This window comes from Entelurus aequoreus, linkage group LG22 (assembly GCF_033978785.1).
Source record: "Entelurus aequoreus isolate RoL-2023_Sb linkage group LG22, RoL_Eaeq_v1.1, whole genome shotgun sequence".
Lineage (NCBI taxonomy): Eukaryota > Metazoa > Chordata > Actinopteri > Syngnathiformes > Syngnathidae > Entelurus > Entelurus aequoreus.
Window position 1 is genome coordinate 25626941 of NC_084752.1, and position 144179 is coordinate 25771119.

The 144179-nt window shown below is 39.8% G+C and overlaps 5 protein-coding genes across 10 annotated transcripts; 3 read left to right on the forward strand and 2 right to left on the reverse strand.

Moving 5' to 3' along the window:
- Positions 1-429: 429 nt before the first annotated feature.
- LOC133639201 (CREB-binding protein-like) lies at positions 430-37542 on the forward strand. 4 transcript variants are annotated; one of them, XM_062032335.1, is made up of 29 exons: positions 430-609; positions 2478-2736; positions 8411-8524; positions 8736-8987; positions 9147-9246; positions 9422-9559; positions 10726-10843; positions 10953-11124; positions 11219-11281; positions 15675-15796; positions 19064-19276; positions 20676-20990; positions 21274-21453; positions 22016-22181; positions 24601-24719; positions 24948-25187; positions 25308-25396; positions 25861-25941; positions 26190-26246; positions 28165-28242; positions 28338-28405; positions 28599-28749; positions 30466-30612; positions 30973-31086; positions 31324-31489; positions 32932-33099; positions 33352-33513; positions 33686-33967; positions 34136-37542. In XM_062032335.1, the coding sequence occupies exons 1-29, from the start codon at positions 430-432 to the stop codon at positions 36416-36418; spliced, it is 6597 nt and encodes a 2198-aa protein (XP_061888319.1). In that variant the 3' UTR covers positions 36419-37542. The 4 variants fall into 4 exon arrangements, with proteins under 4 accessions (XP_061888319.1, XP_061888320.1, XP_061888321.1 ...); XM_062032336.1 differs by having other exon boundaries at positions 477-609; positions 20679-20990; XM_062032337.1 differs by having other exon boundaries at positions 477-609; positions 11001-11124.
- A 1501-nt stretch (positions 37543-39043) lies between these two features.
- Positions 39044-65218, forward strand: LOC133639204 (structure-specific endonuclease subunit SLX4-like). Of its 3 annotated transcripts, XM_062032344.1 has the most exons (15): positions 39044-39219; positions 39677-40123; positions 40193-40400; positions 42253-42474; positions 46000-46223; positions 47866-48161; positions 48336-48579; positions 50870-51030; positions 51107-51253; positions 51317-51486; positions 53365-55100; positions 55204-55303; positions 59743-60021; positions 62097-62464; positions 63910-65217. In XM_062032344.1, exons 2-14 carry the CDS (start codon positions 39751-39753, stop codon positions 62449-62451), a joined length of 4515 nt encoding a protein of 1504 aa, XP_061888328.1. In that variant the 5' UTR covers positions 39044-39219; positions 39677-39750; the 3' UTR covers positions 62452-62464; positions 63910-65217. The 3 variants fall into 3 exon arrangements, with proteins under 3 accessions (XP_061888328.1, XP_061888327.1, XP_061888326.1); XM_062032343.1 differs by having other exon boundaries at positions 39044-39232; positions 62097-65218; XM_062032342.1 differs by having other exon boundaries at positions 62097-65218.
- LOC133639207 (MAPK regulated corepressor interacting protein 2-like) lies at positions 63878-80263 on the reverse strand. Its single transcript, XM_062032348.1, has 5 exons — positions 79846-80263; positions 79691-79760; positions 69826-69959; positions 67471-67578; positions 63878-64292 (listed from the first exon to the last, which is right to left on the reverse strand). Exons 1-5 carry the CDS (start codon positions 80072-80074, stop codon positions 64222-64224), a joined length of 612 nt encoding a protein of 203 aa, XP_061888332.1. The 5' UTR covers positions 80075-80263; the 3' UTR covers positions 63878-64221.
- Positions 80264-81324: 1061 nt separating this feature from the next.
- On the reverse strand, positions 81325-93752 carry LOC133639205 (glycerophosphodiester phosphodiesterase 1-like). The gene is made up of 6 exons (XM_062032345.1): positions 93342-93752; positions 91037-91212; positions 88914-89019; positions 85807-85899; positions 82196-82407; positions 81325-82108 (listed from the first exon to the last, which is right to left on the reverse strand). The coding sequence occupies exons 1-6, from the start codon at positions 93597-93599 to the stop codon at positions 81961-81963; spliced, it is 993 nt and encodes a 330-aa protein (XP_061888329.1). The 5' UTR covers positions 93600-93752; the 3' UTR covers positions 81325-81960.
- Positions 93753-95749: 1997 nt separating this feature from the next.
- On the forward strand, positions 95750-98264 carry LOC133639206 (transmembrane protein 186-like). The gene is made up of 2 exons (XM_062032346.1): positions 95750-95906; positions 97300-98264. The coding sequence occupies exons 1-2, from the start codon at positions 95904-95906 to the stop codon at positions 97966-97968; spliced, it is 672 nt and encodes a 223-aa protein (XP_061888330.1). The 5' UTR covers positions 95750-95903; the 3' UTR covers positions 97969-98264.
- Positions 98265-144179: the final 45915 nt, after the last annotated feature.

A 144179-nucleotide genomic window follows, 5' to 3' on the forward strand; every position in this document is an offset into this window, starting at 1 on the left:
AATCATTAGTCTCATCAATGTGTTCAGCCTCCCATTCTCTTTGTCGGATTAGAACGCTACTCTTGACATAATCTGCATAGTTCATTAAAGATTAAAGATACCAATGATTGTCACACACACACTAGATGTGGTGAAATTTGTCCTCTGCATTTGACCCATCCCCTTGGGGAGCAGTGGGCAGCAGCGGCGCCGCGCCCGGGAATCATTTTGGTGACTTAACCCCCAACTCCAACCCGTGTTGCTGAGTGCCAAGCAGGGAGGTTATGGGTCCCATTTTTATAGTCTTTGGTATGACTCGGCTGGGATTTGAACTCCAACCTACCGATCTCAGAAGACCGTTTTCAATGTTCATTCTTAATTAGCCACATTGTGTGGGTTTGTAGAGATCATACAACAAAATAAAGTGTTTTTATTCTCTTCTTATTTCAGATGAGCTTGGGTAGCAGTGGGGTTCCATTTGTGACTCAGTCCTATGGACCGGGAACTGCAGGGCCTGGCCAGCAGATAAACCCTCAGCAGCATCCCCAGAACAAGACTGCCCTTGCCAACAGTCTACCACCTTTTCCCAGTGAACTCAAGGGGGCAGCTGTTACCAGTGTGCCAAACATGGTTAGTGCCTGTAAATTCAGCTTTTGCCATACAGTACACCAGTGTTTCTCAAATGGGGGGTAGCGGCAAAGTGTCAGGGGCGTCCTGAGCAGCAGGGGAGATTTTCGTAACTTCGTCTACACTTTAGTATTTATGTGGCTTGGTGGCAGCAGTGCTCAATCTAATCAAGAGGTTCCATGAAAAGCTATAAAGGTTGTCTGTTTACAGTCTGTTTGTTGTTTTGTGAATACCCAGAAAGCAAGGAAGATACCTAATCATCATCTGGTCATGCTAACGTAACAATTAGTCCTTGTATAATAGCAATATATTTTCAAAGAAAATCACACAAACAGGAGAAAATGCATTTTAATGTGAAATCCATACCAGATACAAAATGAGCTGAGCAAATCTGAATGTTGCCAACATTCTTCCCATCCAAATCCTGTTTGAGGCTTGCAAGCCATTACGGTTTCTTTCTTTTTAGACATTTATTTATCTGTGTTCCCTGTTTTTCACAACTTTGGTCAGACGGTAGCAGGGCTGGGCGCTATATTGAGTTTATAAGATATATCGATATATTTTTAAAGAAGATATGAATTTTAAAAATGTTGTAATATCGATATGATTTATTTCACGTTAAAATGTGTTCCTTGTTCTCCCCCGCCATGGGCTACTAAACCCCCACCCTTCCTCCTTCCAAGACGTGCTTGCATGTATAAGAACATCCATGATTAATTGGTTGTTTAAAATGATGAGTCACGATTGGTTAGGGACAGGCCAATCAGAGGCAAGATAGGGCGGGTCATCGAACCAGGAAGGGAAATCACAAAGTGCCTGCCTGCAAATGTATTTTTTTATCTGAGTTTGATACATTTTGTATTATTTGCACAGCTATGTTATTTATTTTACGCATAAATAATATTTTTCTATTTTATTTATGTTACTGTATGTAATTCTGTACTACTAAAACAGTTTATTTTTTGTGCTGTTAATACCCATCTTGACTAACTGGGTTAATACAAGTGCCATTGACTGTTTACAGTACAGTTGTCATTCAGTTAAATTTCAGTGAATCTCACTCAAAAATGAATGTCTTTGTATGTAAACTTTCACCGAAAAATATATCGAAGTATATATCGAATATCGAGTTTTAGTAAAAATATACCGAGATATACTTTTTTTCCGTCCGTATCGCCCAGTACTAGACAGTAGTACTGTAGATGTTTTTCTCTGTTTGCTCAATTCTGACACTGCAAAAGTTAACCATTAAGATTTAACAGGTGGTAAGAGTCACTTTCATAGATGTGTTTTCCTCCACTATGGCTGACTTTCTGCTTGTTCTTAAGTGAAAAGACTTGATAGAAGTACACTGCACCTTCTGCGAGAAAACTGGAACATTGGGCATGAAAGCATTGGAATACAATGGAAAATCTGAAAAATGGCTGTGCGATGTTTGACAATATTTTTTTCCATACAAATTTGTTAGAGACTTCTGTTGTTTTTTAGTTGGGTTGAACAGTTTGTTTTCCAACGTGAAAGAACAGTGAATTAATTCACATACAGTAGTTACAGTTAATTATGGGTCTTTCGCTTTTCTTTGTGTCTTTGTTCTTTTTTGTCTTTATGAATGTGAAATGGAGTTACATTGTATTAATTATGGTTTTTAACAAAGTCTTAAAGTTTTAAATTTGACTTGTTGAAACCTGCAGAGACCCTGTTATATTAAAAATATGTCTTTATTTTTACCTTGTGGGTTAATTTGGAGTCATTTTTACTGCTTGCAATAGTAAATTTCTCTCATGCTGTCCCCACTCAGAAGACCATATCAAGATATTACCTATTTATTTGTGGTTCATCACAGCACCGTCTTTTTTGTGTTCATACTCAAGCAGCAGCCCCAGCAACAGGCAGCCATGCTGCCCGTGGCCAGTGGTGGAGGAATGGCAGTGTCTTCAGCAGGCCCGACAGCTGACCCTGAGAAGCGCAAGCTGATCCAGCAGCAGCTGGTACTTCTGCTCCATGCACACAAGTGCCAGCGACGGGAGCAGGCTAATGGAGAGGTACGAGCCTGTGACCTACCCCACTGCCGCACCATGAAGAACGTCCTCAACCACATGACCCACTGCCAAGCCGGGAAATCATGCCAGGGTAAGTTTGGAGTATTTAGGATTGGCGATTTTAGATTCTTATGTCAGAAATGAGCAAAACTAACGATTATTTTGGAAGAGAAAGCTGTGAGTGAGATGCTCACTTAGTATATCCACGGTGAGATCAAATATTGGTTATTTGAAAACGCATGTAAATAGACAACAAATCAGATGTAGGACATTGTCATGGATGGAATCAGAATCAGTGTTATTGTCATTTCTTCATTTATAATGTGAAATCTTATTACACACCAAGTGAAATAAATCATGCTTTTATTTATCTTGTTTTTTATGATTATAGCTTTCAGATAATGTACCGGTAATCAAATTGATCATCCAAATATGTCACAGTGAGCAAAACACTGAATTATTGGATACATGTTTCTACCTCACAGTTCTACATTTGGGTCAATATCAAATTAGCTTCTAAAAACTGTGTCATACTGATTTATCCTCACTTGACAATTGTATCCAAAACATGTTTTTCAATATAAATGTGAAGATTTTGATCTGTATAACATATTTAACATAAAATTAATACATATTTTTGAAATGTAAAATATAATCTTCAACTTAATTATCCTTGACTAAATAACATTCCGTACAGTTTCACCACTTGACTTTTGCAGCTAATTTTAAAAACAGGCTTCTGTTTAAACACCTGTATTAGCTTTTGCTAACAAGCTTACTATACATGTCGCCTTTAAATACAAACCCCGTTTCCATATGAGTTGGGAAATTGTGTTAGATGTAAATATAAACGGAATACAATGATTTGCAAATCCTATTCAACCCATATTCAATTGAATGCACTACAAAGACAAGATATTTGATGTTCAAACTCATAAACTTTATTTTTTTTTTGCAAATAATAATTAACTTAGAATTTCATGGCTGCAACACATGCCAAAGTGGTTGGGAAAGGGCATGTTCACCACTGTGTTACATGGCCTTTCCTTTTAACAACACTCAGTAAACGTTTGGGAACTGAGGAGACACATTTTTGAAGCTTCTCAGGTGGAATTCTTTCCCATTCTTGCTTGATGTACAGCTTAAGTTGTTCAACAGTCCGGGGGTCTCCGTTGTGGTGTTTTAGGCTTCATAATGCGCCACACATTTTCAATGGGAGACAGGTCTGGACTACAGGCAGGCCAGTCTAGTATCCGCACTCTTTTACTATGAAGCCACGTTGATGTAACACGTGGCTTGGCATTGTCTTGCTGAAATAAGCAGGGGTGTCCATGGTAACGATGCTTGGATGGCAACATATGTTGCTCCAAAACCTGTATGTACCTTTCAGCATTAATGGCCCCTTCACAGATGTGTAAGCTACCCATGTCTTGGGCAGTAATACACCCCCATACCATCACAGATGCTGACTTTTCAACTTTGCGCCTATAACAATCCGGATGGTTCTTTTCCTTTTTGGTCCGGAGGACACGACGTCCACAGTTTCCAAAAACAATTTGAAATGTGGACTCGTCAGACCACAGAACACTTTTCCACTTTGTATCATTCCATCTTAGATGAGCTCAGGTCCAGCGAAGCCGACGGCGTTTCTGGGTGTTGTTGATAAACGGTTTTCGCCTTGCATAGGAGAGTTTTAACTTGCACTTACAGATGTAGCGACCAACTGTAGTTACTGACAGTGGGTTTCTGAAGTGTTACTGAACCCATGTGGTGATATCCTTTACACACTGATGTCACTTGTTGATGCAGAACAGCCTGACGGATCGAAGGTCACGGGCTTAGCTGCTTACGTGCAGGGATTTCTCCAGATTCTCTGAACCCTTTGATGATATTACGGACCGTAGATGGTGAAATCCCTAAATTTCTTGCAATAGCTGGTTGAGAAAGGTTTTTCTTAAACTGTTCAACAGTTTGCTCACGCATTTGTTGACAAAGTGGTGACCCTCGCCCCATCCTTGTTTGTGACTGACTGAGCATTTCATGGAATCTACTTTTATACTCAATCATGGCACCCACCTGTTCCCAATTTCCATGTTCACCTGTGGGATGTTCCAAATAAGTGTTTGATGAGCATTCCTCAACTTTATCAGTATTTATTGCCACCTTTCCCAACTTCTTTGTCATGTGTTGCTGGCATCAAATTCTAAAGTTAATGATTATTTTCAAAAAAAAGAAAGTTTATTAGTTTGAACATCAAATATGTTGTCTTTGTAGCATATTGAACTGAATATGGGTTGAAAATGATTTGCAAATCATTGTATTTCGTTTATATTTACATCTAACACAATTTCCCAGCTCATATGGAAACAGGGTTTGTGTGTGTATATATATATATATATATATATATATATATATATATATATATATATATATATATATATATATAATTATTATATATTTTATAATATAATTATTATATATTTTATAATGTAATTATTATATATTTTATAATTTAATTATTATATATTTTATAATATAATTATTATATATTTTATAATATAATTATTATATATTTTATAATATAATATATCATATATATTTTATAATATAATATATAATTTATATATATATATATATATATATATATATATATATATATATATATATATATATATATATATATATATATATATAGATATATATATATATATATATATATATATATATATATATATATATATATATATAATACACTACCATTCAAAAGTTTGGGGTCACATTGAAATGTCCTTATTTTTGAAGGAAAAGCACTGTACTTTTCAATGAAGATAACTTTAAACTAGTCTTAACTTTAAAGATATACACTCTATACATTGCTAATGTGGTAAATGACTATTTTAGCTGCAAATGTCTGGTTTTTGGTGCAATATCTACATAGGTGTATAGAGGCCCATTTCCAGCAACTATCACTCCAGTGTTCTAAAGGTACAATGTGTTTGCTCATTGGCTCAGAAGGCTAATTGATGATTAGAAAACCCTTGTGCAATCATGTTCACACATCTGAAAACAGTTTAGCTCGTTACAGAAGCTACAAAACTGACCTTCCTTTGAGCAGATTGAGTTTCTGGAGCATCACATTTGTGGGGTCTGGTCCTTGGCCTGCCGCGGGGTCTCCTCCCAAGTTTCACTGAAATGAGGCGCTTTTGGTAGCCAGCCACAAGCTTTTGAGCACTCCTCTTGACAAAATTGGTTCAGCTAAATGTGTTGGTTTTCTGACATGTACTTGTTTCTTCAGCATTGTCCACATATTTAAGTCAGGACTTTGGGAAGGCCATTCTAAAACCTTCATTCTAGCCTGATTTAGCCATTCCTTTACCACTTTTGACGTGTGTTTGGGGTCATTGTCCCAAGACTGCGCCCAAGACCCAACCTAAGGGCTGATGATTTTAGTTTGTCCTGAAGAATTTGGAGGTAATCCTCCTTTTTCATTGTCCCATTTACTCTCTGTGAAGCACCAGTTCCATTGGCAGCAAAACAGGCCCAGAGCATAATACTACCACCACCATGCTTGACGGTAGGATTGGTGTTCCTGGGATTAAAGGCCTCACCTTTTCTCCTCCAAACATATTGCTGGGTATTGTGGCCAAACAGCTAAAATGTTTGTTTCATCTGACATCACAAGGACAAAGATAAGACCTTGAGGAGGAAAGTTCTGTGAGATGACAAAACATTATAGCTAGTATTTATTTTATTTGAACACTGACAAAGTTTGCAATTAAATAAAGGACAAATGAGCGCCCAGTAAACAAACTAAATACTTTATTAACAAGTTGTGGCAATGTTCCCGACACATCGCCTGCTGCATGTTTCCTCATGTCATTAACTCTGTCACAGGAGCTGATGGATGCTGTATTGACAACATTAATTTATTGAGCAACATCAAATAGTTTTCTCCTTCGCTATATACTGTTAGTGTGGTACAGATGCGTCTGTCTCCAATATTGTCCACACCTGTCACCATCTAAAAACAGCAGCGCGCTCTTACACGCACGCTGAGACTCCACGGAAAACGAGGGAAAATAAAGTTAAACCAAGTGCTTGGCTCTGTTTACTCCGAGGGTAAATCTCTGTCGCAAAGTCCGTATAGTTGTGTTCTGCCATGTTATTTCAAGCTGAACGATGCATGCACCAGCGCTGCTGTGAGTTTGTTTCCGGAAGTAAGCAGTGTTGCCTAAAATGCGTTAATAAATTACCGTTTTTTGGTAAATAAAAATGTAAGCGGTATTACTAACGCGGTTTATCATTATACCGTTTATCGTTACATCCCTAGTGTATATATATATATATATATATATATATATATATATATATATATATATATATATATATATATATATATATATATATATATATATATATATATATACACAGGTAAAAGCCAGTAAATTAGAATATTTTGAAAAACTTGATTTATTTCAGTAATTGCATTCAAAAGGTGTAACTTGTACATTATATTTATTCATTGCACACAGACTGATGCATTCAAATGTTTATTTCATTTAATTTTGATGATTTGAAGTGGCAACAAATGAAAATCCAAAATTCCGTGTGTCACAAAATTAGAATATTACTTAAGGCTAATACAAAAAAGGGATTTTTAGAAATGTTGGCCAACTGAAAAGTATGAAAATGAAAAATATGAGCATGTACAATACTCAATACTTGGTTGGAGCTCCTTTTGCCTCAATTACTGCGTTAATGCGGCGTGGCATGGAGTCGATGAGTTTCTGGCACTGCTCAGGTGTTATGAGAGCCCAGGTTGCTCTGATAGTGGCCTTCAACTCTTCTGCGTTTTTGGGTCTGGCATTCTGCATCTTCCTTTTCACAATACCCCACAGATTTTCTATGGGGCTAAGGTCAGGGGAGTTGGCGGGCCAATTTAGAACAGAAATACCATGGTCCGTAAACCAGGCACGGGTAGATTTTGCGCTGTGTGCAGGCGCCAAGTCCTGTTGGAACTTGAAATCTCCATCTCCATAGAGCAAGTCAGCAACAGGAAGCATGAAGTGCTCTAAAACTTGCTGGTAGACGGCTGCGTTGACCCTGGATCTCAGGAAACAGAGTGGACCGACACCAGCAGATGACATGGCACCCCAAACCATCACTGATGGTGGAAACTTTACACTAGACTTCAGGCAACGTGGATCCTGTGCCTCTCCTGTCTTCCTCCAGACTCTGGGACAAGTCTAGTGTAAAGTTTCCACCATCAGTGATGGTTTGGGTTGCCATGTCATCTGCTGGTGTCGGTCCACTCTGTTTCCTGAGATCCAGGGTCAACGCAGCCGTCTACCAGCAAGTTTTAGAGCACTTCATGCTTCCTGCTGCTGACCTGCTCTATGGAGATGGAGATTTCAAGTTCCAACAGGACTTGGCGCCTGCACACAGCGCAAAATCTACCCGTGCCTGTATATATATATATATACAGTGTATATATATATATACTGTGTGTGTGTGTGTGTGTGTGTGTGTGTGTGTGTGTGTGTGTGTGTGTGTGTGTGTGTGTGTGTGTGTGTGTGTGTGTGTGTGTGTGCGAGAGTGTGTGTATATATGTGCACACACATGTATAGGCTAAATTAAATGCAGTATGTTTTTGCCCAATGCTGCCCCCAAGTCACAAGGTTTCGACACCTTTGGTCTAAAGGTATTTCGTGGCTCCTTGTTGTTCTATTACTTTAGTATGAACTCTGCTAATGTTGTTTCTGCAGTGGCTCACTGTGCATCATCCAGACAGATCATCTCCCACTGGAAAAACTGCACACGACACGACTGTCCGGTCTGCCTGCCATTGAAGAATGCCAGTGACAAGCGCACACAGCAGCGTAAGTAGCAGGTTCAATGCACCTCAATTGTTAGATTGATATCATTTTGCCATTTCCCTTAGGGGTACAGTGCAGATTATTTGTTGGTTTTGTAGTACTGAACTGTAAACAGTAATCGTGCCCAATAGTCAACAACAGAAACCGCTACCAACAAAATCTGAATTTATGTATGTATGTGTTTTTCACTGATTGGTTTGACCTTTCTTTCTAGCCATGAGTTCCCCAAATGCTGCTCTCCAGAACCCCATGTCTGCAGTTGGTGGGGGCCAGTCCAGTGCTCCTTCTATCAATACCTCAACCCCAATAGACCCTAGCTCTATGCAGAGAGCCTACGCAGCACTTGGGCTGCCTTACAGTAGCCAAGCCACTGGGCATGCCCCGCCCCAACAGACCCCAGGTTCAGGGCTGCCGACAGGTGCACAGAATGCCCAGGCCCAGCAAATGAGAACCATCAATGCACTTGGTAAAGTCACAATAAATGTTTCTTTTAATTGCCAATGGCAGTATTTAAAAGTTATATTGATTTTATCAAGTTGTGATGGAAATGTATATACATCAGAAATTCAGCCATTTTGACTTGCAAAACCAAGGTGCTGACATGTATTCGTCGCATTCTTTACAGGTAATCAGAAGTCCCTTGCAGGTGCCACAATTGGTGTGACTACTTCGGAACAGACCAACCTGCACACAGACTCTCTTCCCAACACACTCAACACTAACAAGTCAGTCCTTATGGCTATTAACTACATTATAGACACTAATTCAGAATTTCATGAGTTACAATCAGCGACCTGAATATTCTTCATTGTTTTCCTCTGTTTTTTGAAATATTGCTTGACCTAAAAGTGGCAATATAATATTGTTGATGAATCCCCCACTTGGTTTCTTCACCTTTAGTCAGCTGTTGTCAGATGGATTAGCCGTGGGCACAATGAGCAATCTACCCACAGCAGCACCCATCTCCGCAACAGGCACCAGGAAAGCCTGGCATGAGCATGTCACCCAGGACCTGCGCAATCATCTTGTACACAAACTGTAAGTATATGATCTATTACTAGGCTTATTGGGCAAGTGTAGGAACTGTAGTAGTCATACTTTTGTAACCCACCATGATACATTTAACCTATAAGGTAGGGCTAAGAGATTATTGGAAAAATCTTTGTAACTCATATTTAGAGCTTCGAACTGGCGTAAACTGCAGAGTTGGTTAGTCTGTTTTTATCCGGCTGTAATTCTGTGTAGTTACACAACATACATCCAGGTGTCGCAAAGTGTGAACGCTGCCAAAAAAACAGCAGAAGTAACCTCATGAAACTGTCCTATGTAGTCCCCTACACAGAAGTGATATGGATGAAACCTCAAACATGGAACTACCTGAATTCTGTCAGTTTTTGGACATACTTTGGCTACAATAAGAATAACCTAAAAAGTAGATTATAGTAGTTAAGAAGTTAAGTAATTAAGAAGATAATCTTGCATGAACCAAAATCAAGATAGATGGTTCAATTAATTGTGATTTAGATTTTTTATGTAACCACTCAGCCCCATTGTGAAATGTATTTAACTTAGTGCTTCTCAATTATTTTCTGTTACGCCTCCCCTAGGAAGACGAAAACATTTTGCACCTCCCCCCCACTTTTTGCTGTGAAAAGAATAAGAAACAATAACTTAACATTGATTTTTAGTTAAGCAGAAATATTTAAAGTGCATTCATTTGCCTAAAATAAAAAATATTTATAATCCTTATTTAAACTTTATAAATTATTGACAGACTTGAACCATTTGATACTGAAAAATTAATTTTAACAAACTCAAATAATAATACATTTGAATTCATCCGCAAAATATAAAACACCTTAGCTTACAAAACAAAAATGAATATAACAATTTGTGCTGATTAATTTTTTTTATTTGAAGTCAGGATTAATGGCTACAATGAGCAGATTTTGTTGTGCGCAGCTTTTTGAAGCTACTGATACTGCATGATACTGATAAAGCATGTTCCCCCAGGGTCATACTCGCTCCCCCTGGCATCGCACTGTGCCCCTGCCAGAGGGGCCCGTCCCACTATTTGAGAAAAAATTATTTAAAGCAAAACTTGACACCTCAGCATGGGTCAAAATTTGCTTTCTTCATTTAAATTTTAATGAATGTATTACCTACTTTCAAGGTTTTTTGAAACTCAAACACTTTCCACACAGAGTGCAGGCCATATTTCCCACCCCTGACCCGGCAGCATTGAAGGACAGACGAATGGAGAACCTAGTTGTGTATGCCAGAAAGGTGGAGGGGGACATGTATGAGTCAGCGAATAGCCGGGTAGGTGCCTAAATAACCTGCCCAAAGACCACCTACATAAATGAATACCTGTCTTATCCAACAAATTAATTAGTGAGGCTGTTGTCATATATTTTTTTCTTTGGTATAGGATGAGTACTATCATTTCCTTGCTGAAAAAATTTATAAAATTCAAAAGGAGCTAGAGGAGAAAAGACGCTCACGGCTGCCGAAGCAGATCATCAATCAGGCACCTATGACAACCCAGGGCACCCAGCAGCCTTGTCTCCCACAGCCCAACACCTTAGGCCCCAGGCCACAGAGTATGTGCTTTTATATTTATTAGGGAACTGGGGTGTACTCTCTTTTGGTGATTTTAAAGGAATATTCTGATAATAAAATTGTTTTGTTGTTAAGATGGACCTGTGCCTCTGCCCAACATGCCAAATCAAATCATAAACCGCATGCAGGTTTCCCAAGGTATGTCTTTCTTTTTACATAATCACCTGTATTACACTACCGTTCAAAAGTTTGGGGTCACATTGAAATGTCCTTATTTTTGAAGGAAAAGCACTGTACTTTTCAATGAAGATAACTTTAAACTAGTCTTAACTTTAAAGAAATACACTCTATACATTGCTAATGTGGTAAATGACTATTCTAGCTGCAAATGTCTGGTTTTTGGTGCAATATCTACATAGGTGTATAGAGGTCCATTTCCAGCAACTATCACTCCAGTGTTCTAATGGTACAATGTGTTTGCTCATTGGCTCAGAAGGCTAATTGATGATTACAAAACCCTTGTGCAATCATGTTCACACATCTGAAAACAGTTTAGCTCGTTACAGAAGCTACAAAACTGACCTTCCTTTGAGCAGATTGAGTTTCTGGAGCATCACATTTGTGGGGTCAATTAAACGCTCAAAATGGCCAGAAAAAGAGAACTTTCATCTGAAACTCGACAGTCTATTCTTGTTCTTAGAAATGAAGGCTATTCCACAAAATTGTTTGGGTGACCCCAAACTTTTGAACGGTAGTGTATATCGTAGGGATAGCCTATACCACTTTTCATGTCTGATACGATATAGCACTTTTATATATTTGCAAAGTCCATAGCAATACAAACCTTTTTTTTCCCTTTTTTGTGATCGTAATGGGTTCAGATAATTTATATGCATGTGTTTTGTATAAAACACACAGAGATTATGCTCTCTATAAGGGATAGCATAAATTGCCCACAACATGACTTCAGTTATGCCTTACTGCTGCTGATATGTTATTAAAAAATGAAATGCAATTACAGTATTTTCCGCACTATAAGGCGCACCTAAAAACCTCCAATTTTGTCAAAAGCTGACAGTGCGCCTTATAATCCGGTGCGCTTTATATCTGGACCAATAATGAGCCACAACAAACCTAATCTTCATTTTCATAAAGTTTAGGTCTCGCAACTACGGTAAGCAGCCGCCAACGTCTTTTTCTCCCATAGAAGAAGAAGCGCTTCTTCTTCTACGGGAAGCAGCCGCCAACTTCATTTTCCCCCGTAGAAGAAGCAGCCGCCCCCGTAGAAGAAGAAGCGTGCGGTGCATGCTGGGATATATGACTGAGCGAGGCGTGCCGTTTTGATTTCCATTTGTTTGTTTATGTAAAGACCCCAAAATGGCTCCCATTAAGAGACACGCTTACGACGCAGAGTTTAAACTTAAGACGATCAGTCACGCAGTAGAACACGGGAATAGAGCAGCAGCGACACTGACTCGATTAATGACGACTTCGACGAGACGGAGCCAGGCATGTTGGATGCCGAATCCGCCCAACTGTTTAATTCGGACACTAAAGAAGACGAATTTGAGGGATTCGTGGATGAGGAATAACTTCATAAAGTGAGCTTTACATGTTTATTTTGTGTGTTGTGTTGTGTGACATTAAAGTTTGAGCAACGTTGAGTTATTGATATATTGTTATTGCTCTGCACTATTTCGAGTGTTACTATATTGTGATTGCACTAACGTTTGATTTACCGTGACAGTATCAGTTTTTTACATGTTTATTGAATCAGGGAAAAGTTCCCCTCCACTATGTGATATAAATGTTGCACTACTGTTATACCTTGCTGTTGTTAAAAGATAAAGAAAACACCACGTCACTGACTTTACCTCGGGGAAAATAATAAAACAGCTGTTTACTCATTTTGGGAGTGAACAGAGTTGTCAGAACGCTGGTTTGTAATCTATTAATAAAGTTTGACTGACCTACCTGATCCCTTTAGCGCAGCTCCATCTAATGGATGCATAGGTGCGCCTTATAATCCGGTGCGCCTTATATATGAACACAGTTTTGAAATATACCATTCATTAAAGGTGCGCCTTATAATCCGGTGCGCCTTATAGTGCGGAAAATACAGTAGCTTTTATTAGCATTTTTGATTAGGGTCTAGACTCCGCTGCTCCTGTCAAATACTCCAAACAAAACATTTTGTTAAATGAAACTTTGTCAGGGTACCCACAGGGTCTTAAAAAGTCCTAAATACAATACTTAAAGTTTAAGGCCTTAAAATTAGACTACAAGATTTGATTCGATTCTTAGGGCTAACTATTTGATTCAGAATCGATTCTCGATTCAAAATAAATAATTTTTTTAAATAACATTGAGTGCCAGATCTATTAACTACAGTACTCCTTAAGTTAAAGTTAAAGTACCAATGATTGTCACACACACACTAGGTGTGATTAAATTTGTCCTCTGCATTTGACCCATCCCTTTGTTCACCCCCTGGGAGGTGAGGGAAGCAGTTCGCAGCAGCGGTGGCCGTGCCCGGGAATCATTAAATACATAAACAGCTTTGATACATTTCTACATTATTTAAAAGTAAAATGATTTTGTTTAATATAATTCAACCTGAACATTGAATGAAGTCAAATACAAATAAGGCAACAAGAGAAGTATACCACACTTCTCTTTTCTAAAGTAAACCTGAACAGCAGATATGGGCATTTACATCACCAATACTATTTGCCTGAGTGGCTGGACAGGACAAATTTTTAAAAATTAATAATTTTTTAATTTATTTTTTTAAATCAATTTAAAATCGTTACAATTTGAAAATCGTTTGTTTATTTTTTTGACACCCCTAATTAAAATGTCTTATCAAACTCTCATCAATACCCAAATATGACCATCAAAGGTCTTAAAAATACTTTTTTTTAGCAACTTTGTTTATTTTAAACAAATGACAGAAACTTCCGGCTCGCTTTAAAACGTTTCAATGTTTAAAGGCGCTAATAATAAATACAAAATGGAACTAATTCTGTGCAGCCTGGTCAGAATGTATCAAAAACAACAAACTAGTAAGCTATGTGCATGGAGCAAAGTTTAGCTAGCTGCGGTGATTGTGAAAGCCCAGAGCAAAGCTAAGTTATTTGTGTAAAATGTGTCAGTGCAAGTTGGAGGATTTGTGTCTATAGAACAAACAAATTAATGAATGATTGACAACGGTGTATCGAAACATATTAGTGTTTTCACCGATTTTATAACCAGGGTCAGGATCCAGATTTGGAGTGCAGCGTTTGTAAACATTGCGGTAAAAGTGAATAGAACGAAAACTAAAGTAAAAAAAACTTGGGACAAGTCTGTGTCAAAAGAAGCCAAAACACCACAAACATGCTAATTGCCGAAGGAGATCGATATGACATCTTTACTAAATCATACTGTTTCTTACAGTAAACAAGCTATTTTATCTGTGGTGTAATGACTAATACTAACTTATGAAAATATGTCATTCTATTATTCCAATAATTACTGGTTAGCTACTCAGACATAGTCAACTAATTAGTCTTTTTCAAAGCGTATACAGCAACTGAAATTAAAAATTGAATGGTTGTCTGCTTACAAATAGTTTGTGGTTGGGTGAGGACCCAGAAAGCATAAAAGATATGTGAATGTCATCTTGTTATGCTAAAGTAATACATAGCTCCTGTTTATTAGCAATATATTTGCAAACAATTCAGGAAAAGCACTAACATGTATTCAAAATGGAATACAAACCAGATACAAAATGAGCTGAGGAATTGTGAATGTTATTCACATTTGATCGAAATTCTGTTTCAAAGTTCCAATCCAAAATTGCCTTCCTTTTCTGTGCGCCCTGTTTTTCCACAACTTTGGTCAGACGGTTAGCATTGTGGATGTTTTTCTCTGTTCGTTTAATTATGACCGTTGAAAACTGCAAAAGTGAACCATTCAGCTTCAGTATGTGTTAAGTCTCTTACTTGCTATATATTGTTGTGCTTTCCACCACCATTGTTTTTCAATGTGAAAGAGCAGTGAATTAATTTATGTACAGTAATTACAATTAATTCTGGGCCATCATGGTCTTAAATAGTCTTAAATAGTTTTAAATGTGACTTGTTGAAACCTGCAGAGACCCTGTGTGTACAAAATTTTAAATGAGTTTTAAAACAAATCAATGAATTATACTTCCAGTGTACACTGAGATACCTGGCCTATACCCTTTAATAACAGCAAAAACATTTAGTTGCAATGTTGACTATAACTGAAATAGTCATAACTAAAAGTACAAATAATATAATAGCATATTCACTTGAACATCTACAATGACACATGGTACTTGCCCTTTTAAGCCCCTCCTTTCATTGATGATAATGAAGGCTGTGCTGAAGAGCCTCTCACTCTCCTCACTTGTTGAATCCCTATTACATAGTCTTCTAATATTGCTGGCTTATTATGATGCAAAATGCAAAACCATTTTTTATATAATGAAAACATAGGAAAAGTATTTTTAAATCTACATTTGCTTTTGAACTGCTTCACTGTGCCAGTTGTTTAATATTGTCATCTGTCCTGTGTTCACCAGGAATCAACCAATTTAATCACATGGCTCTGCCCAACACACAGATGTCTCAGGCGACAATGGGGACCCGAGCTGCCTCTCCAATGGCCCACCCTCAACAAATGAATATGAGCTCTGTCCCAGCGGTAAGAAGGCCTGTGGACACAGGCACACCTTAACGTATGCAGAGCTTTTAACTCTTCGGATTCTGTTGGAGACACATGTTTCTTGACACACTGACTGACGTTAAAATTCTCCCAGATTGTGATGTTTTTGTGTGGATATAAAATACCTAAATTTGCCAAATTGTGAAAAGAATAAATGTTGTGTGAATGTTAGGGGTGTAACAGTACGTGTATTTGTATTGAACCGTTTCGGTTCGGGGGGTTCGGTTCGGTTCGAAGGTGTACCGAGCAAGTTTCCACACGAACATATAAAGTAGCCGCCTAAGCTAAAGTCTTAACAAGCTGCTCCACTTCCTTCTGCCTGCTTCTGTCAGGACTCTACACAGCACCCAGCATTGTCCCACCCAACCGCTAAGCATTGTCAGTGCTTAGCGGTTAGCAGGTAAGCATCAGGCAGCGGACTCTCCCCAAATTATAATAAACACCTCCCAGTCAACTACTAGTAACATCTCTATGACCCCGTTGACGTTCTAGAAACATAAACGGCAGCTTCAGCTCGCTCGCAGTCCTGGCTTGAGGTGAAGGCTAATTCGCTTTTAGCGTAACGTTAGCTCATTTTGCGGTGTGTGTGTGTGTTACGGACAGCAAAGCCCTGACTGTCTGTTATTTCACTTTACATTTTTCTGTGTTGATTGAGTTGTGTTGAAGCAGCAAAAAAGACATTATGTTAAATGAAGAGTTTCCTGAAGCTGTCTCTGATGGTTGATATAATAATGTAACTGCATCATAAAGCCTACATGAACTCCATGGTGTTCAGGCATGAATAGTCTCTCCTATTGCTATTGCACTATTTTTTCAGCTATAGTTACATTAATCATTAGTAATGGAGCAGCCTAGTTTTGAATGGCAGGGTCCCTGCTACACATGTTGATAAAAATATAACATTTACCGTAATTTCCGGACTATAAGCCGCACCTGACTATAAGCCGCACCAGCTAAATTTAGGGGAAAATACAGATTGCTCCATATATAAGCCGCACCCGACTATAAGCCGCAGGGTTTTGATGTGTAATTAGCGTAGTATATAGGGGTTCCTGCTACCACGGAGGGGATTGTCGGGACAGAGATGACTGTTTGGGAACGCAAAGCGTCCCATTTATTAACAATAAATCTTTCAATCATTCAATCAAACTTTCACATCTTTGACATGGCGAACAGCATTCGTGCAGAGTACAAATAATACAACGGTGCAAAGTAATACAAAGTGCTCGCCTGTACGTTATCAAAATAACCAGCCTACCGGTATATGAAAAGTCAGTCTTTAATCATTGTGTCATCGTCTTCCTCCTGCGTACTAAAACCACCGAAATCGTCTTCGTCTGTGTCGGAGAAGAACAGGCCGTAAATAAGCCGCACCCTTGTATAAGCCGCAGGGACCAGAACGAGGGGAAAAAGTAGCGGCTTATAGTCCGGAAATTACGGTACATAATGAAAATCAACTACAGGCTTCCCAAATGCTGTAATAAATTAAGCATGATGAGTTGACTTGAAACTGTTTAATGTTGCACTTTTTATCTGTAGAAGAAAAGTTTTGTCATTTTATTTAATCTGAGCAACAACTTGAGGCAGTTTAATGTTGATTAATGTGGGCAGAATTATTACAGTGTTCCCAATGTTAAAAGGATAAAGCCATTGTTTACAAATTTGGTAAATAAATAACCAAAAAATTTATATTTTGTTGTTTTCTTACTGTACCGAAAATGAACCGAACCGTGACCTCTAAACCGAGGTATGTACCGAACCGAATTTTTGTGTACCGTTACACCCCTAGTGAATGTGTTAAAGAACACCACCAATGGCTAACATATGTTATCAATACTGGTTTAAGAAAACAGATTTAACAACATTTCCCATGGACCGGAGGAAATATTGGATTTGATTTACTTTTGTTTTATTTTGTGTCTGATATATGCCCGCACAACCCGGGATGTTATCGAAAAGATTTTTAAAATATGGTGCGTTGTTTGCCATGCTGCTGTTAAATAGGATAGTCAGACCACAAATTATTCCAAACACCGACATTGCGTGTTTATAGGTGTCTGTTTGAACCCGGAAGAGGGCGGGTCACAATGATCAAACATGGAACACAGCAGCTTTAAGATTGCAATCCAAGACAACCAAAAATAAAAAGCTACAGCTGCTGCCTCTGTATACGAGTGCCGAGAGTACCTACGTATATAGTTACAGCATAAATCACTAGCTAGCTCATCACCATCACCGCCAGGTGTGTCAACATTAGGCTGAGCAATTATATATGATCAGAAATAATTACTTTACAAGGATATCTTGCTGGATGACTGTGTGTTCAGAAATCAATTAGAAAAATGGAAAGTTGATATTTCCATAAAGTGAAGGCGGGGTATCCTCTGACACTTCTGCTCTGACAAACATTCGGACACTGCGAAAGAAAGGCGAGATGAAGGGGGTCCAGAGCTTTTTCAGGTACGTAATGTAATACAGCAGGACTATTCAACTGGCCGTAAATGACATCAGATTGAAATTGCAAGTGCAACATTTTTGCAGGAGGTTCTTGAAAACAGCGGAGCACTCTTCTGGAGAATCTTCCTTTAACTAGTATTTTTTTTTTCTTACAGTAGGTCCTTAAAAGCACCAGAACACTCCTGTCATATAGAGGATCTTTGACTTTTGGAAGTAGGTCCTTAAAAACAGCAGAGTGCTCCTCGCATACACAATCTTTCAGTAGCATAAAATATGACTGAATATTATTAATTTTCATCTATTTCTAACCATATTTATGATATGGGCGAGGGGTTTGAATTTACCAGATTGCAAACACCAAATGTTGGCAACTCAGTGTATGATGACTTTATAGCTTGTTCATAAGTTAATAATAGGGCTGTGATCATTTCGTAACATTTTCCATCGTTCACAGGATTCTAAGACATATACTGGTTTTTCTGATTAAAGAATATGTGGTATAATACACTCATCCAAACATACATTACCTCAGAGTAAATACAGTAGATCCCTGGAAAAAAGTGGACTGAGTCGTCAGTATGTAGCTTTCTGTCCATAGCAGGAAAGAAGGTCACTCAACACATAGCCGTCATTGTCTAAATGTAAAGGTTGTATTCACTTTTGTGATACTGTATTGCACTTCTCTATTTATCACTATTTGTATAATGTCACTGGTACGCAAGTAATGCAGAATTATTTTTTTTAATTAATCCTCATGTATTAATAGTATGGTTTTCTTTTGTTGTCCAGGTGGGCATGTCACCCTCCAGAATGCCTCAAGCCCAGGGTATGATTGCCAGTCACAACAGTGGCAACATGGTGGGCCAGACAGCCAACCAGGGACAGTTTATGGCTCAGACTCAGTTCCCTCCAGGATCTACTGCGGTCTCTGCAATAGGAGCAATGAATGTCACTTTGACACCCAGTATGGGTCAGCCACAAGCACAGGCTGCTGTGACCCAGGTGAGACATCAATAAGTGTTGTACATATGCACGTAGTAAAGTCCAATAACACTGCATTGTTTGATTTATGGTACTGTATTGTTTATCTTACATTCCTAATTTCATATCCTTCCAGCTCTCTGTACACATACATCCACAAAAAGTTTGGACGTGTGGTTTTCCAAATACTATTTCCCAATATGACTTTTCGTACAAAAAATAGTTCAGATATGATAAATATATATTTATATACAATATATAATAAGTCCTTGCACCATTCTTATTAAATGTTTATGGCAATGAGAGAAGTTAGCCTGCACTTGAATTGTGATATTAATATTCTGAAATGTTTTCATCAAATGCAGGCTAATGTTTGTTGTAAACATTAGAATTTATTTTCAAATATGGTGGTAGCTCAACATACGAGCACATTGTTCCATGACCAGGCTCTTAACTCAGAACACTTTTACACCCCAATTTTAACATGTAACATGCCTTTTAAATAGAAACACTAACTTTTAGATAATAAATACTGTTTGGAAATATTTACAATAGCATTGATTACAAAAAACAGTAGTTTTATGTAATAATTTATTAAGATTGTTTACTTTGAGGCTACTGATTAATGCGCGTCTCCTTCGCTAATTCTCTATCCAGTTTTGTCTGAGTATTATCCCCTTATTATAAGCTACTTGTTTTCATAGAGCTTGTTGCATGTTTCTCTCATGGCATCTGGTAACACTATCTCCGACGGACGGACTGGAGAAGTCTTTTCTGAGTTACAACACATCAAGCGAGGTGTTTGTCAACCAAAACTATCGCTGAAGCCTGTGTGATGCAAACTGACTCTGTAGCGGGGCTTGCTTTGCCTATTAGGCTGCTGACAGGTTGGATATATTTAATGGTTTCTCTCTCTGATTTGGTCGTCCGCTTCACCTTCTAACACTAACTTTCTTAGTTCAGATTGTTGGAGAGCATGATGTCAATCTGAGCGGAGCGCAAACCCGCACATCCATTCTCTAACCAAAATGTATTTTTGTTTTTTGTGTAAATGTAGCAGGACCAACAACGTGTAACAATACATTAACTCTTTACTGCTCTATAGCACAACCCTGTAACAAATACTACTTAAAACAAGAGCAAAAATGGTCGCAATTTAAAGCATAAAAAAAAGCTGGGACCGCTCGTATATCAAATTAGTTAAGGTACTCGTAAGTTGAGGCACCACTATAATTGCATTTAATTTATAGTCTTATAATCATACTAATCAATAGATTTGATTTGTTTCCATGCCAAGGTGCTTTCTAAGCCAACATTGTTGTGTTGTGTATGTGTGATGTGGTGTGTCTGTCTGATCTGATAACTTTGTTTGTCTGCCTATCTTGTGTGCTTGTCCGCCTTTTGTGTGTGTCTTCTCCAGCAGCAGCAGCAGAGCGCTAACCCCCCCATGAATGCACTTGGCCCCTCGTTGGGCACTCAACTAGTCTCCTCCCAAACCCCCTTGCTCTCAACTCCTCCGCCTGCTGCCTCTTCCGCCTCCACAGCTGGGGCTGTCACTAACCCGCCCTTCCCCCAGTCCTCCAGCCGTAGTGCCACTCCCACCCAGTCTGGTCTTGCCTCTACCCAAGGTGCCACCCCACCCTGCCCCACTCAGCCCCAAACCCAAGTGGAACTTCCCTCAACAGCACAGACGCAGCCCCCGCCTCAGCCCTTTACTCAGCCCCCTACCACACCGGTGAGCCTGAGCTCCTACGCATGCCCTCAACTCTAACCCCTGCAAACTTCCTGTCATGTACCCACCCGTCCCATCATCTTCACCTCGCTCTGTGATAATTACATTTCACCAGTCTTTGCAACATCCATTACAATTGTTTTATTGCACCTTTTTCCAACTTAGGAAAGCCATTAATGTGTATGAGAAGTGTTCATCTGTGCTTTACTTTCAGGTCTGCATGCAACTACCCAGTTGATCTGCCACATTTACATCACGTTGTCATTTTTCTTTCTTTTCCCTGCAGCTGTCTCAACCAGGCACCAGTCTGGACAACCGGGTGCCTACGCCAGCCTCGGCTGCTAGCGCTGACCTGCACTCGCAGCATGCCACAGCAGACTTGCCGCCTACGGAGGTCAAAGTAGAGGCACACCAAGATCCACAAGAGTTTGGCCATACTGGCGGCAAACATGAAATCAAGATGGAGGTTGGTGGGAGCTATGATAGTAGGATTTGTTTGATTTATTATATTGAAAATAAATACCATAATTAAACACACTGACTTGTAGTAAATACACTTTAATAGTAAATAGCTCCTATTACTCTCCCACATGCAAATGTAAAAGTGGAGATAAATTGCTTTTGTTTCATCCATGTTGGTAATTTTGGTGTTGTATAGAATACATACCCTTTCATCACTGTTCATCACTGTTTGACCAGTTGAACTGTTAATGCCCCACACCAATCCAGATAATAAACTTTGCAGTTTCTTTATGCGGCAGTTCACCATAAGTTGTTTTAAGTCCCACCTTCTAGCCTGCAGAGAGCTAACAAGAGTTTGAGTCTGGGCTGTTTTTGTCAGTGAATTAATTTCACTTTTATACATGTCACTGAGAAATTTGTAGGGTTGGCATCTGTAAAACTGTTTTAAATTGTTCTTGTAAAGATTTCCAACTTGGTAGAAGGCTTTGCTTAACTAAGTGCCATTGTAATTATTTATTTTTTAATTTTTTTTTTCTCTCTCTCTCTCTCTCTCTCTCTCTTTTTAGACTAATGAAGACTCAAGTACCTCATCAACGAAGAAAGAGGAGCCACACATGAAGCAGGAGCCAATGGAGGTAGAGGAGAAAAAGCTTGAACTGAAGACAGAGCCCAAAGAGGAGGAAGCAGAGGGAACCAACAGAACCTCCTCCTCATCGCCCTCTCGGAAGAAAGGTAGGCCTCCAATGCCATGCAAATTTACAACTAGAACAAGATGCGCTCAGTAAAATTAAGAGGTGGGCTCGACAATTGATAAGTCAATGTTAGCTTCTGTTAAAAATATTGACAGCATTGTCTGGGAAAGTGCTGTATATTTTAGTTTATTCAAGAAGCATGCAGATTTACAAATAAAAACTACATATGAAAAAGACATTAGATGAGACTGAGACAGGTTACAAGTTGTTGTAGTTTCATCCACTGCTTGACGTTCCCATAATACACCATACTAGAGTGTTACATGATGGACTTAAATTGGTTTGTCTTTATATTTGCCCTTTTTCTCTGTTCACTATAAGTAAGAGTTTTATATAGATTTTACAATGACTTTGTTTGCAGTCTATTTACGACTCACAAATAGAAAGATGGTATGTCGTACTAAGACACCTGTATACACACAAACAGTGATCTGTGTTTTTTGCATGCATATAACTAGAGATGTCCGATAATGGCTTTTTTGCCGATATCCGATATTCCGATATTGTCCAACTCTTAATTACCGATTCCGATATCAACCGATACCGATATATACAGTCGTGGAATTAACACATTATTATGCCTAATTTTGTTGTGATGCCCCGCTGGATGCATTAAACAATGTAACTTTACCATGAATTTATTAACGTGGGCGGGGGCGGGGATTGGTAGTAGCGGGGTGTGTATATTGTAGCGTCCCGGAAGAGTTAGTGCTGCAAGGGGTTCTTGGTATTTGTTCTGTTGTGTTTATGTTGTGGTGTGGATGTTCTCCCAAAATGTGTTTCTCATTCTTGTTTGGTGTGGGTTCACAGTGTGTCACATATTTGTAACAGTGTTAAAGTTGTTTATACGGCTACCCTCAGTGTGACCTGTATGGCTGTGGCATAAAGCCGTAGATATTAAGTGACTGGACCGGCACGTAAAGGCAGGGCCTTTAAGGCAGGGGTCTCAAACTCAATTTACCTGGGGGCCACTGGATGCAGAAACTGGGTGAGGCTGGGCCGCAAGAAAATATTTCTTAAAAAAATCTAACATGCACTTTTGATGAATTAATCTTCTTTGAATGGCTATCCCGCCCTAGCAACATACTTGCCAACCCTCCCGATTTTTCCGGTAGACTCCCGAATTTCAGTGCCCCTCCCGACAATCTCCCGGGGCAACCATTCCCCCGAATTTGTCCCCATTTTCACCAATAATATTAAGGGCGTGCCATGATAGCACTGCCTTTAACGTCCTCTACAACCTATCGTCGCGTCTGCTTTTTCACCATACAAACAGCGTGCCGGCCCAGTTACATGTTGTATGAAGCTTCTGCAGACACACGTAAGTGACTGCAAGACATACTTGATCAACAGCCATATAGGTCACACTGAGGGTTGCTGTATAAACAACTTTATCACTGTTACAAATATGCGCCACACTGTGAACCCACACCAAACAAGAATGACAAACACATTTCGGGAGAACATCCGCACAGTAAGACAACATAAACACAACAGAACAAATACCCAGAATCCCATGCAGCCCTAACTCTTCCGGGGTGCAATATACACCCCCGCTACCACCAAACCCCGCCCCCCCAACCCCGCCCACCTCAACCGACGCACGGACGGGGGCGAGGGGGGGTTGATGTGTGGGGGCACAGGATTGGGGGGTGGGGTTTGGAGGTAGCGGGGGTGTATATTGCAGCCCGGAAGAGTTAAGGCTGCATGGGATTCTGGGTATTTGTTCTGTTGTGTTTATGTTGTGTTACGGTGCGGATGTTCTCCCGAAATGTGTTTGTCATTCTTGTTTAGTGTGAGTTCACAGTGTGGCGCATATTTGTAACAGTGATAAAGTTGTTTATACGGTCACCCTCAGTGTGACCTGTATGGCTGTTGACCAAGTATGTCTTGCAGTCACTTGCGTGTGTGTACAGAAGCCAAATACAACACGTGACTGGGCTGGCACGCTGTTTGTACAGGTTGTAGAGTGCGCTAAAGGCAGTGACATCACTGCACACCCTTAATATTGTTGTTTGGGTGAAGACATTCGAGAGAATGGTTGCCCTGAAATTCGGGAGTCTCTCGGAAAAATCGGGAGGGTTGGCAAGTATGACGCTGTCAAGCGCCATTCATATAAAACTTGCGGGCCGCACTAACATTACATTTTCATATTAAGGTGCGGGCCGCAAAATAACGCGGGCCAATTGCGGCCCGTGGGCCGCGTGTCTGAGACCCCTGCTTTAAGTTTTATTGGCGGTCTGTACTTCTCCCTACGTCCGTGTAAACAGCGGCGTTTTGAAGTCATAAATTTTACTTTTTGAAACCGATAATTTCCGATATTACATTTTAAAGCATTTATCGGCCGATATTATCGGACATCCCCACATATAACTTTTAAAAATGTCTCTTTTTGTCAGTCTTTAAGCCAGAGGAGTTGCGCCAAGCTCTGATGCCGACTTTGGAATCGCTCTACAGACAGGATTCAGAGTCACTGCCCTTTAGACAGCCAGTAGACCCCATGCTTCTGTGTATTCCGGTAGGTAACACACACATGGCTGTGGTTTCCTCTTAAAAATTAAACCGTTGATCTATACAATTCTGTGGAATTTAAGCACTCTATAGTTTGTTAATAAACAAAGATTAGCCCAATGAAAGAAAACTTTGTTTTAGATTCATTTTGAAACTAGTAAAATAATGGAACTTTGCAACATCAATGTATTGCTTCTGTGCTCTGTAACCTAAAATCTGTGCTTTCTTTTTGTAGGACTACTTTGACATTGTTAAAAACCCAATAGATCTGTCCACAATAAAACGGAAACTAGACACAGGCCAATATCAAGATCCTTGGCAGTATGTGGATGATGTCTGGCTAATGTTCAACAATGCATGGCTGTACAATCGTAAGACATCTCGTGTGTACAAGTGCTGCTCCAAGCTGGCCGAGGTGTTCGAGGTGGAGATTGACCCTGTCATGCAGAGCTTGGGCTACTGCTGTGGGAGGAAGGTATGATGAGATGGGAAACTAACTGATGTAAAAAAATACATTGTCAGACATTTACATATCAGAGCTTAACTTTATATATTAATTTACTAATAATGACATTTTTGTTCACTTTTTTTGCAGTACGAGTTTTCTCCTCAAACTCTCTGTTGCTATGGGAAACAGCTATGCACCATCCCAACTGGAGGCACATACTTCAGTTATCAGAACAGGTGTTCATCATACATATGCTTCAAAAATTGTAAAAGACTCCTTGCTAACAACTGACATTGCATGTGCAATGAGGATGCTAAAACAAATGTAAAATAATTATTTACTTAACCTTTGCCCTACAATTTGACTGCTTCTTTTGCACAACATATACAAATAAAATAACCAAATTGCTTCCACATTTGCCCTTATATTTCAAATCCACTGTGGTTGTTCGAGCCATGTAAATTCCATTGCACCCCCTGCTGTATGAACTTTGTAATTACAGTCAATTTCTCCAACTTTGCCTGCACAACGTGCAGAGCACTACAGCAGCAGTAGTCACATGCAGCATTGTAGAATATTTTTTACAGCCAACAATTGTAAAATATTGTATTTTGGTCTTTATTACGGAACTTGCATTGCTATGTTGTTAAGTGTACTTAAAATATTGAATTATTGCAATACCCAATATGTATTCCTCCAGGTACCATTTTTGTGAGAAATGCTTCAATGAGATTCAGGGAGAGAGCGTGACGTTAGGAGATGATCCTGCACAACCACAGACGTAAGTAATACAACTGATTTATTTTGCTTAATTTTCTCTATGTGGCAATAAACTAAATAGTAAGTTATCCAATTTAGCAATTAGCTCTTATACATGTCATTCGAAAACCAGCTACAGTATCTTACGTTTTTGCCTGTGCATGATGGATCAAAAGTTTGTAATAGTCATTTGTTTGTTCACTGTAATTTTCCAATTATTTTCTAACTTCTTTACTTCTTACTGTTTCCTGTTCATTCCCCTGACTTCAGGATGATCTCAAAAGACCAATTTGAAAAAAAGAAGAATGATGTACTGGAACCTGAGCCGTAAGTGGACACACTGCTTTTACATTTTATTACTAGTGCCAAATCAGTACTTCTAATACAGTGCCACTGGACAGTACTCAAACCGAACTTAAGAAACCGAAACCATGCACATTTCTGCTGAATTTTGTGACATTGTAGTTATTTGAATATTTCAATAAGATTATTAGAAAAGCTATCTAACAAATTAAATAATTAAAAAGAAAATTCACAACAAATCGTCATAATTATTGCATTAAGACGAGCAAGAAGACAAAACACAAAATGTGTAAAACGATGTTGTAATGTTGATATTCACAATTCCGGGGTTTGTGGATGTGCCTCACTCGCCGTGGCCGTGATTGGTGGTTATTTAGGAAATGCTGTGTTTTTGCAGTGCTAGCGGGCTTGGACCATTTAAAGGGAACTGCGCTTTTTACGGAATTTTGCCTACAAATTACAATCCTTATGTAAGACAAGAACACAAGTTTTTCTTTGTTTAATGCACTCTTATCTTGTAAATAAAATGCCGCTTACAATGGAGCCAATGGGAGCCATGATGTCATTGCGTTTATTTTGACCATAGAACCCGATACATAGCCATCCAAAAAGCGCCAACAATTCTCCATTTAAATGTTGTGACCTGATATTAATTTAAGCGCTAACATTAAGGACCTACATTTAGCGGTGCATCGATCAGAGAGAGGCAATTTCCTTTTGCTTGCTGTATTGACATCCTCAGCTGCTGAGCTGCTTTCCTGCCTCTGAGCTTGTGAGAGTTTATTTAAGATTAAATACAATACCTCTCACTTTGATAGTAGAATGATGTGGACATAAACTGAGAAGTTGGTCAACTTTGAAAACCAATTTAGACCCGAGATAGTGAGAACATTTGCACTTACCCTTTTTCCCCCCGTTTATTTATTTATTTTTTAACCCTTTGCGAGGACAATAACTAATTCTTTATCCATACGGGAGTATAACAGCCTATCCGTCGGCATCCTAGTGACATTGTACAGTAAATTATGTTTTATTATTTTTGTTGGCTCTCATGAAGTCTGCAGTGAGGAGTAATCAGTGTTGTTGTCGAAGAAGAAAAGCAAACTCTGTGATGTGTTTTTGAAAATGTGATGCTGTATGCTTAAAATGAGCAAATACGTAAATATTACATGTTATTATGAATGTGCCTACATTACATACTGACAGCGTGTATATTAAACCTTGTTGCAGGTGTTTGGATGTTTTTTAGAGCGCGGAACAGAGCGATTCCCATAGACTCCATTGTAAGCAGACGTTTGATCACATTTAATATTTAGAATGCATACAAAAAGAATAAACGTGTGTTGTCTTACATATAAGGATTGGGAATGATAGGCAAAATGTAAAAAAAAGTGCAGTTCCCCTTTAAGGCTGCAGTTGGTGTGTTATGGTCTGCATCCATCCATACATCCATTTTCTAGAGCTTAAAAAGAGCGTCAGACTTGGTATCTCTAGTGGTTAAATGCACCTTAATTTTGCACTGGAATTAGGTAGGAACTTCTTTGTTTTGCCTGGTTATCACCATTTACGTCAGCACTAGTGTCATTATGGAACCGTATTTCGGTACCCACTGGGGATGAAATGGTACTCTGTATAATACCGGACCGTTTTTGGCCTGGTTAATACTATTTACTGTACTTAAGCCTAGGTGCAATTTTGGAACCTGGTTTAGGTACCTATCCCTACTGTGTGTCACTGTGTGTTTCAAACCATTTTCATGTGTCAAGTGAAGTTGCACAAACCATACAATGAAACCCTTTGGCATTTGCATTGGTTGGCCTGCAAGCACTATATGTCACATTTAATGGAAAAAAAAAAGATAAACAGGTTGGTTACGACCGTTGTCTCAGTTGCTAATGTTTTTGATGCGTCTTTGTAAGTCTGCCATTTATGTGCTTTTCAGGTTTGTTGAATGTAAAGATTGTGGAAGAAAAATGCACCAGATATGTGTCTTGCACTACGAGGTCATTTGGCCATCTGGGTGAGAAACCAAACCTGATCCAAAAATGATGAATGTACAATAATGCATATTGTCAGTGTGATTAAATTGTATTGTCCCACAATCATTATCATCAGATTCGTCTGTGACAACTGTTTGAAGAAGAGTGGCAAAACACGGAAAGACAACAAGTTCTCTGCAAAAAGTTTGTACCTTTTTCTTTGTTTGTCAAAGACCTCAGGTCTTTAAACCTTTTTTGTTGTAGTACATGTAGTTTCAGTGACGTTCTTCATTCCTCTTCATTGTTGCTTTATCTTTTAAATGGTCTCACAAAATATAGATAACACTTTTTTTTTTCAAATGTTTCATTAGTGTCTCTTTGTGTTTGTTCACTATAGGACTACAGTCAACGCGACTGGGAATGTATATAGAGGATCGCGTCAATAAATTCCTTAAGAGACAGAACCATCCAGAGGCTGGAGAGGTGTTTGTGCGGGTGGTTGCAAGCTCTGACAAAACAGTGGAGGTTAAACCAGGCATGAAAGCTAGGTAAGAGCATGACTAATTAAGTTTTACAAAAGCTACAAGTCTTTTTTTCTTATTTTTATCAAACTAATTTGTTTTTTATTGTCCAAAAGGGCAATGCTCAAGGTAATTAACGAACGATGAGGCAATTATTCATGTATTTTTAAAAAGTACCAGTCAATTCATCACATACACACAATGAGGACACTCAAGGAGAAAGCTTTTTTCCGCAAATCGACGGACTTTGGGTTTTTGCTACCTTTCCTAAAGGTTTGCCAACATTCAAACTCATTGTCACACAAGTGGAATTAATTCAGCCTCATATTACTTCCAAGTGAAAAGGTGGGAGATGTTATAACATGTTTGTGTGTTAATGTGTTTGTTAGCAGAATTATGCAAAAACTACAAATCTGATTGTTTTGGATTTGTACAATCATGAAAAACTTGGAAGTTGTGAAATTTTAAAATGCAATTTCCAGGCACTGAAAAAGTTATGGAAAATAATGTTTTCAGAAATTTGGGAATTGTCATTGAAGTATATTTAATGTGATATTAATCTGAACAAAATCGATGTCTTATTTAAATGTAAATTGCTATGGACTGTCATACTTGATGGTGTGTAAAATGTGTTTAGTTTAGTCTGCGTGAACGTGTGCCAAAAGTAGCCATAGTTGCTAGCAGCACAATACACACAGAGTTTATGATTGTTGATCATGTGGGAACAAGCAACACTACTAGTTTCCACAAAAACAAAGCACACACTCTTCAACATTTCTGCAAAAATTATGTTCTCATTGCTGAGATCAATCAATCAATCAATGTTTATTTATATAGCCCTAAATCACAAGTGTCTCAAAGGGCTGTACAAGCCACAACGACATCCTCGGTACAGAGCCCACATACGGGCAAGGAAAACTCACCCCAGTGGGACGTCAATGTGAATGACTATGAGAAACCTTGGAGAGGACCGCATATGTGGGTAAACCCCCCCCCCCCCTCTCTAGGGGATGCTATGGGCATTAAAATGTGTGAATTCATACAACGGTACTCATTCAAGTCATTCGAGGACACAAGCCCTCTTTTCGTCGCCGTATTCCCGGACAGCCCGATTGCAGCGAAATGTAACTGTGGTGAGAACAAGTGTGTCTATGTCTGTACTTCGGGCTTGCGGTGCACCGTAAAAGACTCCTGCTGTCATTAGTGTCCCAACAAACAGCGTATTGTATGTAGTGCTGTTTGACAAAAAACCCCAAAGTTGGTACAGTGCCTCCTGGTTGCCCGCAAAGGGATTTCTGGTGCACAAGCTCACATCTGCGCCAACTCGTGGTGGTTGTTTTATGTTTAATACGATTGTTCTCACCACCTTACGTAAATATTTAAAATCCAAAATGCTTCGCAATAATGCACAAAGTCAAAAACAATGGTGCACTTGCTAAAATTATACTTTAAATTGATATTCATACTATAGTCTTTCCACCTTGGTGGAGGTCCGTGCTTAAGCAAAGAAGTATTGGGAGATGTTACCTTAATATTACATTTTTAGGCTTAAGGAAATTCTTACCAAAATATGGAACTAAATATCATCACACACGTGAAACTCTTTTGGAAGGCTTCATATGATGGGTGTATGTAGTCCATTTAATGCAAACTATATTTGCATTTCAAAAACGTACGCTATGACAACACATTTCTCATTTCAACTCACCTGTTAAAATAATTGTTGTCTGTTGATGATTTCAGATTTGTAGACACAGGTGAAATGCCTGAGACCTTTCCCTACCGAACCAAAGCACTTTTTGCCTTTGAAGAGATTGATGGCGTTGACGTGTGCTTCTTTGGCATGCATGTACAGGAGTACGGGTCTGAATGCCCATACCCCAACACTAGGTTTGTGCTACTTTTGTTCAATTGATTTTATTTATTTTAGTTCATGAAAGTCTTTAGAGGTGGGAGGAAGCTGGAGTACCCGGAGGGAGCCCATGCAGTCACGGGGAGAACATGCAAACTCCACACAGAAAGATCCCGAGCCCGGGATTGAATCCAGGACCTTCGTATTGTGAGGCACATGCACTAACCCCTGTGAGACCCCAAACAGGACAAGCGGTAGAAAATGGATGGATGGATAGTTCATGAAAGTCTGCAGTGGAACATTTTTTGACTGCTTATGGGTCATGGATTTGTGCTACCTTTTCCTAAAGGTTCCCTTTAGGAAATGCTAACATTTTCTCTCCCCTTACTTTCTTTCAGACGAGTCTACATATCGTACCTTGACAGTATTCACTTCTTCAAACCTCGACTTTTACGAACAGCAGTGTACCATGAGATCCTCATCGGTTATCTAGAATATGCTAAGAAACTTGGGTAATTATCATACAATTACACTATGATTATCCTCCTGAGAGCCGGCGTTCTCTGCAGTGGACATTTGTGTTTTGCAAATCATGTCTGTCTTTGGCCAACATTTCAACTCTGACAAAAGAAAAAGACCAAAAACAAATGTCCTCTGCTGAGGTTGCTGGTTATTTGTAGGACAAATATTTTGTTCACGTCAACAGCAGTTCTCAGGTCTAACCTTTCTTTCTATCTGTGCTTCTGAAGCTATGCTCAAGGTCACATTTGGGCCTGTCCACCAAGTGAGGGGGATGACTACATTTTCCACTGCCACCCTCTTGAGCAGAAGATTCCTAAACCTAAGAGACTCCAGGACTGGTATCGGAAGATGCTAGACAAAGCTTTTGGAGAAAGGATCTTGCACGACTATAAGGTGAGCAAATCTTTAGAGTGGAGTATATACAAATAAACTTACTTCAGTGATATGTTTAAATTATAACTGTCAAACATCTAAACATTTTAATCTGACCAAACATATTTGCTGTGGGTTAATTTTGATTTATCACAACTAAATATCTTCCATTTGAATCTATATTAATCGTGTTTCTGTTTACATTAACAAAGAGAATCAAGGAAAAAAAACGGTATCTATATGCGCTTTTTGGTCATTTGTTTAACACTTTCAACATGTTTATGTTAACATAAAAAGTTGTGTTTTTCTAAACAAACTTTTATCCACATTGATGTAGACTCCTCAAGCTCGTTTGCACTACAGCTGGGTTAATTGGATATTTTTTTTAAAATTCAGATGAGTGTGTGTTTAATCTGCATTAAATCATTATTTATAACAGACTTAGTAAAATGTAATAATGTGTTCCAGTGATGTGCTGTCAGGGTAGGCAAACACCCGAATAAGTTTTTCAACTTGTTTAAGTCGGGGTCCACGTAGGGGTCCTTTGAGCGTGTGCGTGCCAGGGTGCGCGTGCATGTTGCCACGGGGAAGAGGCAGGCCATGAGGAAGCAAGTACCTATGCCTCAAGGTAGGGGGCGATATATTGTCAACTTGCAGTTCAGTGCCTCTGCAGTACTCTGACTCGCCACACTGGGCGAAATGGGGGTGCTCAAGCTAGCAGACACATGTCTCTCCAGCGGAAGACAGACTTCTTTTTTTTTTAAACTGTACTTATAACAAACATGGCATTTTTATTAGACTAAGCCAGCGTTTGTGGGTGTTTTTGTCAGATGCAAAAATATTGTTTTATTGCTTGGAATGAAATTGAATTAAATGAATGTGTCTGCCAATATAGAGGATTATATACTGTATCCAAGATTAAATACTTCTCTAAACTGGACTTTAAGACAAAATTAATGTGATCATACAAAGTAGGTTTTAATGGAGGATAGCTATTGCTGCTTCAGATACAAATACAGAAAGGTAAGATACACTCACAATACTTGATTTGTTTTGTTAAAAGCAAATGGGACCAAAATGTATTTAATAACAACTTTATCAAATACTTTTTGGACCCATTTATCATATCATAATATCATTATGATAACGTTTTTATGAAAGCGAATGACTCCCTTCTTTATCCTGTTACTCTAATGTGCAACCTAAATCAACAATGATTAGAGCTGCACATATGAATTTAAGTAAAAAAAAAAGAAGAGAAAAAACCTCAAAGTATCTATGCCCCACCTGGTGTTTAGTTCACCGCACGTCACTGATGTGTTCATATAAATAACGGAAAGTAACATGCAATATGAGGCTAAGTATTGTCTATTGTCCATTTTACATGGGTTGTGTGCAAATGTATTTGAACACTACAGTACATGATAAATTAAAAATACAAATGCATTTTGTCTTCTGTTTAGGATATTTTCAAACAGGCAACTGAGGACCGTCTAACCAGCGCCAATGAGTTGCCCTACTTTGAAGGTGATTTCTGGCCTAATGTGCTAGAAGAAAGCATCAAGGAGCTGGAGCAGGAGGAGGAGGAAAGGAAGAAAGAAGAAAACACTGCGGCCACGGAAACTCCTGAGGTGCGTGTCACCATTCTTCTGTGATTATTTACTTGTTCTACTGTTTAATTCATTACATCTTTAAAAATAATTGCATTAGCAACACTATCCCTATAGTTGTGCATCCACCACTGGTATTTGTTTTTTTCATCTGTAGTGCAGTTTTCTTTGACCTTTTAGATTTTGTACGTTTTGTAAACCGCCTGGTATATAGGCTGAATCAAGTAATCTCTACAGTGAGTACAAGTGTTTCCAATTGTATGTTAATTTCAGGGTACTCCAAGTGACAGCAAAAATGCTAAGAAGAAAAACAACAAGAAGACCAATAAAAACAAGAGCAGCTTGAGCCGAGCCAACAAGAAGAAGCCTGGAATGCCGAACGTAGCTAATGATCTGTCCCAGAAGCTTTATGCCACCTTGGAGAAGCACAAAGAGGTCAGACTTGTTTAGTTTTTTACTATTTACAGCTAAATTAAGAGTTTTTGACTAAGACCACGTGTTTTAATTCTGTGCATGGATTTGGATTTATTGTTGCATGTAATTAAACAGTTCATTGATTGAGTATAGTATATAGCTGTTTCTCTAAGGGTTTCTTTATTTGCTATAGGTCTTCTTTGTAATCCACCTACACTCTGCTCCCATGATCAACACCTTGCATCCCATCATTGACCCTGACCCCCTGCTCTCCTGTGACCTAATGGATGGCCGGGATGCTTTCCTGACTTTGGCCAGGGACAAACATTGGGAGTTCAGCTCTCTCAGGCGGTGCAAGTGGAGTACAATGTGCATGCTGGTTGAGCTGCACAATCAGGGACAGGACCGCTTTGTCTACACGTGCAACGAGTGCAAGCACCATGTAGAGACACGCTGGCACTGCACTGTGTGTGAGGTGTGTTCCCATTTTGACATATCTACTTTTTAGTACTGTCAAAAAGTAATTTTCTCACTGAATGTCCATTAGATTACAAAGAAAATTATATGGAAAACTATTAGTGCTGAATGTTCATAATGTTTTTCATTTTATTTACCATGTTTTCGTCTTTCCTTTTTTTTGCAGGACTTTGATCTTTGCATTAGTTGTTATAACGCAAAGGGCCATGAGCACCAGATGGTGAAATGGGGTCTAGGCCTGGATGATGACAACAGCCAGGGTGGTGAGGCTTCGAAGAGTCCACAGGAAAGCCGACGTTTAAGCATCCAACGTTGCATCCAGTCTCTTGTCCACGCTTGTCAGTGTCGCAATGCTAACTGCTCTCTGCCGTCCTGTCAGAAGATGAAAAGAGTGGTGCAGCACACAAAGTGCTGCAAACGGAAAACCAACGGTGGCTGTCCTGTATGCAAACAACTTATTGCTTTATGCTGTTACCATGCAAAAAACTGTCAAGAGAACAAGTGTCCTGTCCCGTTCTGCCTGAATATCAAGCACAAGCTTCGCCAGCAGCAGCTTCAACACAGACTTCAGCAGGCTCAGTTGATGAGGAGAAGAATGGCTACCATGCAAGGCAGAACAATGCCGCTACCGTCCCCACCTGCATCAGCTGCTCCAAGTACCCCCACTTCCCATGCCACGCCCAACACACCTCAGACACCACAGCAGCCACTCTCCAATCAGCCTCTGATCCCCAACTCAACAGGAGGCATGTCTCCTTCTTTCCCCAATGCACCTCGCAAAGGACAGCCTCAAGCAGCTGTGTCCCAGGGTAAGCCAGGGCCCCATGCCTCTCCTCTACATCAGCAGCAATCCCCTGTACCACAGCCAACTCAGCCACAGCAAATACAACAGCAGCCTCCCCTGGCTGCTGTCAAAATGGCACGGCACATCGAATTGATGGCCCAGGCCCAACAGAACCAGCAAAACTACCTGGTCAACATGAACGGCTTGCCCATGAATCCCCAGCAGCCTCAACAGCGCATGACGGGACCAATGCAACCACCTATGCAGATGGTACCGGGGCCTAGGGGACCACAAGTCATGCAACCAAACATGGCCCCAGGTCAATGGCCTGGCGCTTCAGGGCCCATGCAGGCAACACAGACTCAACAACCAGGCCTTGTCCCAGGCCAGACCCCACCACAGCCCATGACCTTGCAGCGAGCCATGATGACCCCAGGACAGCAGCCTCAGGGTCAGAGAATGCTCATACCACAGCAACCTGGTGCACGGCCTCAGGCACCACAAAGATCTGGTGCTATAGCCCCCAATGCCCTCCATGATCTTCTTCGCACTCTCAAGTCTCCTAGCTCGCCCGAGCAACAGCAACAAGTTCTCAACATCCTCAAATCCAACCCACAGCTCATGGCTGCTTTTATCAAACAGCGAACAGCCAAGTATCACGCCAACCAACCACAACAGCAGCAACCAGGTCAACAACAGCCGCCTGGTTTGCCCACAATGCAGGCGCTGGCCATGCCAGGAGGAACTGTGCAAAGACCAGGAATGCCATCTCAACAGCCCCAGCAGCCTCTGGCTCAGGGTATGGCAGCGTTGGGGCCTCAAGGACAGCTCATGAACACAGCACATACCAACCCACAAATTCAAGAGCTCTATCGCCGGCAACTCTTGAGACAACAACAACAACAACAGCAGCAGCAGCAACAGGGGGTGATGCCACAGGGCCACCCCAGCCAGTTCCCCACGCAGGCACAGGGTACAGCAACTACGTACTCTCAGCTCCGCATACAACAGCAGCAGCAGCAGCAGCAGCAGCAGCAGCAGCAGCAGCAGATTCAAGCCATGCAAGCAGGAGCAGGCGGAGGGCCCATCGGGCAGCTCCCATCTATGGCACAGATGGCACAGCCTGGCATGGGAATAGACCCTTCTCAGAATCTGCTACATCAACGCATGCTTCAGCAGCAGCAGCAGCAGCAGCAGCAACAACAACTTCCGCAGCAGCAGGCCGTCCTCAAGCAGATGGGCTCTCCTGCCCAGCCTAGCCCCATGAGCCCCCAGACCCACTTGCTTGCCGGTCAGGGTGGGCCACATCTCCCCGGCCAGCCCACACTAGTCAACAGTCTCAGCAACCAAGTGCGCTCGCCTGCGCCAGTTCAATCCCCCTGTCCGACCTCACAGCCACCGCCACATTCCAGTCCCTCGCCGCAGATTCAGAACCAACCGCAGCCGTCGCCGCAACACCCGCCTCCGTCTCACTCAATTTCTCCCCATCCAGGACTCGGGGGCCCTTTGTCAGGGTCCTTAGAACAGGCACACTTGGGCACACCAGAACAAAGCGCCATGCTACCGCAGCTTAACCCTCCCAACAGGGGGGTATTAAATAGTGACTTAAGCATGGTGGGAGATGCTACAGGTGACACGCTAGAGAAGTTTGTGGAGGGTTTGTAGCATTTTTGCTGCGAAATGAAGAACTCTGTCCCAAATTGTCCTAATTTCCCCTCAGACTCTTTTATGAAAGAGTCCTTTGTTCTTTCTACTATTGAGATTGTTTTTGTACCTGTTATAAAAGCTGTTGTAAAAACAAAAAAGAGAATTGTTAAGAGGAAAAATAAAAATCCAACACCCCATCGGGAATACAATATTCCTTAGTTAAGGGTTTTTTCTTCCTGAAAATGTTGAGGGATGAAGTCACAGAATATATTTTTTGGTTGAGACCAAATGTGTCCAATACTCAATTTATTTTTGGTTGTTTCTTGGTATGATATTATGCCATTTCCGTTTTTTTGTTTTCTTTTTTTTAAAGAAATATATAGTTGCATTATATTATTCATATCTTTTGTACCATTGGAGAAAAAAAGTGTTTTGTGTATTAGTTTGTCTGAGAGCTGGGCCAGGTTTATGTTCTATTGTCAAGCTGTCATTCCTGACATTTGTCGTCGGGTGTTATGTCATTACATTCAGGATGATGTGTTAAGACCTGAGACCTCTCTTCTACTCTCTGCGTGTATGAAGAGCACTCGGTTGTACTCGAATAGAAATTGGACTGTGGCAGGTTGTTTACACAGCCATGTATACAGGTGCACATGAAGACACCGTCGCAAACCTCACGGTCACTAAAAGAATCACAGATTCTTCTGGTCTCACAAACTTAAGACTCACAGTCTCCATCTCAACGCTCGGACGTTGGAACGTGTTTTGCAGGTGTAGAGATGAATTGCTTTGACATTAAAAGAAATCATTTGTCATACAAATGTTTTAAAGAGAGCAGCCCCCTAAGCTGAGGTGGAATGATTTTCAACAGTGGCATTGCATCTGCGGGGATGGTCCACCCTCAAAATGATACACTAGAAGTGCATCTGAAGAATGGAGGCACAATCTGGAGTCATCAATCTGCATTTTTCTCACCAACACTTGAAATCGGCAGTCGGAGCTGCTGGTTCTTCTATTGTAAATTCACTTAAAGAAAAATACTATAAATATAAGGAAGAATGAAAACACTGTACAAACTGGTAAAAGGCTCATTTCTTACTTCTATACCATATTGTTAAATAAACTGCAACAGATGAACTACAGTCCTCGGTTGACTAAATCATGAGGCACACTTCATATTTCTCGTGAATGGTTCAGTTTCCCCCCCGCGTTCGACAAATACATGTCCGCATGGATGTTCTATTCAAATAACGCTTTTCTCTATTGCCACTTGACAATAGGTGGGTTGGAAATTCTGAGAACACTTCTGATTGCAGTCAAGGACTGATTTCAAGTATTACATTTTTCTAAAGAGTTCATCCTATTCAGTTTAAACTGGCTCAGACCTTAAGTAAGCACTTGTAGTTATTTGTTTCAAAATTGTTGGGTCTATAAAAACTAATGTAATACTAAATGCCCTATTATATATGTATACGTGTGTTTTTATTATGGTATATCTTCAAATAAAACCTGGATTTGCTTTAAAATAGTCAGTGTACAGCTTGTATAGATTTACTATATCCACTAAAAAGGTTTTGACGCCACCATTATTGTCTAAATTAATTTGGTCACCATCACATTCCGCTTCCTCACCAAGGCACTTGTCATCTTGAAGGTGGCTTTGGGCTCATGTTGTAGTTAATGTTTAACCTCAATGAACTGCACAATTACCCTGGTACTCGTTTGTGTTGCCAGCCCTTTGGATAACAATGGCTGTGTGAGTCATTTTCTGTCCATCTATTTTTCTACCGCTTGTCCCTCTCTCTCAGGGTTGCTGCAGCCTATCCCAGCTGCATTCGGCCGGAAGGCGGGGTACACCCTGGACAAGTTTGAGTCATATTTTTGGTAGATCGTAAACCTAACCTGCTGTACACTGACTACTCTAAAGTAATGCTTAAGTATTGTCTCAAGATGTACTGCAATAAAAATTGTTGCTGAACTCTTTTGTGAGATATTGTACTAGATACTGTATTGTCCAGGCGTCCACTGGCATTGGCTTAAGTTACATACCAATGAGGACCCGTTTATAAAAACTGACTAAGAGCAGTTTACACATTGACCCCCAGCTCTTCATGTCAAACCGTAAATCATTGAGGAGAGTCATGATCGTGCATACTCGAAGTTGCCAAACACTGCACAATAAGTGCACGGAATCGCTTAAAATGCACTGTTGGAAAAATGACAGAATAGCGCATCCACCTGGCTGTAATTAACACGTGAGACAATGGACAACATCAGGCGCAGTGCACGACGTGTTTGTGTTTGTTAATAGCTATATAATAAAGAGGTCATATAACCGTACATATTTTTTAAGTAAAGGATCGTTAAGGTACTGTAATTATCGTACGTCTGGTGTTCTGGCAACGAGTGCTCCCAATTGGAATTCACGCTCCCCTGCGCATATGCGCATGCGTATGAAAGTGCTTCCCTTTGATCGCTGATTGATTACTCTTCCTTTTTTTTAATTATATTTTTATTTTAAAACACTATATCATATACAACAATCAAATAAATAATAATCAAAACAAGTACAGAAACAGTACAAAAATTGATTACTCTTCCTTAGGGGGGCGGGCCTTACTCTCCTGACGCGGAAGTGCGAGGACTTCCTTTTCCGTCACGTGACCAGAAGTGAAATATTAGCCGTTCTGTGTTGGATTTATGGAATTTAAAAACAACTCCGTAATATTTAACGTCTTCATTAACATTACAGATATGGAAAAGATGGCGTAACGTTTTGACTTGAAATATGAAGTAGAACGATGATGCTCCAAAGGCCGGTGAGAAAACAATGTATGCTAGGCTAGCTAGCTAGTGTGTTGTGGGGTATCTTACAAAAAAGCTTGTCTCTTTCAGGGTTGCGGTGGGTCGTTGGAGCCTATACATTTTAAACACAAAGATGTCACTATATGGAAAGTATCATCATTGTATCGATAGCTTACTTAACTGTAGCAGACTCTTATGGATGCTTATAACTCACAGACACACACAAAGATGGCCGTGTGACGTAGTGAACATGACAGGACATGCCCCAAATCCACAAGCCTCATTTGTAAGGGGAGGGATGCCCAGTACTTATGCAGGCATGCACACAGCTTAGGTTATGTCTTGCTCATTGTGAGACAGACAACATCTTAAATGTTACCAAACTCTGTTCTTTTATATCTATGTTTGCTCAAATTAAGTCCTTCATGCTAAACTTATGCAATACTGTACTTCTATTTTTTTCCACAACAGTGCCTGCGACCACTCGGATGCTCTCGGATCACGGCGGCTCCCTTTTCAATGCAACATAAAAAGGCTGTAAAATCATGAACGACTCGGACCAGGACTTTGTCGATCTCTGTTCCAAGACGCTGAAGCGTTTTCGCAAGAAAGTAGTCGAGCCTAAACAACAAAAGAGAGCTGCGGACAAGAAGTCCTCAAGTCAGCCCAGCGATGGAGACAAGAAAGGGAAGCAAAAGGAGGATGATGCCTCTCATCGTGTTGCAACTGGGTCGCCGTGTTTGGATGTGGATGATTCAGGAGACGCTGTAGCAGCTTCAGGACAAAAGACTGACAACCTTGCGTGGAGGCGTGTAGAGATAGTGCTCAAGAGGATGCAGCACTTCAAGAGAGCAAGTCCACCCAGGATGGCTCACAAGAGTCCGCCTATAGGGATGGATCCTGAACCTCCACAAACAGGTACGATATATAATGAAAATATACTTACAGATTCGTATTACTATTAGTAATAAACACACACACTCCTAGGTGTACCACAATCCTCCGTCTCTGACAACCAACTGAGGTCCCTGGATAGTGATGAGGTTTTGGCAATGCGACTGCAGCAGGAGCTTGATCGCGAGGCAGCAGAGGCCCACAATCTGGACCTAGAGGATGGGGGCCTCTTCTTCTGTCAGATCTGTCACAAAGACATGTCTCATATGACACCCGAAGGACGCACACAGCACATCAACAGGTCAGGGATTGTTAGTTTTATTTGCTATGAAGTATCCAAGTGCTTTTCATTTGGAGCATCACGTTGATCAATAAACTATGCTCTTCATGCTCCATTGATAATATTTACATTATTTACTAAGGATTTGCTGATCAATCGGCCACAGATCAGAATTGGCGGATTTTTCCGAACCATAGAGCGCACCGGATTATAAGGCGCACTGCAGATGAATGGTCTATTTTCGATCTTTTTTCATATAAAAGGCGCACCGGATTATAGGGCGCATTAAAGGAGTCATGTTATTTTAATTTTTTTTCTAAATGTAAAACACTTCCTTGTAGTCTACATAACATGTAATGGTGATTCTTTCGTCAAAATGTTGCATAGATGATGTTTTACAGACCATCTTCAAGCCACTTTCTGACAGTCGCTTCCGGATGCACCGTTTGGTGGGCGGTCTTATTTACGTGGCTCACCTTCGGCAGTGTCTTCACCCCGTCATCTTTGTTGTAGCGGTGTAGCGTGCAAGGACGGGAGTGGAAGAAGTGTCAAAAGTTGGAGCTAACTGTTTTAATGACATTCAGACTTTACTTAAATCAATAACGGAGCAACATCTCCTCATCTGGAAACAACAACAAGGCTGGAAATGTGTCCCGTGAAAAACCGTCCGACCGGAACTCTAATAACTAAAGTTCCTTAGGTGAATAATGCAAACTAACTTCACCGGTATGTTTTAGCGCTTTCATGGCGAGTTTACTGACAGATATAAGTAAGAACTTTACAGTACTTTATATTAGAAATGGCAACAGCGTAGGATGAATGCCCCATAAAAAGAAGATAGGCTTCTTCTTTTTCTCTATCGACTACGTTGACTGTACGGACTACAAAGGCGGACGCGCACAATTTTTCAGGATTTATGCAGATCCCAAATACAGATCAGCAGGTACCAGAAGGTAAGAAAAGTTGCTTTTGCATAATATTGCGAAACAAAACGCCAGATAATGTCTTACCTTGTACACACACCATAATAATACTCGTATGTTTAATGCGCCAACAATCCACCAAGTGGAGTGGCTTCCTAGCTTACCAAAGTCGTATTAAAACATTTTTATAGATTTTTGAGCGCTGTGTGTAATGTTAAATATTCTCAATGGAACATATAAAATGTTGATGTTTTTTACTTGAGTGATGAGATAGGCTCCAGTGCCCCCCGTGACCCCGAAGGGGATAAGCTGTAATAAATGGATGGATGGATGGATGGATATTGCCATCATACCTCTTACCACGTATCTCTTATGTTTGACTGCCATCTACTGGTCACACTTATCATTACACCATGTACCAAATAAAATTGCTTCGAGGTCGGTCAGAATTACTCCGTACGTTAGGCGCACCGGGTTATTAGGCACACTGTTGAGTTTTGAGGGGAAAAAATGATTTTAAGTGCGCCTTGTAGTCTGGAAAATACGGTATTTTTTTCCCCTTTTTTTAGTTACCGTGTACGATTGACTTTGTTTTGATCCTCAAACAATTATATGTAATAAAAGAGGATAAGGAGCTAGTTTAAATATTGTGTTGCTATTGGAAAACTGTCAATAGCAATCACCATAAATAAATGGAACATTTAAAGTTAATACATGTGCTCTGTATCCGTATTGGTATTGGTCATGGATGATTGGTACAGAAAAGGCAGTATGTTTTTGTTTTTTTATCAAGATAACAATTTATTTATTCATAAATCACATTTAAAACCATGTTTTGTCCTCTAAGGGACAACATGGGGGAACATAACTGGGTCTAAATTGTCCATCGGTGTGAATGCGAGTGTTAATGTTATGTTTGTCTTTCCATTTGTGTAAATATCTGTTGGTAGGTGTTTGGACGACACCGAACACCAAATAGCTGCTCCCCATCCTCCTCTTCCTCGTGGTGTCCCCGACTGTCCAATCTGTGGCAAGAAGTTTAAGTCACAGAGGAGTCGCTCCACCCACTTGAAGCGCTGCTCGTCAGACATGGGAGTCAGTCCTGCTGACCTGCTGCAGGCTGTACAGAGGCAGGCTGAGGAGACACAAAGTGCAGCTGCTACCAACGTGATGTATGTATATGTCAGCCCAAACTACACTACTCAAGCATGTACAGTACAGTGGAATCTGTGAGGTGCCTGGTAGACCTCTGATGTTGGCTCTCACAAAGTCTGCATGATTTGCATTGTTGTTGGTGATGAAAGGATCTGCGGTTCCTACCACTACGTCACACGATGACCTGTCTTGCTAGCTCTCTCTAGGTCGTCCTCAGACGAGCCTTCCATCGTTGCTTCCAGTCATCCCGATTCTCCATACATTTGGCCAGTTCCTTGGTACTCTGAGCTCCTGCATCCTTCTTGAGTATGTCCACGTATGTTAGTGTGGGACGTCCTCTTGACCGATGCCCATGTGTTGGTTCCCACAGTACCAATTTGCTGGCTGGCAGCTCCTGATGCCTTTGGCAGTGCCCTGCTAGTCTCATTCTCCTTACAGCAATCTTCTCGCTCACCCTTGGTATTCCCCTGTAGAGGACTCTGTTGGTTACGTGCGCACTCTTGTTGATGTTAAGCACTGCACGCAGCATCCTGGTGTAGCAACCATCCAGAGACCTCTCCAGGGTTGGCTTCAGGGTCCAGCATTCGCTGCCATAGAGGAGAACGGACTCAACTGTCGCGTAGAAGAAGCTGAGTTTGATTTGGCGGGGGAGGTTGGAGCTCCATACACTGGTCATGCCGTTCAGGGCCCTCCATGCAAGTGCCTTCCTCACTTTTAAATCCTGCTCAGTTGAGTTGACCCATCCGCCCAGGTATTTGAAGTCCTCAACTTCTTTCAGCACAGTGCCTCCTGCTGTTATCAGAGGTTGATGTTCTGGTGGAACATTGTAGGTCATGACCTCAGTTTTCTTGGCATTTAGCCTAAGGCCAACCTTGGCGCACTCTAGCTCTACCCTGTGTAGGAGTTCTTGTGCTTGTTCCACGTTGTTGGAGAGCAGACTGATGTCATCCGCATAGTCAAGATCTGTCAGGACCACTGCCGGTTGTCGACTCGACTTCCTTGGTGTCAGCGTGAAGCCAAGTTCCTGCTCTCGCCCATTTATTGCCTTCCTGAGCGCATGATCAAGGACTATGATGAAGAGGAAGGGGGCTAGTGTATCCCCTTGTATAACTCCAGCCAGGATGTCAAACTCCTCGCTGTTGCCATCTGGGGTCACCACCCTGGCCCTTGTTCCTGCGTACATGGACTCTATTGCTCGGAGTAGGTTCGGAGGAATACTGTATGCCTTCAAGATCTTCACCTTCACCGTCTTGCTAGCTCTCACTTAAAATGGCTTGGGAATCTCTGTGTGATTGATGCTATTTTGATCATATCTATTTACTTGCAAACTTTGGAAGTATTTCAGTGTCATACATCAGGTATATATGATATATGATAATAGTTTCAATATAGAGGCAACTTGCTTTCCACTCTACTGGTACTTTAATCAAGTGATTATTTGGCGTACCAGTAGATGGAGCCCACATACCACATCTGCATTAGTCGATTTAAATATACTGTATGCTTAAGGTATTGTGCTAAAATCCCTAAAAAATCCTGAACAGCACTACCCCTCACAGGGGTTTTGGGTGTACTTTTCGTGATGTTCTTTGCTGCAATATTGGTTTTCATCCAAATTATTGTATTCTCGGGACTGTTTAGATTGTCGAACACGTTTTGCTTCTCATCTGAGCAGGCTTCGTCAGTTTATGCTCAGAGACTAGATACAACAGTGTTAGTCTGAGAAAATGGTGCTGAATCCAGAGTATGTATCGTCTTAATATAGGGACATGCCCCAAACATGTCCAACAAGAATGGTTTCACTCTATTGTGGTGCCATTGTTAACATACAATTGTGTGCCAGCACATTAACAGTCTTTTGGGTGATGTGGGGCTAAAGTCATTAGTAGAGATATGTTAATGACACATGGGTTGGACAAATAAAATCAGATCCACACATGAGGATGTCAGAGACAATAAGTTGCCTTTTTTGGATTGTGATGTGCAAATTGAGGTCCACAGAAAAACGCTCGCCTTTACACAATATACATTTTTTGACCGGAGCACAAACTGGACGTTATCAGAATCCTACAACACACTTGATACAGTTTCCACCAACTCACAGGCAGGAAAAAAAAGAGTGTACGGTAAGCACCTGAGGGAGGCCTTCGGCGTGGCGAAGCTGGTAGAGTGGCCGTGCCAGCAATCGGAGGGTTGCTGGTTACTGGGGTTCAATCCCCACCTTCTACCATCCTAGTCACGTCCGTTGTGTCCTTGGGCAAGACACTTCACCCTTGCTCCTGATGGCTGCTGGTTAGCGCCTTGCATGGCAGCTCCCGCCATCAGTGTGTGAATGTGTGTGTGAATGGGTGAATGTGGAAATACTGTCAAAGCGCTTTGAGTACCTTGAAGGTAGAAAAGCGCTATACAAGTATAACCCATTTATTTATCATTATTTAAGGCCTGTGGTTATCCCAGCTGATTGTAGTCACCATATACATTTGATATACTGTAACTTTTAAAATTACTTAATGACAACTTCGGTGTCCTTGACCCATGGCAAATTTTCAAAGGCAGGTATTTTGCTGCAACTTATTTAATGTTTAAGCTTTATAACTGATGATTTTACAGGTATGTTTTCCAATTTTTTTCTGTACAGGTTATTAGGATTGGATTGACTTTATTCATACCACAATGGGAAAATGATGTGGTTGCAGTGTAAATTTTGCATAAACTGTACAGTAAAAAAGTAAAACATTTAATAAAAAAAAAACAATAAAAAATGAGTAATATTAATAACACATGTGCCACTTATGCACATATATACTGTGTAAATGTATGCATGTTGCACAATAAAATATTGTACTATACACATATAAAACCAACACTATAGTGACACCCATTGTGCACACTACGTGTATAATTTGCATACCAAGAGAAAAACAGATTACAATATTTACCTAAATTTGTTATGCAGTATTGTGGCTGTGGGTAGAAATGATATCGCTCCTTCCTGCACTGTGGATATAACAGCCTGTTGCTGAAGGAGCTACTCAGGGCCTCCAAAATTGATTTTACCAACATAAACACCTGTGTTTTTTATAGGGATGTGTTGACTTTTATATTCACTATAAAGTTCTTGAGGTCTTTCTAGGTATATTTTGTTATAGATATAGCTAGGTCCAGTATAGTTTATTTTGCTGTGATGAGTCTTTGATTTATTTTGTAAAATTTTCCGTTCTATTATTTGTGCACTTCAATTTTTGAAGTTGTTCATGATTTATTATGTCAACTGATTGACCGCAGCTGTGACTATTTAAGTGCATCACTTCCTGTTGAAAATTGCACACTGACGAAGACATTTTCGAAACTGGTCTGTGTTTGGTAGCCCTTGCGCAGATTGTATTAAAATTATTAGAAGGACATGAGTGTTGCTAGCCTTACTTTTTCTTTGAGTACACTTTTTGCCGTGCACCTCTTTATTTTTGTTTTATTACGTTTTTTGGAGATTGCGTGTTTTTCCTATATTTTGTTATAGAACCTGATGATTTTGTAATATTCAGCTCACAGACTGGAGGCGCAAAAAGGAAAGGCACAACTACTTCAGGACTACCAGCGAGGAAGAAGCCCAGGAAAAAAAACGACCCCCTGGATGAGGACACAATGGTGGCCCTGGCTCTATCTTCGTCCCTGTTGGAACAGCAGAAAGCGCATCCCAGTGCATCAAACACAGAGACAGCTTCTCATTCGACCAAGACTGCTGTCTTAAAGTGGAGATCAGATGGAGGTACGGCATTGTGTAATGTTCTGTTTCATTTATGAAGTTTCACTAATTTTAGGATTTTGTGTTTCAACTTTTGTCTGGTTGCCGATCATCAGATTAGAAAGGTATTAATTACTTTAAAAGTTTTTCCTGGCAAAGGGATTTTATTATGACAGGGGAATGGATGGAAGCTGTATGCTGCGCAGAGCACTGTTTTGTAATGGTACTTTTTCGTCAATTACTTTTTTAATATTTGCTCCTGGGCAAGTTCTTAAGTTATTGTTCTGTTGCTTACAGAAATGGGAACAATTCAGCCAGGAAATGCAGTATTTATCGAACACTTTCAGCATATTCAATACCAAATTGATAAAAATGATCATATTAACCCTGACTACAAATTGATGTATTTGTAGAGGAGGGTAAACTTTTGTTTTTGTGGTCCAAGTGTGTAACTTTTGGCACACCCATAAAGAGTTGCTGCCTATTGGACATAAACCAGCACCATCACTTATCACAACATGTGGGAAATCATTGCTTTTCAAAACCGTGACATAATCTAAACCATAAGCGTCCAAACTTTTTCCACTGAGGGCCGCACACTGAAACATTAAAGCAATACGGCGGCCATTTTGCTATTTTTATTTTCAAAACCAATACAATATATATTGTATCCCATCAATTTTGGTGAGTGTTAAAGGTCCCAGCGACCCAAAACCGTCTGTCATTAAAGTTTAAAAAAAATATGTCATATATTTTCATTTTTTTTAATTTCAATGCTTTAATATCTATAGATCAACTTTAAAGCTGTCAGTTGACATAAAGTTTAAATTGTGTTTCTTTTTTTTCAAAGAAAACCCTGTTTTTTATGGCAAAAACAAAAATATGCAATATTTTCCCCTCGAAAATGTTCAAAGTGGAATATTTAATGCAAAGTAATTAGAGCTCTAAATAGGTAAATAATTCATAACATTTATTTTGGTTCATTATTGTTTTATGAGCAATGACAGTTTAAAAAAAAATCTTGACTAAAGGTCCCGGGTATCTAAAAGGGCCCCACTCATAAAATTGTTAAAAACAAGGCATATATCAATATAGAATATTTTTACTTTCAACGCTTAATTCTTTAGATCAACTTCATATTTATCCATCGAGTATATATATTTTTTCTGTTTGTTTCTTATGTTTTATGCCATTTTTGTCAAAAAAAAAACCTTGTTTTATTTATGACAAACACTCCAAATAGGCAATATTTTCCCCCAAAATATTTCAAAGTGGAATATTTGATGTGAAGTAATTGGAGGAAGAATATGTAAATAATTTATATCAACATTGATTTTAATTAAATATTATTTTTTGAGCATTGACAGTTTAAATGTAAAAACTGCCTGTGTGGTAGCTTTGTGTTACTTGATTCAATATTGCAACATTTTATCGTTACAGTACATGTGTTTGCTCTTTTATTCAATTTTTCATGTATTTTTTTGTGATAGCATTTTTAAAAATGTGCTGCGGGACATAAAACAATTAGCTGAGGGCTGCAATTAGCCCCAGGGCGCACTTTGGACACCCATAATCTAAAGGACAGTGATTAGATTGAAGAAGGAAGATTGTTTTTAGCATTCAAGTGGTGTGCAGCCTTATAGGAATCCCCTTCCTCATGTTGCAGGTAAGGGGCGTGGGAAGAGGAAAAAGGACGCAGTACCTCGGCCGCCTCCTATCCTCCTCATCCAGGATGCTGATGCTGCTCTAATGAGGCTGCAGGAACGTGTTTCTGCTCTTCTCCTACGCACTCGAGCCCCGTCTCCACCTACTCCTACCCGCTGTGCCAGCAAATTGTCCGTCTTGAACGGCGCTGCCCCGCTATGGGAAAAGAGTGCACTATTAAATGGAGACGCCACCGGTGTCTGGGACTTCTTCGTGCCAGAGCTTAAAGACTTCTTCACGCCTTGGAAATCAGCCCAGGTGAGAAAAAAACGTTAAAAAAAAGCTCATGCAATATGTCTATCCCACTTGATTAGGTTATGCTATTGGAGAATGTACTTATGGGATTTCTGCACAAAAAACATTCTTTTACAGTAGGTTTCCCACGGTTTTTAGTTCCATCACAGTCTCTTGTTTTATAACTTCTTTCTCTAGACTGTCTCAGCTTCGTCCCACACCAACGACAAGCCAAGTTCTTCTCTTCAACCTTTGAGTGAAGGAACTACCATCACCAAGGATCAAACTCTGTTATCCGCCCATACAATCGCCTGCCCCTCAGTTCCCTCCGCTCCAACCGCTGGGCAGCTTCCAGCGAGCAGCCAGGCCCTGAGAGACCTGGTGGAGCTGGCTGATGATGTCACAGCTCTATCTTATTGCGACCACACTGGTCCTGGCGATGGTATACATTTTTTTTTACAGTTCTGTATGCTGTATTATAGAATATTGATTTGAATGACAAATGTAATCGGAAAGTTGTTTGGTATATTTGTGCATTTAAAAGGGCTGTTTGCAACTTCCACAAACTTACATTTTTCAAACAAAAAATGTAACAAGAACACCATCAGCTAGCTTATGTTACCAGTAGTGGTTTAACAGAACATATTTATAATTTTAAAATGTCTAAATTTTACACAACTGCTAATTATATTGAATATCGACTACGTTCCAGAAAAAGAACTAACAATTTTCATGTTGTCATGTTGTTGTTATAATAGTGCAGCAGATGAATGCCATGGTAATACACTGTCTACCAAGTCAAATTCCATCCATCCATCCATCCATCTTCTTCCGCTTATCCGAGGTCGGGTCGCGGGGGCAGCAGCCTAAGCAGGGAAGCCCAGACTTCCCTCTGTTATTGACCAATAAATCTGATAGAATATACATTCAACGATAGCCAACGTTACACAGCCAAACTGCTATCATTTGCTAACAACACACAAAGTAAATGCGCGTGTACGTGTTACGTACGTGCGTAGTAACGTCATTACGTGCTGAAAGCTGTAGGAAAGCGGGATATAATGCTTAAAATACATTGGAAAGTTAGCGCCCTACAGGGTTCTGCGTTAAGGTTGCAAACAGCCGCTTTAACTTGATAATATTAATATTCCAATAGTAGTTTTTTGCTGCCGATTCAGAGTGCGATCATCCAATAGTTGGTATTGGTATTGGCCGATCAATGTATTAACTGCAAATTTTTCAATGTATCTATGGTGAGTGCTATTGACAGTTTAACAATACCCACACAATATATAAACTATTTCCTATTTGTTTTTTATTATATACAATTCAAAGTCAATAGTACACAATAACTAAACAAAACTACTCATTGAAATCCTTTGTTTTTTGTCTCAAAGTCCTTTTGTGTACAGGGAATTTTTCCCAGAGTTTGTAAACATGAGCAAAAACAACAAAAATTATTTGATAAAAAATAAGAGTTTTGACCTAACCACTTCAGTGTCGATCATATACCAATGTTACCCTTGGTATCATATATCTTTGGTATCAACACCACCAAATTATGGATCAAACCGACCCTCCCATTGTTTGTTGTGTACTAACTTTGACATTGCTAAAACACCAACAGTTGTTAGTATATTATCTGTGCTCTAGACTCTTATTAATCCACTTGTTAATTTCCTGTTAATAGCTGCTTACTTTCTGCTGTAACGTAGTTCCATCTAAAACTTCTTGAACTTTACTAAGCACTTATTTTTTGTGTTGTTTTAGTGGTAGAAGTGGTGTAAATAATCGATTTTGAGATGCATCGCAATTCGGACATGGACAATTATAATAAAATTGTTTAGTAAACGTCTATTTATTGTAAATAAAGAATTGCAGACAGTTCTAAAATTTGGCTGACTGCAGCGAGCCACCTCACTGAGAGTTCAGACCAGCTACTTTACTAATTTAATTGTTCCTTATTACAAATGTTTTTTTAAAGTTGCAAGTGATAAACACTTATTTGGTGAAACGAAAAGAAATGTAAAACTGCATCAATATATGTATAAATTATAGATCCATCAATATTCGATTTTTATTCTAATCAGAGCTCCTGAATTGTAATTTGAATCGTCACTCTACGCTGACTAAAAATAAATATAGTGTCAGCCAGAGAAGATTGGGATCGGTATTAAAAGGCAATCACATACTTTTTCAGAGAATTGGCCGTTACTGATCAGTGGCCGAGGGATCGGCACAAAATACCTTTTAATTTGGCTGATAAAAATTTACGCTTTTATATATATATTCCCTTCTTTTTTTAGTCTCTTTGATTATGCAAAATAAAAAACTATTATTTTCCATTGTGATTAATAGGGATGTAACGGTATTATAAATATCGCTGTATTCCGGTTTCAAAGTCTTCTCAATAATACCGTGATGTGTGACGATATCAAACAAAAACTCGGTGAGAGTAGTTTTTTCTGGCGTTTTAGCATCTGTAAATCTGCAAATAAACTACATCTCTCAGAATCCTCTGCGCAGCACGGAAACGGCGAGATGGGGGCGTTGAACGCCGTAAGCAAGAAGTGAAGTGAGTTCGTACTCGTCGTGGATTACATGAATTGTTTTTTAGACATTAAATCTGTCCATGACTGGTTGAGTTATGTTGCTGACAAACAAACAAATAGCGGTGCAGGATAATTGGTCGATCCCTAATCCACAGCAACCATCTATTCATGTTTTAACAGACCAGCTGTCAACAAACCTCCAACTCAGTGGCTTCATTCTAGATGAGAGAGTGGACTTCTGTGTGAGCGGCTTCTTACCTGAAACAGTACACCCTTCCTCAAAGGAAAAGTCAATATGTTCTCCAGGTGTAGCTGAGGAGGGCAGGAGCCAGCTATCATCAGTAAGCTCATGCTCTATTCTGTTATTACAACATCCATGATTGGTTCTTCCTTATCAGACTAACATTTCCTCTGCAGGGGGCACTATCCACATTGGTATCCAACCTAAGCAGCATGGTTAACAACCCTCAGCTTAGTGACTTACAACTCCAGGTGGATACTGGAGAAGTTTTTTTTGCCCATTCCTTCATGGTGTACGCACGCTGCCCCCTCCTGGCACAAATGGTAACGTCATGAATGTCGTAATATTGAAAACCGGCTGTTGGACTCATTGTTGTCATTTTCCAGATGCATTTAAGTGGATTCGGGGTGAAAGAGGAGGGAATGCCTGCAGCTCAGAGGGTGTTGATCAGTGATATACCTGCACAGGCCGTGTTGGTTCTGCTGCAGTACCTCTACACCGCCCAGGTGTCACTTTCATCGTCATTGCAGCCACATGTGCTGGAGTTGGCATCCAGGTCAGTGTGTAGTACAGGGACAGTAAACTAAATGGTTTTGGGGGCCACAGTTTCAGAAAACTAAGGACCTAAGGGCTGGACTTCATCAGTCTTATTTTGTGTATTCTGAAAAACCAGCGTCCACTACAGTAGACATTTGATTTTGTCTATATATTTTGTTTGAGTTACAGGAGCGCTCTGTTGTTTTTAAGGACCTTCTGCAAAAAAGGTAGTTAATGATCACTCTAGTGTTTTTAAGAATCTGCTGCAAAAATGTGAGCCTCTCACATATTTTTTAACTGAACTCGCCAACAACACTTAAGACGTTTAGCATATCATTATGTGGAACTAAATTATGGAATGGATTAAGCAAAGAAGCCAAACAATGTACTTATATGATCCACTCTGAAAATGTTTACAAAGTATTAGGAAGAATAATCCTGATAAAAATCTTGAACCTTAAAGAAAAATTAGATAATGCTATTCACCTCATTATGTGAATCAAAACTTATTTAACCACCATATTTTCCGGACTATAAAGCGCACCAGTATATAAGCCGCATCCACTAAACTTTAGAAGAAAAATGTTTTCATATATTAACCACACCGGACTATAAGTCGCAGATATATACGTTGTGAAATGAGTTACAGTAATTACACAGAAATAAATTGTAAATGTTTATTTACCGGGCAGCACGGTGGAACAGGGGTTAGTGCATGTGCCTCACAATACAAAGGTCCTGAGTTTGATCCCGGGCTCGGGGTCTTTCTGTGTGGAATTTGCATGTTCTCCCTGTGACTGCGTGGGTTCCCTCCGGGTACTCCGGCTTCCTCCCACCTCCAAAGACATGCACCTGGGGTTAGGCTGATTGGCAGTAAAACAGCTGACTAAACTAAACAGAAGTCATTGTCATGGCCCCACCAGCTGCGATCAATCAACGAAACGGACTCAATAACTCCACAGTGACGTTTTGGTGAATTTACTGAGGAGTTTGTGAAACTAAAACATTGCAAAAATAATGCCACTGTAAGTAAATAATACAAACACAGACACTTGTAGACGTGTTAGCATATTAGCCAATGCTAACAACGCTAGCTTCATTACATTACGATAGCGCGTACAAATATGCATATAGACACTCCTACAGACATCACACATAGGACACATGGGTTTAGTAAGTATGAATTGTTTTAGTCAAGTGTAAAATTTACAAACGTTGCTTGGAGTGATGAATGAAGAATCCTTTCGAGCAGAAACATTATGGATGGTTTTAATACTAGTTAAAGGCATTAAAGCAGGAAGAACATTTTCAACCTGCAACATCTGCAGTGAGAGAGCTTGTTCAAAGAGGGCACAAACAATTCCACACCATTTCAGTTTGTGTTTAATGAAAACTATTCAACACAAAACAATGAATAGCTCAAATAATGAAAAAGAGAGAACCTAAAACAGAACCTTGTGGAACACCACTAGTATAACTAAATAAGTTGAACAAATTACTACTGATTGTATCTGAAGTAAACAAGCTACAGCAACACCTTAGTTATATAAATCACATTATGGAACACATTTGTAACTGCTTAAAAGGAGAGGACTTAAAGAGGTCCTTGAGGAACGCCTCAGTTTTGTGAATCACAAGTTTGGACCCCAGTGTTCTCTTTTTGCAAGAAAGGTCCAAATGTCAATGCAAGGATCTGCCAATGTGTTTAGTGGTCCAAGTTCTTCTATACAACGGAAGTGCTCTTGTATTTTTTGCTGCAGTTTTTTCCTAATTTTTGAACTAACCTATGGTGTCATTCCCGAGTCGCCAGTTGAATAGCCCTGGTGTAGGTTTACATTTTCAGGATGTTGTATTCATCATATCCTGCTTCATTAAGAACAACTTCTAACATTTGAAGGTTCGATCTACAAGAGCTGCAGCAGCTCTGTGAGAGCTACACTCAGGAAACATCAGCTGAGTATGATGATGGCGACTTCACCAACCACGGGGAGCCTCTCAGCAGCCGCACAGACAAGGACCTGACGGCGCTCTTCAACTCCATGTGGAGTCATGAGGATGACGCGGACGACAGCGAAGGGGATGACGAGAGTGCTGTCGAAAAGGCGAAAGGAGAGACTCACGAGGAGCGAGTGAATCAGGAAGAGCTGGATGAGATTTATGAGTTTGCTGCCACGCAAAGAAAGCGGGAGGAGGAGGAGATGGAGAGCGTGGATGACAGTGAGGGAGATGATGGCGGAGTGACGAGTAAAAGGACTCCTGAAGAATCCAATGAAAAAAATCTTGATCGTAGCTCAGGGAGCAGCTATAGTCGCCTCTTCTCAGACACTTTCTGTTATCCTTCACAGAAGAAAAATCTTTCTTCTTCTAAATCATCTGCCAAAACTTTGCTTCAGTCCTCAGCAAGTGTGGGCAGTGACCTTTCCCCCAGTACCTCCTCTTTGCCTGTGCCAGGTGTGTCTCCTGATCAGGAGGTCAGCTGCGTCAAGGAAACAACTGCTGTTCAACATGATTCCCCTTATAAATCAGCACTCAAAGAAGAACCAGAGCTGATCGTTTTGTCGGACTCAGACAACAGCCGGCTTAGCTTCACTCAGTTAAGACCTGAAGAGTCCACAGGGGAGAAGAAACAATCCAGCAGTTTGGAGTTAAGTCCGAATGAGCCTTCTCCTAACCAGGCCGTTGAAAATGGAGAGCAGATGAATGCAGATTGTTCTCCGGAGCTTTCCTGGCTCATCCCGCCAACCCCAGTCTGCAGCAGTCCCACAAGGACAAAGACAGGCAGGGACTGTTCTACCCAGACCAAGAACAGCATGCGTAGGACTCAGCTGTTCCCCAAAGACGACTGTTCTGTCACGTCAGCATTCAACAACAGCGCAAAGGCACCTGATGGCATTTTGACTGCCATGTTGGAGGAAGTGGACTCTCCAGTTTTTGCGAAACCACAACTCTCAACTTCATCTCACCGTCACGTGTCCTCAAAGCATGAGACGTCACTCCAACGCCACACCGAGCCTTACAGCAGCACCCCTCTGCACACCTGGCCACCGTGTCAAGAAAGTCCCAGGTTGCCCTTTGAGAGCCCCGAGAAGACGGAAATTGGGAGCTTGCATTTCTCCCCCTTCTGCGTCGCTCCTCACACGAGTCCTCAGAGACACAGTCCAAGTCCCGCTAAACTGGCGAGGAGTAGAGTAATAAGTGAGAAAGAAAAGCTGGAGCCAGAGTTTGGTAGGAGAAGCACAGATGAAGGAGAAGCAAGACAGTCAAGTTTTGAGCAGCACTTCATGGCCATGGACGAGCCACCGATGGCTTTCAACGACTCGTGGGGCTTCCACGCTTGTGATGACGCAGCGAGGAACTCTGGCTTCTTCAGCCTGAGGCTGGAGGACAGCGGAGGAGCCGACCAAGGAGAACACAGGGAAGAAAAGGAAAGACGTGACAACGAGTCAGCCCCGTCCACCAGTAACCACCTTCCACCCATAAGTACAAATCTTCCCACTTTGTCGCCATCTCCAAGTGATCCTAACACAGATAGCCTCCTGGCCGCTAACGTATGGGACAGCTGGGGGGAGGAAGAAGAGGAGATTCTTCCTCTTTCTCAAAGGCTGAACCCTTCTGCTCAGCTCAAAACTCCCAGTAAGTGTTTTTCTCCTGCATTTGTAACAAAAAAGTGAAGCAGATGATTTTGACTACGGAACAACTGCAAAGATTACATGGAAAATGCCTTTGATCTTTATAGAATCTTCTGGTAATAAAAGGCGTCGCAATCTGGTGCCCATCACTCCAATGCCTCACTACTCGGATCTGGACACACCTGAGCTGAAGAACAAACTCAACAGGTGAGTGACTTTGCTACCTTTTCACACTTAAGGATCGTGTGTGCTTTTCACACTGACCAGCGACACAGGACAAAGTGCGATATTCATGTATTTAAAGAGGACCTATGATGATTTTGATCTACATTTAAAAACACACTTTGTTATTATACAGAGGGCCACTTCGCAGTTATGGCTGCCCTCAGATTGTAACCCTGAATAATTTATGAATATACAGTAAATGTGCTAGGTAGGGTTGCCGTATTTTTCGGACTATAACTCGCAGTTTTTTTCATAGTTTGGCCGTGGGTGCGACTTATACTCAGGAGCGACTTATGTGTGAAATTATTAACACATTACCGTAAAATATCAAATAATATTATTTAGCTCATTCACGTAAGAGACTAGACGTATAAGATTTCATCGGATTTAACCATTAGGAGTGACAGATTGTTTGGTAAACGTATAGCATGTTCTATATGTTATAGTTATTTGAATGACTCTTACCATAATATGTTGTGTTAACATACCAGGCACGTTCTCAGTTGGTTGTTCACTATTCTTTATTTATTTTAAAATTGCCTTTCAAATTTCTATTCTTGGTGTTGGGTTTTATCAAATAAATTTCCCCAAAAAATGCGACTTATACTCCAGTGCGATTTACCGGTATATATGTTTTTTTCCTTCTTTATTATGCATTTTCGGCCGGTGCGACTTACAGTATACTCCGGAGCGACTTATACTCCGAAAAATACGGTATACTGGTACTAATAAAATACTATTGAATTAAACAAGGTACTATACTGCCTCCTAAAAAATACAGGTAGTTTTTTTTTTTCATGCACACGATGGCCCGCCATGGTGTTGGTATTGTGAGACGCAGTGTGAATCAACACACACACAGATCACTTTTTCACATTTTTGTTCTCAAAGGAGTGCTGTTTCTCCCCGAGGTGCAGGTACACAGCTGAGTCTTGGCCTGAAGAGTTTACCCGTCTATGATGCACCATGCGTCGTCTTGGATAGCATACACCACATTGTTTTTGTGGGTGTGGACTGTCCGGTCTTCAGGATGCACTAGTCTCTGTCTCAGGGTGTTGCCTGGTTTGAAGTGTACTGGAAGTTGTGTTGGTTAAAAAATATTCTGAGTTTCTCAGATAGACCTGATACATATGGAACGACAATATTTTTACGTCTGTCACCTTTGTCCTCCTCATCCACTCTGTTCTTGTTATGTCAACGACTGTCGTTGGCTCTGACAGTTAGGATTGCTCATTTGCATTAAAACACTTGTTTTTCTCAATACGATAGGGCGAAACCATCCTTGCCTAAGGCACACCCTCCTGGTTTTTGGAGTATAAATATTTGGGGTTTTGGCACCAACCGCTAGACTAGACTGACCAATCTAAGTCTATGCGCATGAACTGAGGAAGCCTACTCGGATGAGCAGCGAAACGTCTTCCAAAACCAACCAAGCAGTTCAGTTGTGAACGATTGAACGCCCTGAGATGACAGTCGTTAATAAATAAATAAATGATAAATGGGTTATACTTGTATAGCGTTTTCTACCTTCAAGGTACTCAAAGCGCTTTGACAGTATTTCCACATTCACCCATTCACACACACATTCACACACTGATGGCGGGAGCTGCCATGCAAGGCGCTAACCAGCAGCCATCAGGAGCAAGGGTGAAGTGTCTTGCCCAAGGACACAACGGACGTGACTAGGATGGTAGAAGGTGGGAATTGAACCCCAGTTAACCATCAACCCTCCGATTGCTGGCACGGCCACTCTACCAACTTCGCCACGCCGCCCCGTTGAAGTTTAATTTCCCTTCGTTAACATTGAGGTATTGTGTGGCAGAACGATCGCTGTGGACCGACTACTACCAGTCCAAAATAGTCAGAATCCCCCAAATAAGCGTTCCATTCAGTTGTAAACAAATGGTACAAATGGCATTCTGTGACCAGAATGTTTCTAACTTCTGTTATTTGTTGGAGGCTAAATTGCAGAGTCTACCCTATTCTTGTCATTTGCAATTGCAATTTGTCATCATTTATCAGTTTAGTATCCGCCTCTGATCACCTGAAATGCAGAAATGACAGTAAAATTGGTGATGGCGTGGGGCAGATTTCGCTCTTACCCATTACCAGTAAGCAGGAACAGGTGCTGACCCATAGGGCACTTTAGGGTTTCATCATCATTTCTACTAAATAAGGTCAAGCTCAAAATGAGTGGAGCTGAGTTATTACCGTTTTGTGGCGAATCATCCATGATTTTTTTTTTGCTGAAAAATGGCCAAAAACCAATCGGAGCAAAGTTTGGCAACATACCACGCCTACCTCTAATGGCGTAGGAAAAAATTGTCTGCAATTTATCATCGCCTATATGTGTAGTATCTGTAATATTAATATTATTCTTGTTTTAAAGGTGGCGCTATAGAACCAACTTAGAAATTTCACTTACAGGACCCCCAAAATATAAAAATTTTCGCCGTACCTGAGGTGCCTTATCATGCATGTTAAGGGCCTCAAAAAGACATCCAAACATATAAAAATAAAACACAGCGATTACAATAGGGCCCTTGCGGTCCTCCGCATCGCTTCTGTGGGGCTTTCTCTGCTGCTTGGGCCCTAATAAATGATATTCGACCATCACAGCAATCTCTGTCATATATATATATACACAGAGAAGGTGAGGGTTTGGAGATATCCTCAGCAAGCCCCAAGAATCCGTAAGGGTCATAAAAGTGTCTTATGTCTGCCAAACAAACAGACCAATGCAGTAAAGACAAAGCCGCTCACACAAACACTTAGACTCAAATTGTGGTTTTAGACAAGAGATTACTAAAATGTAAATGTTTCCATTACACTCCCTGTTAAATAAAGACTATAAAACAGCAGTCAGAATCATCCAAAACTGCGTGCAAGCTCACATCAAAATACATGAACCTTATGATGCTTGGGCAATGTTTAACACGAGCACCTGACATTGTAACATTTATAGGTCAGAAAAGAGGAAGAAAATTATCGCTTTAAAAAGGGTTTAAAGCAGTGGTGTCCAAACTACAGCCCGCGAGCCATGTGCGACTTCAATTTGGCCTGCGAAACGTCATGAGTTTGATAAGGAATCATGCCGCAGGGAATTTTCAATTCATTTTAAAAGTCAAATTATTATGATGCTGCTTTGTCACCACCTTGTGGACAACATGAGTAATTCAGGTCTATGGCCACTTATGCTTTGAATGGAACTGAGCGCAGCATTCACTTTAAGACCCAATGCAAACAACCTTCCTTAGTCCTGGTGCAAAGAAAGAAAACGATCAAACCAACACAAAATGCCAACAAACAAACAATATGTATACAGTCGTGGTCAAAAGTTTACATACACTTCTTCTAAAGAACATAATGTCATGGCTGTCTTGAGTTTCCAATAATTTCTACAACACTTATTTTTTTGTGATAGAGTGCTTGGAGCACATACTTGTTGGTCACAAAAAACATTCATTAAGTTTGGTTCTTTTATGAATTTATTATGGGTCTACTGAAAATGTGACCAAATCTGCTGGGTCAAAAGTATACATACAGCAATGTTAATATTTGCTTACATGTCCCTTGGCAAGTTTCACTGCAATAAGGTTCTTTTGGTAGCCACCCACAAGCTTCTGGTTGAATTTTTGACCACTCCTCTGGATTACCTCCAAATTCTTCAGGACAACCTAAAATCATCAGCCCGGAGGTTGGGTCTCGGGCGCAGTTGGGTGTTCCAACAGCACAATGACCCCAAACACACGTCAAAAGTGTTAAAGGAATGGCTAAATCAGAATAGAATGAAGGTTTTAGAATGGACTTCCCAAAGTCCTGACTTAAACGTGTGGACAATGCTGAAGAAACAAGTCCACGTCAGAAAACCAACACATTTAGCTGAACTGCACCAATTTTGTCAAGAGGAGTGGTCAAAAATTCAACCAGAAGCTTGTGGATGGCTACCAAAAGCGCCTTATTGCAGTGAAACTTGCCAAGGGACATGTAACCAAATATTAACATGGCTGTATGTATACTTTTGACCCAGCAGACTGAAGGACTGAATCCTTGTGTTTGGGGAGCGAGCGTTACAGATGCCGCCGCCTTGCAGACTGGACACTGGCCGAGAGTGGAGTCTGCTCTCTTGGTTGCTTTGTTGGGTCTGCTCCTGTCTCTGGCCATGCTCCCCCCCCATCGCAGAGTCCACCACAGTGCATACGTTTTTTTTTTGTATTGTTTTTTTTTGTAGCTGTATGTAAAAAATGCTGGTTGCATCAGCTGTGCTTATTTAATATATTTAATGTCCTTTGTGTTCTTTGATGTTACACACATGCTTATGTGTGCTATGGCTATGAGGTTTTTTTCTCCCTTGGCCTCAGTCTGGACCCAGGCTTAGACTGAATTCCCCCTCCCCTGATTCTGATTCTTCCTCTGCGCAGCTTTGGTGTCCGTGCTTTACCTAAGAGGCGGATGATCGTCAAGCTGAAGGAGATTCACCGCTACACCCACCAGCTGCTCGGCTCTGATGATGAAGACGAAGCACAGAGCAAGCGTCCTCCCTCCAAGTCGTCTGTCTCTTCCAACTTCAAGGAGCCCGGAGTGCCTGTTGCCGTGGCTCCTGGGAGACGCCATCAAGGGGACGAGGCGGACGCAGAGCTGCTGTCCAACTCTCAGGGCTCCAATGCCTCTTCAACTACTGCAAGTGAAGAATCCGAGCGGTAGGAATAACTTCACATTATACTCTTATCTTTTACTCAGTGTTTTGCTTTGAAGTCAATATTTTGCTGCCTCGAGTTCTGACATTCCGGTGGGGCCCCTCAGTACATCACTGACTTGCTATGCCCCTACTCTTCAGGGCGCAGCCTCCGGTCTTCAGGCCAGGATCTTCTAAAGATCCCAAAAACTCGTTTTAAAACCTCTGGAGACCTGGCATTCCAAGCTATAGCTCCCACACTCTGGAACTATTTGCACCAGTCCGTTTGCGATCTTGACTGTGTTGAAACTTTTCAGAAACATTTGAAAACTTCTCTTTTTAGTAAAGCTTTTAGTTCGAGAAGTCCGATAATACCGGGCTGCTAATATTATCGGCCGATAAATGCTTTAAAATGTATTAGCGGTATCGGTTTCAAAAAGTAAAATGTATGACTTTTTAAAACGCAGCTGTGTACACGGACGTAGGGAAAAGTACAGAGCGCCAATAAACCTTAAAGGCACTGCTTTTGTGTGCCGGCCCAGTCACATAATATCTATGGCTTTTAACACACATGCAAGTGAATGCAATACATACTTGGTCAACAGCCATACAGGTAACACTGAGGGTGGCCGTATAAACAACTTTAACACTGTTACAAATATGCGCCACACTGTGAACCCACACCAAACAAGAATGACAAACACACTTCGGGAGAACATCCGCACCGTAACACAACATAAACACAACAGAACAAATACCCAGAACCCCTTGCAGCACTAACTCTTCCGGGACGCTACCATATACACCCGCCGCTACACCCCCCCAACCCCCCAGTCCCCCCCCTAACCCCGCCTACCTCAACCTCCTCATGCTCTCTCAGGGAGAGCATGTCCCAAATTCCAAGCTGCTGTTTTGAGGCATGTTAAAAAAAATAATGCACTTTGTGACTTCAATAATAAATATGGCAGTGCCATGTTGGCATTTTTTTCCATAACTTGAGTTGATTTATTTTGGAAAACCTTGTTACATTGTTTAATGCATCCAGCGGGGCATCACAACAAAACTAGGCATAATAATGTGTTAATTCCAAGACTGTATATATCGGTATCGGTTGATATCGGAATCGGTTATTAAAAGTTGGACAATATCGGAATATTGGATATTGGCAAAAAAGCCATTATCGGACATCTCTACTTTTAGTTAATGCACCTTTTAACTGTCATTTTTAATCCACTTTGTATCCTTTTTATGATGTTGCCCCTGTTGTTTTAAATGTAATTGTTGTTTTACTTTACCTATGTTTTGTACAGCGCTTTGTGGTTTTATCTGTGAAAAGCGCTTTATAAATAAAATGTAACTTACTTACTTACGTTAAAATAACAAAAAGATAATCCAATGTATGAACTTTATTTGGAATGAAGGGTGTCCGATAAAACTTATTTTTACTTCCAATACGATACTGCTGTTGGAGCCTTTAGTATTGGCTAATACTGGTATTAATCTGACACTATAAATCACAATACATGCTTTTATTTTGTAGTAAATGTTAGAAAAGGTTTGAGCAAGTGAAATTTGTCAGAGAATAGCAGGTATGAAAAAGACTAACCTTACGACGGATTAATGCTTTTGACGTGCAGTAGTAATTAGTTTTTTGGCGACACCTAGTGGTCGAAATAATTCATAAAATTTAACCTACGATGCAGAAACTGTTGCGGACACATTTGTTACTGAGTATTTTCTAATACTTAGTTGCTTATTACTTACAGATACAATCCTTATTTGATGTGTTTATATTGACAAATGTCATGTTCTAGACTGCAATGTTGTATGTCTAGCTTGTGTGCTTAGCTGTTGTGTAGCTGCTAGTAGCCTACCATGTTTATAAATGATTTCACTAAAATATAAAAAGGATTCAACATGTGTGACTATTGGAGGACACTTAGATGTTAACTGACTCTCCAGCTTTGTACAAGTAAAGACGCTGCAGGACTGCTTGTATCAGAGATTTTAGATGCAAGATGATATCACTTGATACTTTTTTTGTGCTGATACATGGCACAGCTCTATTGAAAACTACCCACACCACCCTTGCCCCTGCAGGTCCAACCCAGAGCTGTGTCTTTCCTCGGGTGGCGACTCGGATGACGACATCTCAGCCTCCCAGGCGGTCACACGCCTCCGAGATCGCCTGCAGGCCGTGCGGTCTTTCATCCTGTCCGACTCGGACCTGTACGGTCAGATCCTTCAGTACCAGCCTCTGGTCCTGTCTCAGCTCCAGCAGCGCCTGAAAGCAGCTGGCATCCGCTTAGGCGCCGCCAAGCTGGTGGACTATCTGGACTCCCAGTGCATCACTTTCACCACGGCTAAACCAGGACAGCCCGCACGTTCTCGCAGGCGAGTCAGGAAGGCTGGCAAGAAAGGGAAAGGAGGCGCTGGAGTCCGAACTTCAAAATAACCAGGGAAAATAGGTATGTTTTTTTTAAGGACATGTTTGGGTTCTTATGGACAGATCGCAGTTTTATTACTTAAAGGGGCTGTTTGCAACATTTACACAGATTTCTAGAGGGCACCAACTTTCCGATGTATTTTACACAGTATATACCGCCCTCTTTCGGCTTCTAGGAAGTAACTAAGTACGTATGTAACACATGCACGCACATTAGCTTTGGATGTTAGCTAATAGTCATTTGGATAGGTTGGGTTATCTGTCATTGAATGTGTATTCTAGCAACATGACTGCCAATTTGGAATGCTTTTGTATGTGTGCACTTCCATGTGCATACCTCTTGATGAGACCAGGTGAGTGACCGCCGAAAACACCATTTTTTCCAGGCTGGTAAATTTATATTACATAACGTTTGTGTAAAATATAGACAATTGTCAAATGTGTTCCGTAAAACACTAAATGGTGACATCGGCTAGCTGGTGGTGGTCTTGTTATATTTTTTTGTTATGAAAAATGTTACTGTCAGGGAGTTGCAAACATCACTTTTAAGCATGTTTCTATATTTAAAGTATTGTTGACTTTTCTTAAAAATTTACTTTTACTAAAAATAAACAAATGTGTATTAATTTGTAAAAACCTCAATCTTGAGTGGACATTGGAGCAAAAATTTAAGTGCAGAGCCAAATAAGAATTTGAATTCTATTGCTTGATTGCATATTCTTATTAGGGGACATTTTCTTTTCTGAGTGAAGGAAGCATTCAGGCATATATCTACTGACTGTATGCAGGGTCCTTGTTTGGTCTTGACTGAGTTTCCTCATTGTGTTTGAATTCAAACTTGGCAAGAATGAAGACATTTGCAGTTGCACTCAATTGATCAATATTAATTTAGGAGTGCAAACTACCATATTTTTCGGAGTATAAGTCGCACTGGAGGTATAAGTCGCACCGGCCGAAAATGCATAATAAAGAAGGAAAAAAACATAAGTCGCATTTTTTGGGGAAATGTATTTGATAAAAGCCAACACCAAGAATAGACATATGAAAGACAATTTAAAATAAATAAAGAATAGTGAACAACAGGCTGAATAAGTGTACGTTATATGAGGCATAAATAACCAACTGAGAACGTGCCTGGTATGTTAACGTAACATATTAGGGTAAGAGTCATTCAAATAACTATAACATATAGAACATGCTATACGTTTACCAAACAATCTGTCACTCCTAATCGCTAAATCCCATAAAATCTTATACGTCTAGTCTCTTACGTGAATGAGCTAAATAATATTATTTGATATTTTACGGTAATGTGTTAATAATTTCACACATAAGTCGCTCCTGAGTATAAGTCGCACCCCCGGCCAAACTATGAAAAAAACCTGCGACTTATAGTCCGAAAAATACGGTATTTGCTTCAAAAGTATGAACAGAGTTCTGAAAAAACATTTTATTATTGTTCTTCAGTAGATTCCGGTCCAAAGGATGAGCCAGAGTAGGTACAGCAGAACACTTGAAGAAGGAGGGAAGCTCTCAAACAATTTCAATCAACTGTTTCCTTCAAGTAGAGAGGAGCATTGTGCAGCAAAATATCATCTGGGCCGTTTTTGTGCGCTCAGTATTGCCTGAAGCAGCGTAGTAACGCTCCAGGCATCAGGTCAAGTTCCAAAAGGTGTAAAAGTCTTCACACCAAGCTTCCTGGATCCATGACCTGCCTCTCTTCCTGAGCCTTGTGGTTCCTTGGCTGGTGGAGCGTCAACACTTTGCTTCTCAAAGCAGTCATGACAGGCCTGCAATGTTTGCAAGGAAGCGCTGAGCCCACCACTCCTCCAAGTCCATAGGGACAAAGTCTGTGTGAAGACAACAGAGTGGTGATGTCATGCTCCTTTGCTGTGCAGATGGTACACATCTAAACACTCACTGCTCAACATTCATTTCTGACTAAACAGCCACATAAGCAACAAAAAAAGGAATCATATGTTTACTTTTGAAGAAGATTGTCAGCACGCCACAGGCTGTTCAGATACAAAACAAATGTTCATGGGCCTCTTCTAGAAAACTGCATGGAATTCTGACAGTCTCAGTATTTCAGAAAGCCGTGTACACACAAAAAGATACATAATAAAGTCTGGCCTATGCACACCTTCACTCAATGTGGAAGGGAAGTGTGCATCATGTCATTCCCTCTTTACGCCATAGAAGGTCAAAGTGACTAAATGCAACATTTCATCAAGACATTAAACTGCATGCGTTTCTCACTCTTTCCGGTCTCTCCTTCTCAGACACTTAAAACAAGCGCACCTTCTTACATACGTCACGTGAGCAACGTCACACGCTCCCGCGGAGCAGACAGGTAGCGACATGGTAACATTAGCTGTGATGCTAACGGTGTGGTTTGAGTGGCAATACGAGAGAAAGAAGGTGCGAATCTGGTAACAAATGAAGGAATAATTCATTCCCAAGAAAAACAGCACGGGGTCCATCGTCTGGCGGTGGTTTTGCTTCAAGCGGGAATATGTCTTTACATGTCAACATCTCCGTTCGGTGCCACACCAACTAAATGCCGAAGCAACTATTTCCACATCAACACCGTAGGACATATACTATTTGATATGCAGCTCATTTTTATGTGACACTTATTGAAATATCTTGTGTGACATCATGCACAAAAGTGCACTTATAGCTTGTTTTAAAATGTCTGACAATCTTGCACTTTCTGTTTGGAAATGACATGAATGTTTGTGCCACTGCTTAATAACTGTTTAATAAATACACTTTTGCTAAACTGACTTACTTGTGAGTTCCCTCTCTGCATGAAAGTTTAAAATGAGCATATATTAATGCAGTATGGACAAGAATGTTTTAATGTAGACACATAGAATCATCATACTGCTGTGATTATATGCATCAAGTGTTCATTCAAGGCTAAGGCAAAATATCGAGATATATATCGTGTATCGGGATATGGCCTAAAAATATCGAGATATTAAAAAAAAGGCCATACCACCCAGCCCTAATCCAAATACAACATGCTAAACAAACACGTGCAATCTATCAAATTGTGTGTATTACTAGTGGCTGTTGTGTGTGATCTACTAAGACTGCGAATACAATTGATAACTGCCTGCTTTATATAAGGATTTTGCTTGCACTACGCGGCTTTCGCTGCGGAGACATTTAATCATGTACTGCACTAGGGTTGTCCCGATCCGATATTTGGATCGGATCGGCCGCCGATATTTGCCAAAAAATGCGTATCGGCAAGGCACGGGAAAATGCCGATCCAGATCCAGTTTAAAAAAAAATTCCGGTCCGTGTTTTCCAACGCACTGATTTAAATAATACATTCCACTTTTCTGCTGCTCCCTAACTTCCGTTCTCACATTTTCCAGCACACCTTAAACACATACACAGGCCTGTGTCCTAACCGTCCTAATCGGAAGCGGATGCCAGTGCATGGTTCCGAAAGGCGAGCGGAAGTTACCAGTAAAAATGTCAGCTGCGCGGGATTATTTTACCCTACAAAACGAAAAAGATGAAGAGTGCAAAACATGCCACAGTAAAGTCAAGCGTAGTGGTAAAGTTGTAAGACATTTTAAAACAACAAATCTGATCAAGCATTTAGCGAAATACCACCGTAAAGAATATGAAGAATTTCTAAAGAAAACTGACAAAGAAAAAGAAAGGTCCTACCCAACTAACGATGGCGAAGCGTGACCTACTGCCACTGAACAGTGCTAAAGCCCAGGGGATAAATAGAGTCATTGCCGAGGAAATAATTCTGGATGATGAGCCCTTATCTCTTGTGAGTAAAGTGGGCTTTCGATGCTCGTCTTTGTTAGAAAGAGTCTCCCCGTTATGCTCGGACTGCAGTCGGGGGGCAAACAATTGAAGGGAGTGTGTAGATTTTTTTTTTTTTTTTTAAGTTTACACTTGTTCAAGAGCAAGTATTGATGCTGAGTTATAGACATTTTATCCCACTCAGGTTGTTTGTGTGATTTGCTTTTTTTAAATAATGTTTACAGCATTATTTGCACTTTATACTGTTCACTTTTTTACTGTTCAATGATGCCATTTCTGTTTGTCACGTATAATTTTGCGTTCAACCTTGAATAAACAGGTCAGTTTCTTGTTACCAACCATTGTGTATTATTCAAAGTCACCTAATTCAGCTGGTTAGTTGTTATCAAGAGTACTAAAACCCTTTTCAACATGAATCTGACAACTAAGTAGGCTAAAAAACTTTAAACTTTAATACATGCTCGGATAGGCCAGTATCGGTATCGGATCGGAAGTGCAAAAACATCGGTATCGGATCGGAAGTGCAAAAACCTGGATCGGGACATCCCTATACTGCACATTCATGCCATCATGCTCCTACATGTGGTGTTTTCAAACATACATCATTTAGTATGCTAAATATGCATTCTCCTCCCAGTAATGAAGGTGTTGTAATAATCAGCATATATTCTGCATATTCATGAAGACACAACACACTAAATGGATAGCACTCCTTATTTTGCTCATTTAACAGACGCAATCCTAGTAGATCAGCTTTGCGTGTGCTATCAAGTCTGCACGTGTTTTAACACATGCAAACCTTAAATAGATGAGGCCCTTGGGGGCCGACTTGAAAGTATCGCTTTTAACCCAACCACAAAAAGAAACGACAGAATAGTTCATACGTATATTTCTAAATATTACTTTGACTTCATGTTTGTAGCTCACTTTCTGGTTGTAGACCCTCCTGCACCCGCGTAGCCGCACAACCCTTTATGGAACACTATTTTTGAGTATCGCTCACATTTGTAGTCGCCATCCAACCAAAGATGCTTGAGATGGATGAGGTGAAAGGTCACACATGCACTCCTTTGACATGGAATTAGTCGAGTAGCGTCTTTGAAGGTTTGCGAGAGTACACAAGCGACATGTTTACTAGCGGGTGATGGTTGCAGATTGTGACAGTTTATAAACATGCTTGGTAATGTTTCTAAAAGAGAAAAAGTAAATAAAAAAGCAGGTACTTACTCTTTATGGCAGTATTGGGAATCTTCTCGGTGTACTGAACGGGTCCTTGGCTGCCCGTCGAGTCCTTGACGTCTTCATCGCCCAACTCCTGCTGCACCTCTCGCCATGCTGGGGGGGAAACAGACGACTTGATGAACAACACAAACATGTTCAACAGGAAAACAAGGCCTAGATAATGAGATGGAGAAGGTCTAGGATCAATTAGGCTCTGCTTCTTCCTACTCCTTTTAGGGACATGTACGGTAATGTGAAAGTGTAAATATACAACATACCATATTGTAACTGTATGCAAGGTTGAACTATAAACTAATGGGGACGGCGTGGCGCGGTTGAAAAAGTGGCCGTGCCACCAACTTGAGGGTTCCTGGTTCAATCCCCACCTTCTACCAACCTAGTCACGCCCGTTGTGTCCTTGAGCAAGACACTTCACCCTTGCTCCTGATGGGTCGTGGTTAGGGCCTTGCATGGCAGCTCCCGCCATCAGTGTGTGAATGGGTGAATGTGGAAATAGTGTCAAAGCGCTTTGACTACCTTAAAAGGTAGCAAAGCGCTATACAAGTACAACCCATTTACCTTTGCCATTTAATACCACAACCATAATTATTGCTGTCATTTAGAAGTGTGCTGCTTCCTACTAAAGATGCTTATACTAACTAGGCTGATTAAATGTTGCTGCGACCACAAAGAGAAACAATGTTTTTGTGTGAATCAAAAGTGTGTAAGTGCTGCAGTCTGCAAACACACAAACATTTCCACAAGACTGAATTGCAGGACAAAGTTGAATAATAGACATTTAAAGATGAGGAGACATGTATAACTAGTTACTAAGTGGCTGCACTTGACTCTAATAAGTTACTTTTAAATGTTATGTGCACACAGTGAACTTTGACCCAGCAAGTATGAATGAGTGAACTAGTTGGCTAATGAGCAGACTTTGTATCAGGATTAGAGATAAACTACACTTTGTTGTAAGCGTGAATCTTATCTAACATTGTCTTTATTGTGGATTTGATGTTGATGAGACTTACTGACGTGGAGCCAAAAACAAGTCATAGATTAACCACAGGAAGTGGATTCTACAAGAGAAGTAATAAGTGAGTGGTGTTTGAAACTTGCATGTACTTTGGACAGACTTGATTTGACCTCGTAGCTATTTGTGTTGCAAATGACACCAGGGGCCGTATTTATCAAGCTTCTTAGAATTACTCCTAAGAAGTCTGCTAAGAGTTGACTTATGAGTAAAGAAATTATTCGCTGAAAGCTGCACTTAAAAGTTAGTTATCAAGCGTCTTACTCATACTTTCGGCGAAGTGTAGGACTGAATCTTAAGTGTCACACTCAGAGCTGAATTACGACATTACTATGTGCCGTAAACGGAATTTTAGGTGACGTCATTTCTGTGTCCATAGAAATGACCAATCACGGAAGGGAATCCCTTGTCTAAGAATAAATAAATATCTTAGAAATATCTAAGTGGACAATGGGAGTGTATATTTTGACAGTAAACTACAAAATAATACAAAACAAACAATATTGGCAATGAATCAAAAATAAATGTTTCCTTTTTGTTGCACCTTTCCTGCTTCCTGCTCCCAGACCGTAGTCGCAGAGCGCAGGGGAGACACTTCTCCAGGATGTATGCTCGGGGCAACACCCTTCACTTTACCCGGCAGTGGGTCTCCACAGCGGACGACTTTAGGGTGAATGATGAGTCCGGCGATTAGTTGCAAATCTTGCTTTATTGATTGCTTGTACACAGCCAATCCAACACAAAACAAACTAGTCCCCGCTCACGCTACCGCTCCCTCTCTTCTCTCGCCTACACACTCACTGAAGTCACTCACCTCACATGCTGTCCCCTATTAAAGGGCCACACACACACATACGCTACTCTCATAACATTTTCTTTCCAATTCATTAATAAGGCAACTAATTTGAAACTGGTGTGGGTGGCTCTATATAAACTAGCCCACTGCAGCCACATGCAGAAATCAACATGGAATCGAAAATTATTAAATCTGTGACAAAAATAATACCCGCTCTGTCTAAACGATACCGTTTGATCAGCTGCTCATCATCAAACAAAGCCAGGACATCCTTCCGCTCCCTGAACGTTCGGCCACGTCTCTCTCGCCTCAGTGCCACCCCCTGCTGGCAACTCCTAACCACTTAGGACACCTCTGAAGGTCTCTTAAATATCGTGGAGAGTAAGAGTGATTCTTAGACTTAAGAAAGTTGATAAATAGCTTTTATTCTTAAGTTTCAGAGTAGGACTAAATTTCGCAAATTCTCAGGACTTAAGTGTAAAAGGGCACTCTAAGACGCTTGATAAATACGGCCCCAGGTCTTACTTACCTTCATATACAAATTTGACGTTCTCCTCGTGCGCGGGTGTGAACCCCTCTGCCGGGCTGTCGACCTTCTGTGTGGACGCACCGTGGTAACGCTTCCCATTGAGGCGGTTGAACACGATCTTTGGGGTTGGAGCACTGTGAGGTGAAACATGTGTCATTAATAACCACAACTATATACTACAATACCACAGATTACAGTCATTTTTTCATACGCTTTGAACCCTACAGTTTATAAAACGGTGCAGCCAATTTATGTATTTTTTTCCCGCTGACAACCATAATGCAAATACAAAACCTAAGACCAGTGAAGTTGGCACGTTGTGTAATTCGTAAAATAAAAACAGAATACAATGATTTGTTCAATTTATATTCAATTGAATAAACTGCAAAGACAGATATTTGGCTTTGCATAGTAGAGTTTTAACTTGCACTTACAGATGTAGCAACCAACTGTAGTTACTGGCAGTGGTTTTCTGAAGTGTTCCTGAGCCCATGTGGTGATATCCTTTACACACTGATTTCGCTTTTTGATGCAGTACCGCCTGAGGGATCGAAGGTCACGGGCATTCAATGTTGGGTTTCAGCCTTGCCACTTACGTGCAGTGATTTCTCCTGATTCTATAAACCTTTTGATGATATTACGGAGCATAGATGGTGAAATCCCTAAATTCCTTGCAATATCTGGTTGAGAAATGTTTTAAAACAATTTGCTCACGCATTTGTTCACAAAGTGGTGACCCTCGCCCCGTCCTTGTTTGTGAATGACTGAGCATTTCATGGAAGCTGCTTCTATACCCAATCATGGCACCCACCTGTTCCCAATTAGCCTGTCCACCTGTGCAATGTTCCAAATAAGTGTTTGATGAGCATTCCCCAACTTTCTCAGTCTTTTTTTGCCACTTGTGCCAGCTTTTTTGAAACATGTTGCAGGCATCAAATTCCAAATGAGCTAATATTTGAAAAAATAAAGTTTTCTAGTTCCAACATTAAATATCTTGTCTTTGCAGTCTATTCAATTGAATATAGGTTGAAAAGGATTAGCAAATCATTGTAATCTGTTTGTATTTACCATTTACACAATGTGCCAACTTCACTGGTTTTGGGTTTTGTAGTTTTCATAAAACACAAATCCCTCAGTAAATTCACCAAAATATCACCGTGGACTTATTGAGTCTGTTTAGCTGATTGGAGAGCGAGCTTCCACAGCTAGTGGGTCCATGCTGATTTTTTTGTTTGATCAGCCGTTTAAAAACAATTTTTAAAAAAAAGGTATGTCAATAAACATTTACATTTTGTGGCTTATAGTCTGGTACGGCTAATATACGGAAACTTTTTCTTTTTTTATTAAAAAATGTTGTGGGTGTGGCTTATATACTGTACACACACTGGTGCGTACATAAGATCCTGACAAGTAGTAGCTACTACCAATTCAGTGTTTCATACACATGTGGACATTACTGAGTGTCAACACCTGCTGAGACAAGATGGAACAATATTTGACTCACCAGGTTACATTTTTAAATGCTGCTCTATCTGGATTATAGACAGAATTTGCTTTGAAATAATTGCTTGTGACCTTTGGATGTTTACAGATTAGAAAATAGTATTTATTACCGTAACGTAACAGGATGCTCTACCGCAAAAAGAACGTTATCATTCTGACAAATACAGTACGTACCCCACATGGTGGCGCTGTTTATAAAGTCAAGAGTTCTCACAACCTGCATTGTGCAAAACTGAATCACTCTGGAACTGATTACACAACTTTAAGAGGTGTGCTTTAAAAACATCAAGCAACGAATGATTATTAAACTCTTAAGCATTTGTAATACATTTATGCTAGCATGTCTTACAAAGTATTTGGATCACAACCCATAGGGGGCACCATAAATGTCATTTACATTTATATAGAGCAGGATTGAAGTAAAGTGGTTTTATTTTCCTATATTCAAACAGTGTTACTGTTCAAGTTGTGGCCCAAAATATTAAATATACTTGTTACATAAAACTTCTGGATTGTTTTAATGAACACTTGGGCCTACTACGCTACTGTATTTTAATGCTGGTCATTGTGGTGGTGCTTGGAGAGCCAAGTATTTTCTGAGGTGGTACTTGGTGAAAATTGTTTTCAAACCACAGATGTAGAGGAACTAGGTCACACTGTTGGTGTATTAACGACATATTCATTTAGTAGAGCTAAATATCAAATAAAAAGTTGTTTATTTGGAGCAAATTTTGAAAGCAATATCCAAAACACCCGAAAAGGAGTAGGAAGAAACCCAACTCCACCTTGAAGCAAAAATGACATTGTTTACACAATACCACATTTTTATAAAGTACAGTTATGTTCATAATAATAGCAGTGTGTTTAAAAAAGGTGAGTAAACCTCAAAATTCTTCAAATAAATTGTATTTTAATGAACACAAATGCATTGGGGACACTGCACATTCTATTTCAAAGCCAGAAAATTGGAAAAAAGTAATTTCATTTGACAATATTTTACAGAAAGTCAAGAAATATAAAACTAAAAAATAGCAGTGTTGACATCTTTCTTTACAAAACTCAAATGTACTGTATAAACTAAGAAAGGCTTGCAGATTCAACTTTCCTTAGAATTATTAACTACAATTTAGTTGCATAACCACGTTTTCTGATAACTGCTTCACATCTGTGGCACATGGAGTCCACCAACTTCTGGCACCGGTCAACAGGTATTGCAGCCAAGGACAATTGGACTACGTTCCACAATTCCTCTGCATTTCTTGGCTTTGACTCATGAACAGCATTTTTTATGTCAGCCCAAAAGTTTTCATTGGGATTAAGGTTCGGGGATTGTGCTGGCCACTCTATTTACTTGAATTCTTTTTGTCTGGAACCATGATTCGAACATGTTCGAAAAGGAGTAGGAAGAAGCAGAGCTTATTTAATCCTACCCCTTTTCCTTTACATAGCAGTTGCTAAAACATTTGTTCACTTCCTGTTCTCAATTTATTTACAATATACTCCATAAGTAATAATAAAAATCAATAAATAATATATCTAAAATGAGTTTGACACCTCTGAGTTTGTATATTGTCAATATATATGCCGTTTGTTGTGTTCACTTGTAAAATAATAAATACACAAACTCATTTAAAGGCCTACTGAAAGCCACTACTACCGACCACGCAGTCTGATAGTTTATATATCAATGATGAAATCTTAACATTGCAACACATGCCAATACAGCCGGGTTAACTTATAAAGTGCAATTTTAAATTTCCCGCCACACTTCCGGTTGAAAACGTCTAGATATGATGACGTATGCGCGTGATGTAAACGGTTGATACGGAAGTATTGGTACCCCATTGAATATAATACAAAAATGCTCTGTTTTCATTTCAAAATTCTAGTCCTTCACTCTAACGTTCCTCATCCACGAATCTTTCATCCTCGCTCAAATTAATGGGGTAATCGTCACTTTCTTGGTCCGAATTGCTCTAGCTGCGTTGAAAACAATAGGAAAATGTGAGGAGCCTTTCAACTGTTGACGTCACGCTACTTCCGGTACAGGCAAGGCTTTTTTGAACAGCGACCAAAAGTTGCAACTTTATCGTCGATGTTCTCTACTAAATCCTTTCAGCAAAAATATGGCAATATCGCGAAATGATCAAGTATGACACATAGAATGGATCTGCTATCCCGTTTAAATAAAAAAAGTCATTTCAGTAGGCCTTTAAGTAACAGGAATAATTTGTTCAGTTCAACACAAATATTTGGCTTGACATTAAAAATAAACTGCACATTCCAGCCATTTGGAATACTTGGTTAAAGTGAAAGGTAGTGATGGGTCCGGCAACACAGATGCATCGGCGCATGCGTCGAGCTCCTAGAGCAAAACCCTGTCGGTGCGCGTACCGCTTTTAGAAAGTCACGTGACCGATCATGAGCTGTTTCGGTCACGTGACCGATACGCGAACTGTGTCGCACTGACGCCTCCTCTGTGCCCTGTGAGCGGGTCTTTTCTACAGCCGGAGAAAGAATAACTAAGAAGAGAAATCGTCTAAAATTTAATACGTTGGAAAAACTGTTTTTTTTAAATAAAAATGTGTAAAAAATAAAATAAAAAAAATTCCCAGTCCACAAACATCCTCCTTCACAACACGTTCTCTTAGATTTCCATGTTATGATACATGTTCACATTATTTATTGACTGTATCTAAAAAAGATAAAAATATATTTTTATTTAAATGAAGATATGAAATAATCCTAAATGAAATACAATGACTTGGTTTATATTAGTGATGGGTTGATGAGGCCTCATGAAGCGTTTCGACACATTGCAAAACTGTATTGATACTGTGTCGATACTGTGTCACTAAATACTGACATCTGCTGGACATTAAAAATCCCTACAGGCAACCTATGGACCGACTCAACTGACACTGATTTGATGACCTAGTATATACAATAATATAAACCAAGTCATTGTATTTCATTTAGGATTATTTCATATCTTCATTTAAATAAAAATATATTTTTATCTTTTTTAGATACAGTCAAATAATGTGAACATGTATCGTGACTAGGATGGTAGAAGGTGGGGATTGAACCCCAGTAACCAGCAACCCTCCGATTGCTGGCACGGCCACTCTACCAACTTCGCCACGCCGTCATATTCCTGTACCTTCTCTAGTAACAGTAGTGATGGGTCCTGCAACACAGATGCATCGAGCTCATAGAGCGAAACCCTGTGTCGGTGCGCGTACCGCTTTTAGAAAGTCATGTGACCGATCATGAGCTGCTTTGGTCACGTGACCGATACGCGAACTGTATCGCACTGACGCCTCCTCTGTGCCCTGTGAGCAACGTTCCCTCTAAGGTGCGCGCCTGCGCAATTGCGCAGTGCTCAAGCGTCCTCCGCGCACACCGTGCACCGCACAGCCAATATATGCTGCGCACCAAATCAAACCCATCTGAATTCTAAACAAAATAAACACATTTATTCTGTGTAATTTTGAAATGCAACTTTGAGTGACAGTGACAACAAGCGGCCCTATCGGTGTTCGTCAACAACACGCATTGCACCGCTTCCTAATAAGCAGTTTGACGCGCAGGCGTCAGTGCGATACAGTTCATGAGCGGTCACGTGACCAGAACAGCTCATGAGCGGTCACGTGACCAAAACAGCTCGTGTTCGGTCACGTGACCAAAACAGCTCGTGTTCTGTCACGTGACTTTCTAAAAGCGATACGCGCACCGACACAGGGTATCGCTCTATGAGCTCGACGCATGCGCCGATGCATCTGTGTTGCCGGACTCATCACTAGTTTATATTATTGTATATACTAGGTCAGGGGTCGGCAACCCAAAATGTTGAAAGAGCCATATTGGACCAAAAATACAAAAACAAATCTGTCTGGAGCCGCAAAAAATTAAAAGCCATATTACATACAGATAGTGTGTCATGAGATATACATTGAATTAAGATGACTTAAAGGAAACTAAATGACCTCAAATATACCTACAAATGAGGCATAATGATGCAATCTGTACATATAGCTAGCCTAAATAGCATGTTAGCATCGATTAGCTTGCAGTCATGCAGTGACCAAATATGTCTGATTAGCACTCCACACAAGTCAATAACATCAACAAAACTCACCTTTGTGCATTCATGCACAACGTTAAAAGTTTGGTGGACAAAATGATACAGAAAAAGAAGTGGCATAATACACGTCCTAGAAAGTCAGAGAAAGTTATACATGTAAACAAACTACGGTGAGTTCAAGGACCTCCAAAATTAGTAGGACAAAACGGCGCTCGCCAAATATTCGAATCAGTGAAGCATGTATAACATAAACAGTGTGCTTTATAACAATTAGGGAGGTTTGTGTCATGTTTGTCCTCCTACGGAAACCATATTAAAACAAAACAAAAAATGTTTTCCCCTCATCTTTTTCCATTTTTCATACATTTTTGAAAAAGCTCCAGAGAGCCACTAGGGCGGCGCTAAAGAGCCGCGGGTTGCCGACCCCTGTCCTAGAAAGTTGGAGGAAGTTATACATGTAAATAAACTACGGTGAATTCAAGGACCGCCAAAATAAGTAGGACAAAACGGCGCTCGCCAAATACTCGAGTCAGTGAAGCATGTATAACAAACAGTGTGCTTTATAACAATTAGGGAGGTTTCTGTCATGTTTGTCCACCAACAGAAACATTATTAAAACAAAAAATATATTTTTTTCCCCTCATCTTTTTCCATTTTTCATACATTTTTGAAAAAGCTCCAGAGAGCCACTGGGGCGGCGCTAAAGAGCCGCATGCAGCTCTAGAGCCTCGGGTTGCCGACCCCTGTCCTAGAAAGTTATACATGTAAACCAGGGGTGTCCAAAGTGCGGCCCGGGGGCCATTTGCGGCCCGCAGCTAATTGTTTACCGGCCCGCCACACATTCTGGAAATGCTATTGCAAAAATTAAACAAACTTTTAAAAAAGTGGAATGAGGTGAAATCTAACTAGAAAAAGTTGCAATGTTGACACAAAGCTACCATGCAGGCTTTTTTTTTCTTTTGTCTATCTTTATTTTTTATTTTTTTGCCATTGCTCAAAAAAAAAAAAATCAATGTTATAATGAATTATTGACCTATTCAAGGCTCCAATTATTTGAAATATTTCAATTTAAAATGTTTGTGGAAAATATTGCATATATTGTGTGGTTGCCATACAAAAACATCAACATTTTATTTGACAAAAGAGCATAAAACAAACAAAATAATAGTTCAAACGTAAAATCGACAGATATATCTGAAGTTGATCTCGTAACTTAAGTGTTGAAAGTAAAAAAAAAAAACTAATACAAATGTATCACTTTCTGAGTGGGGCACCTTTTGGATACCAAATATATTTAATGGGATTTTATTTATCTTTTCACTGTGATTACTCAAAAATAATAATCAATGGTGTCCTGCATTATTGATATTTTTAAGGCTCTAATTACTTCACAACAAACATTGCTTTCTGAATGTTTTGGGCAGTGGGGGAAATACTGCATATTTCAGTTTTATAATAAAAAACTAAAGTTGTCTTTGACAGAAAAGGCATAAAACCTTTTTGTTTTTTTAAACTTTATATCAACCTGAAGTTGATATACTGTAAGCGTTATATAAATTAAAAAAATAATAATTTGACTTGTTTTTAACATTTTAATGACTTTGACCCTTTATGGTCCCCGGGAGCCCTAAATAAATGGTAAAAAAGGTAAAAAAACAAACAAAATCCATATATTTTGTTATGGTTTGAAAATTAAAAATATCAAAATGGCCCCCGCCTGCTTTAATTTTTCCGTGTGCGGCCCTCAGTGGAAAAAGTTTGGACACCCCTGATGTAAACAAATTACGGTGAGTTCAAGGACCGCCAAAATTAGTAGGACAAAACGGCGCTCGCCAAATACTCGAATCAGTGAAGCATGTTTAATATAAACAGTGTGCTTTACAACAATTAGGGAGGTTTGTGTCATGTTTGTCCTCCTACAGAAACCATATTAAAATAAAAAATTAATTTTTTTCCCTCATCTTTTTACATTTTTCATACATTTTTGAAAAAGCTCCAGAGAGCCACTAGGGCGGCGCTAAAGAGCCGCGTGTTGCCGACCACCGTCCTAGAAAGTTATACATGTAAACAAACTACGGTGAGTTCAAGGACCGCCAAAATTAGTAGGACAAAACGGCGCTCGCCAAATACTCGAATCAGTGAAGCATGTATAACCATACTTGCCAACCTTGAGACCTCCAACATCGGGAGGTGGGTGGAGGGGGGCGTGGTTGGGGCGGGGGCGTGGTTAAGAGGAGAGTATATTTACAGCTAGAATTCACCAACTTAAGTATTTCTCATATATATATATATATATATATATATATATATATATATATATATATATATATATATATATATGTGACGGTCCACAACTGTATGTGGCAAAATGCAGCTCCACACTGCTGTCGCTTCAACATATCACTGGCACCAGGTGGATTATGAATTTCTTTTATTACAGTGTCCTGCAAAACAGTGCAAATTGTGAGACTGTGAGTCCACTTGGGTCACGGGATCATCAATTGGAAGGCGTCACAGTTCTGAGCACTTCCCGCAGGTAAAGTACATACCACTTCTCGCCAGCAACAGGCGCTGTTGCAACACTTCATTCATAATTTAATCAAGCATAATGAACGTCTGTTTCTACACCGTTACATACATACATACATACATACATACATACATACATATATATATATATATAGATTTTATTATATAAATAAAATACTTGAATTTTAGTGTTCATTTATTTACACATATACACACACACACACAACACTCATCTACTCATTGTTGTACTTGAAAGTACAATGCTTTGTTAAGGGTTGAATTGTACATCCTCTTTCTATTCTCTGTCACTATTTTTCTAACCATGCTGAACACCCTCTCTGATGATTGATGCATTGCTGTGTGGCACGCACAAAAGTGCTTTCATCAAATGCACGAGAGTGTGGAAACTTCCATCTCTCCCTAGCATGGCCCAAAACCGGTCAATCCTTGCTTCCTGGGGAAGATCTTCCCTGGCAAGCAATTGGTACTCCAGTACTTGTACCCGGAGGCTGGTCAGGTCCAATCGCAGCTGCGGCAGACTTTTTTTGGGGGGGGCGTGGCCTCCAGCTCCGGCTGAATACCGGGAGTTTGTCGGGAGAAAATCTCTGTCGGGAGGTTGTCGGGAGAGGCGCTGAATATCGGGATTCTCCCGCTAAAAACGGGAGGGTTGGCAAGTATGTGTATAACATAAACAGTGTGCTTTATAACAATTAGGGAGGTTTGTGTCATGTTTGTCCTCCTACAGAAACATTATTAAAACAAACAAAAAAAAGTTTTCCCCTCATCTTTTTCCATTTTTTATACATTTTTGAAAAAGCTCCAGAGAGCCACTAGAGCGGCGCTAAAGAGCCGCGGGTTACCGACCCGTCCTAGAAAGTTGGAGAAAGTTATACATGTAAATAAACTACGGTGAATTCAAGGACCGCCAAAATAAGTAGGACAAAACGGCGCTCGCCAAATACTCGAGTCAGTGAAGCATGTATAACAACAGTGTGCTTTATAACAATTAGGGAGGTTTGTGTCATGTTTGTCCTCCTACAGAAACATTATTAAAACAAAAAATATATTTTTTTTCCCCTCATCTTTTTCCATTTTTCATACATTTTTGAAAAAGCTCCAGAGAGCCACTAGGGCGGCGCTAAAGAGCCGCGGGTTGCCGACCCGTCCTAGAAAGTTATACATGTAAACAAACTACGGTGAGTTCAAGGACCGCCAAAATTAGTAGGACAAAACGGCGCTCGCCAAATACTCGAATCAGTGAAGCATGTTTAATATAAACAGTGTGATTTATAACAATTAGGGAGGTTTGTGTCATGTTTGTCCTCCTACAGAAACATTATTAAAACAAAAAATATATTTTTTTTCCCCCTCATCTTTTTCCATTTTTCATACATTTTTGAAAAAGCTCCAGAGAGCCACTAGGGCGGCGCTAGAGCGACCCCTGTACTAGGTCATAAAATCAGTGTCAGTTGAGTCGGTCCATAGGTTGCCTGTAGGGATTTTTAATGTCCAGCAGATGTCAGTATTGAGTGACACAGTATCAATACAGTTTTGCAATGTGTCGAAACGCTTCATGACGCCTCATCAACCATCACTAGTGAAAGGAGTTTTTAACACGAACAAGTGACGTCACAATAACACACGCGAAAACTGCTGTGTCATGGCTCCCAGGAAGAAGTACTTATTTGGAAGACGTCCTCACTTTAAATGAAAACTGTACTTACTTTTAAATGAAGAAGTACTTACTTTGAAGTGAGCCACGTCGTCGGCTTGTGCTTCGACTCGGCTAATTTGCTGTCGATTTGTTGCGTGGGACCTGAAGCCAAGTAAAAGCGCACGTTGTATAATTGCCTGACGTCACATTGCATCATCACGTGTATATAGGCAACAACACGCCTCACCTGTCGTCCTTCGTTGTGTAACAAGTTTGCTGGGCCCTCTGGTGATGGTGTACATCATGTGACGACACCAGCGTGGAAAGTGTGCCGCTTCGGGAAAGGAAAGAGATGTCCGCTCGAACTTCGCCACCGCGGTGGTGACGTCACGCGGCACGAGAGTGGACTTGTTGCCCGGATGTGAGAGCACGCACTCGGTAAGGTGTTCTGCCCCCCCCGCGGAGCGTAAGGTCATCCAAGGAGAAAGTGGCTCCACATGCTGGGTACGTCAAACACTTACGGACATAACGCGCACTTCCGGTGGAGCACTTGACCTCCGGTGTCCTGTTGGAGAAGCGGTGGTGTTCGCCGGTACCGCCGCGCTGTGACTGGACGCAAGGGCACTGCTCACTTTATTCTCACCACGGTAGTGTTCCCCCCCCCCCCGACAACCGGCGTCAAGTCGTCCAGCTATCGTTGCAATCACTTCCGGTTGGTCATTTCACAATAATATACAAGGAACTTCATTGTCATGCCAGCACACGTTTAACGGAACTAAAAGTTGTACTAAAAGGACAACCCGTATACAAAATATAGTTAACAGTATACTTTGAACAAAGGCCCATGTACAAAACAAAACAAAATTCAAAAACATGAATATATTTGTGATCCTAAAGTGCGCATATAGTATCAAACTTAAAAATGTAAATCTAACAAACTTGACTCTACTCGACACCAAACCAAAATAAAGCCCAGTTTAGTATTGAAAGAATCTATGACGATTCATTCAAGTAGATTTCGCCCTGTCGTGAGAATAAAAGCATGCTAAATTTGGTTAAAGACTAATATTTCCCGACCCTTCCATTTTCTACCGCTTGTCCTTTATGGGGTCGCGGGGGGGTGCTGTAGCCTGTCTCAGCTGCACATGGGCGGAAAGCGGGGTACACCCTGGACAAGTCGCCACCTCATCACAGAGACTAATATTTGTAATATATTGTAATATTGTGATATGTACCATGAATTGATTAACGTGGACCCCGACTTAAACAAGTTGAAAAACTTATTCGGGTGTTACCATTTAGTGGTCAATTGTACAGAATATGTACTGTACTGTGCAATCTACTAATACAAGTTTCAATCAATCAGTAAAGTAAAAATAAATTATAAACTCTAGTTAAATAGCATTTATTGAATTGGTAGTTATTCATTTATTGGTGATTATCTTTAGTTATTCCAATGGTTGGACGTGGACTCAGTCTGAAAGGACTTTATTTTGAAGTCAGCCTTCTGATTTCCGGTTTAGAGGTCAGTGTTAGTATGGGTTGGTTGGGCAACCCCTTCAGTGACGTCACACTACGCCTCAGCATTTGTGTTTTTTTAAGAGTGGGAACTTACCTTTCACCCATTTAAACTAAATCATTTCAAACACATTACGCCATTTATGTTTAATAAAAGCTCTGGTGTGTGGACACTATATTATTGTATGACACACAAGAAGAGTATATGATAACATTTATTCATCAACATGCAGATGTTTTTCACAATTTATACGATATATACACACACACAGTAGGTATATTTTAATTACCCCTTGAAGACTATGAGGAAACACAGTTCATGAGTGGGACATCAGTCTTTGCACTGCCGCTAATGAGAAGTCTGCTCAAAAGCGGCTCAGACAGGCTTACCTTGAGTGATATCCACCGTGATTATCTCTACTATGTGGGTCACTCACCTGGGTCCGCTACCCAAGAGCAATAGTCCGTCAAAAAGGTGTTAGTGACGCGGCTAATCAATGAAGACGGTGAGGAAATATCTTCCTGAAGCAAGAACCGCGGACAGGTGAAAATACATTGGAAGTCTTTGCTGTGTATACCAAGTGTTACATTCAAAAACTGCAATTATAAACATTTAAAACAGGTTGTAGTATTGATTTTACATTTCATTGCAGACATTAAGCCTCGGCTGCTGGTCAGGCGGAAGGTCTTGTCACCGTCGAGTCAATGTGACACAGCTGATCTCTATAAGGCTCTTCCTGTGACGTCATGGCACAACAATGCCTCTGAACACATTCATGTTTATACTACATGCACAAAGTCATGTTGTGCGTACTAAAAGGATGGCACCGGTGGGGTTGGAGTGTCAGTAGTGAGGGTCGCAGTCCTCCACAAGGCTGTCTGTGATGTAGCCCACTTTCAGCAGCTCTTGGTAGTGTTGCTTCTCCACTGCGGTGTTCACCGTCCAGGCGACCACCTCCACTCCTCTCTGACTCCAGTACTGTACGTAGTCCCTGTGAAAGAGCGAAGCAATATGCGACGTGACACAGAAGACGAGGGCTGGGGTAAAAGCATCGACGGATTGAGCTGTACAAACTCACGGCGAGACAAAGTTCTTCTGCACTAAGAAGGCTGAAATGCCACACAGCCGCCACAGCACGTGATGGTGGGCCCAATCCAACACGATATCCATTAATGTCAGCCAGTAGTGTTTCCAGAGCGACGAGTATCGCGGGGAGCCATCTCCAAAGCGACTCAAGCTCCATGGCCTGTGGGTCAACGCGGTGACTATTTGTGGGTCGGTCTGCCTCATCTGGAATGGACACAAGAAGACGTTTGACATCCCCATGACAACGTAACTAAATAGCGTTAGCTCCCAATCAGTATTTTGGGAGATAAAAGAAATTAATTTTTTGTGCCATTTATCCACCACCATCATGTTATACCTCAGTATATCTCGGACCTCATCCAAATTTACAATCCTGCGCGCTCTCTGAGGTCCGAGAACCAGCTCCAGCTCGTAGTGCCCAAGACCAGACTTAAAACCAGGGGAGACAGGGCCTTCTCTGTGGTCGGCCCTAAGCTCTGGAACACTCTGCCCCTCCATGTTCAAACTGCTCCCACAGTGGAGTGTTTTAAGTCTCGTCTTAAGACCCACTTTTATTCTCTGGCTTTTAACACTACGTGAGTTGTGTTGTCCTCTGTTTTTTTAAAATTGTGATTTCTATTTACTGTTTTAATTGGTTTTACCCTTTAAATCGTTTTTAATCATATTTATTTTATATGTATTTATTTTTTGTTTTTATTCTGTCATTGGTGGAGCTAAGGATAATATTTGAATATTGTTTTTAATATTGTTGTGAAGCACTTTGGAAACATTTTGTTTAAATAAAGTGGATTGGATTGGATGATCATGCACGGCCCCATGTGGCAATGTGGAGGTTGAAAACATCCCAGTTCTTGCATGGACAACACCTATTGAGCATGTTTGGAACGTGCTGGATTGCCTTATACAGGATAGGAGGCCCAATGGCCACACCAGATACAGATTGGCTTTCTGACTACCTCGATTTGCAAACCCCTCTATTTGCAAAACTTTTTGATTAACAAACTTTTTGGTCAGACCAGATATGCCTCTGTGTGAGTGAACCAATTCTCTGTGTGTAATTCATTCAGTCATTCATTTTGTCTTGTGCCTGCAGACAAAAAGCAGGGCACAGCATTGTTGCGTAGGTGGAGCCCTCCACATCACTTGTTGCCCAGTACGTCACTTCTCAGTGCTTCACATCTGTGCCTTTTTTTCTGTTTATTTTTTATTTTTTACCTTTTGACAAGTTTTGGTTTATGTTGGTTAACTCAATATGAGTTCCAATAACTTTAAAGACCACAGTGGAAAGGAGGGAATTGCAGTGGAGTAAAAACTTAAAGTTAAAGTACCACTGATAGGCACACACACACTAGGTGTGGTGAAATTGTCCTCTGCATTTGACCCATCCCTATGTTCACCCCTTGGGAGGTGAGGGGAGCAGTGAGCAGCAGCGGTGGCCATGCCCAGGAATAATTTTTGGTGATTTAACCCCCAATTCCAACCCTTGATGCTGAGTGCCAAGCAGGGAGGCAATGGGTCCCATTTTTATAGTCGTTGGTATGACTCGGCCGGGGTTTGAACTCACGACCTTCCAGTCTCAGGGCGGACTCTCTAACCACAAGGCCACTGAGCAAAAAGAAAAGAAAAGACTATTTGCAATGAGGTATGGAATTATTGACAAAGCAGGCTTCGCACCACAGCAAGTTTTAATTGTGACCAGACTTTTCTGGAAATATGCCAGAGAAGACTTATTTCACTGTAGAGGAAAATACTCTACCTCTCCTTCAGCAGCGTGTCTTTAAGGCACAACACACCCCTTCCCTACCCACCCTTGCCCGCTTCCTTCTCACTGTCCGCTGCTTTTTTTTTAGCTTCTCTGCCAATGTTCACGTGGGTGGATTTTACAGTAAATGTTTATTATTGTAGCAATATGGTAGTTAAAGTTAAGGGTTTTTGTGGTATCTGATTGTTTGTGAGGGCACCAATGTGACTTTTGTGTGTGGGTGTTGGCAGAGCAGCGCATACAGCGCAGTTCAGCATGTTTAGGCTTGTTAATTAATAGAAAGTTGATCCATCACCTCCTTGTTTCTATTATTTACAATACTGTATAGCACTTTATATTGTGTTCAAACTAGTAGACATCCCACCACTAAAATATGGATTTTTGTTGAGGCTTGAGTCCATTGTATTTCAGTGTTTCCCACACATTCATTTATTTGTGGCGGCCCGCCACGAAAGAATTACGTCCGCCACAAATAAAAAAATAAAAAAAATATATATATTTTTTTGTCTTGTCCAGCTTCTCAGGCAAATCATATAGTTGATGTAGATGCCCATATAGGCTGTTCAGATTTACTTTACAAAAGAGAAGTGTAGGATACATCTCTTGTTGCCTTATTTGTATTTGACCACTACTGTTTTCTGTTTATTTGTTACTGACTGTGGCAGGACACCTCTGCCTCTGTTTCACTTTATGTTGCTGGTAAATAATATGGTTGTAGTAGTAGGCTAAAGTTAAATTATTTAGTATGCACTAATTAAAGGGGCAGAGCTTTAAGAGACATTTTAGCTTTTATATTTTATAAGATATATTTTTTGTAAGAACCACAATTAATAAATATATTTCAGTGAATAACTTATTGTTCAAATCTGTATATAAATATGTACATAAAGTGTTGTAATTATATCGTAAAATGGATGGATGGATGGACGTTTAAAACAAAACTGTTATTATTAATTAGTAAGTATACATTTTTTGAGCCTAATTAGAGAAAATCATATCATTGTAGTAAATTATGCAAATTACTAGATGATGTCATGGTGACCACGCCCATAGCCACGCCCCCACCGCCACAGGTATCTTGACACTGTATTTATTTACATTGTTTCTTATTGAGAACTTTGCCTGTACAAACCTTTCGATTTACGAACCCGGTTCAAGAACATGGGTTATCTTGGCAAAGGAGGCATTCTGACTAACACACATTACCATTATTATTAAACTTAAAGGGTAACTGCACATTTTTGGGAATTTTGCCTATCGTTCACAATCATTATTAGAGACAAGAAAACACGTCTTTTTTAGGGGGGATTTATTAAGAATTACTTGTATATTTCCATTGCATCTTTTTGCAATGGTGTGTTTTGTGAATTGTAACGTACCAAAAATCCAGCAGCTTCCTGTAATGGGTTTACTGTGTTGTTGCTGTCTGGTACAAATAATAATAATAATAATAATAATAATACATTTTATTTCTAGGCGCCTTTCTATACACTGAAGGACACCGTACATTCCTCTTTTTTAGGGGGGATTTATTAAGAATTACCTGTATATTTCCATTGTATCTTTTTGCAAGGGTGTGTTTTGTGAATTGTAACGTACCAACAATCCAGCAGCTTCCTGTAATGGGTTTACTGTGTTGTTGCTGTCTAGTACTAATAATAATAATAATACATTTTATTTCTAGGCGCCTTTCTAGACACTGAAGGACACCGTACATTCGTTAAAATGACATCACTTGTGTTGGACATCAATTGCTGCACTTGATTCTCACACCCCGAGCTAGTTAAACTAAGCACTGTGGATTCTCACACAGGTGGTTCCACACTCCCAGCCCGTCTCACCTTGTAGATGACTTTGGGCTCAAAGGAGCAGACGATGCTGCTGTTGTACAGGACCGAGTGCTTTTTGTGCAAAGCTGAAAGAGCTGCTGCGGCCTGCCAAGGAATGGACAGCCACATGGTTATTACAGGTCAGTCTGTGAGCATGTACTCCTATCCAAACACACTGGAACTCAAGAGTGTTAGTCTGACAACCATTACTTACTGCAAAAAAGTCAAACAAGCCAGTGAACAAGCAAAAACAGCAGCAAACATGGAGACCAGGCCTATTCAATTAGCGGCCCAGGAGCGATACTCAAGTGACCCAGCCTGTGTGTCATTCAAAGAAGGGAAAAAAAAAACGGAGAAAAAAAATGCGGGCCCTTAGAAAATCTAGTAAAGACTGTGAATGCAACACTGAGTAGCCTAGCAACAATCAACCCACAATGTCTAGCTTTGTTTTAAAAGTGAGTAAGCGTCATACTGATGACAGCAGGCTCCTGAGATTAACTTAAAACCATGTCTTTATCAACATGGCAACACAAAATGGTGGGTTTGATCTAGCATGGGCTGGTAAATGTTTAGTTTTACTTTTTACCCTAAATCGATTAAACATGCTTCATTTGCAACAAGTGCTTTGTGGGAATGAAAAGATGACAATGTCCAGATACATTACCTGGACAAAAGAGACACGCTAGGGGTGCAAAAAAAAAATCGAATAACATTCAAATTGCGACTTTTATTCATTTCAATTCTGAATCGATTTATAATTTTTAAAAAATCAATTAAAACAATAAAACAAAAACAAAAAAACAAATATATATATATAAATATATATATATATATATATATATATATATATATATATATATATATATATATATATATATATATATATATATATATATATATATATATATATATATACACATACACACACAAACATATATATATACATACACATATGTATACACATATATATTTATATATATATACATACACATATGTATACACACACACACGTGTATATATACATATACACACATATATATCATATACAGTACAGGCCAAAAGTTAGGACACACCTCATTCAATGCGTTTTTAAAACTATGAATGAACACGTGGAGTTATGTACTTAACAAAAAAAGGTGAAATAACTGAAAACATGTTTTATATTCTAGTTTCTTCAAAATAGCCACCCTTTGCTCTGATTACTGCTTTGCACACTCTTGGCTAGGGATGATACTCGAAACCGGTTTTCCCGGTTGTTTGATAAGAAAAGAACCGAGTCCTCGGACTCAAATCCCTTTTTGAGAACCGGTACCCGTTATCGAGACCACTATAGTAAAGGAAAAGAGTTGATTCTTTATTCGAATCCCGTCCCGACCAGAAATGCTCCGTGTGACATCACAAGAAATGACGTCACGTAGCTCAGTCATTAGGCGCAGATAGCGAAAGCAGGAAAACAATGGACGGGAAAAAGCGCTCCAAGGTATAATAAAGTTCAAAACAAAAGCTATAATCCATCGAATAACTTTACTGAGAGATTTTAGCAGGGTAAAACACATGACGAACACTTTTACGACCAACCGGAAACATAGCAACCAGGCTAGCAACGCACCTCCTTTACGGCAGCTGTCGCAACGTTCTTAAAACAACCGCAGCACATACATGTATATACAACATATCTCCCTTTTTTAACTTTTGTTTTTCTTTCCTTGTAAACAAAACAAAATCACACTGTAGATGTGTTATTTGTCTACGTTTACTTTCACAGCGTGGCAACATGCAACACTTTTCGGGGCTACCGCGCATGCTCGTAACTCCCGTTGAATGCTGGGTAGTGTAGTTGTTATATTCTCTAGCTCATAACATTTTCCCCCCTATAAAGAAATAATGTTAACTCAACAAAGTGTATTTCTTTTTTTAGCTTTAACTTTTCATTTTTTAGCATTGTAACCACATTTGCAAAGAACTTTTCTCTTCATAGAATTTTCTTTCAATAAAGAAATAAAGTGCAAAAATGTCAAAGCATCATAACAAACAGTTATGTCAAATAGCAGCAGAAGTGCACTTTTTGGAGAGCTGTATTATTTTCAGTTTTGTGCCCAAGGGACTGATTTTATTTAACACTATATTATTATTTATACACATATAGTGATCACAGAGACAGGTTGTTTTTGTGTTACTGTATATATTTGTTTCTCTGAAAAATCCCACTTAATATACTTTGGGTAACAACAGTCAATATTTATTTATTTTACTTTATTTTTTTAGGTGGGTAACAGTCAATATTTATATATTTATTAGATTTTATTTTTTATTATATAATAAAAGTGAGCTTTTGTTAAACCAAATATTGTGGGTTTTTTCCCATATACAACAACCTATCTGGACTCGATAAGAGAATCGATAAGGAATCGGTTCGATAAGAGGATTCGATAATAGGCTCGAACTCGATAATTCCTTATCAAACATCATCCCTATTCTTGGCATTCTCTCGATGAACTTCAAGAGGTAGTCACCTGAAATGCTTTTATAGTTTTGTCATAGTTTTGAAGCCTTCAATGACAATCTAGAATGTAAATAGTCATGAAAATAAAGAAAACGCATTGAAATGAGAATGTGGCTCCAAACAAAGTTTCATTATAATTATACCAAATAATACGTTGTGAAAATGGGTTTGAATAGATTATAGTGTTGAATTTAGAATAGATTCTGAAGTAAATCGCCACACCAGGAATCGGAATTGGATCGAATTGTTAGGCGCTCAAATATTCACACCCGCACGACATACCGGACAAACTTTCCTAAAGGACCTAAGGAGAGGACAGCGAAAGTGCGGAGATTGATTTCATCTTACAACCGGAGCTGTACAACGATGGTGCAAGCATACACCAGACTCCCAAACTTTGAAAGATGGTATTGCTACCACCACCAGTAACCTAATTGAAAGGACAAACAATAAATGAACATTGTTGCTTTTCATTATAGTATATTGTATCCATGTATTATTTGTCATGACCTCCTAAGTACTAGTGATATCTGGTCTGGTTTTGAAAATTTGTCCCAACCCAATTTGTGATTAATCATCCTTTCATTTGAGCTGAAATCTCTTTTGTTGACTGCACCTGGTCTGGATGGCCTTTTACGTCAAAGTATATGGTGAGCTGTAGTTTGAGGCATTCTTCCACAGCCTGCTCCAGTGTTGGGATCTTCTCTCCAGCAAACCTGTCCCTAGCAAAAGGAAAGCATGGATGTTTTAGAAGTAACTTGCAAGAAAATGTACAGTTAACTAGTAAACTTGAATGAGTATTTTGAGTATTTTACTACATTTAAAATACTCAAGTAGGTCACTTATTAGTAATTTTCCCTTATTAGAAGCAATCAAAACAATTGTAGTCCAAATTATTACATGTTGTTTTACGCATGCATGCAGCGACACGGTGTGTTTTAACACAAATACATCCTTGGCTTTATTTGCCTAATCCAAACTAGGTGTGACACGCCTTTAGTCATTATTTTAATAATGACTTGTTTCATGTGGAGTCACACTGAGGTGTCACTATACACTATCATTTTTGAAGTATTTTGTTACTGTCAAATCTTCTTCTTTGCATGCAGAACTAGAATTTAAAAAGTCATTTGACAAACCTATCCCTAGCAAAAGGAAAACATTGATGTTTTAGAAGTAACTTGCAAGAAAATGTACAGTTAACTAGTAAACTTGAATGATTCATTACATTTAAAATACTCAAGTTGGTCACTTAATTGTACTTTTCCCTTATTAGAAGCAATCAAAATAATTGTAGTCCAAATGATTACATGTTGCTTTACGCATGCATGCAGCGACACGGTGTGTTTTGCATAATCCAAACTAGGTTTGACACGCCTTTTCTTACTGTCTTGGAAGGCTTGCGTTCTTCTGTCAAACCATATTAAAATGAGTCATTACAACGACTTGTTTCATGGGGAGTCACACTGAGGTGTCACTATACACTATCATTTTTGAAGTATGTTGTTACTGTCAAGTCTTCTTTGCATGCGGAACTAGAATAAAAAAAGCCATGTATAATAATAATAATAATACCTGGGATTTATATAGCGCTTTTCTAAGTACCCAAAATCGCTTTACATGTAGAACCCATCATTCATTCACACTGGTGGTGGTAAGCTACTTTCATAGCCACAGCTGCCCTGGGGTAGACTGACGGAAGCGTGGCTGCAATTTGCGCCAACGGCCCCTCCGACCACCACCTATCATTCATCATTCAATTCACCGGTGTGAGTGGCACCGGGGGCAAAGGGTGAAGTGTCCCGCCCAAGGACACGACGGCAGCCATGTATGGTAGTTGGTGGATTTGTGTAGCCAATATGTCTGCTTTCAATTTCTATATCGACTATTAGGGGCGAGGTACAGAACACGTACTTTTGGTAGAGATGACCGATTATCGGCGACGGTATTTGGTATTTAGACAAATATCAGTATCGGCCTCTTTATATCAATACATATTGCTTTATTTTGAGTTTGTTTGTAGCAGATTCTATGCACAATACTGTCATTTTGTGTTTGCAAATCTGACAAAAAGCACAAGATCCAATTAAAACTCACTGACATACATTAGCACAGTTATTTTTTTGTTTACAACTACAACAAAACTACATAAGCAGATACAATATATACACGTACGATATCGGTATTTAGTATTTAAAAAAAATTAGTCAAATAGATAGTTATAAATACTGCTCAGGCACCAGCCCATTTACCCTGCATGAGAAGAGTTGCTTTTTGCGTCCGGAGAAGTAGCATATTTTTACCAATTTCCCCAGGAGATTTCCCATATTTTGAAATGCAAACGTTGATGCTCCTCTTAGACACACGTATTAAAGGTGCTTGTGAATTCCCCTGATTTTGTTTGGCGCTAAATTAACCACAACACTAATGCCGCAATAAATCATTTGTCACTACTAGTCCGATGTTTTCTAAAAAATAATGTAAAAAAACAACTTAAAGCCTTGCCAAGCTGTTCACTGCCGTATACTATTCATGCTTAAATAACTTTTACTGCAAATTAATATCGGCTCCAAATATCCTTGACTACCAATAATCCGTATCACCCCTGAAAAAATCCTCTCGGTCGATCTCTAACTTTTTGCCTTTTAAATTGCCAAAGATTACATAAATATATATATATATACTGTGTATATATATACACCATTTTCAAATATTGTAGAAGGAAATAATTACTCTTACCTGAGTCGATGTTTAGCAGCCGCGTCCAGTTTCCCCAAGTCAGCAAATCTCATTTGGTTGAGTGGTCCTGACCCGTTCGTGGTCCGATCCACACTGTCGTCATGCATTAGGATTGGGACTCCATCTGCAGAGAACTCCAAGTCCAGTTCTACTCCTGTTGCTCTGTTCTTGCTTGCCTGGTACAGGACACACACAACATAAAGTGGGACTTTGGCACAAACGTCACTTTAAGTCATACTTCCCCCATGAAATATCATGACCACATTTTATCTGCAGCATGGGCGCAATCCAAGATGGCAACTTGTGTATACTTGTGTTTGTCTTCACTAGCTTTTTATTTAATATATGGTAAATATTTTAAGTCTTTTAACTGTATTTATGGTTAGTCTTTTTAATCTTTTTAGTCCTGTTTCTTACAAACATTTTGCCCGAAGGATTGAGGACACTTGGGTACGGTGTTTGGCTGCTGCATCTGGCGGCCAGCTGGGACCTGTCCATCCAGGTCGGAACCTGCTACGTCCTGGGTCCATTCCATCCGGTGGCTCTGTTGATCCGGCGCCGAGGGCTACTACAGTGCTGTCGAGCGTCATGAGCCCTGGTTTTGGTCCGGTGTTGTGGCCTGCTTCTTCTGCCGACCTGTTGGGGACCACCGCGTCGATCCACCTGCCTGACCCGGTAGCCCTGGAGCCGTCAGCCATTGTGGTGTCCTGGATCCGAGTCGGTCTTGTGACCAGCGGTTCTTGTGTACCTGCTCTTGTCGTGTTTGCTAGGGGCCACCGCATTGATACATCTGCTTGGACCGGTAAGTAAGGAAGGCGTCTCTTTCTTTAGGTTCTGGTGCTGGGAATTGTTTATCCTGCTGTCGGCAGCTAGTCCAGTTTTTCATGTGTTTGTTTACTTCAAAGAACTACAAAATTTTGTTCCGGTTTAGATGTCTAATTCAAGGTCAAATATAGACTTGGATATTCCTGATCTGTGCGGCATAGGAATAATCATGTTTTCCTCCATAACTTTTTTACTCTTTTTAGCTTTGCTTCGTCCGTTGCGGAGCCATGGAGACTCTAATGAGCATCATGATCTTTTAGTCCCTCAAAAAGGCACAAACTGTGAACATGACTTTTCCAGATACTGTCCAAATAGGATTTTACCTACTGAAGAACTGATTTTACCATTGTTTACGTATCTTTTTAGTCCTCATGGCTTGAGAAGCGCTGGCCTAACCTCAAATATTTTCCTGTTATGCCCCGACTATTCGAGAAGGACTGGGTTAGGCATATTCAATCAGCACCTTCAGCAATCCTGGTTAAAAAATAAATGTTTTATTGTTCTTTTGCTCCTATTGTCAGCAAATGTTGCTTCGCTCCTAAGCATTCGTTGCACCAACATACTAGCTTTGTTAGACAAGATCATAGACTGTATTGGACAATATAGTTTACATACAAAATGTCCATTTCCATCAATTACAAGTAATAAGAAAACGCAAATGCCTTGCTTACCTATGAAGGACGAAATTAGCAAGTTTGGCGTCAGATGAAAACATCTTCTCCGCCTTCAACCGTCTCCATCTTTCAAAGTCAAGCCGAATACACATCTTCATTTTGTTCCTGGCTTTGTCATGAATAAGTTGAGAATCGTAATTACGCCTTTTACATTTACTAAGGTCTGACATGTTTAGTAACTTTACCAGTGGCAGGAGTTCGACGAAGAGCGCGGTGCGTAACTGTCAACCTGCATGTGACACACTCGCAGACTTTTTAATTGGTCAAACGGTGGAGGGCGGGGCATCGAAATGAAATCAATAACAATTTTTCGGGGCTGTAAATCTAATTTTGGAATGAGCATATCCCCGCTGAACTACCGTTTTCAGTTATAAAGGTATTCGAAAAGAACATTATTTATTAATGCCTTTTGACTCACCCCCGCGATCCCGAAAGAGACAAGCGGTAGAAAATGGATGGATGGATATATTAGAGCCATTTAATGATGAGTTGACATGAAATTATTACATATGGCACCTTTTAAAAGTATTCTGATCCACATCTTGTATAACTGAAACAAATAATGATTGTACTATAATAACGAGCCAGTCTTGTGAATTGCTCTGGCATGTCAAGATCTGACACTATCCACAGCCATCAATTACATTTCTAGTCCTTGCTAAACGCGCGCAGAAAACACCGGAAGTGACGTCACGTCCGAGCAAAATTATATAAATTTGACAAATCTGCATACGTTTATGTTAATGAGCACAGGGGCGGCATATGTCAAACGTAATGCTGATTCGAAAGAGAAACAAATGATTCACCAGTCGGATGGCGGCGAGTGTGTTCTCCGGTGCGTCGTGTCCTCCGCCTCGGTGGGCTACCACGGACACCTTGCCGGAGACGTCCGGGTGAAGCACTTGGCGGACTCGGCTGGCCGGCAGCTGTGGGAAGCGAAACATGGCCAGGAAGAGATAGAGGAAGCCCGTCAGGACGCTGGAACACACCGGACTCCGGGTGGCCAGCAGGACCACCACGAAGACGACGGTGTAGAGCGAAACCTCGTCGCCCAGCTGCAGCATGTCGTCCCGCGGTCCAAGCGGACTCGGGCGGGCTAGAAAATGTCCGAATAATAGCCTCTGTCTCTGAATGACTTTTTAGGGCTTTCGTCTCGGGAACTGTACAACCAGGCAGCTGCTCTCGCGGTAACTGCAGTCCCTCGCGTTACTTCCGAAAATGTGACGTCACACAGTCCATCAGTGTTTACATGTTCTGGATGCAGACAGTGGTGTGCCGCCAGGGCCAGCAAGGCCTTCTCTGCTGGCCTAACATGACCAGAAATCATGATCATAATTAAAGATACAATTATTTTTTTATTGACTTTCCCTAAATATCCAAAATTATTAATTTTCTCTTCATTATGCTCCTTCCAGTGCTGTTGTTTTTAGTTTTAATTTGTATCCAATCAGAATTCAGCTAGTTTATGTTGCCATGCTGTACCAAATCTGCCAGATGCTTTCAGATTTAGCAATGCAGGGGACAGCACGGTGGATTAGGGGTTAGTGCATGTGCCTCACAATACGAAGGTCTTGAGTTCAATCCAGGGCTCGGGATCTTTCTGTGTGGAGTTTGCATGTTCTCCCCTTTGGGTACTCCGGCTTCCTCCCACCTCCAAAAAACATGCACATAGGTTGATTGGCAACACTAAATTGGCCCTAGTGTGTGAATGTGAGTGTGAATGTTGTCTGTCTCTCTGTGTTGGGCCTGCGACTTGTCCAGGGTGTACACCGCCTTCCGCCCGAATGCAACTGAGATAGGCTCCAGCACCCCCGGCAACCCCGAAAGGGACAAGCGGTAGAAAATGGATGGATGGATGGGCGTCCGTGCACAGTAAGCGAACGGGAACATACAGTTGATAGATAGTTCCATCCATCCATCCATTTTCTACCGCTTATTCCCTTCGGGGTCGCGGGGGCGCTGGAGCCTATCTCAGCTACAATCGGGCGGAAGGCGGGGTACACCCTGGACAAGTCGCCACCTCATCGCAGGGCCAACACAGATAGACAAACAACATTCACACTCACATTCACACACTAGGGCCAATTTAGTGTTGCCAATCAACCTATCCCCAGGTGCATGTCTTTGGAGGTGGGAGGAAGCCGGAGTACCCGGAGGGAACCCACGCAGTCACGGGGAGAACATGCAAACTCCACACAGAAAGATCCCGAAGCCGGGATTGAACTCACGACTACTCAGGACCTTCGTATTGTGAGGCAGACGCACTAACCCCTCTGCCACCGTGCTGCCCTGATAGATAGTTGCGATTGCCAATTAGATCACGAGTTGTTGTCAGTAAGGCCTTATAGCTGGCCTCAAATTCCTCTTGCCTTGGATGTGATTCATGTTACTAGGATAACAAAGCAATAACAATACTGAAATAAACTGCAACAAAAAACAGTGCAATTAACAACGGACCTGCTCAGTGGCCTTGTGGTTACAGTGTCCGCCCTGAGATCGGTAGGTCGTGAGTTCAAACCCCGGCCGAGTCATACCAAAGACTTAAAATGGGACCCATTACCTCCCTGCTTGGCACTCAGCATCAAGGGTTGGAATTGGGGGTTAAATCACCAAAATGATTCCCGGGTGCGGCCACTGCTGCTGCTCACTGCTCCCCTCATATCCCAGGGGGTGAACAAGGGGATGGGTCAACTGCAGAGGTTAATTTCACCGCACCTACTGTGTGTTTTCATAACATGGTCACTACTGCCTAGTTTCTCTTGTTATATTCTTATTTTTACTGTTATATTTTTATTGTTACTTTTATTTTTATTCGTATTGTTATATTTTCTATTTTATTTCCATTTATACCTCCATTATTTACTTTTTAAATTCTATTTAAATTCTGTACACTGCTGCTGGAATTATAATTTTCCTGAGGGAACTCTCCTGAAGGAATCAATAAAGCTCTATCTATCTATCTATCTATCTATCTATCTATCTATCTATCTATCTATCTATCTATCTATCTATCTATCTATCTATCTATCTATCTATCTATCTATCTATCTATCTATCTATCTATCTATCTATCTATCTATCTATCTATCTATCTATCTATCTATCTATCTATCTATCTATCTATCTATCTATCTATCTATCTATCTATCTCTATCTACTACATGCAGTGGTCTTCATCCACCACTAGATAGCAGCAGCGAACCTCTGCATTAGTTTGCGAGGAGCAGTAGGAAGTAGATTAACTATACTTCCGGGTAGCTTAGCTACGTCTTAATAGCGACCAGTCTTTTTTTGGTTTTCCTTAAAAACGAGACCCAGGACACTGCGACCACTTTGTATTCGGCTTCTCTATATTCTGTTCCAAGGGGATGGTGAGAGACTTAATCATACTTGCAAAATAAACAATGACGAACGGTTTTATTATGGCAACAGACGTCCGGAATCACAAGTCTGTGAGCATCGTTTGACCCTGACACATCCTTCCATCCATTTTTTACCGCTTGTTCCTTTCATATATATTTACATGTTGTATTGAACATGACATCGAGTAATTCTAATGATAACCAATGTTTTTAATTTAAAGCTATGTAATTGTATAACTCAATAGCCAATCGTGGGGTTGTTGTTTAGTTTTGGTTTGTAGAGTATGGAAACATGCACATTCTAATGTTATCAAGACAAGAACAATGGGTTATACTTGTATAGCGCTTTTCTACCTTCAAGGTACTCAAGGCACTTTGACACTATTTCCACATTCACTCATTCACACACTGACGGCAAGGCCCTAACCACGACCCATCAGGAGCAAGGGTGAAGTGTCTTGCCCAAGGACACAACGGACGTGAACCCTCAGGTTGCTGGCCCGGCCACTCTCCCAACCGGGCCAAGTAAACCAAGTATTATCACACGTGTCTTGTAAAGAGGATTCCAGTGATATAATTATCATTTTTATGTGAAAAATAGTGAGGAAGTTACAGAGTTATAAAACAGTTTATGGTCAACTCCAAAACAAAGTCAATAGGTCTCAATATTTTAGGTGTGATCTTTTTGTTAAAAATGTCAAAACTTTCTTAATATTGACCCCATTTTTTAAAAAGTTGGTGTCATTGGAAATCTTGCTAAACAAAAAAACCCCAGAAAAATAGGTTTCACAATTATAGTGTGTTTTTGATTGATTAAAGTCATGAAATTAGGGTTAGAATGACGGAAAATTTGAGCGAACATGGCTGCTCAAATGGACAGGCAATGGGCGAGGTCCCAAAAAAAATCTAAATGTGAATTAATCAATTTGAAAGATATTTGGCAGACTGACAAATACGTATGTAACTTATAAAAGGGATTTCAAAGAACATTTTACTCTGTGGATTTTTTGCAAGGGAGTTTTGTGGAGTGTAAACTCGGCAACTTTTGTCCGAGCTTTGTGGAGTGAGGACTTGTTCAATCCCAAAAATTCAATATTTTGACTATGTGTTGTATGTCATCAACGTTGGTGTATAGATAGTGGTGATGAAAACAACCGAACGCAGTTGAACTCTGAAAACAGTGGTTTGGCAGATCACTACTCAGATTGCATGATCAGGCGTGAAACCACTGCGGACATGCAGCCAGCGGAAAATAAGCACATACCTACAATTGTCCATTTTTATTGATAATAATTCTCACACTCTTTCTTCATAATATTATGTCATTGTTTGTGTTGGAGTAGTATTTCCATGGAAATGTGTTACTAATATATCAGTATCAACTTCTGTTGTTTTCTCCTAGATCTGTTCAGCGCTAGCAGGCAGGTTAAGGTCCCACATCCTGTCCTGCATAAGAGGATCATGCAAGCTCACAAATGGACATTTGTCTTGTAATGTGGTGCCTCATTCATCCAGACTCTTACCCCTCCATCATGGCTGTCAAGAGCCATTTGATCCCAAAACCACAGCCCACAAGAGGTACTCTGACTTTTCCACGCAAAAATTTGACGTGTTTTATAAGTTCCCTCACATGAAGCTCTGTCGAGCCATCTCTAGGATAAAACTACTGCAAACCGGTATCACTGTTGTGATTCTGCCTCCGGTGTACATCCTGTATTTCATGGGTGATGCCTCTCTCTTTCTTGTCAACTACTCGACGGGTGTCGCTGTGTTTGCCGGGGTCATGTTGTACACAGCGAGTCACTTTCTTCGAAGGGTGGTGGGCATGATGTACCTGGATTCTTCAAAGACCACGCTCAGAGTGTCCCATTTGACTTTCTGGGGTCAACGCCATGACATCTACATACCTGTGTCAGATGTTAAGACTCTTGGGGACACCGGGGACTCTTTGAAGGAGTCCATACTGAAACTGAAGCGATACAGCACTCCTCAGACTTTCTACTTTTCCACTCATTTTGGACGGGTGGTGGATAAACTTCAGTTTGAGAAGGTATTTGGAAAAGTCAAGTGACACATTGACATGTCATGTCACAACGTGTTTGAAGATTTTGATCAGCTAATTAGTACATTTCAATTTGTTGTCAGGCTTCATCTAAGCAAGACGCTGCCATATACAGTAGAACTTAATGAGTTGTTTGGTCTCATAAGATAGTGTTTGCTGTATATGATATTTGTTATGTAAAGGTATTGTAAAATGAATGTAAACAGTAGCTGCAACATGCAGTCTAATAAGATCCAAAACAAATATTTATGCTCAGTTTTGTTCTGTGTATTATTCAATTACTAATAAAGAGCTTTCAATCCTTAGAGCCAAGCAGTTGTGTAGCAGACAAATTTGTAGGGTTGCGTGATATAGACGATATACTATATAAATTGTATAAAAGCATTTAATACTGCATTTTGATCATGCCCACAACACAATGTTGCTAGCTAGCGGCTAACGTCCCTCCACGGTGCGAGTCACTAATCCTCGCCTCTGTACAAGCACCATTACCACTGGAGAACGAGGAATGGCTAAGCATGCTACACTTCACACCATTGGAGGATACAATAAGCCATGCTAACCACTAAGCTAGAGCTCTTGAATCTAAACAAGGGTGGCGGATCGATACAAATATTGCTAAAAAAAAATAAAAATAATTCCTCAGTGTTCGCTCTTACAATAACAATAACAGCTTGGTTTTTATACAGGTAAATGAAATATTGTTGACGGTTTTTGAATGCATTTTTAAAGTGATTTTAAGGTAGAATGGATTGCTCCCATTAGCTGCATTGCTAGCAACAAGAACGGGCCGATTTTCACATTTTAGAATGCAAGGAAAAAAACAACACTTTTTGTCTTTTTTTCTCTCATAAGGATTGTGAACGATAGACAAAATTAAAAAAAAAAAGTGCAGTTTCCCTTTCAGAGCAAAAACCAAATGATTTGAGTTATTATGCACTTCTTACTTTTTTTCTCTCAAATCTTTTTTGTAATAATGGGGAATAATTAAATAATTTGAATATTTAATTGATTTTTTTACACCACCATCCTGTGTTTTTTCTGATAATAATTGTGGTTAAATATTTAGTGATTGAATGATCTTCCATGTTTTAAGAATGAACACTGGTATGATCTATACTGCCCCTATAACTACTTGGAACCAAATTGATTCCCAAATGTATCGTATCGCCCAAAACTAATGTAAATAACCAAACCACAGAATAATAAGTGCCCATTACGTCTAGGTAGAACCGACAGAAAGTAACCAGGTATCAATAGTAAACTAGCAAGTAGATTAATAATAGTTTTGATCAAATACTACACTGAAAATGACGCTATAGGTAACTGCATATGTCAGCAGCTAAACTAAGAAACCTGGCTTCTAACCCATTTTGAAATGGCCCTATTATCATTTACATAGAAAATAATGCATCATGATATATTTTGTTAATGCAGGAGGCTGCAATATATAACGCAATATAGATATTAGGCCACATTACCCATCCATATAAACTACTAGACACGCTGCTCTTTCCCTAACCTTGTGGATGCGGTCCTCACAAGACTTGGTGTCTGCTGTGGACAAGGTAAGAAGTGTTGTTACTAATTTTGCCCTGATCTTCCTGAGCATTCTGTTGTGATCACCCCTTCAATGTAGCCAGCCAGATGATCTTTAAAAAAAAAAGTTTAGCTTTTTTCCCCCCCATCCTTCACCTTGACTCCAGCTCTCCAACACTAAACTGCAAAAAAAAGATGTCAGTACCCACAACTGACTGGTAGAAGACTTGAGGCATTTTGTAATGTCTCATGGTTTGTGAACTACATGCTGTGCAAACTAATATGGAGTTCTTACCATCTCCCCATTTAGCTGATTTAAGAGGGACAAGCGAGAAAATGGATAGATGGAAGCGGTAGAAATGGATGGAGGGCACTCATTTTTGAACTATTTGTAATACACAAGTCATCCACTAGATGTCACTAGAGTTTGTGATTTATTGTCAATGCTCCCTGGAAGGTTTTAAGTTAAAGTACCACTGTTAGTCACACACTCACACTAGGTGTGGTGAAATTATCCTCTGCATTTGACCCATCCCCTTGTTCCACCCCCTGGGAGGGGAGGGGAGCAGTGAGCAGGAGCGGTGGCCACGCTCGGGAATCATTTTGGTGATTTAACTCTCAATTCCAACCCTTGATGCTGAGTGCCAAGCAGGGAGGTAATGGGTCCCATTTTAATAGTCCTTGGTATGACTCGGCCGGGGTTTGAACTCTCGACCTACCGATCTCAGGGGAGACACTAACTAGTCATTTAACCGAGTTGTCTCCGTTAAGATGCCGCATGTACAATTTATCAGGGAAGGAACAGAGTTCTAATAGCTTGCTCTTGACAATACTGTTATTTATAAAGCCACTTGAACATCCTGCACAGGGAATAAACACACAGTTATTGTGTTCTTGCAATCCCACTCAAAAGACGTTGCACGGCGTCAGTTCACCAGTGGGCTGCCAGAACACTTGAAAACAAGAACAAAGAAATATCCTGGATCCAATTTTGTATGCCCTTGCCAAACCTGTGTGTACTGAAATGGACCTAGGCAGCTCTTATTGTTTTTTTTTTCATGACTGAAGGCCCCAAAGAGTAATGTTCTAATGGAGGAAAGTCCCACTGCTCCTTGTTGCTGATGTCTTGCTCCTAAAAGGTCCAACGACAGACCCACCTCTGTTTGTTTTTGTCATTGTTAATACCGAGGCAAACTTCCTCTGATCAACAATATTGTATTGAACTTGACCCCATAGTCTCACAGGTGATGTAGCTTTTATATTCAGTCCCGTTTCCTGTGTTTATGAACAGCATAGCTGCTTTTCTTTCATTAGTCATCAGCAGTATATAGCAATGGAGCGGTGCTGTGTACGCCTGCCTGTTTGTGTTTTCCCAAGCAAGGCAGTGCGAGATGCCATCATGTTTAGATCACTGCTCATAAATGCTTCAGTCCGGCCATGATGCGGCTATGATGGAGTGTACAGTCATGCCAGATCCTAACAATCGCAAGTCTTATCAGGAGAGAATGTGGTTCCCTTGCTTTGTTAGAACACGCATTCCACTTTGTTTTTGTCTTACCTACTTTTTTTCAATCGTTACCTCACTAAAGGGACACTTTCCTGTCCGCAAAGTCTTTCCTCTTGTTTTCAATAGTACAATGTCCAACCCTGAAATTATTCAATTGCATTGTTTCTGCATTGATATGCAATAGCAGGAGGTTCGTGTGGAAGTTGGTCAAACAACAAATTGTTGATCAAATTGTCCTTTAAGTCCATTTACACAATGACCTTTAAGGAATACATTTTCATTAAAACGTAATTGGACAATACATAATTGTTGTATATCTTACAGAGATTTAGAATCAAAATACACTACAGAAAATAAGTTTTGATCAAGTTTTGGCAGCGACTCAAATTTATGAGGCGTGGAAGAGAGATCCCATACCCAAGTCTCAGGCAGTGCTACATAATAATGGTGCTCACACTCAGGGCCGCCTTAGGCCCCCGATTTAGTTGGCGGAATGCAATGATGTGTGTTCATAACTGTCAGTCACAGACAGCTCTACTTCGTGTAGCGATTATGTACACCAGGGGTGCTCACACTTTTTCTGCAGGCGAGCTACTTTTCAATTGATCATGTCGCGGGGATCTACCTCATTCATATATATATATATATATATATATATTTACTTATTTATGAAGTATATGTTTTTGTTAACAAGTTAAAGGTGTTTAATGGTAATGCAAGCATGTTTAACACATATAGTTAATATTGTTAATCAATTAAACATGTTTAATGATAATACAAGAATGTTTAATACATATAGTTAATATTGTTAACAAGTTAAAGGTGTTTAAAGATAATGCAAGCATGTTTAACACATATAGTTAATATTGTTAACAAGTTAAAGGTGTTTAAAGATAATACAAGCATGTTTTACACATATAGTTAATATTGTTAACAAGTTAAAGGTGTTGAAAGATAATACAAGCATGTTTAACACATATAGTTAATATTGTTAGTAAATTAAAAGTGTTTAATGATAATACAAGAATGTTTAATACATATAGTTAATATTGTTAAGTTAAAGGTGTTTAAAGATAATGCAAGCATGTTTAACACATATAGTTAATATTGTTAACAAGTTAAAGGTGTTTAATGATAATACAAGCATGTTTAACACATATAGTTAATATTGTTAATAAGTTAAAGGTGTTTAAAGATAATACAAGCATGTTTAACACATAGTTAATATTGTTAACAAGTTAAAGGTGTTTAAAGATAATACAAGCATGTTTAACACATATAGTTAATATTGTTAACAAGTTAAAGGTGTTTAAAGATAATGCAAGCATGTTTAACACATATAGATTCCTTTCTTTCATGAAGACAAGAATATAAGTTGGTGTATTACCTGATTCTGATGACTTGCATTGATAGGAATCAGACAGTGGTGCTGATAACGTCCGCATTTTTAAATGGAGGAGAAAAAAAGTCCTCCTTTCTGTCCAATACCACATGAAAGTGGTTGGTTTTTGGCATCTTATTTGTCCAGCTTCCGTACTCCTTTGTATACACTTTACAAGAAATACATTGGCGGCAAACTCCGTAGCTTGCTAGCTTGTGGACGCCAGCTTTTTGAGACTCTTATTTTGTTAGCGTAGGCAGGGCGAAGCAGAGCTTTTATTGTGCAACTGTGCAGTCGGTCTTTGGAGTTTTGACAACAGAGTCTGTTGAAATAAAAAGTGTTCCTGTCGGTAATTTTTTCTTATTAATGAGCTGGCAGCAGCCAGCGTCATCTCAGAAGACCCTCGGGTGCCGTGAATGTCAATCAAGTGACGAAAGTGACGTCATAGTGAAGATTTATGATCGCTCATTTTTAGGACTTATTTTTTTAATGCCTGGCTGGCGATCGACTGACGCACCCTCCGCGATCGACCGGTAGCTCGCGATCGACGTAATGAGCACCCCTGATGTACACACTCTCGACTGCGTTGTTTTTTCCTATTGCTCCGAGTGGGGTGTGAACCCAGGTTGCCAGAGTGAGAGGCTAGCGTGCTGACTACTAAACTAAAAGCACACACACAATCTCCCAGATCGCCAGCACTATTTTTGAAGTTGATTGGCCTACATTATTATACACTCGCACAAACGTGCATGTGCTCGTCGAGAAGGAGATGTATTCATGAACAAAATTATTTTTTTAAATGGATAATATTTTGAACCGTGTTGGGGACATTCAGGAGTGTAGTTGTCAGTGTCAACTTTTGCCTGTACTTATTTGACTGATGCATGTTTTTTTCATTTTTAGTTTATTCTTTTTATTTTATTTTATATATCATTTTTTGTGGGTTACTTGTTTGGCAGAAAAAAACAACATTTGACATGTGTTTAATTGTAATTGTAGACTGTATATGTCAAAAATCCCCCCAAAAATGTTTTTTAAAAAAAAATACATTTTTGCGTTGTTGCTGCTCTGTTGATTAAAATCATGAGTTTCTTTTTCCAAACTGTGTTTTTGGGGAGGAGTTGGGGGTTTTAACCTTTTAAAACCTTGTCCTTAGATTAATGCAGCTGCGCTCACACGAAATATTGATACTTCATTGTTTCCCACAGGACCATAATCTATTTGTAACTGTGGTGGTGGAGAATTTGCACAACTACCTGTGATGAGTTTTCAAAAGGTGAGTAAAAAAAACATGAAAAGCAAAAGAAATACGTTTAGAACTACAAACGACATTTCTTCAGCAGTAACTGGTGCTCGTTTAGAAGAGCGATACACTACATGTTCTGATTTCAGTCTTCAAAAGTCTGGACTAGATTTGTCGGGAGTCACTTTTTTAATCAAATGTACTTGCTAAATATAGCTATAGTTGCTAAGTTGACAACACTAACGATCCCTCGTGCGTCATCTTCCTATTTTCTGTCAGGTGTGTGACATTGTGTTTATGAGCGAGGGCGAACACATAGCACAAAATCTATCTGTATTTGTGGCGGGCCGCCACACAACACTGCACTGTGTACACAATTTGGTCACGATCAATGTCAGGTGTACTCATATGTGTTAGACATTAATCTCTGTGTGTTTTCTTACTTTATATGTAAGTTAAATTTCTATAGTTTTGTTGATTGTCATGTCATGTACGGATGTACTTTGTGGACGCCATCTCTGCTCCACACACTGTAAGTCTTTGCTGTCGTCCAGCATTCTGTTTTTGTTTACTTTGTAGCCAGTTCAGTTTTACTTTCATTTTGCATAGCCATTCCCATGCTTCATTGCCTTTTCCTTTCCGTTTTGTTCATTTTTGGTTTAAGCATTACATACCTTTTTACCTGCACGCCGTCTCCCGCTGAGCTCTGCATATTGGGATCACGACAAACCATCCTCGACGCGTTCCGACTTCTACAAAGCAATTAACTACCTGCTACCACCTACTGATATGGAGTATTACATGGTTACCCTGCCGAGCTCTATACAGCACAGGCACTAGACAACGGCACATTACTTGCAGATTATAATTATTGATTTGCAAAAAATATAATTTGGACCAATTAGGTGAAGTTGCATCATTTCCCACGGCACACTAGACAATATCTCACGGCATACTAGTGTGCCGCGGCACAGTGGTTGAAAAACACTGTTATAGATTGTAGTGTCAGGGACACGGATATGACAAGAAAACTAATATTTTCTTGCTTTGGTGAATGTCTTTTTTACCTAGGTTACTTTATATATGGCGAGAGGGCAACTAAATTAATTTTCTCCAATGTCATAAATCGAGTTCATATGCAGCACATGTTACTTTGCATTTCATGGATACATGTGTTGCCTGCTAGTAGGACTAATAGCATAATAAAATATTCCATTTGTTAGACATCAGGAGCATTTCTAAACTCTGCACTTTTGCTCAAGGGAATATTTTTAAACTGTGTTTAATGTTATTTAGACTTTCTCTGTGGACAACAGGCTTAACTTTTGTGTTGGAGACTTTGAATTACTTGGGTGAATAACTATTTTAGACTTAAAGAAGGTAGATTTGTTCTCTCGGGCAGGACACAACTCAGTTTGCAGCAGACCTGCAGCTCCGAGTCATACTGTCTGATTTACGACCAATGGAAAGTGAGCAGCTTTGCGTCTCTGGTGGGAGTTTGGAACTCTGTGCCATAAATCCCGGTGGCTATGGTGGCCTGCAGAGAGTGTGCTTAACCTCGGGACGGGTTTATAATTAGAAACACACTTAGGATTCCTGGCAGGAAACGGCCCGGAGCTCCATGTGTGCGAGGCTGCGGGCTAACAAAGAGAGGAAAGTGGACACATGAGGCAGGCATGCGATCTGATCACAGTTTGCTTCTGACTGTGTTGCAACAGCCTCATTATGAAGTGCAGGTGGATGGCAGGCTGGGATGGAGGCAGACTAATGACAGCATACAGTAACTAGGCGCTGTTTGCTTGATATTTACTGTACCGGCATTCTCTGGGGGCGGCGCGAAAATGTCGGGCAAAACAAGATTAATACATCAATAGCTCAAATTAATTGGTTCTGTGACAAAGCTCTTAACACAAAACACTTGTATCTCAAATCAACGTCTCCCATTCAAATAAATTGAAATCAATTACAGAGAGTGAACTCCACAACATTCCTGGGGGTCATCGTTGACGAATACCTCAATTTCAAATGTCACATTAGCCATCTGTTAAACAAATTATCCAAATATGTTGACCTGTTCTTTCACCTTCGTCATTATCTTCCTCTTTATGCTCTACTTACTCTATACAAAACTCTCTTTGAACCACATCTAAACTACTGTAATGTCATCTGGTGTAACACCTTCCCTAGCTACCTTCACAAATTAGAATCCATGCAAAAGAAAATCATACGGGCCCTGTCATGGTCCAAGTTTAATGCCCCCACTCGACATCTATTCCCTTAAGACTGACAGAGTTCAATATTTATCACGATGCTTGTCTAACCTATCAAGTCATCCACAGGCTAAATCTCAGGCTCTGTAGCTTGGTTCCTATCTATCGTCCCCAGCATGCCCACAACACTCGTAACTTTGACCTGATATCAGGTAAACATCGTCTACTGGCTTGTACTGCTCGAAGTGATGTATGCAGGGGACCAAAGATCTGGAACCGGCTTGATGAGAGCCTCAGGATGCTGTATTAATTCTCTAACTTCAAAAAGAAACTAAAATCATACCTATTAACCACCTATCTCTAATGCCTCATGTGAATGGCTAGTGCTCCTTTAGGATTAGCATTGTCACATGTGGCTTCGGGGTTGACTACTGTTGGGTTGTGCGTGGTCGAATGTATGTATGTGTATGCTTGCTTTTGTGCTCCTATTTTGTGTTTGTCATATCACGTTTTTTGTTTCAGCATTCCATGCATATACTGACCTCTGGACCCCCTGCCAAAAACTTCTTCTAGCTTATCTGGGGGACCCTTTCACTTACCAGCATCCTTAAATGGATATTCACTACTGTTGTAATCGTAATATGGTATAGTGAATAAAACTTGAAACTTTGAAAAAAAAAGGACCCCCCCCAAAATCGCACAATTTTAACATGTAACATGCTTATCAAAAAAGTTTGTTTAAAAAAAACAACCAATATTGTATCTAAACAGTATAATATAATTACCTACAAACAACTACATTAATTTTATGAAGTAATGTAATAATAATGTACAGCATTTATTTTGTAGAGTGGACTTCTACGGTAACTCCTTCCAGCTTGTTCTCTGTCAAAAACACCACCAGCAGCTTTACCATATTTTCGTGGATAAATGTCTGTTTAGTTATTATTTTAACATTCTTGACTGGCGTTATAGACTCACTCTGCTTCAGTATGGTGCAGACTAGCAGTGATACGCTCAAATTGCTTTGCCACTTTGGCAACACGCTCTTCCTGTTTTTGATTATTTCACTGTGACATTCGCATGTAAATTCTGGACTACTTTTTTCTTACACTTTGAACACTGCAGCTTATAAAACAGAGTGTCTAATTTATAGATTTTTCTTTGTTGACGGCCATATTACAAAAAACCAAACAAAAACACTGAAACAGTGTTTTATTGTTTGTGCTATGGTGCCATCTTTTGGACGAATTCCCTCACTAGTCAAGTGAAGTGAATTATATTTATATAGCGCTTTTCTCTAGTGACTCAAAGCGCTTTTACATAGTGAAACCCAACATTTAAGTTACATATAAACCAGTGTGGGTGGCACTGGGAGCAGGTGGGTAATGTGTCTTGCCCAAGGACACAACGGCAGTGACTACGATGGCGGAAGTGGGAGTCGAACCAGGGAAACCTCAAGGGACTGGCACGGCCACTCTACCAACCGAGCTATACCGCCCGAAAGGACACTATAGCTGCTGCGGTGTCCTTTCATTTAGTGCTTTCAACAAACGGAAGTAGAGTGTCGTTTCGTCTTCTAATAGTCAATAGCGTTTCTACTCTTATGGATTCTTCATCATTCCAAGCAACGTTTGTAAGTTTTACAGTATATTACTAAACCGTTCCATGTCTGATGTCTGTAGGAGTGTTTTCATACATATTTGTATGTGCTATAGTAATGTAATGACGCTAGCGTCGTTAGCATTAATATGCTAACACGTTTACAAGTGTCTGTGTTAGTATTATTAACTTACGATGGCATTATTTTTGTATTTTTTCAGTTTTGGAAATTCACCAAAACGTTACCGTATTGTTATTGAGTCTGTTAAGCTGATTGGAGAGCTAGCTTCTGCAGCTCGTGGGTCCCCTCAGGCCCAGGGCCCTCCCTTAGGTTGGGTATAGTAAAGTGGAACCTGGATTTAAGCAGCTCTCATTGTATGAACTTTTCGGCAGAATACAAGTTTGCTTTGTTGTACGAACCCTGTCCGTGCACATTTGGCCACCCATTGTGTGCCTGCGAGGCCGCCATTTTGTGCCTGGAAGCATATCCATCGGGGTGGTAATGTTTATTAATTCAGCACAGTGCTGCTGTTAGCTACTGGGCTACTTTGTGTGCTTTTGAAGTGTTTTAACCTTTTCACAGCATTTTTCTAGTATTGTTAGTTCAATAAGAACGCAATGTGTGGTTTGTGTGGTCAGCAAGTATCATCAGCGTTGTCGACACTGCCGCCCTCCTCTTTGCGTTGACGCCAAGATAATTCACTGACAAAATAAAGTGGATTTTTTGTAAAAAATCCTAATCATTCAAGCGATCCAGCTGCTAATGTTAAGGAGTTTTGTCATTGCAAACTGCGAGTTCACCACAGGGCAAGTTAGTGACAGTGTGTTTGTGTGTGTGTGTGTGTGTGTGTGTGTGTTTGTGCTTGTGTGTGTTTCGGCAGGGCAGCTGCTAATGAGAACAGTTTAGATAGTTGTTGTGGTTTTGACTTTATTATTAAACAGAACGTTGATCCATCACCCCCTTGTTATGTTTGTTTGATATACAGTGATATATACAACTTTAGATTGTGTTCAAAGTGTACAAACTTTTAGTAAAATATAAACTGGAACCCATTATTCATGTTTACATTGTTTCTTATGGATAAATATGCTTTGAGATGCAAACTTTTCCATTTAAAAACCCAGTTCAAGAAACAATTAGTAAATTAGTTCCACTGTGTAAGGAAGAAACTCATAAGTGGAAGAATTTTCTGTTTCAGATATTGAAGGACAAACATTTTCCTTCGTTGGTGTATATTGAATGGTTGGTTTTATTTAATTAATTTAATTATCTCGCTGCTGTCTGTGAAACTTGAACCCAGAATGTTATTAGCTCAACAACGGAGAATGTACATTTTCTTTTTCACCACAAACAATCCCTGGTCCCCTCTATATCTCCAGTCCACTACGTTTCCTGGCAAATCTGCAACACATGGAGCAGAGATGAACTTAAAACCTGATCACTAAATATATTGTTGAAGGGAAATCCCGTTTGGTAAGAGAAAACAGTAACATTTGGAAGGAAAGAAATTCAGCCGATCTCATCCCATTATCAAATGTTGCATCGGTTGCTTCAGAAGAGTCACCACACAAACTGATTTTTGTCGATTACGTTTGCAGAAATTAGACAGGGGCTTCATTTTAGATTAAACCTGTAAAGCCTTCATCCTCAAACTGTAGTGTGGGCTCCGTCTAATGGTACGCCAATAAAAACACCTCATTAAATATTCAAACACGGTGTTACTGTTCAAAATGTGTGTAATGTTACAGTTCACAAAAATATTAAATATACTTATGCCTTGTTTTTAATGAATACTTAGGCCTACTATGCTACTATATTTTAATGTTGGTCATTATGGTGGTGCTTGGAGAGCCAAGTGTTTTCTGAGGTGGTACTTGGTGAAAAAAGTTTGAGAACCACTAATGTAAAGCATTGCTTTACTGGCTGAAATGAAAAATGATACAAGTTGCTGGACATGTTTCACGTTTCCATCCTCTGTTTCTGTAATTGTTTTTATGCAGTCCTGCCGCCGTGGAAACCTGGGCCAGTGCCAGACAAAGAACTCTCTATTGGGATGTGTTTAAAAACAAAAAAAGAGTTCAGGATTCCCTCGTTCCAGTTCTGTTTTTTCCACTAATAGTCGCAGGGGGCATGTTGTGGGGTAACACAGGGTGAGGCTGGGAGAATGTGACAATAGACAATGGACTGTACGCATCACAACATCTATTGTGTTCTTGGGTGAAACGTCTCCTAGCTTGCTTGACGGGGTCCAAGTATTCTCGCCTTTGAACCGTCTCCCAAACCTATCTTTTTCCTTCTTTCGCTTCCACAAACACAGACACATTCTTTCACCAGGGACTCCACTACACAAACGTCCTTTTTTTGAGTCGAGAGAAAGCGTTTCAAATGATTTATTTTAAAGAACGATAAATGCGGACAGAGCTGAAGCCATCTCCCCATTTGATTTTCCCAGATGACATTAATAACATCTCTGATCCACTTTTCCTTTTAGGGTAATTTACAGTAGACCCTTTCAGGTCAAAGATGATTCGCTCAGGGATAATGGTCAACCTCAAATTTGTTCACATTTATTACATTTTCCCACAGGAAATAGGAGGGAGAGAGTGAATCAGTTGTAGGGTCAAACTGTTGAAATCATCCTCAACTACATACTGTAGGTAATGTATAGCACAAAATAAAATAAATAATGTAAAATTACTCGCCCAGTGACAATGCAGACATAGCATTTGTTCAAGTAAAGAGGCAGAGTTGTTAAAGGAAGGTCCACTTCTATGGAGGGTCAAATGGGACAGACTGAAATAAATAGATACATCTTTGAACAATTACTTAAATGTGCCATTAATTATTTAAAATTGGGATTAAATAAATGTGTCATTAATTTATTGTAAAATAGTTATTTATTCAACTATTTAATCATTTATTTCAATATTAAATTCATGTTTTTACAATATCCAGGACCCCCCGCGACCCCAAAAGGGACAAGCGGTAGGAAATGGATGGATGGATGGACAATTTAGTTATTTATTTCACGATTTAATTCTTTATTCAAATAATTAATTATTGATTTCATGGACCTGTGTGGCATTTTCTTGAATGTATTTTATCTGTCAAATTCAGCCGTCAAAGTCAGTAGGCGGCTACAGGAATCTAGTCCAATGGCTGCTTTACCTGGAAGTCTTCCAAAACATGGCGGCTAAAGAAGATATACTCTTGACTTTTTCGGGAGTTTATGGTAAAAAGTGGGACCTGCTGACCCCATGTAGCAGTTAAAGTACCGTATTTTCCGGACTATAAAGCGAACTTAAAATATTGTTTTTCCCTCAAAACTCGACAGTGCGCCTTATAACTGGGGCGGTACGGCGTAGTGGTAGAGTGGCCGTGCCAGAAACATGAGGGTTGCAGGTTCGCTCCCCGCCTCTTGACATCCAAATCGCTGCCGTTGTGTCCTTGGGCAGGACACTTCACCCTTGCCCCCGGTGCCGCTCACACTGGTGAATGAATGATAAGTGGTGGTCGGAGGGGCCGTCAGTCTACTCCAGGGCAGCTGTAGCTACAAATGTAGCTTACCACCACCAGGTGTGAATGAATGATGGGTTCCCACTTCTCTGTGAGCGCTTTGAGTATCTAATAATAGAAAAGCGCGATATAAAATCTAATCCATTATTATTAGTATTATTAACCCGGTGCACCTAATGTAAGGTATAAGCTTGGTTGAGCTTATCCACCTCAAAGCTATTTTATTTGGTACATAGTGTAATAAGTGTGACCAGTAGATGGCAGTCAAACATAAGAGATAAGTGTAGGCTGCACTATGATGGCAATATGACTCAAGTAAACAAGACCAACATTTTATATGTTCCATTGAAAATATAGAACATTACACACGGCGCTCAAAAATCTATCACAATGTTTTAGTACAACTTTGGTAAGCTATGAAGCTTCGATGTGCTTCAACTTATGAGTATTATGGTGTGTGGATAAGGTAAGACATATTACCTGGCATTTTGTTTCGCAATATTATGCAAAATAAACTTTTCTTAACCTTCTGATACCTGCTGATCTGCATAAATCCTGAAAAAAAATTTGTAGTCCATGTAGGAAGTGTTTTCAATTTAGAAAAAAATAATACAAATATGACTTCTTAAATGCGCCCTATAATCCGGTGCGCCTTATATATGAATTTTAATTTTTTTTTGAAAATAGACCATTCATCGGCAGTGCGCCTTATAATCCAGTGCGCCCTATGGTCCGGAAAATACGGTATACAAATTTATTTTTTATAAATTTTTCGAATTTATTATCCGCAGTTTAAGACCAATAACAAAATTAACAAGTTAACTCATGTGAATAATCACAAAGAAATATCACTATAATCATGTGTACACGCAGATTTACTACACAATTTATTTTGACCCTACATACTCCTTTACGTTAACCGCGGATGGTCACCATGTTGTTAGACGGTTAGTGATCAGGTCAATGCATACACCAATGCAAAGGTGAGTGAGGAAACTCTGGTGTGATCGCTGGCAAATTTCGCTTCAAAATACACCTAGACTGGACTTTAAATGAAAGTGTTACAAAGTTTTGTGCAAATAATTGACGTACATTCAAGTAAAACATTAAAAAATGTTCTTGTATGACATTCTGACAATAAAATTGCATTTCTGTCTAACATTTTTCTAAAGTAAATTTAAATTATGCGAACGAGTGATGCCCATGACCATGATTAATAAAAATTCCAAAGTATTTATTTAAAACCTTGTTTGAACTTCAATTCTTTATTTAAAATAAGGACAGCACATATGAATGAACATATATGCAATATGAAACTATGTCCGGTTTTAGCCAAAGGCTAGTTTCCGCCTGTAGTCCCCAGACATGTTGGTGTATACATACAATCAAACGACAATAACATTTCCTCAAAACAGAGAAAAGTCAGGATCACCACAACAGACACAGTAACATTCAGGTAATTTAAAGGAGAGAGTTAAAAAACAGGTAATTAATTAAAAAAAACCAAAACAATTAAATAAAAAATACAATAAAATGGAGGAATGTATTGCAATACACATAGCCTGAATAAAGTGCCAAGATATACTCTAAATCAGTGGTTCTCAAACTTTTTTTGTCATCCCCCACTTTGGACAAGGGGGAGTTTTCAAGCCCCACCTGCCCCCATCGCCCCAACAGAACGCTAATGCCAAGCTTAACATGTTCAAATTTATCGAACATCAAGTAACATCAAGTTTTATACATTCAAACTCAAAAACATAAAATAAAATCAAGTTCAATAATAAATAAAATAACTGTGCAGCTGTGGTATAACTTGCATCAAGTTCAATATCAAATAAAATAACTTGCATCAATTCAATAATAAATAAAACAAAAGTGTTATAACTTGCATCAAGTTAAATAATAAATCAAAAATTTTTTTATAACTTGCATCAAGTTCAATAATAAATCAAAAAAAGTGTTATAACTTGCATCAAGTTCAATAATAAATCAAATAAAAGTGTTATAACTTGCATCAAGTTCAATAATAAATCAAATAACTTGCATCAAGTTCAATAATAAATAAAACAAAAGTGTTATAACTTGCATCAAGTTCCATAATAAATAAAACAAAAGTGTTATAACTTGCATCAAGTTCAATAATAAATAAAAAAAAGTGTTATAACTTGCATCAAGTTCAATAATAAATCAAATAAAAGTGTTATAACTTGCATCAAGTTCAATAATAAATAAAACAAACGTGTTATAACTTGCATCAAGTTCAATAATAAATCAAAAAAAGTGTTATAACTTGCATCAAGTTCAATAATAAATCAAATAAAAGTGTTATAACTTGCATCAAGTTCAATAATAAATCAAATAACTTGCATCAAGTTTAATAATAAATGAAAATAAAAGTGCCACTTTGCAATCTTTGCCAAAAAAAGGAGGACAGGGAAAGTGAACATGAGTTTTACAGTACTCCAGCATTAGTGGCTGCAATGAGCCTGTTTTGCACTGCACAGCTTTTCAAATCGGGGTTGCAGGCTTGACACTGCCACTGTTAAAACCTCATTGAATTCGGGGCTGAGCTGCCTTGACGCGAGTGTTTCCCGGTGAATGACACATTGTGTCCAATGCGCATTTGGCGCAACCCTCTTTATTAGAGCCTGCAGCCCGTTTCTTGACTTTGCCATGCGCGCCATCAGAGCAAAAGCCCACACAGTTTTCCCATTTAAGGTCGTGTTCTTTGAGGAAACTGTCCATTATCTTGAACAGCTCATCAGCAGTGGCTCTATTTTTTATGTATTTGCAAAACAGCAAATCCTCGCACAGTGACTCGCCATTCACAAAGCTTCCGCTTAGCCCCGCCTCCATTAGTTACTGTTGCTGTCTGTCAAACTTTCGCTCCTACCTAGAAATGTAAAGCATACAGGAAAAATAAGTAATTTACATTTATCTATATAGCGGATTTCACAGACAGAATCACAAAGTGATTTCCAGTGTGTATAGGAAATGAAAGCATAGTAAAAAAAAAAATCAAAGAATATAATAATAAAAAAATAAAAAAAATCAAAGTGAAATTTCCTCCCGTTCCTCGCGCCCCACCTGTCATGTCTCTATTCCCCACCAGTGGGGCGCCCCCCACACTTTGAGAAACGCTGCTCTAAATAGATTTAATCTAATTTAAAAATTACTCATGACAGCACTCATTTTGATATATGAACACAGGATACAACACAACACTGTTTTTCCCCTACAGGCCAGTCAGCCAATTCCGGGTGTTGTAATATAAAAAAAACATGTTTTTGGTCCGTTCCCCCTGTTTTTTTAGATCTAGTGTTTGCTCATTGTATTTTTTTTGTATAAAAAAAAGAATACGTTTTTTTCAGTTATCTTTAATCAATCAATCAATCAATCCATCAAATTATTTATATAGACCTTAATCAACCTACTCAGTGGCCCTGTGGTTAGAGTGTCCGCCCTGAGATCGGTAGGTTGTGAGTTCAAACCCCGGCCGAGTCATACCAAAGACAACAAAAATGGGACCCAATACCGCCCTGCTTGGCACTCAGCATCAAGGGTTGGAATTGGGGGTTAAATCACCAAAAATGATTCCTGGGCGCGGCCACCGCTGCTGCCCACTGCTCCCCTCACCTCCCAGGGGATGAACAAGGGGATGGGTCAAATGCAGAGGACAAATTTCACCACACCTAGTGTGTTTGTGCCAATCATTGGTACTTTAACTTTAACTTTAACACATGTGCCTCAAAGGGCTGTACAAACCACAACAACATTCCCTGATCTAAACCCACATCCGGGCAAGAAAAAACTCTAAAAGCCCAAAATGGAAAAAAGACGAAACCTCGGATGGGGCCGCAGATCTGGGGTTTTTTTTGGTGCATTTTAACTTGTAAATAAATGTAAATAAAAGTCTGCTTACAGCGGAGCCAAAATGAGGTCCTCTATTCCGCCCATAAAATCTAATAAAAAAACATCCAAAAAATGACAAGAATACTCCATTTACATTTCGTGACTTGAATATTAACCAAGTATTAGTGATATTCTTATTATAAGCGCTAACGCAGTGAACTAAAGTTTACATCATCGAGTGGTGAACTGCTTCCTCGCTTCCCGAAAATTTATTCCAGATCATAAATCATGCCTTCACCTAAATCGAAGAATGCTGAGGACGTATTCCGACAAGTTGGTACAGTTTGACAGCCAATTTAGGCCCGGAAATGGCGACGACACGAAAAGACGCTTGGCTCCACCCCACTTTTCTTTGCGAGGATTATGAGTCATTCTACACCTAAATGGGAATATATGAACATTTTAAGCAGTCGGCATCCTAATGACAGCAGACCTTGTACAGTAAGTGATGTTTTATTATGTTGGTTGGCTCTCATAAAGTCTGTAGTGAGTAACAATCATTGTTAAGGTGTTTGGATGTTTTTTTAAGGGCTTTATAGGCAGAATAGCGTTGCTCCAATAGGCTCCATTGTAAGCAGACTTTAATAGCATTTATTAACAAGTTCGAATGCATTAAAAAAAAAAATCCATCCATTGTCTTTCATATTGATTGTAAATAATAGGCACAATTCCAGAAAAAAGTGCAGTTCCCCTTTAAGGGCCCTGGTGGCCAGTGTAGGTAAGCCTGTGTAGGCATAATATGATCAAACTTTCTTGTTCTTCACAAAAGTCTAGCAGCCACATTTTGTACCAACTGTAATGTTTTAATGCTAAACATAGGTAGACCCGTAAATAATATGTTACAGTAATCGAGAGACGTAACGAATGCAGGTACAATGATCTTAGCATCATTGATGTACAAAATGGGATGGATTTGAGCGTTATTACGGATATGAAAAAAGGCTGTTTTAGTAACACTCTTAATGTGTGACTCAAATGAAGGAGTTGGGTCCAAAATATTACCAAGATTTTTCGCCGTGTCGCTTTGTACGATTGTTTTATACCACATTTCAATGTGGTATTTCAATGACCCAAAGATACTCTGACTGTGAGTGAGAGCGTAAATAGTTGTCTTTATGTGCCTTTTCATTCACTGGTGACCAGTCCTGGGTTCACCCAGCTTCTGGGATAGGCTCCAGCTCACCAGTGACCCTGAACAAGATACAATAGAAAATGGGTGAATGGAATTTAGGCCTGCTCCACGTTTGGATTCTTTGAAAGCGAAGCCTCTCTCAGTGTGGGGGTTCCTGCAGAAAGAAATATGTTGAGCCTCAGCTTGTGGAACTAATACTCTGCTCCCAACATGCTAGTCCCTTACAGGATCTCCAGTTCACTGTTCTCCATGTCGTTTTATAGCCCTACATGCTCCTAGGTCACCACAACCATGTGGTGGCAGGTGTGTACGAGCGTGATTTATTGGATGATTTGTCAAGTTTAGCTTGGCAGACTGACAGACTCCACTTTAAAACTGCAGAGGATTTCCTCATCAATAGCGAACAATGCTACAACGTATATGCTGCATGAGGGAGGCGGGCATGAGAAGGGTGGTGTGAGGTGGTAGGTAGATGGGTGCTGAGCGATGTAATCTGCTCTCTTATTGTAGTGCTGCAGGCCTCCAGTCCTCAGCATTAAAACAAAAACAATGAGCAAGAGGGGAAGTCAGCGCTTTGTCGTACATCAATTTGCAGGTTTATGGTTCTGTTATGCCATTATCAGCAGGCCCCATTGTGCAAAATACAGTTAATGAGCTACGACAACACATAGCATTAGAATCGTTTAAGCATCCTGAAACTATATTGTACAGAGTCATGCGTTTAACGGTTTCCATTACAATTAGGTGTTATCTAAAAAAAAAAAAAAAGCCTGCAGTTTTATTTATCCTGAAAGATTAAGTAGCGGACACATTTTTCACAATAATTCTCACCAGGTCTAAATTGATGCCTTGAGCAAAATTTTTATTTGTAGATTTTAATAGTTTTTTTAATCAAACTTTAATTTAATTTGATGCATGTTTTGTACTAATTCAAATTCATGGGGAATACATATTTAAATATTTTTTTTGTGTGTGTGCGAGTTAACTATTTCAACATCATTAAAACATACATTTGTAGATTTTGTCAGCTAAGATCGAACTGGTATTCAAACCCAGGACCTAGCACAGGACTTACCACAATCTTCATTTGTGCGCCCACATGAAGATTGTGGTAAAATTTCACACAGAGCGACCTGTCATTTTTTAATTGACATTTTACATGCACTTTTTCATGCAAAACGGGCTCCACCCACGGATCGCGGGCCACCTATTGTTCTAACACGAATGCTAGAGTGTATACGCAAATAATGAAAATCTCCCCTGCTGCTCGCGAAACCACAGAGGGCCCTGACCCACTATTTGAGAAACAGTGTGTTAGAGCAGTGGTTCTCAAACTTTTTTCACCAAGTACCACTTCGGAAAAATTACCAACATTAAAGTACAGTCGCGTGGTAGGCCTAAATATTAATTAAAGACAAGACATTGATTTTTATTTAACAAGTATATTTAATATGTTTTAACCACTGTAACACTACACACAATTAGAACAGTAACACTGTGTTTGTATAGTGCCCCTATGCAAAGCATGTGTTTTGCGTTTAGGGTCAGCAGCCCTGCTTCTACCACATAAAGCAGTGACTGATGTTCATTATTTATCATATAATAAAAATCCTGCAAGTAAAATAAAAAAAATTATCATAATGTCAAACATACACAGAAACCCCCAAATGCAGCAAGAAAATGGAAGTTATAGCCCAGGGGTGTAAAACGTACGGCCCGCGGGCCGGATTAGGCCCGTGAACAGGTTTTATCCGGCCCGCGGGATGAGTTTGCTCATGTATAAAAATGAGCCGAAATGTTCTGTTCTAAATGTGTCCACTAGATGTCGCAATAGCAATTCTTTGTATCTTTGTAGATTATGCTACATATGTAAAAAAACAACAAAAAACAGTGCACCAGTCAAGGAAAATGAGCAAACTACATAAATAACAGCCTGTAATTTGATTTTGATATTTTTAGGTTGAAAATTAACACCAATGAGTTGACTGATGAACAATATCACATAATTTATTCAGAAAGTATAAATAACGACAAATAAAGATAGAATACTATTAACCGCAACATGTAAGTGTAAAAACCCCCAACAACATTATGATTTGTAAATTTTCAGAATGTGCTTGTTCTATTTTTAAACAAAGAAAACAATCTGAAGTTGTCTTTATTTTTAAGTTATCGTGCCGTGATTTTACCAGTCTGGCCCACTTGGGAGTAGATTTTTCTCCATGTGGCCCCCGATCTAAAATGAGTTTGACACCCCTGTTATAGCCAGTCTACCAGGGGGTGCACAGACCTGAGGAATGTTCACCTTTAAAGACATAAGATATAATATTTCACAGTTTTGGAACCAATGTTTGTGTCCAACAAAGGCGTAAAGAAATATTTACCTTTGCATTCTGCCCCGGTAGCCTGGTTATGTTTTTGTTCTGTTTCGTGAAGTTGCCTTAACAAAAACAAAAACTTGCAGCCTCGCTGGCCACTGTTTATTAAACCGGCACAGGATTCTCTTTTTCTTTTTTTTTGGCAATATTAAAACAGGGCTGCTTGTAAGAATCTCTTTCCAAAATGTGAACCAGGACACCTTTACATCTTCACTAGTCTCAGGCCAAATGTATAATGATTTCCAATGACGGTATTATAAAAAACATAAGTTCTCTGCAAGTCAAGAGTGGAGGAATGTTTTTTAAATTGATATGTGTGGGAGTCAGTTTAAACCACCTGACATATTGTCAGGGAAGTAGATACATGATCTTGGTAATTCTGTTCAAATGATGGGCAGCAAATTTCACCCAGACTTCATGTATCCTCCTTTAACTGTGGCCTGTCACTCTTCATAGTTCCTATGGACAGAGTCTAGTGTGTATTGGCTGCTGTTCGGATGCGTAAGCAATTCACTTATATATATACACCAACTATTATCTCAATGCACTTTTTGTGTGGAGGAGATTTATCGTAGATTCCAAAATGAGTGCATTTTCAGATGGTCTCGAGGTGAAAATTCCACTGCAAATGGGAGGAACTGGAGGGAGTAATGATGCAGACCCTCATACAGTCTGTGTAGTTTTGGCCTAGTAGTTAGAGTGTCCGCCCTGAGATCAGTAGGTTGTGAGTTCAAACCCCGGCCGAGTCATACCAAAGACTATAAAAATGGGACCCATTACCGCCCTGCTTGGCACTCAGCATCAAGTGTTGGAATTGGAGGTTAAATCACCAAAAATTATTCCCGGGCGCGGCCACCAATGCTGCTCACTGCTCCCCTCACCTCCCAGGGGGTGATCAAGGGTGATGGGTCAAATGCAGAGAATCATTTCGCCACACCGAGTGTGTGTGTGACAATCATTGGTACTTTAACTTTTTTATATGCTGAGTCATATATTTAAGTAATTTCCAATGTTGGTTAACTTTGGAAATGACTTGAATTTATCCATCTGAACTTGTCACAATGCTACTATGCAAAAGTGTACAACTCTTATAGGAAATGTTGTTAGAGTCAGTGCTTCTCAATTATGTACTGTTACGATTTCTCTGGGCACAATATTTTTTTCCACAGATTGACTCAATATTAACAACTTTTTTATTGTCAATCCCGTCAAAAACTTCTCCATCTCTTCTCCTCTGTTATCAATCAATCAATCAATGTTTATTTATATAGCCCTAAATCACAAGTGTCTGAAAGGGCTGTACAAGCCACAACGACATCCTCGGTACAGAGCCCACATACGGGCAAGGAAAAACTCACCCCAGTGGGACGTCGGTGAATGACTATGAGAAACCTTGGAGAGGACCGCATATGTGGGTAACACCCCCCCCCCCCCCCCCCCCCTAGGGGAGACCGAAAGCAATGGATGTCGAGTGGGTCTGACATAACATTGTGAAAGTCCAGTCCACAGTGGATCCAACACATCAGCGGGAGTCCAGTCCACAGCGGGGCCAGCAGGAAACCATCCCGAGCGGAGACGGGTCAGCAGCGCAGAGATGTCCCCAACCGATGCACAGGCTAGTGGTCCACCCGGGGTCCCGACTCTGGACAGCCAGCACTTCATCCATGGCCACCGGACCTATGCAACTCCCCCTCGCAAGGGACAGGGGAGAAGAGGAGAGAAGAAAAGAAATGGCAGATCAACTGGTCTAAAAAAAGGGGGGTCTATTTAAAGGCTAGATTATACAAATGAGTTTTAAGATGGGACTTAAATGCTTCTACTGAGGTAGCATCTCTAACTGTTACCGGGAGGGCATTCCAGAGTACTGGAGCCCGAATAGAAAACGCTCTATAGCCCGCAGACTTTTTTTTGGCTCTGGGAATCACTAATAAGCCGGAGTTCTTTGAACGCAGCATGGCGTAGTGGGTAGAGCGGCCTTGCCAGAAACCTGAGGGTTGCAGGTTCGCTCCCCGCCTCTTACCATCCAAAAATCGCTGCCGTTGTGTCCTTGGGCAGGACACTTCACCCTTGCCCCCGGTGCCGCTCACACCGGAGAATGAATGATGAATGAATGAGTTGTAAAAATGAATGATGGGTTCTCACTTCTCTGTGAAGCGCTTTGAGTGTCTAGAAAAGCGCTATATAAATCTAATCCATTATTATTATTATTATTTCTTGTCGGGACATATGGTACAATACAATCGGCGAGATAGGCTGGAGCTAAACCGTGTAGTATTTTATACGTAAGTAGAAAAACCTTAAAGTCGCATCTTAAGTGCACAGGAAGCCAGTGCAAGTGAGCCAGTATAGGCGTAATATGATCAAACTTTCTTGTTTTTGTCAAAAGCCTTGCAGCCGCATTTTGTACCAACTGTAATCTTTTAATGCTAGACATAGGGAGCCCCGAAAATAATACGTTACAGTAATCGAGACGAGACGTAACGAACGCATGAATAATGATCTCAGCGTCGCTAGTGGACAAGATGGAACGAATTTTAGCGATATTACGGAGATGAAAGAAGGCCGTTTTAGTAACACTCTTAATGTGTGACTCAAACGAGAGAGTTGGGTCGAAGATAATACCCAGATCCTTTACCGAGTCGCCTTGTGTAATTGTTTGGTTGTCAAATGTTAAGGTGGTATTATTAAATAGATGTTGGTGTCTAGCAGGACCGATAATCAGCATTTCCGTTTTCTTAGCGTTGAGTTGCAAAAAGTTAGCGGACATCCATTGTTTAATTTCATTAAGACAAGCCTCCAGCTGACTACAGTCCGGCGTGTTGGTCAGCTTTAGGGGCATGTAGAGTTGAGTGTCATCAGCATAACAGTGAAAGCTAACACCGTACTTGCGTATAATGTCACCCAGCGGCAGCATGTAAATAGTAAAGAGTGCAGGGCCAAGAACCGAACCCTGGGGAACTCCGCACGTTACCTTGACATAGTCCGAGGTCACATTGTTATGGGAGACACACTGCATCCTGTCAGTAAGATAAGAGTTAAACCAAGACAAGGCTAAGTCTGACATACCAATACGTGTTTTGATACGCTCTAATAAAATATTATGATCGACGGTATCGAAAGCGGCGCTAAGATCAAGAAGCAGCAACATAGATGACGCATCAGAATCCATCGTTAGCAATAGATCATTAGTCATTTTTGCGAGGGCTGTCTCCGTAGAGTGATTTGCCCTGAAACCGTTATCTCCGTACCCATGTGTTTATGTGTACTTACTACTTCTACTGGCTGGAACAGGCTGGTTGGAGTAAGTACTGCTGCCACCTGGCTGCAGACTTATGTATCGTTCTAACACGAATGCTAGAGTGTACACACAAATAATGAAAATCTCCCATGCTGCTCGAAAATGGCGTATCCTGAAGCGACAGTCAGAAAGCGTCTTGAAGATGGTCTGTAAAATATAATCTATGCAACATTTTGACCAAATAACCACCATTACATTTTATGTAGACCACAAGGAAGTGTTTTAAATGTAGCTCAGATGGAAGAGCGGCCGACCAGAAACTTGAAGGTTCCTGCTTCAAATCCAGCTTCTGCCATCCTAGTCACTGCTGTTGTGTCCTTGGGCAAGACACCTTACCCAGTTTGCTCTCAGTACCACCCACACTGGTGTTAATGTAGCTTAGATGTAGATAATAGGTTTCTCAATGTGAAGTGCTTTCAGTCACTGGAGAAAAAGTGCTATATAATTCACTTCACTAGGGGGAAAAAAAGACCCCTCTACGGGGCTTATTAAAACAAATTAAATTATGACTTTTGTTTTTCATATAAAAGATACATCATTAATACATCTCCTATGTGGAAAAAAAAAATCTTGCAATAGACCCATGCATGCACATTTGTAGACGGTGCCCGCCTCTCCCATTAACATCCTTTAGCGCTCTAAAAAAAAAAGAAGGAGTTTCCAGTAGCTTTTGTCCATTTATCGCAGGACTGCTTCTAAAATGCCCATAAAAAGTGGTACAGGTCTGCTGCTTGTTTGGAAACATAGCAAAGCACCACAGTCAGGCATGATACATGTGCAGTAATTAATACAGTGTCTCCATGGGGAAAGCTACATAGTACACGCAAAAACAGTAGTCAGGTTGGGCTTATACCGCCTTGGGTAAGATGTACCCCCGTGCAGCCCATCTAGGAGAAGGAAATCTCCAATCTCAAAACCACCGCTGCGTAAGGCTGAGGGAGTAAACCCCGACAGAAAATCAGGAGATGGAGTCCCGAAGGCGGTTTGACGTTGCCAAGCTGTATCGACACTCGTCGCTCCCTTGTATCTACCAGCCACGCTGAGAGTGAAGTGAAATATATTTATATAGTGCTTTTTCTCTAGTGACTCAAAGCGCTTTACATAGTGAAACCCAATATCTAAGTTACATTTAAACCAGTGTGGGTGGCACTGGGAGCAGGTGGGTAAAGTGTCTTGCCCAAGGACACAACGGCAGTGACTAGGATGGCGGAAGCGGGGATCGAACCTGGAACCCTCAAGTTGCTGGCATGGCCACTCTACCAACTGAGCTATACCGCCCCGAGAGGGGGGGCTTGCTGCCCAGACAGCAACTTGCCCTCCATAGTTCCATGCCTAGGCCATGTAGATCCACTGGAGCACTACCGGTTCTAAGCCCATCCGATTGGCAAAGGAAACGGGCGCCAGGGGCCATCTCCGTCAATGGGAGGGACCATCGCACCCCCACTCGAGGGAACGGCGTGGCGCGGTTGGGAGAGTGGCCGTGCCAGCAACCTGAGGGTTCCTGGTTCAATCCCCACCTTCTACCAACCTAGTCACGTCTAGGGATGATGTTTGATAAGGAATTATCGAGTTCGAGCCTATTATCGAATCCTCTTATAGAACCGATTCCTTATCGATTCTCTTATCGAGTCCAGATAGGTTGTTGTATATGGAAAAAAACACACAATATTTGGTTTAACAAAAGCTCACTTTTTTTATATAATAAAAAAATAAAATCTAATAAATAAATAAATATTAACTGTTACCCACCTAAAAAAATAAAATAACATAAATAAATATTGACTGTTGTTACCCAAAGTATATTAAGTGGGATTTTTCAGAGAAACAAATATATACAGTAACACAAAAACAACCTGTCTCTGTGATCACTATAGGTGTATAAATAATAATATAGTGTTAAATAAAATCAGTCTCTTGGGCACAAAACTGAAAATAATACAGCTCTCCAAAAAGTGCACTTCTGCTGCTATTTGACATAACCGTTTGTTATGATGCTTTGACATTTTTGCACTTTATTTCTTTATTGAAAGAACATTCTATGAAGAGAAAAGTTATTTGCAAATGTGGTTACAATGCTAATAAATGAAAAGTTAAAGCTAAAAAAAGAAATACACTTTATTGAGTTAACATTATTTCTTTATGGGGGAAAAATGTTATGAGCTAGAGAATATAACAACTACACTACCCAGCATGCAACGGGAGTTACGAGCATGCGCGGTAGCCCCGAAAAGTGTTGCATGTTGCCACGCTGTGAAAGTAAACGTCAAGAACTCAGCCAACACGCCTCGTCTGCATTATTTATAATTAGACAGACAACACATGTACAGTGTGATTTTGTTTTGTTTACAAGGAAATAAAAACTAAAGTTAAAAAAGGGGGATATGTTGTATATATATGTATGTGCTGCGGTTGTTTTAAGAACGTTGCGACAGCTGCCGTAAAGGAGGTGCGTTGCTATGTTTCCGGTTGGTCGTAAAAGTGTTCGTCATGTGTTTTACCCTGCTAAAATCTCTCAGTAAAGTTATTCGATGGATGATAGCTTTTGTTTTGAACTTTATTACACCTTGGAGCGCTTTTTCCCATCCATTGTTTTCCTGCTTTCGCTATCTGCGCCTAATGACTGAGCTACGTGACGTCATTTCTTGTGATGTCCTATGGAGCATTTCTGGTTGGGACGGGATTCGAATAAAGAATCAACTCTTTTCCTTTACTATAGTGGTCTCGATAACGGGTACCGGTTCTCAAAAAGGGATTCGAGTCCGAGGACTCGGTTCTTTTCTTATCAAACAACCGGGAAAATCGGTTTCGAGTATCATCCCTAGTCACGTCTGTTGTGTCCTTGAGCAAGACACTTCACCCTTGCTCCTGATGGGTCGTGGTTAGGGCCCTGCCTGGCAACTCCCGCCATCAGTGTGGGAATGTGTGTGTGTGAATGGGTGAATGTGGAAATTGTGTCAAAGCGCTTTGAGTACCTTAAAGGTAGAAAAGCGCTATACAAGTATAACCCATTTACCATTTACCACCCTTTTTGGATCTACACCATTGTCTCCCGAGACGGAAGAATGCAGACGACACGTAAAAGAATCATTTAAATAAGGCGGTCTGCAGCGTTTTTCAATTGTACACACAGTCTTAGTAGATCACGCAACACGCCCAATTATAGATTGCCCATACTGTTTAGCGTGTAGCATTTGGATTTATTAGATCGGGCCCTAAGTATTGTATTTATTACACACCAGCTGTTTCATTGTAACACACATCTTAGTTGTAGTTTTGATTACCAAATGTATTTTCCATGGCAAATCCAATGCAAATTAGCATCTAGCTGGCGCCTTTTAAAAAGTGGAGCCTTACTGTACTTGTGAGCGCCTTCATCTTGCTTTGTGGGCATGTACAATTGTAACATTACCTGGAGACAGTCCGGCCGAGTCCCTTCTGCGTGCTTTTCTGCTTGTTTACCTGCCAAGTGCTTGAACCGGTGCTTTTCAGGTGACTTTTTCACCTGAACGGGACGTTACGTGCAACAAAAGGTATCACAATATGACACGGTTCGATTTGACGTGAATCGGCACCCAGTAGTACCGACCCAGTCCTAGAAGTCGACGTACATTTATATCTTCCAAAAATCTCGTGAAATTCTCGGTTCTAATTGATTTTACAAGCCACCGTCATTGTGTCCGAAAATATCTCTCTTCCCAAAGACTGTGTGGCGCTCAGAACGGCCCCCACAGGGACATGTTGGCTAATAACAGCACACAATCAGCAAGTGTGTCATTTTTCATAGGACATTTACGAGAGAGAGAGAAAGAGAGAGAGAGAGAGAGAGAGAGAGAGAGAGAGAGTGTTCCTCCTCCAGATTCTCAGGGTGGTCTGCCTTAGTGGCAGAATGGCCGGTTCCTGTGTTTGTGCCTGTTCCTGTCTCCCGCTGTCACCCCGAGGCACGTCGCCATTGTTTCCGTACAGTAAGCACCGGAGGTCGCGGCGGCTCCCCCGTTCGCTCACTCCTCCGACATGGAGCGTGGAGCTGGAAGGGATGGGGAGACGGGACTCGGTCCAGAGCGGGTCTACTGTGCACAGGACCGGGAGATGCCGTGAGACAGGCTGCAGGGCTGCAACATCTGAGAGGACATGGAGGCCAACACACTTACCGTGTACACAAATAGACACACTTGCACGTCCACCTTTTGTTGTTGAGAAGGGGGATTCCAGGTTTTCAGTGTACAGGTAGACTCCCTGTCTGCGACAAGGACACTTTGAACTTAATTAACTTTGGGAAAGTTGTAAACAACAAAAAAAACAAAAACAATTACAAACATGGATTGTTGGAAGCCATAATGGCACTTTAGGGGGACAGATGGGTGGGAAACTCGACATGGAAAGTTTTGGGAACAATCAAAATCACATGCTTTCCACTTGTTTATTAATGAATAGTGATTTAATAATGATCAGATAACATATCATTGAACACTCCTATTATTTTGTTATATTACTACAATTTTCTTAACTTTGTGGATTATTTCTTCTCCTTTTTTAAGTTGTTCTGATTACCGTATATTCCGGACCATAGGGCGCACCGGATTATAAAGCGCACTGCCAATGAATGGTCTATTTTTGATCTTTTTTTATATATGAGGCGGATTATAGGTTGCATTAAAGGAGTCATTATTTTATTTTTTTTCTAAATGGAAAACACTTCCTTGTGGTCTACATCAGTGGTCCCCAACCACCGGTCCGTGACGCATTGGCTACCGGGCCGCAGAGATACATTAAATAATTTATAAACGACTGCATTTTCTCCGACTTAACTTTCGACTGTTCCACTAGACACACCAATAAGCTTGTTTGTTATAGATGTACAATAAAACTCCTCATAGGAAGTTGCCATTTGTTATATTTGTTATAACTTTGTGACATGATACAATGCACATTAATGAACATATAAAATATAAATGTGACAGATTATAGCCAAAGGCTGATTTCCATCTGCCGATCTCATTGCAAAGAAACAAGCCCAGGGCTCCCACTAATTCAGCGTTATAGTGAGTTGTATGTTTCATGCACTTATTTTTGCTGTATTTATCTGGCACAAGTGGAAAGCCAGTCCCTGGAAATAATACCTACATTAAACCGGTCTGTGGTGCAAAAAAGGTTGGGGACCTCTGGTCTACATAACTTCTAATGGTGGTTCTTTGGTCACAATGTTGCATGGATTATGTTTTACAGATCATCTTCAAGCCGCTTTCTGACTCCCGTTTTGTGGGCAGTCTTATTTACGTGGCTCACCTTCAGCAGTGTCTTTTCCCCGTCATCTTTTTTGTAGCGGTGTAGCGTGCAAGGACAGGAGTGGAAGAAGTGTCAAAAGATGGAGCTAACTGTTTTAATGACATTCAGACTTGACTTAAATCAATAACGGAGCAGCATCTCGTCAACCAGGAACAACAACAACACAGGAAATGTGTTGTGTGAAAAAACGTCCGACCGGAACGCTCTAATAACTAAAGTTCCTTGGGTGAATAATGTAAATTTACTATACCGGTGTGTTTTAGCGCTTTCATGGCGAGTTTACTGACAGATATAAGTAAGAACTTTACACTACTTTATATTAGAAATGGCAACAACGGAGGATAAATGCCCCATAACAAGAAGATAGAGAAAAAGAAGAAACTTATTGACTACGGTGTTCGCACGGACTACAAAGGCGGACGCGCACAATTTTTCAGGCTTTATGCAGATCAGCAGGTACCAGAATATAAAAAAAGTTTCTTTTGCATAATATTGCAAAACGAAACGCCAGGTAATATCTTACCTTATACACACACCATAATAATACTCGTATGTTAAATGCGCCGACAATTTATCAAGCGGTGCGGCTTCATAGCTTACCAAAGTCGCACTAATACATTTTAAAAGATTTTTGAGCGCCGTGTGTAATATTCTATATTTTCAATGCAACATATAAAATGTTGGTGTTGTTTACTTGAGTCATATTGCCATCATATTGCAGTCTACACGTATCTCTTATGTTTGACTGCTGTCTACTGGTAACACTTATCATTACTCCATGTACCAAATAAAATAGCTTCGAGGTCGGTAAGCAAAACCAGAACTATTTCGTACATTAGGCGCACTGGGTTATAAGACGTACTGTCGAGTTTTGGAAAAAAAAGACGAAGATTTTAAGTGCGCCTTATAGTCTGGAAAATACGGTATATATTTTGTGCAAGGTGGCTGCTTTCAATAATTACCAGCAAAAAGAACTGATCACATTATTTAACATTTCTTGGTTCCACACAGGCTTTTAGTATTGCTCCACACAGGCCTTTAGTATTGCCCTATAAACAAGATTTTGTTTGTTGCCCAATTCTTTGTATTCAGTCACATTACTTTTTCGGACATCAACCAAACCAATATGGCTATTGTGCAGCAAACAGTGTACGAACTATCCAAGTACGCAAGGGGCCTTGATCTTACCATTAAAAGCAGATACGAGCAAAAAATCTCACGGTGCGATGGAATCTATCCCTATATGTTGTCAAAAAATGATTTGAGTGATATCGAGGATTATACATCAAATGCGTTCCCAGACATGTCAAACTATCGTGTGCTCCAGACATCATTCTATATGGCAAAACAGACGAAAACTTGGAAAAGCATGGATGTCTACAACTACTTTGTGTGTGGCTAGGTCAAGAAAATTGGTATCAATACTCTCTCGGATAAATCATGCATCGTTTGTTGCCCTGGTAAGGTTGCATTTCATGATTTAACTTTGCGCCTTGCGAGGAAGCATCCTGGTAAACAAACAGCAAGTAGCACTCGATAGCCTTCAATCACTGTTTTTCATTTTCCCATTCTGTTAACCACTCATAAAGATAATCGGTGACACTACTGAAGACCGATAAGTAATCACAGCAATCAATTAGCAGCATCACTGTAACTGCATGTTAATAAGTAATACGTACGCATAGTTTCCCCCGTCTTTATAAAAATATAACTATATATGTCAACATTGTGTATGTGCTGAAAGCTTCATTTATGATTTCTGCCTTGAACTGCTGCCAAATGCTCACATTTGCTTTCAAACCACCAAGTTGGTGGTTTACAAAACACTCATAGCAAAAATGCATGTTAAGAAAGCCGAAACAAGATAAAATACAAATAATACCAAGGCAATACTTAAATAGGAAATACTAAACAAAGTATATCAAACACACCTTTAACAAAATGATCACTGCAAAGTCGTGCGTTTCCCATCGTCGTTACGTCAAATCTTGCACTTGTTCCCCCTTCTAGATTTCGTTTAGATGAACTAAAGCAAGCACAAGGCATTTGTCTTTGACAAAGGCGAAATGAAAGGGAAAGGGACAAGTAGTAAGAAATGGATGGATGGATTTCTGCACAATAACTCAGATATGGTAACACTGGTGAGCAGTAGAGAATACGCAGTGATTTTTTGTCCAGAATATATTTTACTTTATTCATTATTGACATATTTCTTAACACTTTATGTTGTATATTTTTTAATGAGATTTCCAGTTCATTTTCTCATCTATTATTACACCCAAAATGTGATTCATTTTACTCTTTCAATGTCCATCTATTTGTATCTGTGTTTGACTTTCTCTTCTTCTCTTTCTAAATGGAAAAAACGAGAGACCTTCCTAATTGTTAGAAATCCCACTGTTTACATTAAACATGCTTCACTGATGAGAGTATTTGACGCACCATTTTGTCCTGATTTCGGCAGTCCTTGAAAGCACCGTAGTTTGTTTACATGTACAACTTTCCTTGATGCTGCCACAGAAAGACATGTTTTATGCCACTCCTTCTTTATCTCATTTTGTCCACCAAACATTTTATGCTGTGCATGAATGCACAAAGGTGAGCTTTGTTGATGTTATTGACTTGTGTGGAGTGCTAATCAGGCATATTTGGTCACTGCATGACTGCAAGCTAATCGATGCTAACATGCTATTTATGCTACCTGTATGTACATATTGCATCATTATGCCTCATATTTTAGGTATATTTGAGCTCATTTTATTTGTAGTTTCCGTTTCCTTCAACTTGGACACACACATCTATATATTTGGCCATTCTAAGCGAGTCATTTCCAGGAGTTATCACACCCTCTGAAAAGTCTCCGTTTTTGTAATGTTTTCCAATGTTGTAAAAATGTGTAGAATAAATATTACATTTCAACATTTCTGTCAATGAAGATTTGCATTAGCCTGCGACACATAGTCATTTTGATAGTAGACTAACATAGAGAATAATTTTGCCACTGCTAGTGTGTGTGTGACAATCATTGGTACTTTAAAGGCCTACTGAAATGTTTTTTTGTTTTTTTTAAACGGGGATAGCAGGTCCATTCTATGTGTCATACTTGATCATTTTGCGATATTGCCATATTTTTGATGAAAGGATTTAGTAGAGAACAATGACGATAAAGGTCGCAACTTTTGGTCGCTGATAAAAAAAGCCTTGCCTGTACCGAAAGTAGCGTGAAGTTACAAGAGGAAGGACTCCTCATATTCTACCATTGTTTTCAATGGAGCGAGAGAGATTCGGACCGAGAAAGCGACGATTACCCCATTAATTTGAGTGAGGATGAAAGATTCGTGGATGAGGAAAGTGAGAGTGAATGACTAGAGAGGCAGTGCAGGATGTATCTTTTTTCGCTCTGACCGTAACTTAGGTACAAGGGTTCATTGGATCCCACACTTTCTCCTTTTTCTATTGTGGATCACGGATTTGTATTTTAAACCACCTCGGATACTATATCCTCTTGAAAATGAGAGTCGAGAACGCGAAATGGACATTCACAGTGACTTTTATCTCCACGACAATACATCGGCGAAGCTCTTTAGCTACGGAGCTAACGTGATAGCATCTGGCTCAAATGCAGATAGAAACAAAATAAATAAACCCCTGACTGGAAGGATAGACAAAAGATCAACAATACTATTAAACCATGTACATGTAACTACACGGTTAATAATTCTCAGCCTGGCAAAGCTTAACAATGCCGTTGCTAATGACGCCATTGAAGCTAACTTAGCAACCGGACCTCACAGAGCTATGCTAAAAACATTAGCGCTCCACCTACGCCAGCCAGCCCTCATCTGCTCATCAACACCCGTGCTCACCTCCATTCCAGCGATCGACGGCGCGACGAAGGACTTCACCCGATCATCCGTGCGGTTGGCAGCTAGCGTAGGCTAGCGCGTCTGCTATCCAAATAAGTCCTCCCGGTTGTGTTGCTACAGCCAGCCGCTAATACACCGATCCCACCTACAACTTTCTTCTTTGCAGTCTCCATTGTTCATTTAACAATTTGCAAAAGATTCACCAACGCAGATGTCCAGAATACTGTGGAATTATGAGATGAAAACAGAGCTATTTTGTATTGTATTCAATGGGGTACCAATACTTCTGTTTCACTGGTTACGTCACGCGCATACGTCATCATCCAAAGACGTTTTCAACCGGAAGTTTAGCGGGAAATTTAAAATTGCACTTTATAAGTTAACCCGGCCGTATTGGCATGTGTTGCAATGTTAAGATTTCATCATTGATATATAAACTATCAGACTGCGTGGTCGGTAGTAGTGGGTTTCAGTAGGCCTTTAACTTTAACTTAATAGCTAATATAGACACTTACATAATGTGTTGCCTTCATTATAACACTTACCGGTATATAAGGCTTTACATTTTTTGCGGCTCCAGACAGATTTTTTTTTTAGTATTTTTGGTCCAATATGGCTCTTTTGATATTTTGGGTTGCCGACCCCTGGCACAAACCATAATAGTGGTCCCTTCTCAAAGGGGAAATTTACAATGAAATAAAACAGTTCATGTCTGACAAGTGTCTGGGAGCTTGTGGTTGCTGCTGCACAAAAAGTTGATGGTCAACAGATCAAGAAAGTGACAGACTTCATTTATGACCCTTATTAGAAAGGAAGGATGGTATGTGAAATGTCAACAATATTTATTTGTATATATTTTTTAAGTTGTTTATTAGCCTCATTTTAACAGAGGAAAATAAGGCAGTGAGACAGGATTCTTTTTTTTACTTAGTAGCATAAAAATTCTGCACAGTAAGTGTTGTCCAATATTGTTCACACATGCATACATTCTCTGAGAAACGTTACTTTTGAGGTGTGTTGACAATTTGGATAGACCGGGGGTCGCCGCGGGTTTAGCTTTAGCGCCAGCCTAGTGGCTCTCTGGAGCTTTTTCAAAAATGTATGAAAAATGGAAAAAGATGACGGGAAAAAAATATATTTTGTTTAATAAGGTTTCTGTAGGAGGACAAACATGACACAAACCTCCCTAATTGTTATAAAGCACATTGTTTATATTAAACATGCTACACTGATTCGAGTATTTGCCGAGCACCGTTTTGTCCTACTAATTTTGGCGGTCCTTGAACTCACCGTAGTTTGTTTACATGTACAATTTTCTCCGACTTTCTAGGACGTGTTTTATGCCACTCCTTTTTCTGTCTCATTTTGTCCACCAAACTTTTAACGTTGTGTGTGAATGCACAAATGTGAGTTATGTTGATGTTATTGACTTGTGTGGAGTGCTAATCGGGCATATTTGGTCACTGCATGACTGCAAGCTACATATTGCATCATTATGCCTCATTTGTAAGTATATTTGAGATAATTTAGTTTCCTTTAAGTCCTCTTAATTCAAATTTATATCTCATGACACACTATCTGTATGTAATATGGCTTTTAATTTTTTGCGGCTCCAGACAGATTTGTTTTTGTATTTTTGGTCCAATATGGCTCCTTCAACATTTTGGGTTGCTGACCCCTGGGATAGACTGAAAGCACTGTTGATCTTCAATATTAAAATGAATCTCTAGAAATACAATTGCTCTGATAATTATTCACACAATTGAAAACATAATCCCATAAATCAACCTGCAGTGAGAAGTGTGCATTTGGATGCAATTTGTTTTTGTTGTTGTTGTTTTTACAGTATTATGCTGCAATTTTTTTCCCCCCCCAATAACATTTATATTCTACATAGGGTAGACCAGTGGCCCCCAAACTAGTTTCTTGAAAATAGACCCCCTTTGCTCTGATAATTTTTTCGCACACTCTCGATGAGCTTCAAGAGGTAGTCACCTGAAATGGTTTTCACTTCACAGGTGTGCTTGAAGTTCATCGAGAGAATGCCAAGAGTGTGTAAAGCAGTAATCAGAGCAAAGGGTGGCTATTTAGAACAAACTAGAATATAAAACATGTTTTCAGTTATTCCACCTTTTTTTGTTAAGTACATAACTCCACGTGTTCATTCATAGTTTTGATGCCTTCAGTGACAATCTACAATGTAAATAGTCATGAAAATAAAGAACACGTATTGAATGAGGAGAAGGTGTGTCCAAACATTTGGCCCTATATATACAATATATACATACAGCCCGACCCCCGGCCAAATTGTTTTAACCCAATGCGGCCCCCGAGTCAAAAAGTTTGGGGACCCCTGGGGTAGACTGATTTACACGTTTTAAAATTACCACGTACTGTAATTCCTGTTAAACATATTTATAAATTCATCATCAATTCGGAAAATTGGGAAAATAAATTCTCAAATTTTGCTACTCTTGATCTTAATGTTTTTCTTTTTGGATAAAATGTTGCATTGATTAAGAAATTGACACAATCCAATCAATCAATCATCATCATTTGAACGTTCCCTTTTGTAATACTTTCTTATATTCACTTTAAAACCAGTAGAAGTCAGCTGTATAAGATTTCACATCATGGTATATACATGGTATATTTGTACAGTCCTTTTACCTCACACAGAATAAATTGCGGTAATTTAGACGTCTGAGTAATATTTATATTGGCCTGCGCTTACATACCAGTAAATGAACACTGAATCCGTCCTCTTAAAATAAACTCTAATTTGATGGGCAACGAGGTATTCTTTTTCCAAAGAAATCGTCATGACAACTGTGCTAATTGGGGGTTAAGGGTTCTTTGTGATTGGAACAATCACTTCTGTTGTTGATCAACTGGACAGGAGGAAGCTTCGCAACTGTGGTCCGATTTCAGCCATGTCCTAATTAATTCTCACATTTGTTTATTCAAGGGAGGTCTGCTGACCATGCACACGCCGCAGCATCATGTGTTCACCCGCTCTGTGGGGTGTCGCTGCAGCAGATGTTTCAGAAAACTTTTTGTATATCGTATTTTCCGGACTTTTTTCCCAATGCTTTGAACCCTGTGGCTTATAAAAAGGTGCAGCTATTTTATGGATTTTTCTTCGCTAACAGCCATTATGTTTTGTCTTCAACAAATAGTTTTCATAGATCCCCGACAGAGACACTGAAAAAGTGTTATTGTTTGTGCTTTGGCATTCTTCAGCCATCACCCCATGCAATGTTTGTAGGTTTTGCAATATAACTAAAACTATGCATACATACTAAACCATGTACATACGTGTGATGACTGTAGGAATGCATATTTCTACGTGCTATTGTAATGCAATCAAGCTAGCATCGTTAGCATTAGTGAATATGCTAACACATTTACAAGTGTTTGTGTTAGTGTTATTCCAGTGGAATTCTTTTTGTAGTGTTTCAGTTTCTTAAATTCACCAAAACGTCACCGTGGAGTTATTGAGTCTGTTTAGCTGATTGGAGAGCTAGCTTGCGCAGCTAGTGGGTCTATGTCTATGAGGATGACTTCTGTTTTGTTTAAACAGCTGTTTTACTGCCATGTTACATGTACTGTTTGGAAAAAGTTAAGGTATAAACACTTTTAAAAATATATTTTGTACCGGAACATATCAGCTTCTTATAAACCGGTGTTGCTAATATACAGCCGTGGTCAAAAGTTGACATACACTTGTAAAGAACATAATGTCATGGCTGTCTTGAGTTTCCAAACATTTCTACAACTCTTGTTTTTTTGTGATAGAGTGATTGGAGCACATACTTGTTGGTCACAAAAAACATTCATGAAGTTTGGTTCTTTTATGAATTTATTATGGGTCTACTGAAAATGTGAGCAAATCTGCTGGGTCAAAAGTATACATACAGCAATGTTAATATTTGGTTACATGTCCCTTGGCAAGTTTCACTGCAATAAGGCGCTTTTGGTAGCCATCCACAAGCTTCTGGTTGAATTTTTGACCACTCCTCTTGACACAATTGTTGCAGTTCAGCTAAATGTGTTGGTTTTCTGAAAATTGACTTGTTTCTTCAGCATTGTCCACACGTTTAAGTCAGGACTTTGGGAAGGCCATTCTGAAACCTTCATGCTAGCCTGTTTTAGCCATTCCTTTACCACTATGATGTGTGTTTGGGGTCATTGTCCTGTTGGAACACCCAACTGCGCCCAAGACCCAACCTCCGGGCTGATGATTTTAGGTTGTCCTGAAGAATTTGGAGGTAATCCTCCTTTTTCATTGTCCCATTTACTCTCTGTAAAGCACCAGTTCAATTGGCAGCAAAACAGGCCCAGAGCATAATACCACCACCACCATGCTTGACGGTAGGCTTGGTGTTCCTGGGATTAACGGCCACACCTTTTCTCCTCCAAACATATTGCTGGGTATTGTGGCCAAGCAGCTAAATTTTTGTTTCCCTTGAAATAAACGGCTTCTCAAGATCCGGCTCCCTTCAAAGAGCCGTAAATTCCACCTCTACTGTCTAATGTCTTTATTGTAAGTGTGACATCATTATTTTTGATAATGAGAGAATATAAGGCATGTCACTGGTTTAAAGTGAGGCACTTGACAGTTATCATCTTTCCATCCATTTATCCAATCCTTTAGGATTTGACACATGTAAATTACACAGTAAAAGTTCTTTATCCATTTTACATTGTGTCTTTTTTTCTCCTGGTGTTATTTGTCCAGCTGGCAAACACCATAAAGACCCCACTGGCCTCGTGTGTTATGCTGATCGACATCTGAGAGGCAGGTTTTTTTTCAGTTTCACTGTTTTTTTAGTATTTTCAACACACATTAGGCTCATGTCATCCGGCCTGATAGTCACGCACCTTCACTAAAATAAACATTTGTAATTAAAGTACCACAAAGATGATTAATGATCCTATAATAAACGCTGGAGGGCATGGATATTCCTTCTGTTGATGACTACTAAACACGGATTAAGGAGCATCTGTGCTGCATTGACATGGAGCGTAGTTAGCGCGGTCACACAAGGAAACTACTTTTACTGTGAAATCCGACATTTTCCAGTCGAGATCGAGTTCTTAACTAATGGCTAATGCCATCTGGTCCTGATGAGGAAAGGAAACACTCCACGGACCTTACGTTATTTCACTTTTAATTGTCCAAACAGTGCATGTTAGTGATAGATCCCAGTCATGATTAGCAGGGTTTTATATCCTTATTGATTACCAATATGTCTTTGTTTTCACAGGATTTTTCTTGTACTCCCTTTTCAGTTTAATTGAATCCCTCGTTGATCATAAAGGCGTGTTGACGATCATCACCTCGTGACTGCTATAAAACACACTTACGACTTCCTGTCTGCGGCAACCAAAAGTAAAAGCATAACAAATAAACAATCACATTAATTTTGACTTATTCTTTGACAGATAAAATGTCATAGATTAATTTATTATTAATTTGAGTTTGTTGTCATTCATTTAAAGTGATAACATGCAGTCATTTCCCCCTTAATTAAATAAAAAATCACATGTGTGTGGCTGCTATAGTAACACAGTATCATTTACTTTAGTGGTCGGATGTTGGTAGACCAGTCAGGACACCTCTTGTTTTGTGCAAGCATTAGCATAACATAACTGTAAATAGTTATGTGCAGTAAACCCATGATAGGGCTGCAACTGTTATGTTTCGGTGTGGCGTTGTTGTTCTGGACCCCGGGATGCAGAGACAGAAAAGGTGTGCAGGTAATATGGTATTTTATTAAACAAAACTAAAACTAGTGCAGCTAGGGAGTGCACTGAAAGCTAACACCGCTGAGTTGCGTAGCGACAAAACAAATAGGCAAAGCACAAGCGATGATCCAGAGAACAGGTTTGTTCTGATTGCTAATCGGGGACAGGGGAGGAAGCCGGGAAACAGGCGGGAGAAAAGCGGAAAAAAGTGGCAAACCGGAACTGGAAACCAAAATAAAAGTGCTGGAAAGTAAACAAAACAAAATACAGAAACATAAAAGAACAGAGTCCAAACCTGTCATGACTGCCACAATTAATCGATTAGAAAAAGCTTTGATTTATATTCTGTCGCCCCAATCAATTATTCATTGAGTGTTACTAATAAGCTTTATAAAATCCGGACCACGGAGTGCTCGGAACTTTAAATAAGCAAACATAGTTTCTGCATGGAAAGCGCCGTGGTGTGCGGGATGCTGCTATCTGTATGGTGGCAAACTGTAGAGAGGTTTTGAAATAATATTTTTACTTCATGTTAAAAGTGCAATTTCAATGCTGATGATTTGCATGTATTAGAAAAAAATAATGAAGGTTATGGCAAGCAGAACAATAGTTTTTTTTATTTCAACTATTGTCAATACAATAAATCCATAAATGGATTACTCGGTTACAAAAACAATCGATAGCTGCAACCTTAATGTATAATAAAATGATCACAGACAACATACAAAACCCAAAACCAGTGAAGTTGGCATGTTGTGTAAATCGTAAACAAAAACAGTATACATTGATTTGCATATCATTTTCAACTTATATTCAATTGAATAGACTGCAAAGACAAGATACTTAACATTGGAACTGAGAAACTTATTTTTTTTGCAAATAATCCTTAACTTAGAATTTAATGGCAGCAACACATTGCAAAAAAGTTGGCACAGGGGCATTTTTACCACTGTGTTACATGGCCTTTCCTTTTAACAACACTCTGTAAACGTTTGGGAACTGAGGAGACACATTTTTTAAGCTTTTCAGGTGGAATTATTTCTCATTCTTGCTTGATGTACGACTTAAGTTGTTCAACAGTTGTGGTATTTTGTGCTTTATATTGCGCCACACATTTTCAATGGGAGACAGGTCTGGACTACAGGCAGGCCAGTCTAGTACCCGCACTCTTTTACTATGAAGCCACGCTGTTTGTAACACATGGCTTGGCATTGTCTTGCTGAAATAAGCAGGGGTATCCATGATAACGTTGCTTGGATGGCAACATATGTTGCTCCAAAACCTGTATGTACCTTTCAGCATTAATGGTGCCTTCACAGATGTGTAAGTTTTGAACTTTGCACCTATAAAATCCGGATGGTTCTTTTCCTCTTTGGTCCGGAGGACACGACTCCCACAGTTTCCAAAAACAATTTGAAATGTGGACTCGTCAGACCACAGAACACTTTTACACTTTGCATCAGTCCATCTTAGATGAGCTCGGGCCCAGCAAAGCCGGCGGCGTTTCTGGGTGTTGTTGATAAATGGCTTTCGCTGTGCATAGTAGAGTTTTAACTTGCACTTACAGATGCAGCGACAAACTGTAGTTACTGACAGTGGTTTTCTGAAGTGTTCCTGAGCCCATGTGGTGATATCTTTTACACACTGATGTTGCTTTTTGATGCGGTGCCGCCTGAGGGACGAAGGTCCGTAATATCGCTGACGTGCAGTGATTTCTCCAGATTCTCTGAACATTTTGATGATATTATGGACCGTGGATGTTTAAATCCCTAAATTCCTTGCAATAGCTCGTTGAGAAATGTTGTTCTTAAACTGTTCGACTATTTGCTTACACATTTGTTCACAAAGTGGTGACCCTCGCCCCATCCTTGTTTGTGAATGACTGAGCATTTTATGGAAGCTGCTATTATACCCAATCATCAATCAATCAATCAATGTTTATTTATATAGCCCTAAATCACAAATGTCTCAAAGGGCTGCACAAGCCACGACGACATCCTCGATACAGAGCCCACATAAGTGTAAGGAAAACTCAGCCCAGTGGGACGTCAATGTGAATGACTATGAGAAACCTTGGAGAGGTCCGCATATGTGGGTTACCCCACCCCTCTAGGGGAGACCGAAAGCAATGGATGTCGAGTGGGTCTGACATAATATTGTGAAAGTCCAGTCCCTAGTGGATCCAACATAATAGTGAGAGTCCAGTCCATAGTGGGGCCAGCAGGAGACCATCCTGAGCGGAGACGGGTCAGCAGAGCAGAGATGTCCCCAACCGATGCACAGGCGAGCAGTCCACCCGGGTCCCAACTCTGGACAGCCAGCACTTCATCCATGGTCACCGGAACCGGAATAACCCCTCCACAGGCACTCACCTGTTCCCAATTAGCCTGTTCACCTGTGGGATGATTATATTCCAAATAAGTGTTTGATGAGCATTCCTCAACTTTCTCAGTCTTTTTTGCCACTTGTGCCAGCTTTTGTGAAACATGTTGCAGGCATCAAATTCCAAATGAGCTAATATTTGCAAAAAATAACGTTTTCCAGTTCGAACGTTAAATATCTTGTCTTTGCAGTCTATTCAATTGAATATAGGTTGAAAAGGATTTGCAAATCACAGCACCCGCCGCCACCCTGAAAGCGACAAGCTGTAGAAAATGGATGAATGGATAGATGTATTCTGTTTTTATTTACGATTTACACAACGTGCCAAGTTCACTGGTTTGGGGTTTTGTATGATAAAATTATCATACACAACATAAATGGTGATAAAGCAAATTACTCTTCCCACCAATTCCACAAACAAATATGAATCTTGTTCCCCTTATCCTTGTAGCGCCCCCTAGAGAATACCGCCCACATGGCGTACACGTGTAAAAATAAGCTAACCATTTTTTGATAGTAACATGTAAAAACATGAATAGACTCCTAAATTACAAATGACAGTGGCACTATACGTTTTGTAATATATGTGGTAAAAAAAAATCTAATAAAGTCAAAGACAAATGAGCTAATTGTTTGTTGTTTATACTGACATGTTGTGGGTCATGCACAATGAAATGTTTACATTTTCATTACTTGGTACAAACTATTCTGTATGCTCCATCAAACACTGACAAGAATGTGTATTACATTTAATTGTTTATTAGTTAGCCTGTTATCATTAACGTGCTGAAATTGGGTCTCGACTTTCAGCCGTCATATAAAAGAGACGCCAACTTCTGCTGATAGCGATCATAACACCTTTGAACACTTTGCTGTCTTCACTCAGGCTGATACTGAACAGGACTTTCCCAAGAGAGCATGTATTACTCAGTTCAATCAAGACAAAACACAAATACAGATGACAGGAACTCAAAATGATGATTAATGATCCGTCAGCAAACACGAGAAACAAATATACATTCTCGTTTGTGATCCGTGGTGAATCCACCTGTAAAAAAATATATTTTGTAATATGCGCTTTAACGTTGAACTTTAAAATGTACTGCCTGTGGAATCATGTCAATTCACACACTTTTAGTTACATTTCGCCATTGTGTAGCACACAGGGTGCAGCATCACAGGATGATGGAGGAAGAAAAGCTGCTTTGTGGGACCCTTATTTACGATCACACCTTTCCCGCATAAGGTTGAATCTTCTCCATAGCCTTTACTATCTGGTCTCCATGGTGAACTAATCATGATTAACAAATACTATTCAATTTCTAATTTACAGTTAATTTTAATTAACATGTAATGTGCCTATGTACATTAAATGTAATTAAATTAAAGTAAATTTAATTTAATTTAATTTAATTTAATTTAATTTAATTTAATTTAATTTAGTTTAGTTTAGTTTTATTTAATTCAATTTAATGTACACAGGCACATTACATGTTAATTACAATTAACTGTAAATTACAATTTGAATAGTATTTGTTAATCAGGATTAGTTCACCATGGAGACCAGATAGTAAAGGCTATGGAGAGGATTCAACTTTATGCTGGAAAGGTGTGATCGTAAATAAGGGTCCCACAAAGCAGCATTTATTCCTCCATAAATGAAATTAAATTACATTTAGTTTAATTTAATGTACACAGGCACATTACATGTTAATTAAAATTAGCTGCAAATTAGAACTTGAATAGTATTTGTTAATCAGAATTAGTACAGCTTGGAGACCAGGTAGTAAAGGCTCTGGAGAAGATTCAACTTTATGATGGAAAGGTGTGATCGTAAATAAGGGTTCCGCAAAGCAGCTTTTATTCCTCCATAAATTAAATTAAATTTAATTTAATGTACACAGGCGCATTACATGTTAATTAAAATTAACTGTAAATTAGAACTTGAATAGTATTTGTTAATCAGGATTAGTTCACCATGGAGACCAGATAGTAAAGTCTATGGAGAAGATTCAACTTTATGCTGGAAAAGTGTGATTGTAAATAGGGGTTCCACAAAGCAGCTTTTGTTCCTCCATAAATGTAATTTAATTTAGTTTAGTTAAATTAAATTAAATTAAATTAAATTAAATTTTAATTTAATTTAATTTAATGTACACAGGCACATTACATGTTAATTAAAATTAGCTGCAAATTAGAACTTGAATAGTATTTGTTAATCAGGATTAGTTCACCATGGAGACCAGATAGTAAAGTCTATGGAGAAGATTCAACTTTATGCTGGAAAGGTGTGATTGTAAATAGGGGTTCAACAAAGCAGCTTTTGTTCCTCCATAAATGTAATTTAATTTAGTTTAGTTTAGTTTAGTTAAATTAAATTAAATTTTAATTTAATTTAATTTAATGTACACAGGCACATTACATTTTAATTAAAATTAGCTGCAAATTAGAACTTGAATAGTATTTGTTAATCAGGATTAGTTCACCATGGAGACCAGATAGTAAAGTCTATGGAGAAGATTCAACTTTATGCTGGAAAAGTGTGATTGTAAATAGGGGTTCCACAAAGCAGCTTTTGTTCCTCCATAAATGTAATTTAATTTAATTTAGTTTAGTTTAGTTTAGTTTAGTTAAATTAAATTAAATTAAATTTTAATTTAATTTAATTTAATTTAATGTAAACAGGCACATTACATGTTAATTAAAATTAGCTGCAAATTAGAACTTGAATAGTATTTGTTAATCAGGATTAGTTCACCATGGAGACCAGATAGTAAAGTCTGTGGAGAAGATTCAACTTTATGCTGGAAAGATGTGATTGTAAATAAGGGTTCCACAAAGCAGTTTTTTGTCCTCCATAAATTAAATTAAATTACATTAAATTACATTTAAAGTAAATTACATTTTATTTAATTAAAGTCATGTTACGAGTGAATAGATTTAAATTGACTTGCAGAAAATTGGAAGGTCCGCCATACAGAGGAGCATATTTACTTTGGCACACACACATTAGTTAAAAAGCAAACACCCATACCTAACAAGAATCACGGCAATACTGCTCTAATAGAATAACTTTGCAAATGTTGCCATACATTTGCTTGCACTTTATATCAGCTTCTGTTAAAGAGTGTGAAATGTAAATGTGGTTTTTCGAGAAGGTTCAGAAGAAATCCTAATGAAGATGAATGTCCTTTTAACGGCGAGCCTTCTCTTCAGCTAACAGAGGTTGAATGCTCAGACTTTGTTGATAGAACTGTCAGCACTGGCAGACACACTAAATGCTCTGTCATGACACACACACACACACACACACACACACACACACACACACACACACACACACACACACACACACACACACACACACACACACACACACACACACACCCATGTAAACGCTACAACTCTATTGCTATTAAGAATTATGACCGCCAATGTAAAAGTCGTATTCATTGATTTCCCACAGAGCGCCAATGCAAACTCAAACCCCCAAAACAAAGATCCATACTGAAATAATAACCTTATGATCTTTCAACAAACACGAACAAGACCGACAGTGGTTTGTTTTCTGTCTTGCATTGTGAGAATATATTTTTAACATGGAATTCATGTGCTTGTTTTAGGACAATGTTAGTTTGGGGCAAAGGTAAAATAACCTTATAAATATTTCTCACAGAAAATTCACATTTTTAGGGATAGACACATTTATTTATGCATTAAAAAATATTCACATTGACGACATACATCTACTGATGTGGAAAAATGTTGTATTAAAGTTTGTCCAGCTGTGTGTCCGGGTAGATTTGTGCAAAACTATAATTATATCTCACATGTGAACCTTTTTGATGCATGCGCCCAAAACACAAATCCACAAATACTGTAATGTACAGTACTGTGCAAAAAGCTAATTTGAATGTTTTAGTTAACTGCAGGATTACTCAATTTTTGTACACTTTATTACAGTTTGAGTCACTATTATTACACTCTGGCATGTAGGCAGGCAGTGTGACCCCAGGATGCAGACACAGCAGGGACGTGCAGGTAGAATGTGAGTTTATTAGGTACTAACAAAAGGAGCACCAGCGTGGTCGCAGCAGTGGACCACGGGCGAAATAAAAAAACGCAAAAATACGGCAAGAAAAAAGCAGATCGCTGGTGTAAAAAAAAGCAAAACAAAGCAAACAGGATGTCGAAGCAAAACAGAAAAATGTAAATCTGTACATTTTTCCACTCAAAACCTGGCAGCTCAGTTGTCAGAATTTTACAATAAAATTTATGTTTTTTTTACGGCATATTATTCTAAATGGAAAAATAGCACCATTGTTTTTCGTGGTGAAATTCTGGCGACTGAGTTAACAGTTTTTCCCCCCGTAAAATCTACTGTTATATTTTTTTTTTACGGTGTTTTATTTTAAATGGAAAATAAAATCCTGCCGACTGAGCTGCCAAGTTTTTACCATAAAATATATTGTCATTGTTTCAGTGTACAACTTGATGGATAACTTGCTTTGAAATCATAAGTCAAGCAGATATAAAAATACAATAAAAATAATAAAATAATGATATATTATATGATGGCAGCACGGTGGTACAGGGGTTAGTGCATGTGCCTCACAATACGAAGGTCCTGAGTAGTCTTGAGTTCAATCCCGGCCTCGGGATCTTTCTGTGTGGAGTTTGCATGTTCTCCGCGTGAATGCGTGGGTTCCCTCCGGGTACTCCGGCTTCCTCCCACCTCCAAAGACATGCACCTGGGGATAGGCTGATTGGCAACACTAAATTGGCCCTAGTGTGTGAATGTTTTCTGTCTATCTGTGTTGGCCCTGCAACTTGTCCATTGTGTACCCCGCCTTCCGCCTGAATGCAGCTGAGATAGGCTCCAGCACCCCCCGCAACCCCAAAAGGGACAAGCGGTAGAAAATGGATGGATGGATATTATACAATAATATTAAAGTTAAAAAGATACGCAATTGCAAGCATGTATTTTTTCTGTCAAAATGGAAAAAAACAAATATATTTAGTAAGAAACGATAAAGTACGTAATTGACGCATTTTATTTCCAGCCATATAAAATGATGTGGTGGGCCAGACCTGGTCCCCAGGCCTTGGGTTTGACACCTGTGCACTAAGACATTAATTGGAGAGTTTAACATGAAATCAAGTGTTTACATTCACGATATTATAAGATTCACTGTTGTTTGCAATCCTCCATGAACCAG

What these genes read in the sequence shown, in the direction of transcription:
- LOC133639201 (XM_062032335.1), top strand. Translation starts at nt 430, where the DNA reads ATGAGCTTGGGTAGCAGTGGGGTTCCATTTGTGACTCAGTCCTATGGA. An exon ending in ATGAGTCAGCGAATAGCCGG is followed by an intron (nt 10,844 to 10,952) that starts GTAGGTGCCTAA and finishes TCTTTGGTATAG; the next exon opens with GATGAGTACTATCATTTCCT. An exon ending in AACATGAAATCAAGATGGAG is followed by an intron (nt 21,454 to 22,015) that starts GTTGGTGGGAGC and finishes CTCTCTTTTTAG; the next exon opens with ACTAATGAAGACTCAAGTAC.
- LOC133639204 (XM_062032343.1), top strand. Translation starts at nt 39,751, where the DNA reads ATGAACGACTCGGACCAGGACTTTGTCGATCTCTGTTCCAAGACGCTG. An exon ending in CTGAAGAACAAACTCAACAG is followed by an intron (nt 55,304 to 59,742) that starts GTGAGTGACTTT and finishes TCCTCTGCGCAG; the next exon opens with CTTTGGTGTCCGTGCTTTAC. An exon ending in GCAAGTGAAGAATCCGAGCG is followed by an intron (nt 60,022 to 62,096) that starts GTAGGAATAACT and finishes TTGCCCCTGCAG; the next exon opens with GTCCAACCCAGAGCTGTGTC.
- LOC133639207 (XM_062032348.1), bottom strand. Translation starts at nt 80,074, where the DNA reads ATGACCTTACGCTCCGCGGGGGGGGCAGAACACCTTACCGAGTGCGTG. An exon ending in CGTCAAATTTGTATATGAAG is followed by an intron (nt 67,579 to 69,825) that starts GTAAGTAAGACC and finishes TTTCCCCCCCAG; the next exon opens with CATGGCGAGAGGTGCAGCAG. An exon ending in TCCCAATACTGCCATAAAGA is followed by an intron (nt 64,293 to 67,470) that starts GTAAGTACCTGC and finishes GTCTTCACACAG; the next exon opens with ACTTTGTCCCTATGGACTTG.
- LOC133639205 (XM_062032345.1), bottom strand. Translation starts at nt 93,599, where the DNA reads ATGCTGCAGCTGGGCGACGAGGTTTCGCTCTACACCGTCGTCTTCGTG. An exon ending in TAAAAGGCCATCCAGACCAG is followed by an intron (nt 85,900 to 88,913) that starts GTGCAGTCAACA and finishes ATTCCTTGGCAG; the next exon opens with GCCGCAGCAGCTCTTTCAGC. An exon ending in CAGAAGAACTTTGTCTCGCC is followed by an intron (nt 82,109 to 82,195) that starts GTGAGTTTGTAC and finishes GCTCTTTCACAG; the next exon opens with GGACTACGTACAGTACTGGA.